Here is a 130,653-nt window from a genome sequence, read left to right as displayed (position 1 = left end):
AAATGTGGGGTATGAATAAGCAAATGCCCTTTCTCCTGGGACATCCACATGCTAGCAGTAGAAAGCTGTGCCCAGCCTGTTTCCATCAATGTTGCAGTTGTCCCCGGCACCTTGGTGCCAGATGTGCTGTACGAGAGCATTGGGCTCACAAAATGGATCATGGTGTACAATTGTCCTTAGGACTGCTTCACACATGACATCAACCCGTGCCCCACCCCGATGCAATTTTCCGCTTAGGGAAATGTACAGTGGTACCTCGGGTTACAGACACGTCAGGTTACATACGCTTCAGGTTACAGACTCCGCTAACCCAGAAATAGTACCTCGGGTTAAGAACTTTGCTTCAGGATGAGAACAGAAATCACGCACTGGCGGCAGCAGCGGGAGGCCCCATTAGCTAAAGTGGTACCTCGGGTTAAGAACAGTTTCAGGTTAAGAACGGAGCTCCAGAACGAATTAAGTTCTTAACCTGAGGTACCACTGTATACGTTATCATACAGTCTCAACAACAGCTTGTTTTTATAGTGGATGATACTCCAGGCATCTTGGCATTCCTGCCTAGAAATTACCTTTATATAGTGGTACCTCGGGTTACATACACTTCAGGTTACATACGCTTCAGGTGACAGACTCCGCTAACCCAGAAATAGTACCTCGGGTTAAGAAATTTGCTTCAGGATGAGAACAGAAATTGTGCAGCAGCGGCATGGCAGCAACAGGAGGCCCCATTAGCTAAAGTGGTGCTTCAGGTTAAGAACAGTTTCAGGTTAAGAACGGACCTCCGGAATGAATTAAGTACTTAACCCGAGGTACCACTGTATAGGAAATGTAATTTCTGTCAGGATTAAGGGTTGTAGTCAACGTAGCACTATGCTGAGCGTTCTGTCAGCACAATGGTCTCCACTTCTGCAATAGAACATTCTCCCATTCTCCTCCCTGTGAACCCCCTAAACCTGTTCTGGGCATTTCACCCAACTCTCTGGAGCAGTTTTGGATGGCACAGAGCCTGTGCACAGAGGGGCTGGCACACTAATCCTTGGACTAGTGCAAGAATTTAGTTGAATATTGTCCTGAATTGGTCACAGGTCCCAACAAAGTAAATGGGCCTTAATATAGTAATGACCAGTTGGAACTCAGTTCTGGCACTTCTCAGGTGAACGCCATTGCCATTCTAAGAGAACATGGGAGGCGTTCGTGGTGAGTTCTGGCACCTCTTTTTCTAGAAAAATAGCACTGGTTATGACTATTACTTATTTGTGTCCCACCTTTCTGCCAAGGAGTGGTGGGAGTACAGAGTCCTCCAGCCACCATTTTATCTTCACTACTGTTATGCTAGGCTGACAGATGGGCCCAGCATCACTCAGTGAATTTCATGGTAGAGTGAGGATTTGAATCAGAATCGCACCAGTCATAGAACCATAGAATTGTAGAGCTGGAAGGACCCCTGAGGGTGTTCTAGTCCAGCCCTGCATATTCTAACCACTTTGCACTGATTTTAAATGGAACTGAAGAAGAAAAAGAAGAGTTGGATTTGATATCCTCCTTTATCACTAACCTAAGGAGTCTCAAAGGGACGCAGGTGGCGCTGTGGGTTAAACCACAGAGCCTAGGACTTACCGATCAGAAGGTTGGCAGTTCGAATCCCCGCAACGGAGTGAGCTCCCGTTGCTTGGTCCCTGCTCCTGCCAACCTAGCAGTTCAAAAGCACGTCAAAGTGCAAGTAGATAAATAGGTACTGCTCCGGCGGGAAGGTAAACGGCGTTTCCATGTGCTGCTCTGGTTCGCCAGAAGCGGCTTAGTCATGCTGGCCACATGACCCGGAAGCTGTACGCCGGCTCCCTTGGCCAATAAAGCGAGATGAGCGCCACAACCCCAGAGTCGGCCATGACTGGACCTAATGGTCAGGGGTCCCTTTACTTTTACCTTTAAGGAGTCTCAAAGTGGCTAACATTCTCCTTTCCCTTCCTCCCCCACAACAAACACTCTGTGAGGTGAGTGGGGCTGAGAGACTTCAAAGAAGTGTGACTAGCTCAAGGTCACCCAGCAGCTGCATGTGGAGGAGCGGAGACGCGAACCCGGTTCACCAGATTACGAGTCTACCGCTCTTAACCACTACACCACACTGGCTCACTTTGGATTCTAACCTTACGTGTGGTGTGTTTTCCTTCCTTTCTGCTCTGCCTACAATGAGAGCCAATGGGTGACCATTGGGTGTTCTTTTTCTCTGTGATCTCGAGTACTTCGAAATAATAGGAAACGGCAAGATTGGTTAATGACCACGATTCTTACAATGATTAATAATGACAATAAGTAACAATTTTTTGAAGTCCACACGGTGTGCCTGGCACACTACCTAAAATTTGATGTGACTCCAACCAGCCCCGACCTTCTAATTTCACCTTCCATCTTTAGAAATAAAGAAAGGAAAGAAACACTGCCAACCAACTGCAAACATGTAGGAGTCTTGCCCTAAATGTTTGTGCTGGCTGGCATTCCTGTCTGCAATCAAGAGTCACATCTCCAGAGTGTTGATGCAACAATATGGTGTGAGATGTTGCTGTGAATAAAAAAACGTGGTTCATCCGATCGTTCATATGCTGGGGTAGGGAATAAATAAGAGGATTTGGCCAGCAGACAACAAATCATCTTGCTTTTAACGAATGTAAATCTAAGGACCGAAATGAAATTATTCAGCGTGTTTAACCAAGACCACGCTTTCTCTTGGCTACCTAACATGGGCTGCAGCCCAAGATATCTCGTTGTCTGAGGCAGACACTATGTCGTGTCTGTCTGGTTCCACGTACGGAAGCCAGCTGGATTCACAGTGGAACTTGAGTTTATCACCAGTTGTAGGACAACATCCTCCACTTCATCTCAGGGTCATAGGCTAGTTTAGGGAGCACAGGACATGTCATGCATGACACACAAAACTCTGTCCTCCTAACACTTCACTACCACTTCTCCACTCCCCAGCTTCTGTCGCTTGAATTGGCCACCTTGCTCTGCCTGATGGTAGGGTTGGTCCAGCATAAGATTTGGATGCTTTTGAGCATCCCAAGGAATGATATGTAGCTCCTGCCCCCAAGCCAGTTACTGAAATAGGATGCATAGGAAATTGTTGCTCGTATCTCTAATGCTGGATCAAAGGTTTAGTCAAGGTTTAGGAATACCCTGTGGAATGTTTGACTTCTTTCCTTTGAACAGTGGTTGCCATCACACAGATTGCTTTTGAAACTGCTTATGGTTTGCTCTGTGGAACCCGGTGATTGGGTGTGTGTGGGGGGGTGGGTGTGCATTCCTGCCTCTGAAAATCACATCCAAAGCTCATCTGAGTACACGGAACTAGTTGTGCAGCTTTTGCTTTTTTTTGCATTGAAGCCGTTATCTAAAAGCTCTTCTCTGGGTCAAAATCTCTACAGAGATGCTGTGTTACAACAGCATCGGTAGCAAAGGGGACCAATACCAAGAACCTTGCTTGAATCACAGGTGCTTTCTCAATAGTAGTACAGTGATACCTCGGGATGCGAATGGGATCCGTTCCAGAGCCCTGTTTGCATCCTGAATAGAACGTAAGACGCGTCTGCGCGGGTCATGTTTCGCCGCTTCTGCGCATGCGCATGACGTTATTTTGACCGTCTGTGCATGTGTGAGCGGTGAAACCCAGAAGTAATGTGCTTATCCTGAAGCATATTTATCCCGAAGTATGACTGTAGTAGCAGCAGAGCTGCGACAGTAGCAATGTACACTTTCCGAAGGAACCAATACCATTAAAATCCTGGTCTCAATAAGAAACATGGAGTAAAAATTGTGCCCACTTAAACTTCTGTTCGTCCTGATATCTGATGCAAATCATATACAGTGGTACCTTGGTTTACGAACGTAATCTGTTCCGGAAGTCCGTTCTTAAACCAAAGCGTTCTTAAACCAAGGCGTGCTTTCCCATAGCAGCAGGGGACTCAATTTACAAATGGAACACACTCAAAAAGAAGCAAAACATGTTCTTATTCCAAGGCAAAGTTCACAAACCAAGACACATACTTCCGGGTTTGCAGCGTTCTTAATCCAAGTTGTTCCTAAACTAAGCTGTTCTTAAACCAAGGTACCGCTGTATATTTAAAGTTGACTACCGTCAATTACAATACCACACAAAAAAAGACAAATACCCTTACGAAATGAAAAACAAAATGAATCGTGGTTTTATGGCACATTAGCTGTATGTGCGTGTGCTGGAATTAATGGCTATGCAGTTCCATTTGGAGATAAGAGCGGATGGAAGGTAGAGAGAGTTAAGCTTACAGACAGTGTGGAAGCCTGGGACTCGGGGTTTCTAAGGTGTCTGCAATATCAAGCCATGTTGCTAACATGGTGGAAGGATGCTTACATGAGTGTGGACGTGTGAGGTGAGGATCACTTTAGTTAATATGTACGTTGGCCTGGTTCAGCCAAAATTTATTGTTTTGACCAGTTTCCTTTCAAACCAGCAAAACAAACAAGTCATCGTGCCTAATGCAGGTTTTCCCTTGTTCTCAACTTAGTCGCTCGCAGCTAACTTTGGTTGTACTGGAAGCGCTGGCTTTTGAGCATAGAACATTTTTGAGGAGTGATGAGCCAGCTCCCCCTGGCTTTCCAGTCCTGTCTTCCCGATCTTTCTCACAGAGTTGTTTGAGAGGAATGGGTCTTCCTAGGTGAGATGCTCTCTTGCCAGGAGTAAGAAGTTTTGAAAACTGCATTGCCGGTACTGTGGGCTGGAGGCTCATGTTATTTTGGGGGATTGGGCATGCTGCTGAAGAACATCTGATTCCCCCGTATAATAACGGTATACATACATGCTTTCACAACATTAATCTGTCTCTGAAAGTCCGACCACTATTTGGCTTGTGTGTAATTAGGGCCCTCGTATTTATAGGACCACCTCTCCTGGTATGCCCCGCAGAGGACCTTAAGGTCCATGAATAATCATAGTTTAGAGGTCCCGGGCCCTAAGGAAGTCAGATTATCCTCCACCTTCTCCTCGCCTTCTCAGTGATGGCGCCGACCTGGTGGAATGCCCACTCCCATGAAACCAGGGCCCTGCAGGATCTAACTTCCTTCTGCAGGGCCTGTAAGAGAGAGCTATTCCGCCTGGCTTTCAATTTGAACTTAGCCTGATCTTTTATTCCCCTTCCTTCCCTCCCCCTCCCCTTTTTATGAAGATTACCCATTCTGGGATCCCACAGCTAATTCTCCCCTGGTCGTCTCGCTGGCCCTAATAGGACTAATTTAGCCAGCTAGCCCTGGTGATCATCTAATGTTTATTGGATGGATTTCCTCCCTAAATTGATTTTTGAATTCCAAATTTATTGTTATTCACATTTTATACTGTATTTTATGCTGTTTTTTGTTGCATCAATTAAGTGTTTTAAATTTGTTGCTAGCCGCCCTGAGCCCGGTTTTTTGAACCAGGAAGAGCGGGGTATAAATAAAAAATTATTATTATTATTATTGTTACTTCTGTTTGGATGCCACCAAGGTCTTGGAAAGGCTAGAGCAGGTCTGAAAATACGCTGCCCTTTTCTTTGTTTCGTACCAGCAGCACAAAAAAGGTGCTGCAATGCATTATTGGACTACCCTGTGGGATCAACATCTTTCCTACACCAATCCTCATACAATCACACACCTGGCAGTTAGTTCCTTACTGCTTTTGAAAGGGTTTGTAAAGTCAGTGTGAGCCACCATGAAAAGATTATCAATAAAAGAGCCATTTGTAGTTTCTCTCCCATTTGCAAAGGCCTGACAACAAATACAGTGGTACCTCAGGTTACATACGCTTCAGGTTACAGACTCCGCTAACCTAGAAATAGTGCTTCAGGTTAAGAAATTTGCTTCAGGATGAGAACAGAAATTGTGCTCCGGTGGTGGGGCAGCAGCGGGAGGCCCCATTAGCTAAAGTGGTGCTTCAGGTTAAGAGCAGTTTCAGGTTAAGTACGGACCTCCGGAACGAATTAAGTACTTAACCCGAGGTACCATTGTAAACGTTGCGCACTGGGCTGAATGTTCTAAAGAGAAAGAACGCCAACTTCATATAGACCTCTCAAACAAACCTAATATTTCACAACCCAAAAAAAGAAAAACCAAACCAAACCGGGAATCAAGTCATTTCAAAACAAAGTGCAGAAAGGGAAAATATTGACAACTTTCTTCAAAAAAAATCACATGTCGTATTTTTTTTAATTAAAAATGTCATTGCCTGTGCTGCAGATGCAATCCAAGGACCACAGGATTCACTTGAGGCTGATCAATTAATTATCAAGCAAAACCACCAAAGAGCTGCACTTTATCTGTGCAGTCCTGCAGGACCACTTGACAGTGACAGGCTATATGCCAGGTTTTGCCACTGTGCTGACAGTCTTCAGTAACAGGATTACCAGAAGAGGTTGAAGTCTTCTACACTCACACAAATGTATATTGGTTAATCGTAAGTCCTTTGATCAAATATCAAGCTAATCACCCATAGCTTGTCCAAATGAGAAAGATCTCCCTAAAAAGGATAGAATTTATCAGATTTCGTGGTTAATAATAATAACTTTATATGCCGCAACATGAGAACGGGCCTTCTCTGCAGTGGCTCCCCGGCTGTGGAATGCTCTCCCCAGGGAAGTTAGCCTGGCGCCTTCATTACACACCTTTAGGCACCAGGCAAAAACGTTCTTTTTAAACCAGGCCTTTGGTTGATCCAATTTACATCCTATGCCCTTTTAAAATGTGTTCTTTAAAATGTGGGGGATATTGGGTTGTTTTTATTTTTATTAGGTATTTTGTGGGTTTATATCTTGATTTTATTCTGTGAACCACCCTGAGACCCCTGGGTATAGGGCAGTATATAAATTCAATAAATCATCATCATCATCATCATCATCATCATCATCATCATCATCATCTTACTGGGTTTCCCAGCCACTCTAGACAGCTTCCCACAATTAAAAAACCACAATAAAACATGAAATGTTAAAAACTTCCTTATACAGGGCTGCCTTCAGATGTCGCCCAGAGTGGCTGGGGAAACTCAGCCAGATGGGCAGGGTATAAATAAATTATTATTATTATTATTATTATTATTATTATTATTATTATTACTATTTCCAATTAGCCTTCCTCCCCTCCTCCTTTCTTTTGATATTGGTCAGCTGCTAACCTCACAACCCTGAGGGTCTTCAACAATGCATTATCTATACAGTGGTATCTCAGGTTACATACGCTACATACATACTTTGCTAACCCAGAAATAGTACCTCAGGTTAAGAACTTTGCTTCAGGATGAGAACAGAAATCGTGCTCCGGCAGCACGGTAGCAGCGGGAGGCCCCATTAGCTAAAGTGGTGTTTCAGGTTAAGAACAGTTTCAGGTTAAGAACGGACCTCCAGAATGAATTAAGTTCTTAACCCGAGGTACCACTTTACTGGAAGATACTTTAAGCAGGTTAACAATATACAGAGGATTACTTTAACACCTGGCAATTGCTCCCTCTGCTTTAACTATTGTGACTTTCCTTTGTAGGCAATAGTTAACAATCAGGATGCAGTCAGGAACAGAAAATGCCGCCCCAACACGTGACAAAAAGTAAAGATGTAAAAGTCAACTTTTCAAATGTTCCTGTCCATCCGGTGTCACCTTTGGACAATTTTGAGATGGGAGCAAGGCTGATCATTTAAAACCTCCCTGATTGACCAAAGTGGGATTCCCAAATGGCTCTTATTTCAAGTATTGGATTGGAAAGGCGCTGTTGCAAATGAAACAGAAAGGTTGCAATTGTACAATTTCTCCCCAAAGGGAAGCATGCACCTGCCAAAATTTTTGTGTTTCCCAGAATTCCAACACAATAGCATTTAGCCAGAAATGTTGGCATTGGTTCAAACTTTGGGGATTTTTGAGAATTTCTCCATTTGGGAAAAAAACACCCACATTCCTTTGATTATTTGAACGACCTCTTAGTAAAAGGAAATCAGGCAATGACTGTTTTGGGTGTGCTGCATCTCATGACATCTTGAGCGATATTTAGGATTGAATTTAAGAAGGTTATGTAATTTGTTGTTGGGATTTAGATGTCAGCTAAAGACGTTTCTATTCACCCATGTCATTTCAGTCTGGTACGGTAATATTTGCCCTGAACACCATTGTAAAGTATCGGTGATGTTCAGCTAAGTTTTACTCACATATATAAAAGTTTTACTCACATATATTAATGGACATGGGACGCGGGTGGTGCTGTGGGTTAAACCACAGAGCCTAGGACTTGCCGATCAGAAGGTCGGCGGTTCGAATCCCCGCAACGGGGTGAGCCCCCGTTGCTCAGTCCTAGCTCCTGCCAACCTAGCAGTTTGCAAGCATGTCAAAGTGCAAGTAGATAAATAGGTACCGCTCCGGTGGGAATGTAAACACCGTTTCCGTGCGCTGCTCTGGTTCGCCAGAAGCGGCTTAGTCATGCTGGCCACATGACCCAGAAGCTGTATGCTGGCTCCCTCGGCCAGTAAAGCGAGATGAGAGCCACAACCCCATAGTCGGTCACGACTGGACCTAATGGTCAGGGGTCCCTTTACCTTTACTCTGTGTCTTACTCTATGAGTATTTTAGTTTTGCATCTGTTTTAATAACTGATGTCAATTTTGTTGTTTCTCTTGTGCGGCACATCACTCTGGTCTCTGTTTGAAGAAGGGCAGTTCAAAAATACAATAAATAATAGCAACAGCATAGACAAATAGCTGCTCGTGTTAGACACACAGTGGTCAACAAATGAATTCTGGTGTACCAGGGCAAGATTTTCACTAGACAATAGAGAAAAAGAAAGGGGACAGATATAAATATATGTGTGTGTGTGATTTTGCAGATTCTACTAAAACGTTAACAGTAACACTCCCACTGGCAGAATACATTTTGTATATTTCTTTCTTTTCTTTCTTTTTTAAAAAAAATCCATTGAATTTCACACTGTCAGTTTTCATTTCAATGCAGAAAAACTTTAGAAAGACAAGCCTACGTCAGTCTCTTGCTTGGAAAGGAAATAATATCTATAAACATGGATATTGTAATTACAGCAAATACAAATGAGGACTAAATTCTACTTGTTAGTTTATTAACACAATGGGGGTGGGGAATTTCAGGGAACTCGCACTTGAAAATACAATGACTAGAAGAGGTATAAAATAGTAAGCACTTAAGTATGACACACGAGTGACACAAATTGCTTCTGTACGTACTCGTCTACCCTTATCATAAGCCTTATTTAATTTTTTAGAGAAGCCTCCCAAAGAAAGTAATAATTTATCATTTGAAAGCATAGACATGTATACAAACAGATCTCTAGCATTTTTAACAAATCATGAAACCTACTTCTCCCCTCCTGCAAAGAGACTTTTTTTTTTACTTTTTGTTTTAAACATGAAAATAGATAAGGACAGACAAGAGAGAGCACTTCTTGACAGACAGGAAAATTGACATAGGGAATCTTTTTCCAGAAAATGTGGTGTCAGCGACTCGTTTAGATGGCTTTTGTTTTTAAAGGATTAGATAAATTCACGGCAGATCAGTCTTATCAATGACTTTCAGCCATGATAGCTAGATGGAATCTCCATGGTCAGAGGCAAGAAACCTCTCTGATTTATTAAGTGCTGAGGACCAGTGACATGGGATAGCTTCACCGTGCCTTAGTTTTGGCATTGCCAGCCTGTGATAAACAGAACTCTAAAGTCAACAGACCTTGGCCTGATCCGGTGGGGCATTTTTATGCTCTTCAGATGCACCACCACCCTGACATTCATTTCAGTCATAGTTTGTTTCATTTTTTTTATTTTTAAAAAAGGCATCTCTGAGCTGTCAAAGTAGCTCAATATAGAAAAAACAAGCATAGCTCTGTGAATGTTTCTAAAACTGCCTTGTTCCGAGTCAGCTTGTATTACTACAAAGTGGAGACAGAACTCAGCACAAAAGGATTCGAGAGTGATCTTAAAAGGCCTTGCATGGGAGCCCAGTAACTGAATGGGGAAGATTCTACTTTCCCTCAATAAAGCTGCAGCGGTACTAGTCTGTGTTAACAGCTTAAGCCACTGATGTAATTTCCGAGAGGGTTTTCTGATTGCGGTCTCTAAGCACTTCACTGATGACTGAAGTGGGGCTACAGCTCAATGATGCTAGATGCCTTGTTACATGATTCAATATGTTAACAGCTGGGAATTTTAGAAGCTGAGCTGGAGGAATCTAGAAGACCCTAGAAAGGACTGGATAGGCTCAATATCTGATTCAGTAAAGGCAGTTTTTTTTCTTCTTCCCTTGACTGTATGGGATTCTAGTTCGATTCTCCTATGCCTGCTTGTTTGTGAAGCTGGGTTTAGGTAGCCATCAGTTTCAACTACGTGCGCATTAACGGATGGGGTGGGCGATGCACAGTATTATTATTACGATTAATAATTTTAAAAAGAGCTTCCTCATCTAAAAAATAATATTTCCTCAAGTGTGAATAGGCCAAAAAGTTGTACAAAATCCAAAAGGGTGTTTTAACAGTCTGGTGGGCAGGGGGAGAAGTAAGGGAAATAAAGTTCACATTACCAGGCCAATTTCAGGCAAATCTTACTTCAGCCACTCACTCTCCACAGGGATTTGATATGGAGAGAAACAGCTTAATTAAAAACCTGGACTTATCCCCCCCACCCCCGGCTCAATAGCAGAACTGTGATTCAAAATGACTTTTGTGGTATTTGGTTCCCTGTCAAGAGTTCTGCAATGTTTGAATCCGTCCAGAGCAAAAATGATATGCTACAGTTTCACAGCTCATGTTGGTTTCAGGTACCCTGCCTTTTTTTTTCCTAGGAGAGAGAGAGGGGGGAAAAAACCCTCCCTCTTTTGTCAGCTTAAAGGAAACAAGAGCACTAGGCAGCGTTTGTGATTGTTCTGGGTTTATACTAAGAGACAGCATTATTGGGGGTGGGGGAGCCCACACTGAAAAATTCAGAACCTTACAATAGCTAAAATGTTTTCCGTTTCACAAGTTACACTACACATACTACAAAAGTGCAGGGAAAGAAGCTGCTGATTTTAATTTTTTTTCCCCTTCCCTTTTGGTGACACTGAGAACTTTAAACAAATTTTGTTTTTTCGAAAGAGCTTATTATAAAAATCAGCTAGAAATGTATAGTTCCGTATCTTCAGGTCATTTCAGAATCTCTTCAACCTCTCCGTATGATTTTTCTCTTGAGGTATGCAAGAGCTTTTGTTTAAAAAATACACGCTTTTCACGTATAAAAAGATCTGGATTTTGCTTCGCGTTGTAGTTTTAAAGAAAAGCAGACAGTCCCCTCTTCAAACAGGCGTTGTTCTCCTGTTGACCATGTTGATATGAAGTCCTTCGTTGTATTCCTTTTGAAGGAAATTGTGAACTTGAAGAAAACCCGCGTCTTGCTCCATGTTGTAGCTTGCGGCCGTGGTGATCTTCAAGGGCTCCCTGGAGAGCGTGTACATGGAGATTTCGTTCATGGGAATGGAACCTGCCATTTTCAGGCCAACGGGCGAAACATCCCTGGAGGGAGAAGGCTCTGTAGATCGAGAGCTAGATCTGGACCGCCTTCTCCTGTACCTATAGCTTGGCATCCTGGCATAAGGGGAAGAAGAAGAAGTGGTCTTAAGGAACTCCCTCTTGGTCTTAAACCTTAGCTCTTTGTTCTTTTCAATATAGATGTTCACAGCTAGGACGCCAACTGTTTCTGCCACAATGAAAGACAAGGCTCCGAAATAAAAAGACCAGCCGTAATTGTATTGGTTCTTTTTGTCCTCATCCCGCTTGTCACTAGGATCACCTGCATTGCTGGATATGTAGACAATGATTCCTATTATGTTACTTAATCCTGGAGACGGAGAAAGAAAGAGGGAAATTAGCCAGCTCGAGAGAATACTTCCATAACAAAATTATCCTCATCACAAGCCCTTGGGTTGGTAAGGATACGATTTAACCAGAGTGAAGCAATATAGGACCAGCAATCTGTTGCATGGGTGGCCCATTATTATTATTATTATTATTATTATTATTATTATTATTATTATTATTATTTTGTGTATACCGACTATACCTGGTTAACAGCACAAAGTTACAGCATACAAAGCACAAAATACATATTAAAAACTATCAAAGCACAGAATACATACTAAAATTACCGTATTTTTTCGTGTATAAGATGATTTTTTTATTGTTAAAAATGTTAAAAATTGGGGGTCATCTTATACATGTCTTATACACAGAGGGGAGACGGGTGATTTGTGGCATCTGCGAGCAGGAGATTGTCATCGGTGATTGGGCGGGTGATTGGTGGCTGCGGCAAGGCCTGCTGATGATTGGCTGCTAATGTGGCGATTGGGTGGGCGATTGGGCAGACGATTGGTTGCTTCTGCGAGGTGAGCGATTGCCGGCAATTCACCTTTCCCAAAGCCCAACAACTCTGGGGATCGTCTTATACACGGGGGCGTGTTATACACGGAAAAATACGGTAATCAAAACATAAAGGCAGTAAAACACGGCTTTTCACTCAGCGAGCTTACACCTTCTCCCAAGCACATTGCAAGTCATCCTCCAGAGAACTCCACATGTCTTTTCACTGCTGATTCTTGCACTGCCGATATCTACTCCAACCATCCATTGTCCGCTCACTGAAAGGATTTCATCTCGCAAGCGAACCTTCCCACATTCCCCCACTGGGCTGTTTCTCTTAAGTCGGTGACCCGGATGCTTCCAACATCCAGCAAAGGGCCTTTATGTCCCTTCCTCTTCTTCCCCACTCTCTGCTTTTCACCATAGTCCCTCAGAGCAGCGATGATCCCAAAACGTTGGCTGAGAGCCTCTGTCTTTCCTGGATCTTTGGCTGGGTTTGTTTTGGTTCCCGAGGCAAAGGTGTACGCCAGGGGGAAGAGCTGCAGCTCAGCGGTAGAGCACCTGCTTTGCATGTGAAACGTCCCAGTCCCTAAACAGCCCTTAAAGCCCTAAACGGCCTCGGCCCAGTATAGCTGAAGGAGCGTCTGCACCCCCATCGTTCTGCCTGGACGCTGAGGTCCAGCGCCAAGGGCCTTCTGGCGGTTCCCTCATTGCGAGAAGCAAAGCTACAGGGAACCAGGCAGAGGGCCTTCTCGGTAGTGGCACCCGCCCTGTGGAACGCCCTTCCATCAGATATCAAAGAGATAAACAACTACCTGACATTCAGAAGACATCTTAAGGCAGCCCTGTTCAGGGAAGTTTTTAATGTGTGACATCTTGGTGTATTTTTGGTCTTTGTGGAAGCCGCCCAGAGTGGCTGGGGAAACCCAGCCAGATGGGCAGGGTACAGATAATAATAATAATAATAATAATAATAATAATAATAATAATTATTATTATTATTATTATTATTATTATTATTATTATTATTATTATTATCTACAGGTAGCACTGGAAAAGACTCCTCGCTTGAAAAAACCCTGGAGAGCTACAGCATGTCAGTGTAGACAACACTGAGTTTTGGTAGACTGGGTTACCCCCACACCAATTCCACATACAGAAGACAATCAGACTGACCGTTCAGCCTCACTGTATCACTGGCAATGGGACAGCACCCTACATTCAGGGGTGCCAACTTGAACAAAATATGGGGGAGCCAGGTAAGCCTTGCCCTGCCTAATCATTTGCCTAATCGGCTCCTAAGAGTTGGCTTTATGCCTCAGGCTGAATACGACACATACACACCTGTTCCACAATGGAGGGGAATGGCTAGGCTGGGGAGCTGCCACTTCTGCTCCCCCCACAACTCCCAGGACCTGCTGCCTACTTCGTAAGAAGACCTTGACTGATACCCTGCACTTGATGATGGTGATAATTTATTATTTATACCCCACCCATCTGGCTGGGTTTCCCCAGCCACTCTGGGCGGCTTCCAACAAAATATTAAAATACAATAGCCCTTCAGATATTAAAAGCTTCCCTAATGAGGGCTGCCTTCAGATGTCTTCTAAAAGCCTGGTAGTTGCTTTTTCCTTTGACATCTGATGGGAGGGTGTTCCACAGGGCAGGCGCCACTTCCGAGAAGGCCCTCTGCCTGGTTCCATGTAACTTGGCTTCTCCCAGTGAGGGAACCACCAGAAGGCCCTCGGCGCTGGACCTCAATATCCAGGCTGAACGATAGGGGTGGAGACGCTCCTTCAGGTATACTGGACCAAGGCCATTTAGGGCTTTAAAGGTCAGCACCAACACTTTGAATTGTGCTCAGAAACCTGCTGGGAGCCAATGTAGGTCTTTCAAGACTGGTGTTATGTGGTCTCAGCAGCCGCTCCCAATCACCAGTCTAGCTGCCGCATTCTGGATTAGTTGTAGTTTCCGAGTCACCTTCAAAGGTAGCCTGACCAAGCTATAAGGCAGTGTTTCTCAAACTTGGGTCCCCAGCTGTTGTTGGACTACAACTCTCATCACCCCTGTGGTTCTGCTAGCTAGGGATGATGGAAATTGTAGTCCAGCAACTCCAGCCACTGCCCACCTGATTTGACTGGGCTGCAGGATATGTAGAAGCTAGTGGAGGATAATGTGTGGCTTGGAATCATAGAATTGTAGAGTTGGAAGCGACCACAAGGGCCATCTAGTCCAGTCCCCTACATTGCAAGAATAAGCAGGTGACCCTGTATGGGAATCGAACTTGCAATCTTGGTGTTGTCAGGCTTGTGGGCTATTGAGCTGCCCAAATAAACCCTGTATCTTGAATCTGTCACAGCAGATGTTTAAAGTGCTTCTTAAATTCTTCTCGAAAATAAGGTGATGCTTTTGCACAGGAGAAACTCTCGACTGCTTTCTTTCTCTGCATATATTGCAAGAGCTGCATTCTTGTTACTCGCTCCATCTGTCAGAGCATGGCCTGGGGAAGGATGGATAGAAATTTGGCCCCAAGAGGATGTTTCACTGTAGAAACTTTGCAAAGACACGTGCTGCCTTTCCATAGTAAATACAAATGCAGAAAGCAGCCCCCAGCCCCTCCCTGCCCATACTACCGTGCGAAGAAAATCCATGAAACGGGCACAGTCAGATCGTCTGATAAACAGTGACCCATCTGCTGCATTTGGAAAGTGTGTCACACGGCAAATCACGGAGGAGACAGCCAAGCCCAGATGCACAAGCACCTTGTTGGGGACGGTGAGGAATAACATCCTCTCTTTTATGTGTGTCAGTCACTGCTGTTACGTAATTATCCAGGGAGATTTCTCAAGCCCCCGGCAACTGGAGGCGAAGCTCGTACACCCACGCGGTGTATGTTTAAAGTCCTGTGCTCTGAAAAAATCTAGCGATGTGTTCCTAGAATAATAAGCACCCTGATATTTAGGGTCACTTCTAGCATGAGCGGGAGATGTTCTAATCTCTGAGCTCTCGCCTAATGAGGAGCTGCGGTGGTCTGCTTGTTAAGACAAAAGAGATTGAGACTTGCACTGAATGCTCCATTCTCTTGGGGACTCACATCATAATAATAAGAAATAGGGAAGGGGAGAAAAAGGTAAGTAATTGCAAGACACTTGTTATTGGTCTTCTCTGCTGCATTCTCTTCTCTAACACCTTTGATTAAAAGGAAGACAAAATACGTATTTTAGGTCCTCCTTGGTCCATGTTCTGGTAAGCTTCAGGTTGGGCTACAGCAATGCACTCTGCGTGGGCCAGATTATCACCACCATGCAATGCCACTGCAGAAAGACTTGTAATTGTGCCCCTGAAGGACCAGATGCACAGCCTGGGGGTCATTTTGGACTCACAGCTGTCCATGAAGACACAGGTTTATTCTGTATCCAGGGCGGCTGTCTACCAGCTCCATCTGGTACGCCTCTACCTGTGCACTGTCTTGCCAGAGTTGTACATGCCCTGGCTATCTTCTGCTTGGACTACTGCAACACTCTCTACATGGGGCTACCTTTGAAGGTGACTCGGAACCTACAACTAATCCAGAATGTGACTGCCAGTCTGGGATCATATCACACCAGTCCTGAAAGACCTACATTGGCTTCCAGTACATTTCCAAGCACAATTCAAAGGGTTGGTGCTGACCTTTAAAGCCCTAAACAGCTTTGGCCCTGTATACCTGAAGGAGCGTCTCCACCCCGTCATCCAGCCCTGATACTGAGCTCTAGCTCCGAGGGCCTTCTGGCGGTTCCCGCACTGCAAGAAATGAGGTTACAGGGAACCAAGCAGAGGACCTTCTCGGCTGTGGCGCCCTCTCTGTGGAACACCCTCCCACCAGATGTCAAGGAGATGAGTAACTAGACAACCCTTAGATGACATCTGAAGGCAGCCCTGTATAGGGAAGCTTTTTAATGTGTAATGTTTTATTATGTTCTTGTATGTGCTGGAAGCCGCTCAGTGTGGTTGGGACATCCCAGCCAGATGGGCAGGGTATAAATAATAACATTAATAATAATAATAATAATAATAATTTCTGCCTGGACTGAATTCAGTGCATTAGTGATGGTATGCAAAGCCTTATGCAGCTTGAGACCAGGATACCCAAAAGATCCCCTCACTCCCTACAAACCCAGCTGATCACTGAGGGATGGTCACCCAACTGATGCAGGAAAGGGCTGTCTGAAGATACAATCTCCTCAGGGAACCTTTGCTACAGGGAGAGGATTTTTAGTGTGGCGGCACCTGCCCTTTGGGACCTCCCCCCCCATTACTTAAGAGACAGGCACCATCTTTGTTGCCTTTTCTTGAAGTGTATCGAATACCGTCCTCTTCCAACAAGCCTTTTAACTGGAGATTTCTGTTCCTAGCTTTTAATCTTCATTGGCCTACAGAAATCGTGCTTTCTTCTATTGTTAACTCGCTTTGAGGCGTTTCGTGGGAAGCGATTCATCAATAAAATGAATAAATGATGACCTACCTGCTGCAACAAAAAGAATCCCAGCGCTGAGGATAATGTTGTTCTTGCTGCTATAAATCCTCCCAGCTCCGATGCAGAGCCCTCCCAGCAACAGTAATACTGTGCTTAGAATCGGAAACACGCTAGAGGCCCGGACAATACCTGAGACCCGGGGAGGAGAGAAATGAAAAAGCACAAGAGATGATTTATCAACTTTGTTGTTTCCTTACGGGGAAAAAAGAAGGAAGAAGAATAAGCGCTTTTGTGGCAATTGGAAATGTTAACAGCTATCCCTGTGGACCATTTATTTATAATTAAGATTTATACCCCGTCCTTGAAAACGTATTGCCAAGGCAACCAAAGACAATGTATTAAACACACCTTGAAACACTGACTACCTTAAAATGAGCTGCAAATGGCAAATCTGCAAAAGAAGCGTTAGAGATGATGTTGAAAGAATTCACGGTAGACGCATCAACAGAAGTTTAAAAGTCTGATACAGTTTTTGGATAAACATGGTCTTTTGAGGGGAACGACCAGGGTAACAATTGGAGAGTCTCCACAAGGGGAAATGCGCCTCCCGTTTAGTTTTTCTAATGCACTCTGCCATTTCTGCCGGAAAATTTGGGGTCATTACCATAATCAGCTTTCCAAAGCCGCCTTGTGTGGAAACATATTCTGGCAAGCTACCAGCTAGAGAGGTTATAAAGAATAACCCACAAATTAATGCAGGGAAGAGGCATGAAAAATGTATGAGCAGGGCTACTGACTGTGAGCTGCCACTTGATACATGTGAATGTAGATAATCAAGCTCGCTGACTATATGACAGCTGTCCTGGAATCTCCCTGCACCCTCTCTATTCATCTCCTCTGCAAAAGTAACAAAGCCAGAACACCTTGGGCTTGAAGATACAAAAAGAGCATTTGGTGCATGTGCATCTTTTGTGTGTGCCTCACGCTGCTCCAATTCCTTTCTGAACCGTAACTGGGATCATCTGTTCCTCAGTTGTTGCTAGGTCCATACTTACACAGATTCGTTTTGTTCTCTACCGTTTACCGTATTTTTCGCTCTATAAGACGCACCAGACCACAAGATGCACCTAGTTTTTGGAGGAGGAAAACAAGAAAAAAAATATTCTGAATCTCAGAAGCCAGAACAGCAAGAGGGATCGCTGTGCAGTGAAAGCAGCAATCCCCCTTGCTGTTCTGGCTTCTGGGATAGCTGTGCAGCCTGCATTTGCTCCATAAGACGCACACACATTTCCCCTTACTTTTTAGAAGGGAAAAAGTGAGTCTTATAGAGCAAAAATTACGGTAATTCTATCCAGTCTCTTATTTTGGTGTTTTATTTTTAAGGCCAGATCATTTCTGCCTCAGTGAACAGAACAAATGCCCTGATTTTCCAGGGGCAGCCCTGGAATTATGAAAGCCGTCCTGGCTTCGGATTTGATGCCCCTATTTTCCCCGCCAGTGTTGCCTCTGCTGAGCTTGGGAAAAGGGATGACCTGGTGCTGCGAGGGAAGATCCCCATTGCCTCTCCTTGGCCACTGCTGCTGGTCTCCTCCCTTGGCTACTAGAGAGCGGGCGAACAGCAGCAAAGGCCGCTGAGGCCCAGCCCCACATGACACGCTGGCTCTGAGGGGCAGGATCGCCCTTGGCAGGAAGAAAGGAGGAGTGGAGCACAAGGAGTCTTGATTTTTAAAAAATGCTTTGTGCATTCGCATTGCATATTGCCCCTTTCTATTTGTCAGGACAGCGGAGGGCATGTGTGCTGTGTCCCGTTGGTGAAATGGTGGTGGCACTTGCCCTTCTTTTGATAGGAAATTGCTCTGCGGTGGCAGCAGGGGAGGTGGGACCACAAAGAATGGGAGGTCGAGGGGGATCGGTTGCAGGGGAGTGAGAAATGTCCCTGTGGCTTAGGGCCCCGTAGAGGACCTTAAGGTCCGTGAATAATCATAGTTTAGAGGTCCCGGGCCCTAAGGAAGTCAGATTATCCTCCACCAGGGCCAGGGCCTTCTCAGTGATGGCTCCGACCTGGTGGAATGCTCTGTCCCATGAGACCAGGGCCCTGCAGGATTTAACTTCCTTCTGCAGGGCCTGTAAGACAGAGCTATTCCACCTGGCTTTCAATTTGAACTTAGCCTCATCTTTTATTCCCCTTCCTTCCCTCCCCCTCCCCTTTTATGAAGATTACCCACTCTGGGATCCCACAGCTAATTCTCCGATGGTCTCCTTGCTGGCCCAATTAGGACTAATTTAGCCAGCTAGCCCTGGTGATCATCTGATGTTTATTTGATGGATTTCCCCCCTAAATTGATTTTTGAATTCTGAATTTATTGTTATTCACGTTTTATACTGTATTTTATGATATTTTTGTTGCATCAATTAAGTGTTTTAAATTTGTTGTTAGCTGCCCTAAGCCCGGTTTTCTGAACTGGGAAGGGCGGGGTATAAATAAAATTATTATTATTATTATTATTATTATTATTATTATTATTATTATTATTATTTTCATCTGAGGCATGTTGGAGGGCATGGAAGGATGAGGATGGGGTGTGTGTTTGGAGGCATTTTGGTGCACTCTGGCACTTTTCATGGTCTTCTGTGTGCCAGAAGCAGTTTAGTCAGGCTGGCCACATGACCCCAGAAAACTGTCTGTGAACAAATGCCGGCTCCCTTGGCCTGAAAAGCGAGATGTGTGCCACAGCCCATAATCGCCTTTGACTGTCTAGGGGTCCTTTACCTGCTCAAAGGCTGAAAGCAAAAGGAACTGGAGATGACCAAAGAGGAGGCAAAGAAAGAGGGAGGGAGAACGAGAATGCATTTGTGTGAGAGAGAAAGCGAGAGAGAATGAATTGCAGTGAGGATTCATGATACGGGAAAAGGTGGCAGAGGGCAAGACAGCATCCTTTGAAGGATGAAAGAAAATATATCTCAAGCCTAGGAATGGGACCATAACAAGAGGGATCAATACTCCTGAGGATATTCTGCCGCTTTTTCACAGCGTTCTTTTGGGTGGATTTTACCATGGGGCAATTGGAGTCTTTGTGTCTATTATCCTAAAGGGCAAGCTGTACTTACCCCGGTAAATGCTCACTGGTTTTCAGGTGAAGTACATCAGTGGAAGGCGCACAACTACCCGGAGGCTAAGCCACACTCACATCTTGGCTCTGCAACCGGGGTGGAAATGTATTGGGCACACAAGGCCCAAGGGTACCATAAAATGGCTGAAAATGGCCTTGGGCTAGTTTGGCTACAGGGCTATTTTATGCCTCAATTGTTATGTAGAAAGATGGCAACTGCTGTGTGTGATAATACCAACGATAATTCTGTTGACCCTCTGGTAGCAACACAGCAGGATATGCATGTTAAGGAATATCATAGATATTTAGTTGCACCTGTCATGGCGAGGGACACAGAGGCTGAAATCTACAAAGGGCCACCAGAATTAAGATTCCACAGGTGATATATTTTCTAAATACAGCATGGCTATATTTAAATATTGTAAATGGTCAAAAATCCTAAGAGGAAGCAGCCCGGTGATCCGCTGTACATTGGTTTTGTGTCTGAATATTGCATTATAATCAGGTTGTCTGTCAACCAGAGAACCCTTAGGGCTCATATTCATGACCCAAAGCAAATACCCTACGTGTCGCTTGCATAAGCGGATTAACAGTGGTGGAGATTTCATTTGAAACAAGTCTGTTGGCTGCGGTTTTCTTATCACCCAGTGGTATTAGACAATTGCATTGGCTGGGGTAAACCTTCCTACGGATAGTGTGAGAGAGACACCATTGCTTTCTGCTACTAATAACTGTTGGGATGTTCAACCATGTTTAATATTCCCGTCATATCGAAATTGTCCTGAAGGATGGAGTTAAGGGCCCCCGAAGTATTATAACGGCTGTCAAAACGTTTGTGCAAGAGATGGAAATCAGAATTGTGAGCCTCCGGGCAATCCTGTTTAACTGTTTTAATCTTTGTGCAGCACCTGGAGGTTTTAGGTACTTAATAAATATAATAATAGTAGTAATTGCTTTCTGGTTGTGACTCTGCGTGCGGCACATACATAATTATGAGAAAAATAAAGTCCAGGATGCAACAGGAGTGTGTCCAAGTACCAGGAGTGAGTGGGGACAAAGGATTTGTGAGAGCTGATGCAAAATTCTGAACCCCGATCTTGATTGAATCTTATAGTAATTCAATCTTTTGAGTCTGTCTACATCAGCTCACAAGTAACTGAGATGTGTGGCACTGACATGTTTCTCCTTACTGGTAATAAAACGTCAAAACATCAGAAAGTGTAAAGAGAGCCCTTCCTCCTCCATTCCTCCTTCTTGCAAACATTTTAGAATCACTTATTCATTATGCCTCTTGGGAAGAGGGCACAGAAACATGGAGCTGTGTTCCTGTTCTGCAAGCAACCCATAATTCCTGCAATTTAAATGCTCCAGTTTTCCATGGGGATGACGAGGGTCACAACCACCATCACTGGGGTCCCCCATTCTGGTTTGCAGTTCTTGCTTGTGTGTGCATGGGGGGGGGTGTTGCATATTACCGGCCAACATCTTCTAAAAACAGCTGCAGGGCAGATATTTTGGTATGTATCGATGGCCAATGACATGGGTGTGTGTGTGCAAATCACACTCCAGTAAATGTCCCAGTAAAGCTTATGGTGTACATTACACATCTGTGGCAGAATGTGGCAGCTGCACATTCCACTCTGCTTCCAGGCTACAACGAAAAGGCAAGATTAGCGATCAAGGCTTGCTAAGGTAGCTCTTTAAAGCCGGTGATAGGCTGGGCGCAATTGAAAGAAGATTGTTTTCAGTGTAGCTGCACCTGCTGTATACCACAAAGAAGCAATTGGCCTCAGTCTCCATGATGTCCAGTATCATCACTTCTACTCAGGCTCCTTCAGATATTGCGCTGCAGTCTAATAAGCACAGTGCAACATTGCAATAACGTTGGCCGAATCTTTCTGCAGGCAAGGGAACGGAGAGCCATTTGCTTGGAAACAAACCCATCACCAGATGTATTTTGGGCATGAAAATATCTTCCTTATGCTCCTGTGCACATATGAACCACAGCTCCACCTGCCACTGGTGGTTTTATTTAGCTAGAAGCATTGATTGATTTTTGCTTAAGATTTTATTGATTTGTTAACCCCAAAAAAGTGCAAAGAAAGAAAGCAAAGAAGCAGATATTTCAACCATAAAGGATCAGCGCCTGGAAGAACAAAAATACAAAGAAACAGCACAGCTCCAAAGGGATAGTAAAGTATTAACTCATAGAAACAATCATTTTACAAATAATATGGATTTATAAAAATGAAAGAATATTCCACCTGTGGAATAATCCTTCCAGCATTATTGATTGATTTTGACACGACATTTAATTGCAGTTGTCCCCAAGAAGTGTTTGAGTTACTCAATACAATACAGGCTGGATCTACACTCAGGGACTTATTTATAAGTCATGATTTAAACTGTTACAACAAAAGGGGAAAAAAACCTCTTTGTAAAACCGCAAAGACAAAGTTTTGTGCTCTACGGTGCCATCTGGTGTTGCATGCTCATAATACACTTATAGCGTTGTAGCATGTCTAATGTAGCTGAGTCCACAGATAAAAATCAGTTAAAATTAGAACATCAGAATTCTGTTATATTGCCTGCTGTAATAAAATAAGTCTTCATTAGGTGTTGGAAGTTCAGCAAGGAGAGGGGCTATTTGACCTCCGCTGGAAGGTAGTTCCATAAACCTGAACAGCTATGACTTATGCATCTGAACCGTGGGGCAGGGTGATCCCCAACAGTGACTCCTCTAAAGACCTCAGTGATCCGGCAGGGATGTAATGAGTCAGGTGGTCCTTAAAGTATCCTGGACCTGAATTGTTAAGGACCTTGTAAACTAATACAAGAAATAGTAAATGGAAAACTGCATCAAGGCCTTTCTAGAGCAATTTTGTGCTCTGGATGCAAGTGCCTAGCGCCAGGTATGACATTATAAGGAGACTGAAATCCACTGATCAGTGTCCAGGGCAGGCATAGGCAAACTCGGCCCTCCAGATGTTTTGGGACTAAAACTCCCATCATCCCTAGCTAACAGGACCAGTGGTCAGGGATGATGGGAATTGTAGCCTCAAAACATCTGGAGCTCCGAGTTTGCTTATGCCTGGTCTAGGGCCAATAGGAGCTCTTCTCCCATCACAAATAGACAAGTCCATAGGGCGGGAGCATTCTGATTCTCTGCCCCACAACATGGTCGCCTCCCCTCATTTAGCTATTCAGTGTATAAAAAGTCTACAAAGATTGAACTATGCGGCATATGTTTAAGTATGTGAAAAAGATGTCACACCCAGTTTGGCCCTCAGAGATAATAGTGGAATGACTATGCTGTAGAAAATAATATTTTCATAAAACTGTGCTTTGATTATTCTGTTTTCGTTTTAATATATGGCCTAGCTAAACTAAAAGGACCTGCTCCTGCCTTTTTGCAGTACAGAACTTGCTGCTTTTAGGTACTGTGCATAGTGAATGTCCGCTCCAGTACACCGAAGAGAATAAACTGTTAGAATCTATGGAGGCCATTGTGTGCCCGAAAAGAGAATCAGCTAGGCGTTGCGGTTGTGATTCATCTTGAATTGTTTTGTAGATAGATGAAAGAAGACATTGGGAGACTTTTAACGAACAAGAAAATTAGTCTCTTAATGCCTCTTATCTTACCGCTTTTAAGCTTTCTGAAGAAACGACCATCTTTCTCTAGCATATATCAAAATTTGATAGCTTTTTGCTCCTATTACTAAAATTAAAATTTACTCTCAGCTGACCTGGTATCAACTTGACTTGAGCCTATGTTTTGTAGAAAAGGCAAGTGTTCTCCCATTGCTCAACATGTGCACTATATCAACTGGCATGGAAAAGGAAGAATATTAGAGTTAGGGAATCTCTAATTTTCTAAATGTATTTTTCCCCTGTTTCAAAAGAATAATCTTTTTGGTTGTACTTAAGTGGCAGTTTTTACTGCAGTTATTGAATGGAACATGTGGAACTTAATAGGATATCTGCAGGCAGGAGAGTTTGTTCTTTTTCCTCTTTAAACTTCAGTTTCTGTCCTATCCTTTCATCTTGAATTCGGAAGAGTGATTTGAAAGCATAATGAAAGCACATGGTTCTGTTTTTCAGCATTCATAAGGACTAGTGGCCCAAGGCCAAATTGGTTGCTGATCTGTGTGCTATATGTCTCTTCACCTCAATATCCTCAATTTTATGACACAGCATGTTATTCCCTTCATATCATTGCGCATACACTTATAGCCTCAGATCCAAGCAAGACAGAAAATGACCATTATATATTTTTTGTTAATTAGCATCTTACTCTCATTATTAAACTTGAATTAGAAGGGAACAAATAAACAGGACTGCATTTATCTGGACATCTTTCAGTTTCATTGTTTATTCTCCCCCTCCTTCCAAGCGCCTTTGGTGCTCTCTTGGGGCATCGGTATTATGGGAGCTGTAACTATTGTATACAATTAGCTTAAAAAATGACATCTGCTATCAACTGTTAAGTGCCTTTCCTCCTACCTACCTTCCTTTCCTCCTACCTTATTTATAAAAAGTCGAGCTTCTAGGGTGTTGTGGAATGTTTACAAACATTCTATCTCCTCCAGCAGAAGCTGTCAGTGGCAGAATGCTGAAAAAATATTTAACAAATCTGTGCGGGAAGCGAAAAATCTGTTTGGCCCGGGAAATAACTTGCCATGTGGAAGCAAGGATTTGAGGGAAAGAAGGATGGTGGGAGCAGAAACTTGGGAGGAAATAGTAGGCGCAAAGAATGCTACTATGAACTCAGGGAGATATTTCGGGGAGGGGGAAACTTCATACAAGGGCAGGAGGGAAATCTGGGGACCAGACTAAACAGACAACATTATGTGAGGAGAGACAGAGGTAGTAGTGATGGGTGAATGATGCGTATTGTTCTAAATCTGTTGCCCTCCATCTGTCTCGAGAGACAATGGAGTGCACCTCCGGGGTGAAGCCCTAAGTGACCTCCCTGGGGCGCAAGCCTGGGCAGTGTTTATGGAGCTCCTGGGCTGCCCAGATAACAAGACCTCCATCTCGGCCTCACTCCAAAGGAAAGCAGAGCAATATGTTTGGCACCAGCTTGGCTGCAGGAGTTGCTGGAAGGAGACATATCAGACACCATCCAACCGTCTTAGGGACTCCACTCTGGATTTGTGTAGGGTTTACTTCTTAGCCTTTTCTTTACCTGAAGATGTGCCACAACACAGAGGAGATTTAGGGCCCGTTTTCCTTCTCCTAGATGACCTACCTTCCCAGGTTGACGAGCCCCATTTGCCCCTTGTTTAAAAGTAGCCAGGCAAATATTTGGTCGCATGTTTCCAAGTTATTAAAGGGATGCGGGTGGCGCTGTGGGTTAAACCACAGAGCCTAGGACTTGCCGATCAGAAGGTCGGCGGTTCGAATCCCTGCGAGGGGGTGAGCTCCTGTTGCTCTGTCCCAGCTCCTGCCAACCTAGCAGTTTGAAAGCATGTCAAAGTGCAAGTAGATAAATAGGTACTGCTCCGGCGGGAAGGTAAACAGCGTTTCTGTATGCTGCTCTGGTTCGCCAGAAGCGGCTTAGTCATGCTGGCCATATGACCCAGAAGCTGTACACCGGCTCCCTCAGCCAATAAAGCGAGATGAGCGCCGCAACCCCAGAGTCGACCACGACTGGACCTAATGGTCAGGGGTCCCTTTACCTTTACTCCAAGTTATTGAAATCCTATTCCCATTCAGTGCTGCGGGCATCTGGGAAAAGTCCAACAACTTAGGTTTGTTCCTTTATGCATTTTCAGTGTATAAAACTGATTTAAGATGGAGTTAGAATGGCAATGATTAAGATGCTGGATATTTCACTTACGGAGAAGGTATTCAGAGCTGTCATGATCATAATCATTGTCTTCAGGGAAGTGGTTAATTCGAAAACAGTGTCCTTTATATATCCCTGGAAAAGAAGAAAAACACAAAAGAAACAGATTGGAGCTTGCTTGGAAGAGGCCTGCCTCATGCCTGCCCTGTCCCCTGCTAAACAAACCAAGGGGAGTTAAAGCTTGCATAAAATGGTTCCTGTAAGGCTGGGATCTTGGGCTGAATTAGTCCATCACGACACCTCCATATTCCACGGGGGAAGGGAGGATGCAATTTCTGAGAGTAGCTCTGTCTTTTTCATCTAGATCTAGTTCTGCTTTCACATTTCCTTTCCTTTCCTTTTTACGCTCCTGCTTTCACATTGTTAACTGCATCACTTGGATTTGCATGACTAGGGAGAGAGGGGAAGTTGAATTCAGTTCACATTAAAATGCAAAGTTACAGGATCTGCATTTTCCAAAGCAATACGGGAACTCAAGGACCGCCAACCTTTGAATTTAGCGTAAAGCGTGCAAAAAATAAATAAATGCATATATTAGTGAAAACAACATACAAAAACATGTTACATAAGGGTGAAAGGCTTTGTGAAACTGTACCTTAGGCAAGATTGCATACCAAAATGCTGCTGAATTTTCAGGAGGCCTTTATAAAACAAAACAAAACTGATGTAGAAATGTGGAGAGGCGAACTTAAGGCTGGAAGAATGAGAGAACCCCAAAGTGACCTGTTCACCCTCCCCATTGCATGCCAACAGCCATAGGGGTGGGTGATACTTTCCCCCTACACTATGGTACTTTGGAAAGTTGTCTCTCCCAAGTTGCGCAGAGACATGTTTCATGTGTCTTTCTGCAAGACTGCAGCCTCCTTTGTGTATTACAGTGGTACCTCAGGTTACATACGCTTCAGGTTACATACACTTCAGGTTACAGACTCCGTTAACCCAGAAATATTACCTCAGGTTAAGAACTTTGCTTCAGGATGAGAACAGAAATCGTGCTCTGGTGGCACGGCGGCAGCAGGAGGCCCCATTAGCTAAAGTGGTGCCTCAGATTAAGAACTGTTTCAGGTTAAGAACGGACCTCCGGAACGAATTAAGTACTTAACCTGAGGTACCACTGTATATATGAAATCGAGTCCCTTGCCATAGGCCCTGCCCCTGCCTCACACCAAGACACTCCTGCTTGCTAGCCACACTCTCTTGATATCCACATGTTTAGTATGGACATCTGCAAAAGGGATGTGTAGGCCCAGGTCTATGCACATGACAGGTGTACAGGTGGGCCACAAGCCTGGGACCCTGAGGGGCTGGAGCCCAAAGGAGGATGCCACCTCAGGGGCGCAGCTAGCAGCACCTGCTTCCTTCCTACTTATGGAGCCCCTTCAGTGCACCTCTTCCCATCTTTTGTCCTCCATCACCCATCAGCAAAATCATGTCAGAAAAAGGAGAGGTGTCATGGGAGAGGACACGAAGCACAGTTCGCAGAGCAGAGAGAGAGAGAGAGGGAGAGAGGGAGAGGGAGAGAGACAAGGCAACATTTTGCTGCTACCCACTCAGGGTCCCTCCATCAACCATCTACCACCCCCCATGAGTATACAATCCCTGGACCTTAAAAAAGGACCAAAGCATAGGACCCCTAAGGGGGGGGAGGAAGATACAAAGAGGGGAAACAAAGAGAAGGAGGGGGGAGAGGAGGAGGAGGAGGAGGAGGAGGAGGAGGAGGAGGAGGAAGAAGAAGAAGAAGAAGAAGAAGAAGAAGAAGAAGAAGAAGAAGAAGAAGAATTATTTTTTATTTATACCCCACCCTTCCCAGTTCAAAAACCGGGCTCAGGGCGGCTAACAACAAATTTAAAACACTTAATTGTAAAAGCAGCATAAAATGCAGTATAAATACATGAATAACAATAAAATTCAAAGTTCAGAAATCAATTTAGGGGAAATAAGCATTAGATAATCACCAGGGCTAGCTGGCTGAGTTAGTCCTACTTGGGCCAGTGAGGAGGCCAGGGGAGAATTAGCTGTGGGGTCTCAGAGCGGGTGATCTTCATAAAAGGGGAGGGGGAGGGAAGAGAAGGGAAATAAAAGATCAGGCTGAATTCAAATTAAAGGCCAGAAGAAAGAAACGAGAAGAAGAAAGGAAAGAGAGAGAAAGGGAGGGTGGGGGGAAATAAAGAGACAAAAGAAAAGAAACCTTTAAAAAAGATAAAAGGACTTCCAATTTTCCATCTGTTGGTTACACCCCCCCCCAAAAAAAAACTATTTAAGACATTCAGTCCATGATAACATCCATCTTCTCCACTTTCTGCTATGGTCTTCAGAGTCCTTATTCACCTTTCCACCATAATCTTGTGCTACAATTGTGCATTTTCAGCTCGTAACAAAGCAGACCTCCTTTGGGCAGCTCTCCTCCTTGCTGATCTCATGCGGAGGAAGACTGCTCCTTTCCCGCTGTTATTTAAGATGGGCTCTAATTTAAGCGTCTAGATTTGAGTGCCAGTTTTGTGAGACTCTGTCAGAAGACATTTAATGCTGTCATTACAACGTAAGCCATGCGCCAGGTGATTCAAGCTGTCCATAGAACGTGCCGTGAACAAATTGGAAGCATCGCATGGCGGCTTTAATAACGTAGGTGGTCAGGGTGAAGGCAGCTGCCAGAGGTGGAAAGGAGAAGGCGAGAGAACATCAGGAGGCAAAACACACATTGATTTGGTCCTGAGGCTCTGAAAGCAGGCAGTTGCTGCGTAGGGCAGGAAATCAAGCTTTCTTGAGGAAAAATACACAGAGGATAAGTGGTTGCCATCAGCCAGTTGCTGTCTGACACCCTGTGAGTTGTGAAACTTACTCAAGTGCCTGTCCACACGCTGCTTATCTGCACACGTTCTGTCTTTGAGGCCTAGCTTTACAAAGTAGCATTTTACCAGAAAGTTTCACCTCACGCGGTGAAATGGGAGGCTCCGCCCCTTCCCACTGCCTATGGAGCAACTGCGAGGCGACTGGAAGCCATTTTCAGTTAACTGCAGTTAGCACTGAGCCAAAACCCTAAACTGTGGTTAATTATAACTATGGTTTATTGAAAGGCATCTTCATAAGCAATGGTTTGCAGCTGGCTTGTTTTGGTAAACCACAGTTCAGAGTGAAGACAATTTTGGAAAGCATCTGATGAGCCTGAGGCTTGTTCGTGTAACTATAAACTGTAGGTCTTTATCATGTCTAAATGCAGGGCTGTCTTAAGCATATGTGGCGCCAGAGTGCAAGGTCCGCCTGGCGCCCCCCTGGTTGCCCAGTCCCAGGTGCGCAGGAGGGCGGAGCCGACCGGCCGCCTCAGCGTCTTGCTGGCTCGGTCGCCCCCGAACTCGCGGCGCAGCAGAAGAGCCCGCCGCAACGCTCCAACCGACGGGCGAGCTCTTCCCTGGACTCTTGGCTTGGCACCCCTGAGAGCCTCGCGCCCGGGTGCCCCACACCCCTAGCGCCTATGGATAAGACAGCCCTGTCTGCATGGAACCCCTGGCACTTCCTTGCAATTACAGAGTTGGATTGAAATATTTAAGCACCTTGGATTGATTCCTATGGCTTTGCAAGCAGAAGGCACCTCACACAATCAATGTTTTATTGAAATCAATATCTTCCCCATCTGCAGCTCCTAGGAGAGAGGATAGGCCTCATAAAGCCTATCCAGAGAATTGGGAGTCCACCTGAACAGTGTGGGCTGTCTTGTTGGGGCTGAATGAGAGGGGGAATATCCCCTGAAATCAGGCAGAGGAATCTTGCAGCTGCAGAGCTCTGCTTGTACCGGATTTTCCTACCCCATTTCAGGTGATTTCCCCTTCTCATTGCAAGCCACATAATAGTACAGCCCACACCATTCAGGAAGACCATCTCCAACCTACTGGAGGAGCTTCTCAAGGAGTGGGAAAGAGAGGAGGGCAAGAGAATATTTGGTTGGGCAAGCTGCCTTCCACTCTTGCAGTCATTAGATTTCAATCCGCTAATTTTATTTCTGTTGTTATGTCAGATACCGTACAAGCTGAAGCTTAAAACCGAGCCTGAGCCTTCATTCTGGTGATTGACCAAGAAGACTAACTGTGATCTGAAAGAGGTCTCGCTTATGCTGGGATTCCTTTGCATCTGATCCTCATGAGACAAGAAATACAGCCCTGTGCTGTTACAAGCTTGCTTGCTTCTCCCCTGGTCAGCCCGTCCCTTGGGCTCTGAGATTAGTGGGTTGATCAATCGGTGCTGTAGGAAGAGGGCTTGCAGACAGTGTACATGTGCAGCCTGCAGATGCTGGTGACATGATTATGGAAATCATCAGGGGGTGAACAGAGCACAGCAGTGAGAAGAACGACAAGCGTTTGGGAGTTACCGACAATGTCTGTTCTTGCTGTGTTTGTAATTCTAATATTTGACTGAGTGCAGGATTTCAGGCTGACGCTTCCCATTTTGATTGTAGAGGTGACCAGAAACATGCAAGGCAACCTTCCTGTGGTGCTGGAATTCTTCCCAATTCCCTGACCACTGGCAGCAGTGACTGCCATTGTAATGGCCAACAGCCTTTTCTCCTTAGTGCCAAAGAAAGGTACTAGGTGGCAGGTGTTGTTAAAGACACATGGGGCATTGTTCTCTTCGTTTGCCTAGTTCAGGATGCTGCTTTCCCTGCAGTGGCACAAAACTTTGCTAATAATAATAATAATTAATAATAATAATAATAATATTTATTTATACCCCCGCCCATTTGGCTGGGTTTCCCCAGCCACTCTGGGCGGCTCCCAACAGAATATTAAAAACACAATAAAACATCAAACATTAAAAACTTCCCTAAACTGGTCTGCCTTCAGATGTCTTCTGAAAGTCAGATAGTTGATTATTTCCTTTGACATCTGATGGGAGGGCGCCACTACCGAGAAGGCCCTCTGCCTGGTTCCCTGTAACCTCACTTCTCGCAGGGAGGGAACTGCCAGAAGGCCCTCTGCGCTGGACCTCAGTGTCCGGGCTGAATGATGGGGGTGGAGACGCCCCTTCAGGTATACTGGGCTGAGGCTGTTTAGGGCTTTAAAGGTCAGCACCAAAACTTTGAATTGTGCTCGGAAACGTACTGGGAGCCAATGCACTACTCTGTGCAAGGTCCAGTTGTACTGGCTTGTAACCAGAAATGTTATGGCGAGGTGGCTTATGGGTGCACTTAGGAGATCCATTGTAAAACAATGTGAAACTGGAAGAAGTTGAATACGTTGAAAGTTCTTTAATGCGTTAATTTAGAAAGTTTCCTTATACAGTATATGCCTAAAAAGTATAGAGCCCTCCCCCCTCCCAATCCTGTCCTCTGCCCACTCATGGCAGTACTGCAGTTGTAAGTCCCTAACATAGAACTTGATCCTGTCAATCCATTTCACTGCTTATACGGAGGGCTCTGGTTGACAGTGTTGGCAGTCAATAAAACATGAAGACTGCTGAGCTCGGCTATTGATATCATATACCAACTCACACTAGGGATGGATAACTTGAGGTCCTCCTGATGTTGCTTGCCTCCAACTCCCATCAGCCCTAGTCACCATAGTTGAAGGTCAGGGATAATTCAGGTTGTAGCTCAGCAACATCTAAAGGACCACAGGTGAGCCACCTGCCCGGATTACCAAGAGGTGGTTGTTGTTTTTTAAGAGATTGTGGTAATATGATTAGATGACTAACAGTTTTAAGCCTTTGCAGATAGCATACTCTCCAACATTTCCCTGATGAAAATTGGGATGTCCTATTCCAATAATAATAATAATACCACCATACCCATTTGACTGGGTTGTCTCAGCCACTTGGGGCGGCTTCCAACATATATATAAACATAACAAAACATTAAACATTTTTTTTAAAAAACCTTTCCTATAGAGGGCTGCCTTCAGATGTCTTCTAAAGGTTGTATAGTTACCCATCTCCTTGACTCAGGGGCTGCAAAGCTCAATACCCTCCAGCATTTCTCTGGTGAAAATTGGGATGTCCTAAGGAAAAGCCTTAAGGAAAAGCGGGTGGCGCTGTGGGTTAAACCACTGAGCCTCTGACTTGCCGATCGGAAGGTCGGTGGTTCGAATCCCCACGACGGGGTGAGCTCCTGTTTCTCGGTTCCAGCTCCTGCCAACCTAGAAATTTGAAAGCATGCCAGCGCAAGTAGATAAATAGGTACCGCTCCGCGGGAAGGTAAACAGTGTTTCCGTGCGCTGCTCTGGTTTTGCCAGAAGCGGCTTAGTTTTGCTGGCCACATGACTCAGAAAAACTGTCTGCAGAAGCGGCCTTTAAAGCAAGATGAGCGCCGCAACCCCAGAGTCGTTCGCGAGCAACCCCAGAGTCGTTAACTGTCAGGGGTCCCTTTACATTTACCTGTAAGGAAAAGCAGGGCATTCCAGGATCTGATCAGAAACTGGGATGGCTTCTGTAAATCAGGGACTGTTCAGGCAAAATAGGGGCACTCGGAGGGTCTGAATTAGGATGAGAACTTCTGAAAAATATATTATACATTTTCCTAGTGGGTGGGCTTTGCCTCTTCTCTGAAGCATGAAGCTCCATGTGAAACAAGATATCTGCTACTATGTGTTGGGTTTTTTGCCTAATTAAAATGAAGCAGACTGCCACCAGGTAGCAACAGAAAATATACTGGCAGACACCAGATTCAACATTATGAGTCTTTGCTGCTTGAAGTGGTTCGTTCCCTCTGGAGTAACAAATCTCTTGCATACACACGGTGGCTTGCATGCAATAGCCCCTCCAGGCACAGTTTACACAACGAAAAAGTATATGGCAATTTTGTTTAGCTTAATCGTGTTTTTTTAATACTTCCTATCTGATCTGAGACTTTGTGGTTGTTGTTTTTTGTTAGGACTAAAGTTTTTTGGTGGCTGTTCCATTCATCAAAAATAACAACATTTAAGTAAGTGCTACAGCACTATGTGGGAATTGGACAAACCATTTTGAATCTGTCAATCATAGTTTATCTAGTTCCCATTTTTTCCATTTTTACGTCCGATTCACCACATTTCTGCATCAGTTTGTGATTTTTTAATTTAAGTCCTCCTGAAAATTCATCAGCATTTTAATGTGAATTCCCCCCTCTAACACATTTTGTATGTAATTCCCCCTAACATAATGCAGTTCATATTTATGAACATATGCATTTTGGTATACAGTACGCCCCATCTTTCTTTTTTTTATAAAAAAAATAGTTATGGTTTTCAGTTATATACATTTCAATAGTTTTACAGTCATTTTAACATTTCAAAACTCGACTTCCTTCCTCCTCTTTCTGTGGTTCCTTAAGTTTATTTTATCATTTCCTGCATATTCTAAATTAACTCAACTTATTCATCTACTTTATTCATCTACTTTAATTGTTTACTCTTGTGAAACTGGAGGTTACTACAATATTCCTGTCAATGTCCTTATCTGTTTACAGTTTATTTGTACATATTCAATAAACCATTTCCATTCTTTTATAAAAAAAATTGTTATTTTGATTTCTTATTTTTCCAGCAAGTCTCGCCATTTCTGCATAGGCCATAAGTTTCTTTATCCATTCTTCTTTCACTGGGACTGCTTCTTTGCGTTTTTGGGCAAATAACATTCTTGCTGCTGTAGTCGCATACATGAATAAATTTCTATACTGTTTAGGTAGTTCTATCCCTATAATTCCTAGGAAAAAAAGCTTCTGGGTTTTTTTATTTTTTGTTTTACAAATGTTATTTTAAACATCTCTTTCAATTTATTATATTTTGGTATACAGTTTTTGGTTGGAGAACTGTATCGCAAGAAATCCTGAGAAGTGTGAATTTCAAAGCTGTTTTTCAGTTCACACATTGTTTCAGGAAGCCGTAATTAGGTCGATTCACATTAAAAGGCAAAACAGACTGAATTTCCTCCCCATTCATAATGTTATGTAATGCTTTTTCATAACATTACCAAAGCAACACTTACCTGTCACAAAGCATTGTATTATTATTTTTTCAACTACACAAATGTTCTGCTAGGTCAGTTAATGTGTCTAGCAACTCCTAAAACACATCTTCAGTATTTCTACCTCATCATTTCTCTGAAAAAGCATACCATTCTCCACCCAATTTAGCTTATACTGTCTGTGTACATGTAAACACACACCTACACAAATACCCCTTTGCACAGAAAACCCTCCTGCTGTTAGACTGTAGAGGTGGCATAATATTTCCACACTGTCCTGAGCTCATGCGCAGCCGTGCATATTAGTTCCATAAACTGATTGATGAAAGTTGAAAACTGCAAAGTCTTATTATGACTAAAAACAAATTCTAGCCTTACGGAAATCAAATTCATTCATGGTGAAAGCAAAAATAGTTTACACACCCTCTCCTAAAGGTGCATCAAACACAACTTCAAATTAATCCTGAATGATGGATTTATCTGACAGGTCAGAGCTGCAATAAAATATTGCAGCATCGAGAGCTCCTGTATATTGCCCTAGTGAGTTATGCCCTGCTCTAAAATAGGCAATTCCATTTCCCCCCCCCCCCCTTGGTTCACCAGCCTTCTGAGGTCACTTGCTGCTTGCTAGAATGTTTGTGGGTTTCCCACTCTTTAAAACAAACCTGCAATTGTTGATGTTTCCCTGAACCTTCCAATACATCCCTCATGTTCGGACAGTGCCATTTGGCTGCATACACACCAAGCTCCTCTGAATATTGGAAATAAGAGGGAACGATGCCTTCGTCTAAAGGGACACAGGTGGTGCTGTGGGTTAAACCACAGAGCCTAGGACTTGCTGATCAGAAGGGCGGCGGTTTGAATCCCTGTGACGGGGTGAGCTCCCGTTGCTCGGTCCCTGCTCCTGCCAACCTAGCAGTTCGAAAGCACGTCAAAGTGCAAGCAGATAAATAGGGACTGCTCCAGCAGGAAGGTAAATGGTTTTAATTACGTAACTCTTTTCATGTTGTGAGTGTGGTGGAAAGATATGGAAAGGCGGCATACAAATTATGATGATGATGACGACACAAACCTACAAGTTTCAGAACTTTCAATAATACCTATGGTAAAGGAGTCATTTATATATGGGTTCGAAACACAAGTTGGGCAGAAGATCCTGCATTGCAGGGGGTAGAACGAAATGGTCGTCGTGGTCCCTTCCAATTTTACAATTCTATGATTCGATGATGGTTTACCTTAACTTCTGGTTGGCTGCAACCCAACAAACACTTGCAATATTACAATAGATTGTGGGAAGGGCATTGTGTCTGTTGGTTGTCTTGAAGTGTTAACTGGTTTTTGTGTGTGTCTTCTTTCACTAGTAAAACCAATTGCACTTGTCATGTTCTCCTACATATTACTGCTATTTCTTTGCACCTAAAAGGGACAGAGGATCATTTCATCTGCCTAGCATTTGCTTGTCTTAAAAACCTCAAGTTGAGAGTGTGATCTGCTGCATGTGAACTAAATCCTTTTTATATGTGACCTACTTCATTTTGCATTCATCATTGTCTTGGGTTGATTCCAGGCAGCGTAAACAGCAGGGTCTTTCTGAGACCTTCATTATCTTTGCTGGGACTTTTGTAAATGGAGTGGCGTTTACTGGGGGTGTTTGCAGTAGATACTTCATTGCCCACCTAGCATGTTGGAACCTTGCTTTCCATTTACTGAAGACACATCAAGAGACAGCCTATGCAGAAACCCGTCATGGCTCATTGCATGTAATGAGATTATTGATTTTAGCCTCAGTCTAAAAGTCAGCACACGCACAATGATTATCCTGCGATAATTCCTCTCAGTAGCTTCCTTGTCACCCCTGACTTTTAAAATTCCTCTGCACAACTTTTTTTTTATAAAAAAAGCTAGTCCTGGGGTTTGGTAGAATGATATAACAGAAAGAAAAAGTGTGCCACCATTGGAGGTGGGTGGAATCCAACCATATTCCAGAGCAGATTTGGGATATTTTATATATATATATATATATATATATATATATATATATATATATATATATGGGATATAATATAATATATAAGATTTGTGATATAATATAACAACAACAACAAATAATATATAATAATAGTAGTAATAATAATAGTAATAATAGTATAATTTATTATTTATACCCCGCCCATCTGGCTGGGCTTCCCCAGCCACTCTGGACGGCTTCCAAAAAAATATTAAAATACCGTAATACACCAAACATTAAAAGCTTCCCTTAAAAGGGCTGCCTTCAGATGTCTTCTAAAAGTCTGGTAGTTGTTGTTCTCTTTGACATCTGGTGGGAGGGCGTTCCACAGGGTGGGTGCCACTACCGAGAAGGCCCTCTGCCTGGTTCCCTGTAACTTGGCTTCTCGCAGTGAGGGAACCACCAGAAGGCCCTCAGTGCTGGACCTCACTGTCCGGGTAGAACGATGGGGGTTGAGACGCTTCTTCAGACCGAGGCCGTTTAGGGCTTTAAAGGGATGGAAAGTTTTGTGGTGCAAACAAAATTCATTCTTCCAGGGGTGTGGCATGAGGGGTGCCAGGGGAGCCATGGCCCTGGGTGCACAATTTTTGAGGGGACACAAACCAGGTGCTCCTAGGTGCCCCCAAGGCGGCTTGACATGGGGCTGTGTTGGACAACTGGGCTCCCCACTCTGTGTGGGTAGGCAAGCGGCTCAGCATAGCCCCGCTTTGCTCCAGTGGGGGGTGAGGGCTGGGCTAACACCCACCTGGCACCCCCAGTGTGTGTGCATGCACATCCCCACCCTGGGCACCAGCAACCGATGTTGCAATGCTTCATTCTGATCTTATAAAATCCCAGTTATACTACACTAAACCAGATTCACCAAAGCTCAGAATTCAGCTGTATCTCGTCTCTTCCGTTGCCCCATTTATTAGAAAATGCATTCCATGTTGGAATTCTGACCCCAAACTGCTTGGCCTCCATTGCACATCCATTTCTAATTCTGATACATTCCATTCTGAAATAATCTTTTTCTCCCAGATCTATCGGGTCTTTGAGAAGGGGTAGAGAAGCTTGCCTCCTCTCATTTCAGCTGAATGTTTCCTTGTGAGCCTTTTCTGCCACAAAGGCTCACTGTCAGAAGCTATTATATCTTTACCCCTGTTATCTTCCCCTTCACATCTTTCTTTTCTTTTTATATATATAAAAAATGTTTACTTCAAATGCTCTTTAACACCTCACTTTGTCCAGCCTGGCTGCATTGTAGCACAGTGGGATGTAACTTAGAGATATCTCTTGCCCCATTTACTGGATATGATTGCTTTCTCATTTCTGACTCCCAAAGTTGTAAATTGGCTCATGCTGACATGGAGGGCGAATCTCTTTTACATATGTACATCCAGGGCTTTTTTTCCAGCCGGAACTCGCCGGAACTTAGTTCTGTCACCTCTCAGGTGGGCGCCATTTCCATTCTAAGAGAACAAGGGAGGTGTTCATGGTGAGTTCCAGCACCTCTTTTTCTAGAAAAATAGCACTGTGTATATCTACTTTTTTCATAAATTTTGTTCAGCCCTAGGAGTCATTGAGGGACACGGGTGGTGCTGTGGGTTAAACCACAGAGCCTAGGACTTGCCGATCAGAAGGTTGGCGGTTCAAATCCCTGCGATGGGGTGAGCTCCCGTTGTTCGGTCCCACCTCCTGCCAACCTAGCAGTTCGAAAGCACGTCAAGTGCAAGTAGATAAATAGGTACCGCTCCGGCGGGAAGGTAAATGGCGTTTCCGTGCGCTGCTCTGGTTCACCAGAAGCGGCTTAGTCATGCTGGCCACATGATGCAGAAGCTGTACGCCGGCTCCCTTGGCCAATAAAGCGAGATGAGTGCTGCAACCCCAGAGTCGGTCACAACTGGACCTAATGGTCAGGGGTCCCTTTACCTTTAGGAGTCATTATCTGTTAGGCTACTTAATGCCATACACTTAACAGCACATGAAACAACCCCCCCCCCAAAAAAAAACCATGGGAACTGTAGTTTACCCCTTACAGAGCTACAATTCCCAGCACCATTAACAAACTACAGACCCCAGGATTTATTTATTTTTTGGGGAAGTCATGTGCTTTAAACCTATGGTGTGTACACAGCTGAGGCCTACCTGCTCTGCTTGAATGCATTGTTCTCCTCCATTAGTTTTTCTGTTTGTTCAGGACAATTATTTGCATGGTTTGGGTCAAATGCTTATTAACTATTTTGCTGCACTTTCTTTGCATGAAGTGTAAAATTCTCCTCACCAGGCTTTACCAGCTAGCGCCTCACTAAATGATCCCTTGCAAACTGGTCGACTTACTCACACTTCCATATCCTGGCAAGGCAAATGTCACTTCTTAATGAAATTAAATTAAAATTAAATGTATTAATTATATTTATATCCTGCCTTTCTTCCAAGGAGCTCAAGGTGGCAAGCATAGTTCTCCTCCTTCCCATTCTGTCCTCGCTGAGAGACAGTGAATGGAGCAAGATCACCAAGTGAGCTTCTTAGCTAGTGGGAATTTGAACCGTGGTCTTCTAAGTTCTGGGCTAACCACTACAGTGGTACCTCTGGATGTGAATGGGATCCGTTCTGGAGCCCCGTTCACATCCTGAAGCGAACGTAACACACGTCTGTGCGTCTGCGCATGCGCGGGTCACGTCTCGCTGCTTCTGCACATGCGCATGACGTCATTTTGAGCGTCTGCACATGCGCAAGCGGCGCGGAAGTAATGCGCTCCGTTACTTCCAGACCGCCGTGGAGCGCAACCCAAAAATAGTCATCCCGGAGCTACTTCAACCCGGGGTATGACTGTATATCACACTGGTTTATGTATTTCCAATTAAGAATCTAAGGCTTCTGGCAGAGCTTAAAGTAGTTTTGAGTTTATAGTCCATTAAAAAAAAATAAAAAATCTGAAAAACTCAGTTACTGTTGTTACTTTGTCTGGACTAAGATTGTAACTCCATATTTCACAAGTGCTGTGCCTGCTATCTCGGATGCACGTCTGCTGCATGTGAGTGGCGCTGTGGTCTTAAACCACTGAGCCTCTTGGGCTTGCCGATCAGAAGGTCAGTGGTTCGAATCCCCGCAATGGGGTGTTCTGTCCCAGCTCCTTCCAACCTAGCAGTTCAAAAGCACACCAGTGCAAGTGGATAAATAGGTACCACTGCAGTGGGAAAGTAAACGGTGTTTCCATGCGCTCTGGCTTCCATCACGGTGTTCCGTTGCACCAGAATCTGTTTAGTCACGCTGGCCACATGACCCGGAAAGCTGTTTGTGGACAAACACTGGCTCCCTCGGCCTGAAAGCAAGATGAGTGCCGCAACCCCATAGTCGCCTTTGACTGGACTTAACATCCAGGGGTCCTTTACCTATCTCGGACGCAGAACTCTCACAGACATAAAGAGCAACAGGCTACAGCTGAAATCCAACAGACACTTGGGAATAACTTCCACAAAGGTAGCCGCCTTAGTCTGTGTTAGCAAAACAATGAAGAGGCTTGTAGCACCTTACAGACAAACATATTTGTTATGGCAGCAGCTTGAAATCTTATGCCATAATAAATCTGTTAGTTTTTAAGCTGCCAGCAGCCTTTATTGTTTGTTCTTGGGGAAAGTCCAACTGATGTAAATAGGGCTCATTTCTGAGTAAACTTGTGTAGAACTGGCTGCAGATCCATTGCTTATTTACATTCCTACAATGCCCTTTGTCCAAGCAGATCCCAGGATTACAATAATGCCAACAGCAATAACAATAGAACACAATAGTGATACATAATACATTGTGTTCATGAGTTCCCTGTTCTCTTTAATGCTCTATCAGCTTACGTAGTTGAAGCATGGTAAACCCTTCCTCCAATTGATTTCTATCCCCCTCAATACAAAAAGAAAACACACTAAATTAAAAATAACACTGTTTGATTCAATTGACCTTAAGCAACAGTCACTTAAATAGTACAAAAGCAATATGGCTACAGCCTTGCCCATACTAACCTGCAATTAAGAGCCACTTCACACTTTGAATTTTATATCGGAAGGATGCTTGAGTTTAAGTACGAAAACATAAATTGCACCATCAATTGTTAAACAAAAAACAAACAAACAAAAAACATGTATGTCTAAATTTAAAGTTTCTTGCTAATGAACTCCATGGGAGAGACCCAGTCCTTTCTTGATTTGCACATCCATGTTTTTTTTATGTACTTTATGCAACTGATATTAATACCATTCCATCAATAAAAGCTGGGGGCATTGGGGACCTGAGTCCTACTAAATTAAGTGAGGCAATCCCCCAAGTAAACATGTTTATGGTTGGTCAGTGAAGTCATTCTCTTACTAAACATAGAATAGCTTTGGGCTGATCCGAATTTGCTGCTTTGACCTAAAAACACAGATCACATTACACTGCTAATGCATGCTTTATTGAAAGATTATTCTTTCTGCAATTGTGCCATGGGCAACCATGGTTCAGAGTTGGACCAATGTTGCCATAAGCATAATTGCAGAAGGATAGTCTCTGGGTTAACAGGGACTGGCAATGTAATTGATATACGTTCAAAGCAGCGTCACACTTAGAAAGATGTTTGTAATATGTGACAACACCCAAAATGTGATGAGGGCATCCTATTGGCTTGCCATGTTATGCGTGGGCCAACCTTCTCTAATGGGTACGTTTAGTTCATTCCTTTTATGCTTTCATTCCTCAAAGATTGCCTTCAGGATCTTTTGTTATCATATCACCATTTTAATTGGTCTTTCCTCCCCCTTCTGATTCAACATCTTTTTGTGCTCCCTCCATGTCTATAACTTGATAGGAACTGTTGATACAACAGCTTTTTGTTGTTGGAGGAAACACTCTATTCCCCCTAATACTCCTGGTGTCAGGCTGCAGAGGAAACAAGCCCCACCGCAGGTTGCCATGAGCAGAGAAGACAAGGAAAAGTCCTTACCATCTGCTTTTTAGTCAATATTTACAGAGAGAGGCTTGAAATGCAGCCTCTTAGAATAATGGCATTGTCCTGAGTGACTCCCCATCCCCTTTCCCTCCCACTTCCTCATTCATCATCATCTCCCCTATGGGTGGCGCTGAGGGCCCTTTGCTTCTGAGCTCTTTGCTCTACTACTTTCAAGGCTCGCTGGGTTCAGGAGGTTGGGGTTGGGTCCAGAATGCTTTCTAAAGCCACTGTGTCCATCAGCTGTTGCCCTCCTGATGCTTCTTCTGCCTCCTTCCCCTCTCCCATTCTTTCCCAGCTTTCCCCTTCATCTGCCTCTGAGCTGTGATCTGCCTCAAACCCCTGTTGTAATTCTGAACTTTGTCCATGGAGTTTTCTTGGCAGGGATACTGCAGTGGCTTGCCGGTTCCTGCTCCAGGTGGATCACGTTTGGTCAAAACTCTCCACTATGACCTGTCCATCTTGGGTGGCCCTGCACGGCATAGCTCATAGCTTCTCTGAGTTATTCAAGCCCCTTCGCCATGGCAAGGCAGTGATCCATGAATGAAGCTATGGTTTTCCCAGTAGTGATGTATGGAAGTGAGAGCTGGACCATAAAGAAGGCTGATCGCCAAAGAATTGATGCTTTTGAATTATGGTGCTGGAGGAGACTCTTGAGAGTCCCATGGACTGCAAGAAGATCAAACCGATCCATTCTGAAGGAAAGCATGGGTTTGACCAAACTGGGGGAGGCAGTGGAAGACAGGAGTGCCTGGCGTGCTCTGGTCCATGGGGTCATGGAGAGTCGGACACGACTAAACGACTAAACAGCAACAACAATTCTGAACTGTCTTCTTCTTCTCTGGAAGGGTCAGGCTGGGGAGGCGTCTCCACCATTCCTTCTCTGACCAGTCCCTGTCACCTGGAGTCTTCATCACTTAATCTTCCTGGTAAGACCTGTAACTCTTCACTGCTTGAGTGGAAAAGATATATCTGTGTTCTTAGGCCCAGGAATGGATTGATCTTGATTTCAGTCTCACATTCTGACACTAAGCAGAGCCTTATGACCGTGTGGCTTCCAATACTTGAGAAAGCAGACCTAGGATGAACATTGCATCACCGTTCCAGGTACGTGAGAATGGCGCCTCCTGCAAAGGAGGGCACGTGCTCCATGAATTTGGAAAAATGAAGGAGCTTGGTAGCATCACCACAAACTTTATTGTACTAGCCAAAGGCCATGGCATCAGGCAAAAACACCGGCAGTCACTCCGTATGCAATAAAACCACTGTCAAGTCTGCTAAAATTCTTTGTTGCATAGGATAAAAAGTAAAAGGAACTTGGTGTGGCTTCACCTGTCTACTGAAAAACATTTTCAGAACAACTAAAAATGCTTTTCCTTTAAAAAAACCAAAACCCAAAAACTTTCCAGTTTTAAAAATCCATTAAGTAAAAAGCAGGATGAAATTATGGTTTACAAATACTATTTATGCACACGTAGGCACAGAGAAAAATAGTAACTGGTGCTTTCAAATGACCATGAAATGAAAGTTGTGCAGCCTCTCACAATGCTGTGCAGTGCTTTGATGTGTATGTAAAGCAAATTCACAATGGCAGTAAAATGCAATGCGGTACAGTATTTGTAGCCTTGCTGTGCTAATTTAACAGGTGCTGTTAGAGAGCAATAACAAGATGGCTGCATACTGCCTTTGGTATCAGAGGCTGAATACTTCTCAATACTAGCGGCTGGGGAGCGCAAGTGGGGAGAATGGTGTGGCATTGGCCTCTGCTTGAAGGCTTCCTGTAGGCATCTGGTTGGCCACTGAGAGAACAGAAAGCTGGATTAAGCTAAGCCTTTGGGGTGATCCATCAGCACTCTTCTTATATTATGTCCTCAACAGAGAGTCCTGGGAGACTGAAACATGCTCTCACTAGTATCTGAAGGCGGATTTGTTTTATGTCTGATTGCATCCACATTATTATTTTGTGTAGAAGCTGCTCCTTCTGCAAGTCTACCAGATACGTATAAGAAAACCCTGAAATATCAAACTTTGTCTGATGAAGCCACGAGTGGTAGTCTCCTTGCTTGATGAAGCATCCATATCCTTCGAGTGACAATCCGTGTTTATTTCCATGCTGTCAAACTGTGTCCCGAACCCACTGAGACAGCAGTACTGGAGTTCTCCCTCCCTTTGGGATGGGCTGTCATCCATTTGGTTTCATGTCCTCCAGACTCTCATCCCTTCTCTCTCATTAATATGGTGATCACCCATGATCTGATGGGCTTGTCTCTATAGCCTGCATCAAGGCCCATCATTTCTTCAGAAGAAAAGATAAATGAATTGACAGCTGTGTCGTTCCAGAAGTCATCGTTGTTTTCTCTATTCAGGCACCCGTCATGGCTTGCCACCTTCTGAAACGCACAGTGCGCACTGTTACTATCACATTTCCTTGTTTTCTTTTGTTTTTCATACATGTCTTGAAGCCATCTGCCTCCACCTCCTGCTTTGCAGCTCAGAGCCAAGCAAGATGTCTCCTTCCATACATGGGTGCTTGTAGACGATACTCCGTCCACCCTGACTCCCTGCCCAGCAGCACGTTCTGAGTGGGATTATGCAACTGCTGCCTGCCAGGATGTACCGAGCTCAGAGTACACAAGCCACACCTGCGCATTGCCACCATTGGAAGCAACAGCCGTCTGGTGCGTGAGCTCAGAATGCAATGGGAGGCAGTAGTCATAGGTCTTCCCTCTGTCTATGCTGCAATGCTACAACTATCATTCTTTCAAGTAGCTAGTACAGTGGTACCTCGGGTTACATACGCTTCAGGTTACAGACTCCACTAACCCAGAAATAGTACCTCGGGTTAAGAACTTTGCTTCAGGATGAGAACAGAAATCGTGCTCCGGCGGCGTGGCAGCAGGAGAAGGCCCCATTAGCTAAAGTGGTGCTTCAGGTTAAGAACAGGTTCAGGTTAAGAATGGACCTCCAGAACGAATTAAGTACTTAACCCGAGGTATGACTGTATACCTTTTCTAGGAACTGCTCCCTAAAATCCTAGAGGTTCAGTCTTCTTATGAAATCCTTTTGCAGACTTTGCTAATGAGGTCATCATGGGTCTCCCCAAGGCAAGTCACAGACAGATCCTATGTAGAGTTAGGCATGCTTAGGCTTACTGAAATAAATGAGTGTAGGCACTTTGCTTCCAGACTTACCGTAGTTTTCCGTGTATAACACGCCCCTGTGTATAAGACAACCCCTATTTTTGGGGACTCGAAATTAAGGAAATGGGGGGATTGCCCAGAGTTGCTGAGCTTTTTTTGGGGGGGGGGGTTTGCAGACAATTGCTCACCCACCTGACCGCCGCTGCCAATCGCACGCCTTGCCTCAGACACCAATCACTCGATCACCACTGACAATCTCCAGCTGGCAGCTGCCACCAGTCGCCCATTCCCCCCCCTGCACTATCCGTGTAGAAGACGACCCCAAAATTTTATCATTTCACTCCAGTAAAAATACATCATATTATACATGGAAATATACAGTGGTACCTCGGGTTACATACGCTTCAGGTTACATATGCTTCAGGTTACACACTCCGCTAACCCAGAAATAGTGCTTCAGGTTAAGAACTTTGCTTCAGGATGAGAACAGAAATTGTGCTCCGGTGGAACGGCAGCAGCAGGAGGCCCCATTAGCTAAAGTGGTGCTTCAGGTTAAGAACAGTTTCAGGTTAAGAACCGACCTCCGGAACGAATTAAATACTTAACCCGAGGTATCACTGTACTCAAGAGGCAGTGTGAGGGAGGATGGGTCATTAAAAGGGGCTTATAATTTCCCCCCTAAACAAATACATAGTTTTAGAGCCTTTAGACTTGGTCAAGTATAGTTTGGGCAATTATTGATGCTAGATTTTGGAACCTCTGGTTGTGTTCTCTTTTGCTCTGTGTGATGTGCCATCATAAGCTACAGAGCTGAAGGTTTCTCAGTCTAAGATGCCATCTCTTGCTTCCATAGATGCTCAGCCCCCTGTTCCCTAGCAGCTTCTTGAGTTTCCTTGGCAATACAGGGATAAACAATGCTTCCTAGCTCAAGCTTGGCCTTTGCTTGTCAGTCTTGACTGCAGCTGCTAGACTTGGCTCTTCTGTGGACTTGCTGCCTTCTCTGCTCTCCTACTTGCTGGATTTCCCTCAGTGCCTGGTCCCAGGGCCATTGGGCCTCTTGCTTTCCCTGACTAAGATCCAGCATCACGGCATGTAGTCAGAATAAGGAAACAGCAAATGGTAAAAATGCAAAGGGGGAAATATGCAAGGGGGGGAAGTTATTTAATATATTCAATAGAACTCTAGAAAATGAGGCTTTAAAAATGCATGACCTACTGAAAGAGTTGGTTACAGTTTCAAGTTACAAGGATAGCATCTTCTGGCAAAAAATGCAAATATATATATATATATAAGCTTGCAGTTTGTAACAGACTACCGTGGGGAAGCTAAATTTAAGAACATGTAGAAGGACATTCATCATTGGATTAGGAAGGGGTTGGATCCTCCTGAATTCCTATAAAACTTCCCCAGCCCTAAGCAATCCATCACCAGATACCAGCCCTTTCTGAAGGGTTTATTTCATTCAAGAAGTTAGAGGAAGCTGTCATACCATAAATCATTTTAATTGAAAGGAATGCTTTCAATATGCAGTCTGGATTCATAATGCAATGACCTTGATTTGGGGCCTCCATTCATTCCGGATCTAAGGCATTGTCTTATGTTCCTGTTGGCAAAATCCCTGGGGATTGATGGCACAATGCGGATGAAGAGAGGTGGGTTAAAGTTAGAGGAAGGGGCGGGAAGAAACTAATGGTTTTCAAGCTTCCAGCTTGATGCTGATAGTCAGAACTAGGGAGCTAAAAGTTTGCAAACCCTTGGAGAGCTGTGCTAAGCGCACAACCCCCCCAAATATGATAATCAGGTAGTTCACTAGTGCCTTTTCTGTATATTAATATTATTATTCAATTTATACTCCACCTACTTATTGGGACACACAAGAGGGCTTAAGTAGAAATTGACGTAATACACAACAAAACACGTTTTCACCAAAAAGGGACATAGTCTTAGAAATGACACAAGATATTCTGCGAGGGAAAACAACGTTGTGAAACGGCACCAACCAATCAATGTGGCAGCCTGGGATTTAAATCTCCTTACTGGCCTAGCTCATGGGAATCTATGCCAAATCTGCCCTCTTCTGCAGCAGCAATTGGATTACTCTTGTGCAGGAAAAAAGAAAACAGGGATCAAATAGCTCCTGAAAGTTCAATACACACACAAGTATTAAAAAGGGACTGTGGACGAGAGAAAGATGTAAAGTGGTCCTCTGATTTGTCACAGGATTACAGTTGATACATTAACAGTAGCTAATAATCAGAGGCAGTTACTAAAATATAGTCAAAGCGTGTTGATATTTCTGTGCTCCTGCTTCCATAAACTGGTAGTGCTCAATAAGGATATGAAAATTAAGATAATGATGCGGCATGCGGTGGCAGAATTATTGATCTTTAACATTGATTAGTTCTTGAGCTGAGCAGATGTGTTCCACCTATTTTTGTCCTGTATGTAGCTTGTAAGGACTGGACGCACTGCAAAGAACACCCAGAAAACACCCAGTCCAAATTGACATGTCTCAAGGGACAGTCAGCTTCTGAAGAACACCAGGTAGAATGACATGTTCTCCCTCACTCACATGCCTTTCGCTTATAACAACTTTCCTTGCCAAGTGCTAACATAAAAGATGAGGTCAAGAATGTTCTTTTCCAGGACTCACTCTATACCACAAGGGTAGCACCCTTCAGATGTTTCTGGACTGCACCTGCCATCCTAAACTCCTTTGAATTCAGTTGGTCATGCTTCCGAATACAGATGTCTAGGATCGCAACCTACATCTCCACCAACTCCATCCAGCATGACCAATACTTGGGAGTTATGGTCCAACATCCGTAGGCAACATGGCAACCCATGTTATGTAATGCCTTGAATTGCGACTTTTGCCCTAATTCCGATTCTCAAGGATGAAGCGCAACAAAGGCACTAAAGTTCTTAGCAGGACTTACTTATTCCAGTACGTTTCTGAGCACAATTCAAAGTGTTGGTGTTGACTTTAAAGCCCTAAACAGCCTCGGCCCAGTATATCTGAAGGAGCGTCTCCACCCACATCGTTCTACCTGGACACTGAGGTCCAGCACCGAGGGCCTTCTGGCGGTTCCCTCACTGCAAGAAGTCAAGTTACAGGGAACCAGGCAGAGGGCCTTCTTGGTAGTGGCACCCGCCCTGTGGAACGCCCTCCCACCAGATGTCAAAGAGAACAACTACCAGACTTTTAGAAGACATCTGAAGGCAGCCCTGTTTAGGGAGACTTTTAATGTTTGATGCATAACGGAATTTTAATATTTTGTTGGAAGCTGCCCAGAGTGGCTGGGGAAGCCCAGCCAGATGTTGTTGTTCTCGTCGTTTAGTCGTGTCCGACTCTTCGTGACCCCATGGACCAGAGCACGCCAGGCACTCCTGTCTTCCACTGCCTCCCGCAGTTTGGTCAAACTCATGCTTCGAGAACACTGTCCAACCATCTCGTCCTCTGTCGTCCCCTTCTCCTTGTGCCCTCCATCTTTCCCAACATCAGGGTCTTTTCCAGGGAGTCTTCTCTTCTCATGAGGTGGCCAGAGTATTGGAGCCTCAGCTTCAGGATCTGTCCTTCCAGTGAGTACTCAGGGCTGATTTCCTTCAGAATGGAGAGGTTTGATCTTCTTGCAGTCCATGGGACTCTCAAAGTCTCCTCCAGCACCATAATTCAAAAGCATCAATTCTTTGGCGATCAGCCTTCTTGATGGTCCAGCTCTCACTTCCATACATCACTACTGGGAAAACCATAGCTTTAACTATATGGACCTTTGTTGGCAAGGTGATGTCTCTGCTTTTCAAGATGGGCGGGGTATAAATAATAAATTATTATTATTGTTAAACAAGTTTTTTTTTTAAAAAAGCTTTTATAAGCAGATTGTTCTAGACTTCCATCTAGTTAGGAATTCTGCATGCTGGGGATACTATCCAGGGCATTGGGTATAGGTGTAGCTGTGACAGTAGTTGCTCATCATTCATTTACCACGTTATGAAATCCACATCAGCCATATTTCACTGATGTTTGGGGAGAAGGAGGAAGATGTTAATAGCTATAAGAAAGAGGAAAGCTCAAGACAATGTGGCAGATTGGCAGAGCCTGTGGAGAAGGAGCAACCAGATGGCAGCCTTTGATCTCGGGTTTTTCCTTTTATCTGGCCGCTTCTTGCGATCTGAACGTGTGTACAGAAATGTGCGTGAATATGCCATATCCCACTGTTCTGTGATGACCCCCCCCCCGTGCTTTTTTTTCATAGCGTCGTGAATCACTAGGTGTTCCTGTCCTATGCTAATTAACAGTCTGCAACTGAAGCATTTAATTCCCCAAGCCTGACAGTTAAATTAAACCATGAAAGCTAACAAGTGAAACAACAGTTGACCGCACATGGCCAATAAGTTCTCTCTCTCCCCCTCCTCCTTTTAAGGAACAGCACTTATTAAAGTCCTTGCTGACTTTTATTGCAAGCTCTGGTGCTCCAAATATGAACAAAAGGCAGCAAAAAGGCAGCATGTGCCCTTTTAGTTTTAATTATTCATTGGATGCATTCCCTCCCCCCCTTTACAGATTCAGAGCATTGCTTTTAAGCATGCTGTTCCTGGGTCTGCATGTTGTTTGCTAACAAACTAAGAAATGCAACGCTCTACAGTTATTAGATTAATCTGGAGCAGTCCCCCCAATCATCATTAATGCCTCTGAAATGAGAACTGATTGTACTTGCCGCCCAGAGAACCTGTATTATGAGATGACAAATAAATATAACTAATCAATGGAATCAGTCTATTTTAGCCGCAAATTAGTAATGCACGGAAAGTGAATTGTAACGTGCTACACTTGCAAGTTCAAAACAAAGTGTTTATAAAGAGTCCCTCCTCTTGCATTCTTTTGTGCCAGAATCAACTAGCAAATGCTTTCATATTTGATAAAAGTAACAAGGATGATATATTATGGAGAGACTTTGGTGCGTATGGCATGTTAGGGCAGGGGGTCTTAACTCTTGTGCTCCTTCTGGGGTAGCTTGACCACCTTTGGTGCCCACTCTGCACTCAGTTCTCACATGTGGCTCCTAGAAGCTGTCAGCATGTGATAGCGGCCACATCCAAGTGGCTTCAACTGGCTGGCTAAACCAGGTGAGAGTAGCCAAGGGGTCTCAAACCCTTGTTGAGTGAGATACCTCCCCTGCATGTGAAGACAGGTTCTGTCGGATTGAGCCAGAAGTTTCTGGTTACCTTAGTGTAGGATGCTGGGCTTGATGTATGGCCAATAGGAAGTGAGAGCTGGACCATAAAGAAGGCTGATCGCCAAAGAATTGATGCTTTTGAATTATGGTGCTGGAGGAGACTCTTGAGAGTTCCATGGACTGCAAGAAGATCAAACCTATCCATTCTTAAGGAAATCAGCCCTGAGTGCTCACTGGAAGGACAGATCCTGAAGCTGAGGCTCCAATACTTTGGCCACCTCATGAGAAGAGAAGACTCCCTGGAAAAGCCCCTGATGTTGGGAAAGATGGAGAGCACAAGGAGAAGGGGACGACAGAGGACGAGATAGTTGGACAGTGTTCTCGAAGCCACCAGCATGAGTTTGACCAAACTGCGGGAGGCAGTGGAAGACAGGAGTGCTTGGCGTGCTCTGGTCCATGGGGTCACGAAGAGTCGGACACGACTAAACGACTAAACAACAACAACAACAACAACAGGTCTAATGGTCAAGAAGGTGGTTTCTGAACATGCTGTAGAGGGAAATGAAGGGCAGATGGGGCTCATCAACATAGGATTGCCCTGTGGAGATCTGTGGTGTGCTTTTCCTAAAGCCAGGTTTCACCATTCCGGAATGTTCCATGACTTTTTTGTGAGGCATCAGCACAGCTAAAAAACAACGGTACTGAACTCAAATAAATGAAGTTGGAAGAGTGGCAAATTATCCTTGTCTTTATTTAATACATTTCTATCCCACCCTTCATAACAAAATTACCACAGGGTACAGTATTTATTCTTCAATTAGAGCTGTCACATTGTCACTTGCAGTGCATTTAGACGCGTGTCCACTCAGATGTCTCATGAGTTCAATGGGGCTTACAGGACTGCAGTTGGACTCAATTAATTGATTTTCTTATGGGCAAAAGTATGCAGATATAATAAATCAGTTGACCTGAAATGATGACTTGACTTGGATTTCTTACAGTAACTGACAGTTCTCATTTCTAGGCATGTGTGATTGTGTTTTTTTTGAGAGTGGTAAGATTATGGATGATGGATTTCCTTCCAATCACCATGCAGTGATTGGAGTCCATGATAATGATTGCTTGAACAGTCAGAGGGAGTAGTTATTCCTGATGAATTAATTCAGAGTAGCAGGATTCCATATTGTATATTGGAAGGTAAAGTATACTTACATATAGCTGAAATCAACCTAGTTTTTAACGGTCACTGCCTAGTTTTGTTATGTGAATTTATTGATCTCCTGCAAATATGCACCACAGTGCCTATGGGATATTGGATAACGGCTTTGGATTCTTGCATAAGAAGTCGGCAATCCCAGCCACAACCCTCTTGCCATCATGTCGTGCTTTTTCCACTTAGTTTAATGGATATTGTGTGTGCTTGGCTCCTTCAGAAAGAGCAGAATGATCTATCCATTTTGAAAGAAAATCCCATTCATACATCTCTCTCTGCTGGACTATTGTGGACAGCTTCCTGTCAAGATAGTTTGTGGTCCACCTTAATTTGTGCAGTATTCATAAAACCCCCTTTCTTTTTATTGAAAGAACATATAATTAAGTGTATAACATTTAACCAAACGCTTAACACCTCACAATCTAAAAAGAATGTCATTTTAAAATCAACAAATACTCCTCCCCATAGCTTGCTTAGACCATTTTATTTTCTCAGATAAATCTTACTTAGCTTGGCTTGCGTTAGTAAGAGATGGTCAGGTAGACTGGGGTGGGGTGAGCATACAAATAAAGACACATGCAAGAATGTACGGGTAATAAAAGTTCTTCCTCCAAACTTTTCTCCAAGTTTGCAGCAACTGTAGTTTCAACGTATAACAGATTTCCTTTCTCCATAGAAAGGCTGCACATGAAATGCTCAGGTTTCCACATGCTGAGACTAACAGCAGCACATATACTCTTTCAGGGCACAGCCCCCTCACTCTGTTGCTTCCTAATTGTCTTGACAGACAGCCTTACTGGGATCAGTCAGCAGAAGAGCAGACTTCCAAATTCCCAGCCCACTCAAAAAAGGCATGTTTATCAGGGTGCAGAGCTATTGGAATTCAAAGCACACGCACCATATCAGTTTTTCATTGACACAGAGTACTGCGAGTTTGAGCGATCACTTGCATGCATTTGCTACATTACTAGATGTTGATATAGATAACTAATTCATTTGCAAGAATGTAATCAAGCACAGCTTAACAGAAAAGAACTTGCTAGGTGAAGCCAGCTTCTATATAGCCCAATATTTTGTTACCAACAGTAGCCGACCAGAAGTCTCTGGTGACCTTAGTATAGGATGCTGGGCTTGATGTATGGCAGTCTTCTCCAATCAGATATGTTGGACCGCAACTGCCATTGGCCCCAGTCGGCATGGCCAGTGGTCAGGGATGATGGGAGTTGTAGTCCAACACACTTGGGAGGGTGCCATATTGGCAATGGCAGCTCTGTGGTCTGATCCACAAGGCCTCTTGTTATATGTGCTTACGAGGAGGGCACAAAGGCAGTCGCACACTCAAGTTTGTCACATTAACAGTTGTGGCTACTGCCCCAGAATAAAGAGCTAGTGCAGTAAATTATTTTGATTCTGAAATAAGTATAGGCACTGTTTCACCATGAAAACGGGGGAAGTTGTCATGCAGTCGTTGCGGGGCAGGGTGTCAAAGACTTGCTACTTTTTCTGCAGCACGGTCCCTGCCTCCAGCTTCCTAGAAGCGCTCAATCAGCATGAAACGGGAGGTATTTAGCCGCAGTATGCTCCAATGCTAAGCCATTAGGAACACTGAAAATGCAAGGTGCCTCAGTTTCAAGAGATTGGCGAGAGAATTCTGTTACATACAATGGAACTTCGTGAGAAACACAACTTAACTCACTCCAAAAGAAGATACTGGAGCACTCCAAATCATTTCCCAAGTATGTGCACAGAAAAATAGATCCCTTAGTGGGGTAGGAAAGCTGAAAATAATGCCAATATATTTCACACCTGGCAACCCAATTGCCCCTTTGGTTTCAGATAGTACATGGGTAGACAAGTCTTAAAAGCCTGGGACACAAATTTTCAGGGCCTTCTAGCAGCTATGGTGGCTTATTTAATGTGTTTAGTGTTAAGTCTGGAAGGGTATCCTCAATTCTGACCAAACTAAGCCTCCTGGTGTGTAAAGGTAAAGGTAAAGGTAAAGGCCCCCTGGACAGTTAAGTCCAGTCAAAGGCGACTATGGGGTTGTGGCGCTCATCTCGCTTTCAGGACAAAGGAGCTGGCGTTTGTCCACAGACAGTTTTCTGGGTCATGTGGCCAGATGACTAAACCACTTCTGGCACAATGGAACACTGTGACGGAAGCCAGAGCACACGGAAACGCCATTTACTTTCCCACCGCAGCAGTACATATTTATCTACTTGCACTGGTGTGCTTTCGAACTGCTAGGTTGGTAGGAGCTGGGACAAAGCAATGGGAGCTCACCCTGTTGCGGGGATTCGAACCACCGACCTTCTGCTCGGCAAGCCCAAGAGGCTCAGTGGTTTAGACCACAGTGCCACCTGTGTGTACTTTGCTCTAGGAAACTTTGTTTGGAGTTAATACTAAATACATTATTTCTGGTAAACGAGCCACCATAGCCGCTAGCAGGCTGTGGAAATTTGTCTCCTGGGCTTTTTAGACTCAGCTACCCACGTTCTACCTGAAACCAAAGGGGTGCATTGGTTGCCAGATGTGATTCCCCCCTCCCGTGCTCCTACCCTACTATAGCTGAAGGGCAACACATGGAGAACTGCATTAATTGTTGCAATGACTCCCTAATTATTGTTATTGTATAATTGTAAGATAAGATTATCTTAGAAGGTTGTACAATTTTGCATGGCTTCAGAGGGTGTGGCTGTGACTATAATGAAGGAACCTTGCAGTTCTGAATTTGCTACTACACTGCTGAGGGAAAGGTGTAATACTCTATCCCTAAGCTCCTGAGAAACATGCTGGTTCTGTCTTCAGTGTGGCTATTGCTGAGTTGAAGTGCAGACCCATATGAAAATGGGAGATGAAGACAATTGCATAGCAGAGCTATATTAGGACATAACAGCGTGAAAGAAAACATAAGGGGGAAAAGAAAGCTTGCATGGAACCATTGCGTTGGGGGTAAAATTCCCATATGGTCTTTCAGAAAACATCAGTGTGCTGGATTCTGCAGGAATTTAATATGCTACATACGGATCTGTCTCTCGAAATCCAGATGAATTTGCCACGTTAACCTATTGTTTTCAATGCTTTTTCATCCACTATTTTGCCTAAACCACAGAGTAGAGAAAGTATAGGTTGCCAAGCAGCTTAGAAGGCAGTAACAAAAGGCAAAAGGGAACAAACACCCCCCAGAATCAGACACCACGGCTGTTCCCCATTAACATAGGTAAGCTTGCTCTTTCCTGTGTGGTAGTCAATGCACCCAGAGTCCCAATATTTCTTCTCTCGCAATGCGTTTAAACATACTATGATACCACTCTAAACATTCCTTGCTTCCTCCAAAGAATTCTGGGAGGTGTATGTTAAGGGTGCTGAGAATTGTTATGAAACACGCTGCTCCCACCACAGAGCCATAATTCCCAGAGCAAGTTTAACAATTAATCCTTCTTCTCGAGGATCTCTGGAAACTGTAGTTGTCCAAGAGGAATAGGAGTCTTGTAACAGCTCTCAGCGCCCTTAGCAAACTCAGTGACCATTCAAAGTGACATCGTAGTGCTTTAAATGCATGGTGTGAATTGGGCCAGCGACTCCTCACAGAATACCTAGGTAACAGTGGGGCATCGTAAGTGAGTCAATGGATGGGACAAGATAGCAGTACAGTGGTACCTCGGTTACATACGCTTCAGGTTACAGACTCCGCTAACCCAGAAATAGTACCTCGGGTTAAGAACTTTGCTTCCCGATGAGAACAGAAATCGCACAGCGGTGACGCGGCAGCAGGAGGCCCCATTAGCTAAAGTGGTCTTCAGGTTAAGAACAGTTTCAGGTTAAGAACGGACCTCCGGAACGAATTAAGTACTTAACCTGAGGTACCACTGTATTGTTTAAGAAAGGATGCAGTCTTGTAAAGCTATTATACGCTAGAGAAAAGTTATTCCTTCCATTGTTTATAAGAAAACTTGTTTCAACGAAGGCGTTTGTGGAAGCTTCCAAACCCCCAACAGAGGTAACCCCCGGTAGTGCTCAACGATACACAAACCTTGACATTAGGTAAATGGACAGTGGTGCGGAGGGAGCAAGCAACCGTGGCTAAAAAGCAGGAGACTGAGGCGACAGTGGTGAGGAAAAGGGGCTATAGTTGCTGCTCTTGCCCAACAGGTTGCACCGTTCCCCATCGGCTGCCCCGCAAAGCGCTCGCTCCCGCTGGAGGAGCTGCTATGCCACTGCCTCGCTGTGCCGGAGCGGCTGGGCAAACCCCAAGTGCTGCTTCCCTTTCATCTCTGCTCACTCTTTCCATGTCTGTGGGGCAGGGGAGAGGGAGGGAGAGAGAGAGAGAAGGAAGAGGAGGCAGCAGCCTCTGCTGCTAGCACGGCCGTCCTCCATTTTGTGGCTGGGGCAAGCTGTAGAGATGAGCACAGACGGTGCGACTGGGCGCTGGGAGGAAGGGAAGGGAGGAGAAGGGGAGGGCAGGATGCTGGTGGGTGTGAAGAGAAGGCAGGGCAAGGTGAGGAGGGAGAGGTTGGAGAAGGGAGAGGGGTACGCAAAATGGGGCTTGAATTAATTGAGGGGGGACAGGAGACTGTGTGAGACAGAAAAAAGGGGGGAAGAGGGTATCAGCACCTTTCCCCCCAAGAAAAAAGCACTGGGTAAAAGGTATCTTGCCCAAAGAACGTAAGGTTGAAAACAAAGGAAATAAATAATCAAGAAGGAAATGGAAACAATGAAGGATTGACTGGTCCAAGGCCATGCAAGCTGGGTACTGGTGGAGAGAAACAAAGAGCAGAAGTATCTCTGTGTCTTCAACTACAGTAGAGCTATCTTTTGAAAATACTAGGATTTGTTTTGTTGAGTGTTCTGCTGGTTCATTACAGAATGGTCTGTTGATGTCTATTCATGAGAGTTAATGTTTGTGAGAAGGACACATCCAAAAACGATTATAGCATGAAATGAATAAAGATAGAATGGGTCTAGAGCAGGGTAGGCAACCTAAGGCCCGGGGCCTGGATGCGGCCCAATCGCATTTTTAATCCGGCCTGCAGATGGTCCGGGAATCCGTGTGTTTCTACATGAGTAGAATGTGTGCTTTTATTTAAAATGCATCTCTGGGTTATTTGTGGGGCATAGGAATTCGTTCATTCCCCCTCCCCAATATAGTCTGGCCCCCCAACAAGGTCTGAGGGACAGTGGACCAGCCCTCTGCTGAAAAAGTTTGCTGACCCCTGGTCTAGAGTAGGTAAGAGGGTTCCCCCTCCCCCGCGAAGGAGCTGAAGGTAAGGAGTTAAACAAGCATAATTCTATTCCAAGTCTTCTTTAGGAAATGCTAGTGGGAGATGTTAGAGGCCCCAGAAGAGGACAATGGTGAGAATGGAAAGTGAAAGAGATAAGGCTGCCACTTGAGAACTGCTGGAAAGAGAAGTCTTGCAGCTCAGAGGCCCAGATAACAGAAAACACTGTTCTAAAGGTTGCCTAACGTTTAGGGTCTGGAGGGGAAACAGAACAACAGGACTGAAAGGTTGAGGAAACACTGGCTGGCATCAATTCCCCACCCAAGCGAAGAAATACCACCACCACCAAAAGGACGAAAAGACTAAAAAGCTACAAATGGGGCTGCCCTCCTCCTTGCATTAGCATGAGATAAGAAACATTAGACTGCAAGAGAAAATTTAAAATGTAAAGCTTGCCACACGAATTGAAATAGAAGGTGAGATTCGAAACTGTTTGGGCATTGCTTCTCTTCCCTATTCCAGTGATCTTAGTGGATCGATCGCCCAATGACAGGGTAACTTTAAGAGATAAAACCCTTCAAGGGGTCAAATTTTTAAGAAGAGTGTGTGCAGTTTGTGAGTTCGAACAGGAAAATCACCAGAGCAGTTGGAAGGGCTTACACCCTGCTCTCTTCAACTAAGGAGTGGAGGGGGAGCAGCTGTGTGTGTGTGTGTGTGTTTGTGTGTAGAGAAAGACCCATATTCAGAGTTTGGCAAGGTGACATGAAGATAGAAGCAGAGTTAGAAAGGGTTGGCTGAAGGCATTGAATGCCTCTGCCTAGGAATCTACTGCTGGCTACCAGATCTGCTGCCTTGTAGGAATGTCTACTGTTTTTTTCTGCTTACGCTGGCACACTGGTAAATAAATAGGACGCACACATGCTGCAGTAAAGTCTCCCATCATCTCCCCACCAAAGAAAACCAAGTCCAGCTTGTGCTCCCCTGGGACGGCTCACTAAAAATGTTGCCAGGTTGTACGAAAGAAGGTGCTCCATCTTGAAATGTTGCATTTTGTTTTCCATATGTAAATATTGGCATGTAAAGTGGTTCCGCTTCTGAGTGCATCTGTTCCTTACACTGGTGCTAGATGGCTCCAGCGTTATTACAGGACCTGGCTATTTGCGAGGGTGTTAATCTGTGGGACAAATGCTTTCAGCCCCACAGACCACTGCCTAGGGAATGCAGGATCCACCACCCCCTCTCCAAGGATATGGTAGTTGCAACCTGTGATTATAAAAATGCCAGAACTTATAAATTCTGGGGTTTTGGTATTAGGGAGAAGTTCCGTAAATGCTTGTGTGAATCAAAATGTCACCTATGCTGGGAAAATAATACCTTCGATAAACTTCATGTTGAGTTGTGACCCTCAAAGATGCTTTTAGTAGACAGAGAAAGCACTTGGAAGTGCTTTTCTCTCTACTCTCCACCTTCAAAGTCTTTCCTATCTGCCACATGTGATATCCAGATATCAAATGGGAACAACAAAAAACCAGGTCCAAAGGTCAGTGAAAATGCAAGTTTTTTTTAAAAAAAATCCTACACCATAGGGTGGCTTTAAAAACGTTGAGCTATAAAGATATATAAAGTTGTTTAAGCCACAAAGGTCCCTCTGCCACACCACCTGCTGAGTTATGAAGACTTCATCTCTTGTCTCTGAAGAACAAGCTTGTGAAAAATCTTTCGTGCTATTGCTAGGATCTCTAATGCTATTCAGGTCAGAATCTCCCAGAAGACGGGTACAGTAATTGAATGTAACTGCGCAGCCTCAGATCTCCTTCTATAGGTGATATAAGTATAAGTTCATCCAGATATAAGATTATAAGTTCATCCAGTGGATGAACCCAGTTTTGGGAATGAAGATTCCTTGAGGGCACAAGCAATGCACTATTGGCAAAGTCTGGGATTATTATAATGCACGCCATGTTGGGCTGCCCTTGAAGACATCTCAGAAACTTCAACTGGTCACAAATGCAGCAGCCAGATTATTGGATGGGGTTCCATTAGATCTCAACTAACCCCTGTTTTAAAACAGATGCATTACTTCCCAGTTCATTTCGGGCCTGTTTTAAGGTGATTTCATTAGTGCTTAAAGCATGAATGACTCAGGACCCAAATACTTGAAATAACACCTGCTTCCCTACAGACCATCTTGGGGGTTAGCATCATCTTGATTGTTCCACCATCCTCTTAAGTTCAAGGGTGGCGGCGGCCCAGGAGAGGGCATTACTCTTTACCCCGGCTTTTGACACTTGAGATGTATGTGTTTTTAGGACACACCTTGTTTCTGTGTTTGTGAGTTGTCTTAAACTATTTCCAAACTGTTTCAATATTGTGCTTTGATGTTGTAACCTACCCTGGGACCTTGGGGTGAAGGGCGAGTAAAAAACAACAGCGGTTACCAGGTAGGAAAAACACTGCAAGAAGCGGTCCTCACAGCCTTCTGTCATATGGTTCTTGCATTACGTTTTCATATATAGTTAGGTACTGTGATGACCAGTATCTACCCTTCTGCTCTTTCGCTGGTTTAATGAGAAGTGGGGACATGGCCCTCAAGTTGATCTGAAATCAGAAACACCCTGAAAGCATCAAAATGCAGTACGTAAAGCGGATTTTTAGGGATGCGAGTGGCACTGTGATCTAAACCACTGAGCCTCTTGGGCTTGCTGATCAGGTCAGCGGTTCGAATCCCCGTGATGGTGTGAGCTCCCATTGCTCGGTCCTTGCTCCTGCCAACCTAGCAGTTTGAAAGCACGCCAAAAAGTGCAAGTAGATAAATAGGTACCGCTCTGGCGGGAAGGTAAACGGCGTTTCCGTGCGCTGCTCTGGTTTCGGTGTTCCATTGCACCAGAAGCGGCTTAGTCATGCTGGCGACATGACCCGGAAAAACTGTCTGCAGACAAACGCCGGCTCCCTCGGCCTGTAAAGCGAGATGAGCGCCGCAACCCCAGAGTTGTCTGCGACTGGACTTAACTGTCAGGGGTCCTTTTACCTTTTTTAAAGGGGATTTATTCACAACACAAACAGTAGCTTCAGAGGAAGTTTCCCCCTTAAAGTTCTCATTCACTCCTGCTGTGATCCTGATTGTCACCAGCCCTTTAAAACGCTGTTTGCATTTTTTTTTAAAAATGTGCACAATGAATGAAAAGAAGTTTATAACATCACATCTAGTTTGGTGCACTAGAAGCAGCCTCATGGTTTTTCAGTTCTCCCTGAGGTCCAGTACAATGCCTGGGAGGCCTAGTATGATGTTTCAGTAAGATCTCCTAAGCCTGGAAAATGGCACAAGTTTTCCCAGGCTTCTCTGATCTGTCTTATTTTCCTAGACTAAAAGTTGCACACGCCAGAGGTGAGCATCTGTGGATTTCTAGCTGTAATTCCCACAACTACCTCTCCATGTAGAAAAATAAAAGTGAGGAGTAGGCCAGACTTTGGCCGTAAATCTTCCTAACAATCAAGGGTACCCAACTTTTCCAAAGTCATGGTGCCTTTTCTAAAAGTTGCGGTCAGAGATTATGGCGTGTGGCCACTTACTGCAGTGACTCACAGAGGCCGTTACTCTCTCACCACGGGGTCCAGCATCAGTGTAGGGATAATTTGCCTCTTGAACATGGTTGATGTGAGTATGGTCTGTCCCCAGAATAACACAGGTATTTACAGGAAAGGATGCTGGTCAGACTGTGCTGCTGATCATCTTCTCCCCATGAGATGGTTTGCAGTGTGATTGAAAACATAAGATATAAATGAAGTTATTCTGAGAACAGTACCCTATCAAGTATGCAAATCATATGTATGAAACTGGCCATTACGTAGGCAAAGGAAAGGCAGAATTTCTGCAGGAATTTGTAACTCTCCAGCCACTGCAACAGGCATGTATTCATGAATAAGTAACTATTCTTCGGTAGAAAGTGGGTAACATACTGGGCTGGAATCTTGCATATTCTTCGAAATATAATTCTGTTCTGCACCGACAATCTTAACCTGCCAGCAAATAATTGAATGTGCCTGATTTGGTTGGGACCAGCTTCTCTGGAATGCCACCTGGAAATATGTGTCTTTATCCAAATTATTATTCCTTCTTCTGAAGAATGGTCCCTTGTTCCTTTGCTATTGTTCTAGTAAGAAACTAGAATTTAGCTCCATTGTGATCACCTGCAACAGGGAGAGATGTGAATCCACAGCTTCAGGTAGCCACCGCTTCCTGATTCCTAACCTGCCTCTGTGTAAAAGACTGTAAGATTAGCACCTTCAATTCTCTTTTTAAAAGCTATATTGTATTTTATGCAGAGCTCCTGCTGGCTTCCCTTACAGCTTGCTGACCATATTCATATCTGCTTATTTTCAAAATTTAATTCAATACAGGCAAATGTAAGGTTCTGCACTTAGGCAAGAAGAATAAGATGCACCTATATAAGATCTGGGACACCTCGCTTGCTAGCTGTACATGTGAAAAGGATCTTGGGGTCTCAGTGGACCACAACCTTAATATGAGTCAACAGTATGATGAAGCAGCAAAAGAAGAAGTTGATGCTGCACCAACAGAAGTATAGTGTCCAGATCAAGGGAAGTAATAATACCATAAAAGTACCACTCTATTCTGCCTTGGTCAGACCACACCTGGAATGCTGTGTCCAATTCTGGGCACCACAATTTAAGAAGGATATTGACATGTGCAGAGGAGGGCAGCCAAGTTGATCAAGGGTCTGGAAACCAAGACTTATGAAGAAAGGTTGAAGGAGGTGGGTATGTTTAGCCTGGAAAAGAGGAGATTGAGAGGATATATGAAAGCCATCTTCTAATATCTCAAGGGCTGTTGCATGGAAGAGGGAGCAGGCTTGTTTTCTCCTGCTCTAGGGGGAGGACTCGAACCAATGGCTTCAAATTGCAAGAAAGGAGATTCCAACTAAACATCAGGCAGAACTTTCTGACAGCGAGAGTTGTTTGACAGTGGAACGGTCTCCCTTGGAAGGCTGTGGGTTTTTAGGCAGAGGTTGGATGGCCAGCTGTCATGGATCCTTTAGCTGAGATTCCTGCATTGCAGGGGGTTGGAGCTTGGTGATCCCTGGGGGACCTTTGAACTCTACAATTCTATGGATTTTGTGATCCTTTGTTGCAGTGTGTTCCCATGTAAGTAAACACATCCCTGTTCAATATGCATTCAGTTGTCGGTACTGAAAAATCTTAGCACCACACCTAAGAGTGCAACTTTGTGCTGGGCCTTCTTAGAGTGCAGCTCAGATCTGGGAAGGCCTATCTTTCACACCCACTCCGTATGACAGCTGCATCTCTGCACATGTTACCCTTGTTACAGCAATGCTTTTGAACATCCTGCCATGCTTCTCTTAACTCCAGCAACAGTGTCAACAGAGATGGCAGTGCTTGGCTTGCATTACAAAGCTTGGATAAGTTACCACAGGGTGGGTTAACTCAGGAGTCAGCAACCTTTTTCAGCCATGGACCGGTCCATCGTCCCTCAGACCATGTGGTGGGCTGGAGTATATTTTTTTTTTGGGGGGGGAATGAACAAATTCCTATGCCCCACAATTAACCCAGAGATGCATTTTAAATAAAAGCACACATTCTACTCATGTAAAAACACACTGATTCCCGGACCATCTGTGGTCCGGACTGAGAAGGCGATTGGGCCGCATCCGGCCCCCGGGCCTTAGGTTGCCTACCCTGGGTTAACTTGTTCTAATTAAAACGCTTTGCACCCTCTCAAACAAGTCCAATTCCTCTTTGAATCCAATGAAATGAATCAAGCTGACGCCATTATTTCTGAGCCAGTCAACAGACACAGGAAATACCGCATGTGTCAAGACTTTTCTCTAAAGTTATAGTCTCTGTCCTTGCAGTCTTCAGGCATAAAGGGTCTGTTGTACTTAATATTCAGTTGGTCTCACTTGCCTATTCAACCCTAGGCTCCGCTCAGCCAGTAACTTTCCATATCCCATACTACTTTCTGCATTCCTATCTGGATTAAATTCCTTAGTATATCAACCCAGAAGATGGAGATACAAGAGACTATTTAAGATTGAGGCTTGAACTATAAATATATTTCCTTGGGAGATTTTCCAAAGAAATCCCAACCTGCAAGCTGCAATTTTGTGTGTGTGTGTTACCAGTTCAACAAAGTGTGTTTTAAAAGTTTAAAAGTTGGTCTAAGAAGCATTTTAAAGAAATGTACACTATAAGTCAGTGTGCTAAAAGAAATGCTCTTTCAGCGGTATTGTCCTTCTGCATGCACACAAATTGAGATCTATTCTTAGAAAAGTAAATATAATATAAAGGGGGTGGGGGTGGAAATCTGCAGTTTAAGCCTTGTGGCACAGAAACAGGAGAGACAGGAACTTCAGAAATGATAAATGGATGAATATATTCTAGGTTGCTGCTCAGCTTTAACATTCATTTTATTCCATTTTTCGTCATGTTTTTTGACAACTCGGAGTAGCTTTCTGTTTACAGCTGCATATGTAAGGAAACAGTTGCATCCTGCCATTAAAGTACACAGGCTGATTTATTGAAACCCCAAGAAACTAGCTTGGATTTGCACCAGCAAAAGGGAGCTTAGCTCACTCTCCTGGAAACAGCTTGACCTCTGAGAAAGTTAAGGCAACCAGGAGAATCCCATATGATATGAAGATGTAAATAAATGCATCCCAAACACCTTATGCCGACAACCTTTTGTTTAAAAGATGTAATTAAGTGTGATTAAGACTATCAGTTCTTCAGCGGCAAGGTTATTTCTCCCTCCCTCTCTCTCTCTCTCTCTCTCTCAGCTGTGAAAATCTTCCAAAATGTTTCAGTCGTTATCCAACATGGGGTGGGAAGCCATCAGTTTTGAAAACTGCTTGTCTCATGTTGATACCTGCTGATGACCTAGTTCCATCAGGAACTCACTGTGAGGACTGTGCAAAAACATTGCCTCACAGTGATAGAGTGGTTCTCTCACTCTCTGGTTGTGTTCTCTCTCTCTCTCTCTCTCTCTCTCTCTCTCTCTCTCTCTCTCTCACACACACACACACAAACACACAAACACACACAGGGTGCAAGTGTGCTGGAAGCAAAGCCCCTGTTTCCTTCCCCTTATGGTGGTCCTTCCCTCATTACAATTATTAAAACAAACATTATCCCATTTCTCAAATATGATGCCTTAGGAAACTGCTCCTTGAACAGCAAATAAATATGCCCATGGGTTTAAGTTAATCAGGAAACTAAGCATATTCCCAATTAATTGATCCCATAGAGCTGATCCTGCTGGTGAGGGTTTAGCAAGTATCTATAATTCACAGTCTAATGAGGTGCAGTTCAACTAATGAGTATTAGAAAAGATGCGGAGTAAATAAATGAGATGAGGGAAATGCGGGCAGGATGTCCCGTTTTGTGATTCAATGCTGCATGGAAAATGTCATTGCTGGGCCTTGGACACCTCATGCACATGGCCATCAAACAACATTGACTGACGTGGCCGCCTCTTCTCTGTACCCATGGCCACAATTACAGATGGTGGGTGATTACTGACGTTTTGAATCAGCTGTCTGGAGGAATTTGTGCTGAGATGCAAAATCAGGCTTGTCTTGAGCAACGCTCCCAGCATCCTGAAGGATCATCTACTACCTAGCAGTTTTGACAAGGAAAGGGAAGGTCTGAAGGCTTAATACTCACTGGGGTACTAAACCTATGTTTAGGCTGTGCCATTTCAAATTACTGGTGGAGCTTATGTGACTCAATGCTCTTTCATACCATATATGAACACCCACTCACCCATATGTATCCCAGTGGTGGCTGGCACCCATTGGAAGACTGGATTGTCACGCATTGCAATGTAGAATGCTACGTCCTGTATTGATACGGTTTTGTCCTGTATTTCAGGTTCTCTCTCTGTCTCTCTCCATTTCTGCCAAGTTACGGATCCTCTCCAAATGAATGTGTTCAAAAGGATGCCTGAAAGGTCATGTATTTAAGCTCCAGGAAGCCAAGCACAGACAGATTTGCAAATTCATGTGCATGTGTGTGTGTGTGTGCACATGCACATGTGTGTGTGACAAATTCCAGAGGGACCATCCTGTTAGGCTGCAATAGATGTCACTGGATTGTTTTGGAGTCACTTCAACACCAAGTGAGGGGGGAAATTGCCCTGCCCTATCCTGTATTTTGCCAGAACAATGGTGGCAACCCTAAGGCAGAACCAATGGCAAGCAGAGCCAACTATCTCTGGTCTTCTCCTCATCCAGCATTGACACTAAGCAGTAGGAAGCTGGCAGGCGGTGCCATGCCTTGGATTGGTTGTGAGACGGTAGGCAGGTGGGAAGATGGCTGAAGACAGGCTGACATAGGGTGGGGCACTGTCTCATTTCCCCTACTGAACCAGCCTCCACTTATGTTTAAAAATCCATGTAGATGAAGAAGTAGGATGGAATGCTTTCCTCTTAATATTGTCTGTTTCATATGTATATGTCTGTCTTCCTATACAGCACAGCAACCGAAACAAAAACAGTATAAGCAACACAGATGCTGCACTTCTTCTTCTTAATAATAATAATAATAATAATAATAATAATAATAATAATAATTTATTATTATTTATACCCCGCCCATCTGGCTGCGTTTCCTCAGCCACTCTGGGCAGCTCCCAATCGAGTGTTAAAAACAATACAGCATTAAATATTAAAAACTTCCCTAAACAGGGCTGCCTTCAGATGTCTTTTAAAGATAAGATAGCTGCTTACTTCCTTCACATCTGAAGGGCGGGCGTTCCACAGGGTGGGCGCCACTACCAAGAAGGCCCTCTGCCTGGTTCCCTGTAACCTCACTTCTTGCAATGAGGGAACCTCCAAAAGGGCCTTGGTGCTGGATCTCAGTGTCCGGGCTGAAGGATGGGGGTGGAGACGCTCCTTCAGGTATACAGGACTTCTTCTTCTTCTTCTGATACTGTTTTTATTTATTTTCATGATACAGTTTTGAGAAAACCATTGTTACGACAGTAAACAACAAGCCACTTGTCCTGATAAGAATCACAGACTTTTACCATGCTGTGTGTTAACATTTCATTTGATTGCTCTAAGAGATCACACCACATTTTCCCATGAGTGCTGGGTGGATTCTCTTTTGTGGTGAGATGGTGCTCATGCTTTTATTTCAGCTACAGCTTTGTAACGGATGGTGAGCAGGATCTAGCAGAAACAGAAAGCAGGAGGAGGCTGTGCTGAAAGCATGCTGAAGTCGTCAGTCTAAGATAGTCCAATAGGAAAGTTGTGGATAATGATATGATATGATATGGAAGCCAGAGACTGGTTAGAGGCCACACTAGAGAACAGGCTGAGCAACCAGGGTAGAATGTACGAGGTCAAGGCCACCGAGGAGAGGACCTCACCAAAATAATTACAGTCTGTGAGATTGGGAGGGGTCATGGCTTGATGACAGAACACATACTTTCTACACAGAAAGTCCTGGGTCTAATTCCTGGCATTTCCGGGTATGTTTTGGAAAGATTCCTGTCCAAAGTCCTGAACTAGATGGACTAATGGTCTTATTTAATCCAAGGCAGCTTCCCAAGAGATGTTTTTAAACACTTAAAAGTGTAATATACCAGTAGGCCATCGTTAATATATTTTCAGTGCCAGGCATTTGACAGACTGAGATGCATGTACTGCTGTTTATTGCTAACTAGTTTTTCACTGCCAAAGTTTTTCTAGGTGTGTTTATGGATCATTGCAATGGTTTTACTATAATGGGCGTGTTTTTCATGCTGTGCCTTTGTCTTATAGTTTTCTGTAAGCGGCTTAGAGGCTCTTATAGAGTGAGTGGAGCACGCAACCCCAGAGTCGTCCACGACTGGACCTAATGGTCAGGGGAACCTTTACCTTTAAATGAATAATAATAATAACAATAATAATAATATATTTATACTCCATCCATCTGGCTGGGTTGCCCCAGCCACTCTGGGCAGCTTCCAACACATATAAAAAACATAATTAAACGTCAAAAATTGAAAACTTTCTGATACAGATGTCTTCTAAAAGCTGTGTACAGTGGTACCTCGGGTTAAGAACTTAATTCGTTCCAGAGGTCCATTCTTAACCTGAAACTGTTCTTAACCTTAGATACCACTTTAGCTAATGGGGCCTCCCACTGCCGCCGCGCAGCTGTGCAATTTCTGTTCTCATCCTGAAGCAAAGTTCTTAACCCGAGGTACTATTTCTGGGTTAGCGGAGTCTGTAACCTGAAGCGTCTGTAACCTGAATCGTCTGTAGCCCGAGGTACCACTGTAGTTCTTTATCTTCTTGACATCTGATGGAAGGGCGTTCCAGAATACTTGCATAGGGTCCTTGTGATGAGGCATATTCTGAGCTTCTAACAATTCACGTTGCATTTCACAGCTAAAGCTGTATCTCTTTATAGGAAGGCCCAGTAAGCTGCTCTGCACAAGCTATGTTTCTATAGAAGCACATATTATTTTCAGGGCAATCCATTGACATAGGGCACAGGGCAGGTTTCAGCTAAAGAGTCCCACCAGTGGAAGCCCTCTGCAAAGACATCTGTTTACAAAACGGGGCTTTCCTCCTCCCCTCCTCCCAGGCCCCCCGCCACTGGCTCGGGTGTCTGTGTGTCAGGAGAATCTGTGGAACAGAACAGGGGTGGGAGAAGAAGGAAGAACACTCCACCCAGAATGCTGAAACACTTATCCTGATGAACAACCACCTTGGCATGGTGTTGAATTCCTTCCAAAAGATCTGCGGCAAATTCAGGAATTTGCACATGTAGCACCAGACGCTGATCTGAGCAACAGCAGCATGCAAATGCTTTGAAATGTTTTTGCAATGATGTGGCTGGAGTGGTGCCCAGAGCCTATTATTAGAAGAATATAGTGTTAATATTTAGAAGCGCAACAAGGCAAATGTTTAAGTGGCAGCCTTAATTATGCATTTACAGGCTTTTGTGGGACATAGTACAGTTGGACACTGGTGATTTTGCAATATTCAGGGGAAGAAAGAAAAATGAAAATGTATAAAACATGATTATGCCAGGATGACAATGTTCCCCTGCCCTATTCTCTTGTTTGTTTTGCTTATTAAAAACCATGGGCACTGACCCCTCTAGCAAAATAAGTGGTGATTTATTTATTAACTGGCTGAGGAAAGTGCAATGTGATATCCAAAGTGAAGCCTCTTAAACATTGCAATTTACTAGTTCCTTTGTTTAAAAAGATGATGTTACTTAAAGCTAGGGAAAACACCGAAAACCACTTTTATCTTAATATTCCCCCCTTTTCAGCCCTTTTTGGTGCTCTGCTCCACTCTCAGGCTTCTTCTTTCTGCTTCCTTGATCCGTAACAGGAGTGATCTCAACCAATCACATAGTTAAAAGGATGATTTCATGATTCTACAGAGCCAATCAAATTTGGCTAAAAGATGACCTTATTGAGGACAAGTGAAGGCAACTGAAAGCGAGAGCAAGAGAGGACAGCAGGTAGAAAAAATGGTTGGGGTGGGGGAAGGAGACTTCTTTTTTTATGTTCTGGAAAATGTTCATGAAAACCTGTGAGTAGATATGATTCACTCTTAATAAATTTGGACTCAAGGGATGGCAGATTAGTTTACGGATTAATGAACCTAGTATATGCAGACGCGGGTGGTGCTGTGGGTTAAACCACAGAAGCCTAGGACTGGCCGATCAGAAGGTCGATGGTTCGAATCCCCGTGACGGGGTGAGCTCCCGTTGCTCAGTCCCTGCTCCTGCCAACCTAGCAGTTCAAAAGCACGTCAAAGTGCAAGTAGATAAATAGGTACCGCTCCGGTGGGAAGGTAAATGGTGTTTCCGTGCGCTGCTCTGGTTCGCCAGAAGCGTCTTAGTCATGCTGGCCACATGACCCGGAAGCTGTATGCCGGCTCCCTTGGCTAATAAAGCAAGATGAGCGCCGCAACCCCAGAGTTGGCCACAACTGGACCTAATGGTCAGGGGTCCCTTTACCTTTTATATGCAGAGCATTACAACCAATGCAGTTTTATTTCTTAGCAGCCACTGTACCACCTACACAATATCTAATTTAGGCCTAAATAATGCAAGTGTGAATCAGCTCTGGCAGTGCATTAATCTGCTGAAGAAGAGAATGGAAATCCTCCTAAACCCAACACACATGATCAGAGCTGATGTGTGCATGGACCTAATTCACAAGGATTTTTACTCTATGTAGCACTGACTAGACTAGCTAGTGCTGAGCATATCAAGCATTGCAACATATACATATACAAATCGAAGTAACTGTGTTTAGACTTTGCAGGTTTCCATTTTCACTAAATAATGAGTCATGATCAGCTAGGTTTTACTCAGAGCAGGCACACTGAAATTAACTTAACTTAGTCATGTTCATTATGTTAACAGGCTTAATCTGAGTAAAATTTAGTTGACTACCACCCAGTGTCTTCTAAAGTAGGCATGCAAGCTGAAGTACCAAACCTGGGTTTAAATCCAAACCTCGCTACTTGGACAACCACCTCAAATTCACTGCTGCATAAAGTGAACAATTAACAGCATGCACCACAAAACTGTTAACGAACAACAAACCATAAATGCTGTGATGTGCTGAACATCTGACATATGCACGATAAATAGCGATAAACCATGCATGCAGCTCTTGGTCTGCGCTTAGACTTCAATGGCTTTAAAACCCACATATGTTCAGCATCAGAACTTGGGATAATTTGTCCTAGTCCCATTTGTATCTTACTCTTCCTTTGAGGAGAGCAGGGTGGGAGTTCATATAGTTCATATATATTTTCCTGTTTACCTCTTACAGTACATCAACCCTGTGAGATTTGTCCAGGGCCGCAGAGTTTTGTGGCTCAATGAGAATCTGAAGTCATGTCTTCTTAGCATGTGTGCACCTGCGTTGGGAATGCTAAGAGTCTGCAGAGGGCCATTTAAAATAAAAAGTGCACTTGATGCCATACTAAAAGTAAAAAAAAAAGAAAAAGATAAAGGACCCCTGGATGGTTAAGTCCAGTCAAAGGTGACTATGGGGTTGTGCTGCTCATCTCGCTTTCAGGCTGAGGGAACTGGCGTTTGTCCACAGACAGCTTTCCGGGTCATGTGGCCAGCATGACTAAGCTTCTAGCACAATGGAACACCGTGATGGAAGCCAGAGTGCACGGAAACACAGTTTACCTTTCTGCCACAGTGGTACCTATTTATCTACTTGCACTGGTGTGCTTTCGAACTGCTAGGTTGGCAGGAGCTGGGACAGAGCAACGGGAGCTCAATCCATCACGGGGATTCGAACCACTGACCTTCCGATCGGCAAGCCCAAGAGGCTCAGTGGTTTAGACCACAGCGCCCCCCCATCCCTTGATGCCATATTAGGGCATCACTAGCATGGGAGTAATAAGGCAGCACCCCAAGGATCATCCACATCAGGCTGGACAGAGAGGCTGCCCAATGATACAGATAAAAGTCTTCCGCTGATTGGATGGAAATTCCTCCTTTCCACATCCTTTTCAGTTCTTGACATCTGAGAATGCCTTGCAGATTGCTCTCTGGAGCCCAAGCAACCAGCAATAACCTCCAGCTACAAGATTCTGAAGCTCCAAAATTCACTTTGGAATATGGAAATTATTTCTCACCTATAGTGTTTAAATTGAAAAAAACCCCCCACATATATTCACAAGCCTATACCATAGTCTGGGCTTGTGAATATCAGCCATTAAAAGATTGATTTCAAAACAGTGTAAAAAGCCTTTACAATCTATTAGCCTTCCATTCTGCATTTTTTAAAATATATATACAAATTCACAACAGGCTTTATGCTTCAAGAATTCCTTCATGCCCCGTGCAAAATGGAGCACCCCTCCTCGCTGTTTTCCCTGTGAAACGATGAACTGGACACTTTACATATAAATAATTCAAGAAAGCAACATTTTAAAAACGGTTTTTAAAAGATTAGAAAGGTTACTTTTCCCTTTTCCTCCCTCTCCACTCCTAACACCCTTCTCTCTCTTTCGATTAGGGTCACGTTTCAAAAGCATCCCAGATATGAAAAAAGGTTCTGTTTATTTTGCACACACTGGTATTAAAAATAGTAAACAAACAAACAAAAACTTAAATAAGCAAACAAAAATGACAGGTTTCCATTTTGATAAGTGAGGGTATTAAAAACCCAAATCTTATTGCAGGAATGCTGTGGGGTCAACATATCCATCCCAAATCAATGCCCACGTAGGTTCCACATTAACACTGTTTACATTAATCTATTTTTTTAAAATGAATTTTATTAGTATTTTCCACACAACAACAACAACACGAAAGATATCAAAAGATGTGTGTTGTGTATTGTTTGCATTAATCTAAATAAGCATCCCCTTTGGTGCTCCTTTCCATAATAACTATCCTGAACAAGAATCTCTAGTTTGCAGTTTCCATCCAGTTACCATAAAACACACCACCCTAGGAAAATATGGACCCCCTGTTAATTAAATTAATAGCACATGTTCTTACTATGCCCTGATGCATTGACAAAGCATGTTCAGAGAAACCAGGGATGCAGTGGAGAGGAGGGAGTGTGCCCTTTAATCCTGTTGGCTAGCAAAGAAGCACAGTGCACCATTGAGCGCATTTCCTCCATGGCAACAAGAGTGGTGTTTCAAGAATTAGATTTCCCCAATGCCCCGAGCATCATTTTGACATCTTCATTGTTCCATGCTACATATATGAGGGGGGGGGGTAGTTCTCCAGATAACATAAATAGAGAGTACATGATACGAGGCAACACAGGGAGGAAAATTAAAATTCTCCTTTGGAATAATAGAAAGGTAGGGTTCGAAATGTGCTAACACGGTCTTGACACTGCTGCTGTATAAATATTGACTGATCATCTCACAGCACTAGAGAGCTGAAATTCCACATTGCATGGGAGATGGTAATAAAAATGTCTTGCCATTAAAAGCATGTGTGATCCCACCCACCCGCCCCACTCCTCCCTATATCTTGTTTCCGAGGCAGATTACTATAGGTCACCTGCTGGCCATCAGCATAAGGAAGTAAGAGTTTCAGGCTGAGTTCTTCCTTGTGTATAATTTTGCCAGTATCAATGGGGTTAAGCCAAGGGTGAATTTGGCCTTTTCAGTAAAGTGTAATTTTCTCCATGGTTAGTTATTAAATGCAATCAAGAGAGATGGCTGCCGCTTGGCATGTGCTGTAGAGGTCATTCTCCTATCCTCTGCAAATCTAACATCGAATGAAACCCAGCATATCCATAACTTTAACCCACTCCATTCATCACTCACTGAACCAAAAATGAGAGCACAAGTCAGGGTTTTTTTTGTTTTTAAATCTTAAAGGTCAAAATGATTTCTGCCCCCCTCACATCCCCTGCTTTAAAGAGCAGCCTGCAGCCTTAAAATCAGAGTCATTTGGGGTGAAGATCAAGGGGCAGGCGTGGCAAGTCTCCACCCAGCTCTTTCCAGCAGCAAGTGCCACATTTAGGGGCCATAAGGGGTTATTGCTTAAGAGTTTCTTTTAATTCATGCAGTGTTGCCAAATGAAGAATTACCTGGGTTCCCCGGTATTTTATTCCGGGCTGTCTTTACCTGGGGGTGCAAGGGGTGCAGTGCACCCGGGCGTTGAATTCAGGGGGAGCGCCTGCCACTGAAGCCGCCTAAGCTCTTAACCGAAATCCCTGGCTGATTTCGGTCGATGGGTCATTTCTGTTCTCTTTTGCGGAAGAGCTGCAGAATCAATGTATCCGGCGCCATCCCCTAGTGGTGTCTTTCATTTCCACATGATCGCAAAAACGGGAAAACGGAGTTATTGCTGCCGCTTTTTTATTTCTTCATGTTAGCGGTTTTCGCTGTTCCCCTCCTTAAAAGCGCAACAACCTTGAGCTGCCCCAATAGCTCAACAACTTTGAGCGGCCCCCCCTAAAAAAATTGGGGGCGCTGGGTGGATCTTTGCTAAAGATGGCCCTGATTTTATTCAAGTTGGCATGCTCATGTAAGTTGGGTTTAGAACTGCTGCCTTAGTTGATCCACTAGCTAGAACAGAAATACTGATATTAGGAATTCATTTTAAGTAGGAATAACCGATCCCTGTATTTTCAGTGTTCAGGCTGTGAATGATCGCTGACATAGCCAATAGGGCACCAGATATGCAGAGGTATCAGCAGCCCTGAGGAGGCCCCAAGGTCTGCAGAGGTACCAACATGTTTAGAAAGAAACCCTAAAGATGGAGATTGCCCAAACAGCTCAATGAAGATTGAGGATGCTCAATGGGTATGGGTTGACTGGTGGGTGGGCAGTGTGGAGAATGGAAAATCAGTGTTGGGGGAATGGAAGAGACTGGATGGAATCCTGAACCACACTGCAACATTTTGTTGCAGGCTCCCTTTGTCACTCTCTCTTAACGAAATGGTGGCACGAAAGAACTTTGCAGGGAATTTCCTTGCATTTTGGCAGGCGGCTCCTTCATGCTGCAGGTATCTTCTGTCTTTGTTGATTATAACCTAATGCCCAATTTGGTAAGAAACCCCTGGTTATTAGGCTGTAATAAAAACAGTTAATGACCCATTTAGTGTTTGGGTAGTTCATGCACCTGGGCACCGAATGAATATGCCTGTATAGTGAAACAGAAATCATTTTTATGCTGGAGGAGGTGAACATCGCTAAAAATCAGAGAAGCCTTTGTACGGCATGCCAAGCTGCTGAAGCGAAAAAATGTCTTCAGTGAAAGGGCTCAGATGTGAGCATGTTTCAATGCACTGCTCAAGGAAGGGGGGGGGGGAACCGACTCTGATAATAAATGTGAGCTTGTTATCATTGCTTTTCAGTGGGAAGTAAAGCCGGAAGCTGGGTCGTGCTGGCTAATTGAAGGTTACAATACATTGAGATTCAAGCGCTACATTTTAATTATAAACTGGTGACATACAACAGTCTCACTTGGTTCTTAGTCCATTTCAAGCAAGAATATTTGTAAAAAAGAGAGAGAAGAAGAAGCTTACTATTGGGAGCCATCACGTTCATTATCCTGTATTGCATCTGTCAGGCAGGTGCTTAATGGCATGTTTGATGTCTGTTGAATTTAGTGCCTATTTTAACAGAGGGCTTAAAAAAACACTTCTTGGTTAAGTTCTATGCCAAAACAGGTGTGCATCAGTGCTTGAAAAGCAACAGCAGCAGCAGCAGCAGCAGCAGCAGCAGCAGCAGCAACAACAACAACAACAACACACACACACACACACACACACACACACACACACACACACCACTTCCTTGTGTATGCATATTCCACTCAGTTGTAGCTGCGTATATTTCCTATGCATGCCACGATTTGAAATGATTGGCAGTCATAAATTGTGCTGCAAATCTAATAACTTTGTTATGTGCACACATTGTTTGCACCTCCAGGTGCAAAACAGCCCCAGGGCAGTATTGCCAGTCCTCCTACATATATGACATTATCTTTTCCACTGATGTCATCTGATGCCAAACCTGTCCACATTCAAATCTTGCACGCTTAACAGTTAAGCATATGCTGAAAACCTTGCCAGAAAAGAAAGCACTGACAAGTTTTAAAAAACCAGCCACCTCAATTGTAATGGTAAGCCCCCTGCCTCTATGAAAATTGTAAGAATTTAACCTCACCGCCAAGGATTAATGCAATCTTCAGGGGCTCTCTCCCCCCCCCCCCGGCCAAGGTGTTGGTGTAGAAAGCCATACAGTGGTACGGGTTAAGAACTTAATTCATTCTGGAGGTCCGTTCTTAACCTGAAACTGTTCTTAACCTGAAGCACCACTTTAGCTAATGGGGCCTCCCGCTGCCGCTGCACCGCCGGAGCACAATTTCTGTTCTCATCCTGAAGCAAAGTTCTTAACCTAAAGCACGATTTCTGGGTTAGCGGAGTCTGTAACCTGAAGCATATGTAACCCGAGATACCACTGTATACAGTTTAGGACCAGGCTAACTAAAAGATAATCTCATTCCTTATGTACCCAATCCATCATTGTGTTTTGCAGGGGAGGGCATCATGCAGACAACATCCAACGATGAGGTCTACTCTGCACAATGTCAGAACTTTAGTTTGGTGGCATCTACCCTTTGGATCTCCTTCACATAACACACCAGGTAGGTACCTTCTCTGTTATCTTTTCAGCACCTGCTAAAGACATCCCTCTTTCACCAAGCTTCAGTTAGCTCAGTTGGTTAGAGTGTGGCGCTCATAATGCCAAGGTCGTGAGTTCAATCCCTACATGGGCCAGCTGCATATTCCTGTGTGTCAGAGAAGTTTTACTAGATGATCCTCAGGGTTCCTTCCAACTCTACAGTTCTACGATTCTAAAATATTTATCTTAGTTGGTACCTGTTTTGGATTTGAATTGATTTTATGTATGTGTCGTTTTGATGTATGGAAGTGAAAGCTGGACCATAAAGAAGGCTGATTGCCGAATAATTGATGCTTTTGAATTATGGTGCTGGAGGAGACTCTTGAGAGTCCCATGGACTGCAAGAAGATCAAACCTCTCCATTCTGAAGGAAATCAGCCCTGAGTGCTCACTGGAAGGACAGATCCTGAAGCTGAGGCTCCAATACTTTGGCCACCTCATGAGAAGAGAAAACTCCCTGGAAAAGACCCTGATGTTGGGAAAGATGGAGGGCACAAGGAGAAGGGGATGACAGAGGACGAGATGATTGGATAGTGCTCTTGAAGCTACCAGCATGAGTTTGACTAACTGCGGGAGGCAGTGGAAGACAGAAGTGCCTGGCATGCTCTGGTCCCATGGGGTCATGAAGAGTCAGACATGACTAAATGACTAAACAACAGCAACATGTGTCGTTTTAACCTGTTTTTATAGTTATAATTGCTTTGATATATGCAATTGTTTGAACTGTTTTTTTAAAATAAATTTTGTTGTATATATCTTGTTGCACTGAGAATTGCTTCAGAATGCCTCGTGGAAAGCAGTTCATAAATGAAACAAATAATTTCAATAGGAGTATCGGTTTAAATAGCAGGAATTGATGCAGAAAGAAAAATCGCACACTAAAATAGTCCAGAAATTTGCTGGCGATGGTAATTAGCGTCTTTCATTGAGCCATAAAACTTGCATGTGATATGTTTCATTTTAGATTTGATTTCACTTAAGCATGACACCCCTGAGCGATATTCTGTTTTGTGTTTTAATTGTTACCCGGCACAGTTTTTATCTAATATCTCAATGCAATAATTCACAGACTATGCCTTTGGGAAGCAAAGACAACAGAATTGCTATCTTAACGGTATTGAACGTTACAATTTGGGACAAGAGTAAATGTTCAACCATCCGTATCCTTAGCAAAACGTTTTATTTAAGGCTTGTGAGCAGAAAAAGAGCTGATCTGAAATCTTCATTATTGGTCAACTGTGGAGAAGTTGATGGGAAGAAGGAACATAATTCCAAAGCTGGCTCCCTCTTTTGAAAATGCTCCTCATCTCAAATCCAATGAGATCAGTTAAACAAGAGCAATTCAAAGGGCATAACGGAGCGGCATGTGCAAATATGGGAACCAAGTTAAGAAAACCGTCAAAATTTAAAAAGCGAATCAGCAGTCTTCAGGAAAAGGGAACATTCCCTTCCTTCCTTCCTTCCTTCCTTCCTTCCTTCCTTCCTTCCTTCCTTCCTTCCTTTGCCTTTCTCATCCTTGTCCTGTAAGTTGCTTTCATACTACAAGGCACAGATAGATGAAACTCATTTAGCTCTGAGGATGCATGCCCAAAGTCAAGTTCCTACTCCAACAACCCCTATGCAAATGTCCTCAGAAGGTAGTTTGATGTGCATAGGATTTAGCCTTAATTATTTAATCTTGGGAGAAGGGTGGGAGGAAAGTCATACTCATTAATAAGATTAGAATAACATTCCTTCTCTTTCACACCCTGCCTCAAGATCATCCTGATCAGACAAGGCAAGGAGAGGGGGGAAACTTCAACTGATGTTTCAATCACAAGTCCTTGAATCATAAATCCTTGGGAAACGATTCTGGTGGACGTATATGTCCAGTGTGGAGGCATTTAAGTCGGAATAGAAACAAGGTGCAACTAGAATGCCTGTAGGAGAAGCTGCCTCTGCCATCTGAAACATTGGCTTTGGGGAGCGGCTAAGACTTTCGTGCCTGGGCTCTGGTGAGCCGCTGCCTCTAACACCCGTGATCTATGAGACTGGCATGAGGATAGTGCAAACTATCATTGACTCCTCTTTGTGCCTCTCAGTGCCAGTTGTTGGGGAACACAAGTGAGGAAGGTGCTGTTGTGCCCATGTCCTGCTTGTGGGTTCCCTCTAGTTGGCCACTCTGAGAACAGACTGCTGGGCTGGATGGGCCTGATCCAGGAGGGCTCTCTTTCTGAGCAGCCTCCTCTTTTTCTGCCTTTATCGATCTGTGGCTGAGAGAACATATTTCCTATCAGGGTGGGGGGTAGATGTCAGGCTTCAGTGAATCGGCTTCCTCCCCTGTGGCCATAAATGAGCAGATCATGGGAAAGGGAATTCTTACCTGTTAGTTTCTTTAATAAACACAGTGAAGGACCAAAGAAAGCATCTAACTAGAATGGCGGTGCTCCCAATTAAGTTCACTTCCCCCTCCGTCCCTCTTAATGTACGTCACTCCTACATCTAGTCATCTGAGCTTGGGGCCTCTGTGTTTTCTGTTCTGACACTTTCTGAGCTCTCCTTGTCCTTGGAGAAGGGGGGTGGAACTATCTAGAGTCTGCGAATATGTTAACTCTCTCTCTTCTAGTGTTTCTTCTGCTAGCTGTTCCCCACCCAATATTTCCCAGCTTCTCCCTTCTGAACTATGCCCCTCTGCAAACCACTGTTCCAAATCTATACTGCTCTCCTGCTCCTGGGAAGATTCAGGGTCAGGATCAGGGGGAGGGGGGGGCTCACACCATTCTTCCTCAGTACAGTCCTTCTCAGCACGGTCCCTGTCAGTAGAGTATGGTCAGTGCTGTTTTTCTAGAAAAAGAGAACTCACCACAAACACCTCCCTCATTCTCTTAGAATGGCAATGGTCCCCACTTGAGAGAGGCTGGAACTGAGTTCTGGCAAGTTCCGGATGAACAAAAACCCTGGGTATGGTGTTTCTGTGTGATTACCTTTATTGATTAATCCATAGGCTTGGGGGTGGATTTGTCATCTCTGACGTTAAAGCTGAACAGTTTCATGTATTGGCTGCTGGAGTGAGGGTGTAAATGTGCATTTTAGCTAAGATAGGGGTGGCTGTTTCATTCTCCCCTTGTTGATTGTTTTATGGCTGTGGTATTAACAGAATTGTCAAATAATGCTTAGCGCTGTCTGCATTATGCTATAGGATTTTTTTTTAAAAAAAATTGGCAGTACGTTAACTGCTTTGGGCTTTCTTTGAGAGGAAGGCACAAAAAAGAAGGCAGTGGTGATGATTATGCAGTACAGTGGTACCTCAGGTTACAGATGTTTCAGGTTACAGATGCTTCAGGTTACAGACTCAGCTAGCCCAGAAATAGTACCTCAGGTTAAGAACTTTGCTTCATGATGAGAACAGAAATCGTGTGACGACGGTGCGAGAGGCCCCATTAGCTAAAGTGGTACCTCAGGTTAACAGCAGTTTCAGGTTAAGAATGGACCTCCGGAACGAATTAAGTTCTTAACCCGAGGTACCACTGTACTGGAAAGTTCATTTTATGGGCAAAATTTGAAAAGAATGGGGCCTACTTAGGTTAGAAGGCGTCAGCTTGAGGCTGGAGATATAAGTTCATTTTACAAAAACATCTGGAAGGACAGAGCTGTCATTAAGATTAAAGACAATAATGCCATGCCATTAGCAAATGCAGGCTAAATGTCAGATAATGCAGGGGTTCCAAAACTTCCTACCCCCTGGGCTCACTTGAGACGTCTGAAAATTACTGAGGCTCACCAGCCACAAAATGGTGGTGTAGGGACAAAGCCAGTCACAGAATAGATAGCAGGCTGAGGCAGAGTTTGGTATAATCAGCTGGGTAATTACTGACATCACTTTCTCCTGATAGCTATTCCATCTTTGGAGAATGCCGAACGCTTTCGTGCTGCATTTTCTTTGTGGCGAGGAGTTTCACAGCTCTGCCTTCACCAGGCTAACTATGGACATTTGCACTGGAAATACTGTGAGTCAGCCTCCCCATTTCAGGCAGAATTTACTAATCAAGAGGCTTTAAGGGAGAAAACCTTTCTCTTTTATATCTTTTCCCTTCGCAACCCCACATGCCTCTCCAAGTATTATTACTCATCTCCTGTAATTACTTCCCTCATTCTCCTTTCACACTCAACTTGTGCCTTATCAATTCTCCATCCTATAAGAGCTTTCTTTTTATTATTAATTACTCTTTTATCTCATTTGCTAATTTCCTTCAACATTTCCTCTGAACTGTGTCTCCTGGTGTAACGTTGGAAAGTGTCGATCACTTCTCCTACCTGGGCAGTTACCTTTCCACAAGGGCTGACATCGATGCCAAAATCCAGCATTACCTGAGCTCTGTGAGTGCAGCTTTCTCCTGATTGAAGTGCAGAGTGTTTGAGGACCGGGACATTACAAAGCTATTGTACCACTAACCTTACTGTATGCTTGTGAAACATGGACAACTTATAAACGCCATCTCCAACTCCTCAAGAGATTCCATCAATGGTGTCTCCAAAAAATTCTACATATCACTTGGGAAGACAGGCGAACTAATGCCAGTGTACTGGAAGAAGCAAATATCACCAGTGTCGAAGAGATGATTCGTCAACATCAACTTTGTTAGACTGGTCATGTTGTTCAGATGCTTGACTATTGTCTTTGAAAGCAACTACTCTATTCTGAACTTAAAAATGGAAAGCGTAATTCTGGTGGCCAACAAAAGAGGTTTAAAGACTCTCTCAAGGCAAAACTAAAAAAAAAGTAGTATAAACACTGACAATTGGGAAACACTGGCCTGAGAGTAATCCAATTGAAGAACAGCCTTTATCAAAGGCATCATGGACTTTGAAGACGCTTGAACTCAGGACAAAAGGGAGAAATGTGCTAAGAGGAAGGCACATTTGGCAAACCCTCACCATGATCCCCACTGTGGAAGAATGTGTGGATCCAGAATTGGCCTCCACAGTCACTTACGGACTCACTGTTAAGACCATGTTCATGGAAGACAATCTTACTCGGCTATGAGTGATCACCAAAAAAGAAGAAGACTCAAAATGGAAGGAACTGCTGCTGCTGCTGCTGCTGCTGGCATCAGCCTATAGCCACATCTTGTCTGTTCTGTCAGGTTTACATACACTGCAAGCACGGTACCTGTGGTGTCTGTGTGAATAGCAATTGCACATAGGACAAGCAAAAAGTAACACATATTCCTTTCAGGGATGCTGGTACATGCACCCCCTCACTTTGCCATATAAATGCTTATTGCAGAGTGATCTCTCTACACAGAGTCTACATGCACAAATCTCCACAACAACAACAACACTAGAGCTGGATACAGTGGATTCCACTAAGTCTGAACAAGGATTTCTGCCAACCACCCTCCAGGTTTTTGGCCATAGTGAAGACAGCTATGTCGATGCAACCCTAAGTCTACACCTTAAAGATACACAAATCTTACTGCTGACACGGGTGGTGGGATGGGGAATAATGTCGACAAGAAGCAACAAGAGAAAATACAAAACTGGCCTGCTCATTCTAGTAACTTGATGTAAGAGAATTGGGGCCAAATTAAGTTACAGAAATCACGTGCCACTTCATTAATATCCGTTAATTTCATCCAGGGGCTGCTACAGCTGGCAAGAAATCAAGCGGTGGTCATATTGGGAAAGAACACAGCATTTCTATTCATAGACTCCTCAGATCCAGTGCAGACCAGCAATAGTCACTTTGATATAATTCAGAATGCCATTCTGAATGAAAACAGAGACTACAACCATCTGTTTGCTTTGTATGCTTTTGTAAAGCAGAAGCAAACAAGCGTATTTTGAGAAAACAGGACCAAATGCTGGGCAACGTACATGGCAGTTCAGGAGACATGGGAAATCAGGATAGCAGACTACAGAAAGAACACCAGGACAAACAAAAATATACATTAAGCATGAGCAGTCTTGTAGAGAGAGCGTGAAGGACTGCGATCTGATTGAAGACAAATGTGCATTAGTCCACATGAGTAAGTGGATTGGCAGTAGCACGACTACATATGAAAAACTGGGCAAAAGACCGAAGTCCCCACCCTCAGTAGTTGGGACGGGGGCCCCGTTCGCTTCCTATGGGCCCGTGACTGCGCTGCATGAGCATTTCTCTCTCATAGCACCACCATTGCATGTTCTACCAAGGGCTACATAACCATGAGACGTGGGTGGCGCTGTGGTCTAATCCACTGAGCCTCTTGGGCTTGCCGATCAGAAGGTCGGTGGTTCGAATCCCCGTGACAGGGTGAGCACCCGTTGCTCGGTCTCTGCTCCTGCCAACCTAGCAGTTCAAAAGCATGCCAAAAAGTGCAAGTAGATCAATAGATACTGCTCCGGTGGGAAGGTAAACGGCATTTCCGTGCGCTGCTCTGGTTTCGCCAGAAGCGGCTTAGTCATGCTGGCCACATGACCTGGAAAAACTGACTGTGGACAAACGTTGGCTCCCTCGGCCTCTAAAGAGAGATGAGCGCCACAACCCCAGTCGTTTGCGACAGGACTTAACTGTCAGGGGTCCTTTACCTTTTTTACATAACTAGATTTCTGTTTGAAAATTCTTATATTAAAGGCTAATAACAGCAAAAGTTTAGCAAGCCTGGCAACATGGTTCTTAAATATAAAGTAACATATAAAACGAGCATCTTTCTAACCATGACATAGGTTGGGAAAGTTGTTTGGACAGAGTTGATGTGCACCTGGACTTTCAAGAAACTCTTGATAAAGTCCCTCATCAAAGACTCCCCAGTAAGCTTAGCTACCTTGGGATAGCAAGACAGATCCCTTTAGGAATCAAAAACAGGACGCAGAGTGTTGGAACAAACCAGTGGCTCCCAAACTTTTTTGGGTCACTGCTCCCTTGGTTCCACAAACTCATCCCCAGTGCCCCTTTGCTCTATAAAAAAAAGTATTATTCATAAGAGTGGTTTGAATGACTCACTAGGAAGATAAGAACACAAAACAGTAACAATTAAAGGCACATCTATTCAAAATCCAGTTAAAACTATTTAGTTTAATCAATTTAACAAAATGGATGAACTTGATCTGGCGATACCAGCTTTTCAAAGTCTGATAGTCCTTTACGCCTCCAATGGCCCCTTCCATCTGCTTGCCTCTTAGCACCCCTCCGAGGGAGTCCCACTGCCCCCCAAAGGGCCGCACCACCCACTTTGGGAACCACTGAAATAAACGGACTGTTCTAATAAAGGAGGATCCCCAAAGAGTTGGGTCCCCTAAGGGACTGATGCTTTTTAATTCGTTTCTAAATTATCCGGAGCTAGGAGTGAGCAGGGAGAAGGCCAGCTTTGCTGATGACTCCAAGTTGTTCAGGGAACAAAAAGGGGATTTGTGAGGGGCTCCCCAAGGATATACTCACACTGGGTATTACATTAATGGACATTGAAATGGCAAATGCAGTTTAATGTAAACAACTGTGAAGAATGCATACTGGAGCAAAAAAAAAAAACAAAATTAAAAAAAAACCCTTATCCTCACCTGTACTTTAATAGGGATGAATTTAGGACCATGGTGGGTAACTCAATGAAAATGCCAGCCAAGTGGGAAAAACGTGAATTCCATGTGAGGGGTCATTCGGAAAGGGATTTATAATAAAACAGCCACTGACAGAATGCCGCTGTACAAATCTGCAGCGTGGCCACACTTGGAAAACTTTGTACAGTGGTACCTTGGGTTACAGACGTTTCAGGTTACAGACTCTGCTAACCAATAATAGTACCTCAGGTTAAACTTTGCTTCAGGATGAGAACAGAAATCGCGTGGTGGTGGCATGGCGGCAGCGGGAGGCCCCATTAGCTAAAATGGTACCTCAGGTTAAGAACGGACCTCCAGAATGAATTAAGTTCATCACCAGATGTACCACTGTACAGTACTTGCCATACAACAGTCATGACAGCTGTACTGGAAGTAGTGAACATCTGAAAACCATTTACTAGGGTGTGCAAGTTTAGAGAATGCTCTTGTGCTCAGGTCCTTCTTGTGCACTACCCATAGGCATGGCCACTGTGAGAACCAGATGCTGGACTAGATGGGCCTTTGGTCTGATCCAGCAAAGCTATTATGTTTTTATGGTGCAGAAGTACAATGGAGGGAGGGAACACCAGCATTGCTTGTCTGGGACTACACCAGGTGTTTAGACACCTTGCATCTAAGCTGGGCTCTAGGAACCCTAATGTCCATGTAGATACATGTTCGAAGGAGATTTTAGTCATGTGTGCCCATAAAACCCCAACTAGCTTGTCCCACTGCTTCAGTATGAGGCAGCTGCATTTTCCCAATAGTTTTCAGCTCAGCTTTGTTTACTGAGAGCAGCAGAACAATTGGAGCATTTTTCTTTTCCTACCAATAGAATCTTGCCTAGACTTAAAGAGCTATGGTTCAGATGCAAAGCGCTAATTCTAAGACACAACAGGAATGTTTTGCTTCTTTTGTTTACTCTTATCATTTCCTTGTATCCCTTCTTGCCACCTGTTTCCAAGGCTGGATGGTGGAGTGCAACTGAACAATACAATTAAAAAACCAAGCAAGGCAATAATTTTTTTTTATGGAAGATGAAAAACTTTTTTTAAATAACAAACAAAATAAAATAAATAAAACTGCAGAGAGCAAAAAGCTGCTTTCTTTCCTTCCCATATGCCTTACTGGGTTTAGCAGGGGCTTAGTCTTTTTCTTTGCAATATTATATTCCTCCTTAATCAGCTGTGTATAGTGGCACACAATCATATCCTTCAATTGCCATTTGGCAGTTTGGGGCTTTACATCTTCTGTCATCTAATACCTTTTGTATACTTCTGCGACAGAGCAGATTTGCATTGTTGGGAGTTTCCAAACAGTATGTTAAAAAATAATAATCATTGCAATATATGCAATTGTAACTAAGCCCACCTGATCACTACACCCTCGGTGTCTTCCAAGGCTTGTGCTTTATTATGAAGACCTAAGAGCACGAAATTAAAAGACGCCTGCTTCTTGGGAGAAAAGCAATGACAAACCTAGGCAGCATCCTAAAAAGCAGAGACATCACCTTGCCAACAAAGGTCCGTATAGTTAAAGCTATGGTTTTCCCAGTAGTGATGTATGGAAGTGAGAGCTGGACCATCAAGAAGGCTGATCGCCAAAGAATTGATGCTTTTGAATTATGGTGCTGGAGGAGACTCTTGAGAGTCCCGTGGACTGCAAGAAGATCAAACCTCTCCATTCTGAAGGAAATCAGCCCTGAGTGCTCACTGGAAGGACAGATCCTGAAGCTGAGGCTCCAATACTTTGGCCACCTCATGAGAAGAGAAGACTCCCTGGAAAAGACCCTGATGTTGGGAAAGATGGAGGCTACAAGGAGAAGGGGACGACAGAGGATGGGATGGTTGGACAGTGTTCTTGAAGCTACCAGCATGAGTTTGACCAAACTGTGGGAGGCAGTGGAAGACAGGAGTGCCTGGCGTGCTCTGGTCCATGGGGTCACGAAGAGTCGGACACAACTAAACGATTAAACAACAACAAGAGCAATGCCCAAAGCCCAAGCCTACCTACCACCCCATGTCAACTTAGAATGCACCCAAAAACATGCCCCAGAATTCTCTGCAGTCTGCAGGTATTGAAGAACAGATGTCCAGGGGTCTACAGCAAAAAGATCAACATGACAAGATTTTATAACCATTGCATTACAATTTGGGTTGCCAATCCAGCATCTGCAAAGGTTTTCATTGGTGTCCCAGGCAGGTATCCTAAACTCTGAGGTTTCTTTTTTTCTTTTAAAGTAAATCTCTAGCCCTCCTAGAAAGACAGTTATGGGGCAAAATATGCAAGATACCTTCTAAATGATTTGTGTTAAATGAGAGTGAGTGTGGCCACCTTGTATACCAAGGAATGCTCTGTGCTGCTGTTAGACTGCAACAGTACCAATCTTTGTGTGTTTGAAATCAATATTGCATCATCTCTACAATCCAGAATAGCAGAACATAGATAAGGTTGCCAGGGGTGGCTGCCTCTTAATTTTGTGTTATGCCATGCCCTCACACAGCACCTGTTTCTTGACTGGTGCTCTAGTACTCCCAGCATTTGAAATGTGTCCACTAGTCCAAAAAGCCCCTGCACTTCAAATCCATTGCACCCATATTCGATCCACACATCACCACAGCAGCAGCTTTCCCCATGGTCAGTCTGGATGGCATCTTCACAGCAGGGAGAATCTGCTTGGAAAGGAACCATGTTGTGAACCACACGCATGAGGTTCCCTTACCTAGACACTGAGGTTGTAATCTAACATTAATCCCATTGAAATTAATGGACATAAGTAACTTGGCTAGGCAGTGGAAGACAGGAGTGCCTGGCGTGCTCTGGTCCATGGGGTCACGAAGAGTCGGACACGACTAAACGACTAAACAACAACAAAGTAACTTGGCTACATTCGTTTCAGGGGGTCTGCTCTGAACAGAACTTAAGCTGGCTGCAACCCACTGCCATGGAATAACAAGTTATCTCAGCCAAGGCCTCACCTGCATCAGGTGTGTGTTAGCTGCTCCTGTTGTCACATTATCACTCACCCTGTTATGCTATATGACGATGTTACATGGGCACAACAGTTATTGACCCAACGGCCCAGAGATTTGTTTCTGCAAAGGAACAGACGCCCCCAGAGTTCCAACTCTGTGCTGCTGCCGACAATGCTGTAGACAATTCCTTTGCTTTTTAAAAATGTCTACACCATCCCCTTTTGGTATGCCTGCAGCTTTTCCTGCTTAAATGCTTTGAGGAGTATTGGGAAACAACCATTGGCTGCAGAGAGCTTGGAGGGCATTACGATAAAGGCAGCATAAAGCAGGAGGGAGTGTGTGAGGGGTTACGCCCGTCTTCACTTCTTTTTGTATTTTTTATTGAAGATTTATTGGTTTACAAAAGTATGTGCAATGTCTCCTTCTTCAAGTTACATTTCCTACAGATCTGTTAAGACATTAGTGTTACATTAGGAAGAAAACGGGGGAAGAGGTGGAGGGGGGAATGGTGAGTGGGGTCAGGTGGCAATGTTTCTATTTTACTTAATAAAATGGGGGTTTATGTCAGCATCGCTTGTGCAGGTTCTCTTTGCTATTCGCTTGTGTTCCTTTGGTCGTGAGAGAGGTTGGGGTTGGCCTAGGGTGTGGTTGGTTGGTTGTGATTGGCTGTGTGAGTGGGGTGGGTGCGTGTTTTTGGATCAGGTTAGCCATATTGATTCGTATGCTGTTGGTGGATTCTTGTCGTTGTCTTGTTGGGCTGTGTATGTGATAAAGGGGAGCCATACCTGGGTGAAAGCGTCTTCTTCCATTTGTCCCTGTGTCAGTTTCAGTTTATTGGTTAATTTTTCTAGCAGGGCTGTTTCCCATACTATCTGGTACCATTCGTCCATGCTTACTCCTGACAGGTCTCTCCAGTGTCTGGTTATGATGTTTCTGGCTGCCGAGAGTCGGTGGGTTATCAGTTCTTTGTGATGTGAGTGGGCATTATTGTCTTGGAAGATGTTTAGTAGGGCCAGTTCTGGGGTGATTACTAATACTTGCTTAGTTACTTTGCATGCAGTGGTACCTCGGGTTATAGACGCTTCAGGTTACAGACTCCGCTAACCCAGAAATAGTACCTTGGGTTAAGAACTTTGCTTCAGGGTGAGAACAGAAATCGCGTGGCGGCAGCGCGGGAGGCCCCATTAGCTAAAGTGGTACCTCAGGTAAAGAACAGTTTCAGGTTAAGAACGGACCTCCAGAACGAATAAAGTTCTTAACCCGAGGTACCACTGTATTTCTCTTATGGCTGTTGTCCAGAATAATTGGATTTTGGGGCCTGTCTTCACTTCTAAGGTGGGAAGTTCCTTGCCTCTTCAGCTTTATTCTTGAGACTTTCAAATAGCTTGGGGTTCTCAGGACCCCTTAGTAAAGTAAGGCCTAGGGGTAGGGGATTTTTTTAAAAAAGTGATTTTTATTTTAGAACAGTAGCTCACACATATGTATGCAAAATGCCTTATTAGTGACTTTTAGATGCAATATTTTGTCAGATTAGCATTTTCTTTCTTATGATCTACGGCTTAAACTGGCACAGCTGGCGTGATCAGCAGCATGTGTACAAAGAGCAGAAACTGTGGGACGCCCACTGCCAGTGTACTTTGCATTTGGCTGGATTCCTCGGATCCTGCTTGTGACTTCCATTTTCATGGAATTAGGGCAGAATCTCGTATTATTATTATTATGCTGGGCAAAAGGCTGCCCTCGAAAACATATTCTCCAATTCATTATCACTTACCTCTTGTCATGATGTCTGCACATTGTGTATTTCCCTACCCTGTCTCCGCATCGTTTGCTGCTTCTATGTTTTCTTTTGTTCTTCAGCCTCCCTTCCTGTTGTGTGTTTCCTTCCCTATCCTATGCAATATGCTCTCTGGAGCCTACACACTGAAGAGTGATACAGTGGTACCTTGGTTCTCAAACTTAATCCGTTCCGGAAGTCCGTTCCAAAACCAAAGCGTTCCAAAACCAAGGCACACTTTCCCATACAAAGTAATGCAAAACGGATTAATCCGTTCCATACTTTTAAAAACAACCCCCAAAACAGCAATTTAACATGAATTTTGCTATCTAACGAGACCATTGATCCATAAAATGAAAGCAATAATCAATGTACTGTACTATAAAATAATTAAAAGAGTATTGTAGATGATAAAAATTAAAATTAATTTCTTTTCTTACCTGCACTGATGATAGTCATTGTTTGGATGGGGAGCTTTTATCCATTTCCGCAGTCACACAATCAATCAATCAATCAATCAGTAGCTGATTGGATCCACACAGTAACAAAAACAAATTAACTGAAAAACCCTCAAAACAAAAAATGCAAAATAAATAGCAAAAACAAAAGCACCAAATATAAGCTCCAAATATCACCTCAAAACATTGCAATCGGAAATGGAAGGCTTGAATTACAATGGGGGGGGATGCAAATTAGTAGCGCAACAGGAAACAAGGGGTATGCAAATTAGCAGTGCAACAGGAAACACGGAAAAGGAAGGCTTGAATTACAATGGGGGGGGACACAAATTAGCAGCGCAACAGGAAACACGGGGGGACTCAAAACGGAGCATGTTCAGCTTCCAAAAAAAAGTTCGAAAACCGGAACACCTACTTCCAGTTTTGCAGCGTTCGGGTTGCAAGTTGTTCATGAACTAAGCTGTTCAAAAACCGAGGTACCACTGTGATGGCAACCCATCTGCTATCACACTGGTTGCATTTCTGGGCCCAATTTAAAGTCTCAAATGGTTTGGACCAGGTTATCTGCACCTGTAATTAACCTGCCCGGTCCTTCAGATCAGTCACAGAGGCTCAGCTCACAGTCCTGCCATCAGAGTGAATTAATCTGGAGGGCAGAAGAGACAGACTCTTTTCAGTGGTGGTCCTTACTTGCTGATGCTGGTCTGGACTTCTAGGCTGGAAACCTATACAGACTTACCTGGATAAAAGTCCCTTTGAACACAAAGTAGGGCACCACATTGCCTACCCTTGTTCAGGAGCATCCCTTGCCACAACGACACATGGGAATTATATTTTGGGCAGCAGGATCATTGGTGAAAGATGGGCTTTCTCACACACCACCCCACTGCTGAGGTACAGCCTCTGTTTAGCCTTATGGAAGCCAAGGGACACAGCACATTTCAAATCTGCATTTACATACGAAGGAGATATCTGGGTCTTTTTTGGGGGGGGGAAGCAGAAATCAAGGCCCCATATTGGTCTGAATTAAACTGGATCTTGCCCAAAGTGGACCAAGGTGAACCGACCAGCTATCCAAAGCAATTCCCCCCTCCCCTCTAATATAAAGTTCAACTAGGTGACCTTGGGCCGATCGTTGTCTCTCAGCCTAACCTACTTTGCAGGGCTGTTGTATGAATACCATGGTGGGAGGGATGAACTCCATCTTGGGCACCTTGGCAGGAAAGGTGGGATATAAATGTAAGAAATAAATACTAGATAATGGTCAAGTCACATCCCTAATCTAGCCAAAACAGAATTTCATTGGGAGCTGCTCTTTTTTTTTGAAATTATATTGTGGGCAGCTATGACTTTATAACTGCTGCCAAGTAAATACTTGAGAAGCTCCCCCGAATTTATTTGGCTGAGCAGATCTACAAGCATGGCTTGACAGGATCACCTTTACTGCTAATTCCATTTCATTAGCTTGTCACAAACATTTGTTCAAGCAATTACTTTTAGTTAACTAGAACATCTGTGGAAGCCGAATGTTGTGCCAAGGCCTATTTGACTGTCTCAAGGCATAATTCCTCATAAGTGCATAAGAACCACATCAAGCCAAACACACCCTTGTGCCAACATAGTGCTTTGAACTGTGACTACTAACTACTTTGCACTTGTGTTGACAATTGTCCAGCACAGATGCAAATTTGCACCAAAGGCAGCATTTTTACAGACATTCTACATACACCAGAATTCTGCTTACGTAAACTAATTTGCACCACTTCTCGGCAACATAAACAAGCGGCAAGGCATTAATTTTGCAAGTGTCAGACATATTTTGCAACTGTTATCAGCAAACAATTTACATAAGCTTTCCTGTTGTCCATTTCTGCTTCACATCGTCTGGTCAGAGATGTTCTGATCAAGGCACGGTAAGGAAGCCAAACAAGTGACAGTTCAAATGGCTAATTGCGACCCAGCAATTATTAAAAGCAAATGATTTTCATGAGAAAGCAACTATAGAGAAACAGGCAAGTCCCTCCCATCCATGCACAGAAAAACAAGCACTTGAAAAGCTTTTGTGGATATCCAAAGTAGGAGAATTGAAGAGTCCAAATGGCAGAAGGCACAAGCCACTTCAGGAAGCCACATTCTCAAGGAAGTTAGATGAAAGATGAAGACCTTGTATATGCTGCTTAATGTATTCCATGAGTGGGCTCCCAGGTAGCAAAAAAGTAAAAGGTTTTTGCCTTTCCTCTGGTCAATTTCATATTGAACATTGTTTTTTTCTGCCAGCGCAATATGCAAAGGTCTATGCAGTGATTGATCAAAAATAATATAGAAAATTGTTAATGGCCAATTCCTAGTTTTAAATGTCCTTCATAAGCATCCCATTAAGCATTCCAAACCTGCAGTTTGCACCCTGATTCTAAAGGGATGTACTGAATGATATATTATGGCTGCAATCCTATACATACTTACCTGGGAGTAAGCCACTTGATCTCACTGAGGCTTATTTGCATAGGATGTCACTGTAAAGGCACTATTTGCTAGCACAACCAATACAGTTTAATATGTGACGTAATTAAGGGTGTTCTGTCTCATCAAAGTTGCATGTCAGCTCTGGGATGCCTCATGGAAAGTGAGTAATGGAATAAATAAATTATGTCAGCATGGATTCATGAGTGCAAGTGTGGTGTAATGGTCAGAAGGGTCAGACTGGCAGAGGTAAACCTAAGGGTTGGTGAAACCAGCCTCTGTCGGGGGGCCCAGGCCCAGGGATATGTGCAAAAATCTCCTATCAGCAGTGTTAGAAACTCAGGTATATAAGCTAAGCACCAAATGGCTCCTTAAACCAGGGTTAGTCGCCAAAATGGAATGTCTAGTTGCCATTTGGGGAACAGGCGGTTCAAAAGTCGTATTTTTTGATGTGGAATTTTGGTTCCTGAAATTTGTTGTGACTGTGCAGATAAAATATAACTAACAGAATTCTGCAAGATGTGTTGCTGGTGTGTGAAAGCAGGCCAGATCCAAGGATTCCCAGGCGTTCACCTCCAGATGGTTGAGATGCCACATGTCAACCTGGTACCTGGGCATCTTCACTTGGTCACAAGTGGCCAAGGGTGCAAGGGACCCTAGTTAGGCCTTTGTAGACTGGGGATACCCAAGTTCAAATCACTACTCAACCATGAAATTCATTGTGTGACCTTCAGCCAGCCATCCCATCTCAGCTTAAAGTACCATACAGGGTAGCTGTGAGGATGTTATTCAAAACACAGGGGTCAAAACATAGGTACTGCTTTGAGCTCCTTAGAGGAATGGCGGGATATATAAGAAACAAATAAACAACAGGTTTGCATGTTGTTTAGGAACCCATTTCCTGATGGTGACAGTCTCGACAGCAGTGCTGCAGTGGGGAACTTGATGTTGCTGGAATACAAGTCCCATCATCATAATTTTATTCATTTCAAGACTGCAAACTCATGTAAAAAAACATATATCTGCAGTGTACAAAATCCCAACAGAAACAAACAAACAATTAAATGAAAGCAAAAATACAAGAAAGAAAACGAAGTATAGAAGGGGTCACCTGACAAGAAGATTATAAAAACAGTAAATCATTTTCATAAGAAAGCCTGCCGAAATAGCCAATAGTCTGAAGTTGGCACCTAAAACTCATTGCAGCTTGATTTCACTAGGCAGGGAGTTTCATAACTCTGGTGCCACGCAAACTAAAAGCACAATTTCTTCTTGAGGAAAGTGACGCTGGCAGGCACAGGCAGACTTATCTCAGTCACAAAGATCAGGCAGAGGTATAAGAAATGAAGCGACATTTTAAGTACAAAGGCCCCAGACTGTTTAGGACTTTACAGAGCAGTCCAAATATCCTTAGTGTCAAGCTGAGGGTTGGTGGTGGTGGACTGAGCAAGGGAGACCTCTTGCCCATATCTGCCATCTAAGCTGGCCTCAGCTTCACTCAGCTCACCAAAGGAGTGGAAGCGCTGGCTGGTGGTAGGTTACCTAGCAGAGGCCAGGGGGAGTCCCTTAAATGGGGCATCCTAAAGGTGGAGAGGGGCTGGACTTTAAAGATAGCTTGGTAGCCTACTGTTACCCAGTGGGCGGATGAGGTTTGAGAAGGAAATTCAGAACTCCAAGCTTTTTCTTAGCACTTTTTTAGACCTTGCCTATGAGGTAGATTGTTTGGTCAAGAGATGTCAGGATCCCTAAATCTGCTTGACCTAAACTCCAAGATGGAACGCCTTGAAAACATCTCTTAAGAGGATGGTAGCCAGTGCCCAGTAGCTACCAGGCCACAGAAGGCCAAATCCAACATCATCCAGAGCAGGCACCCCCAAACTCGGCCCTCCAGCTGTTTTGGGACTACAACTCCCATCATCCCTAGCTAACAGGACCAGTGGTCAGGGATGATGGGAATTGCAGTCCCAAAACAGCTGGAGGGCCGAGTTTCGGGATGCCTGATCCAGAGGACCAAAAGTTCCTCACCCCTTGGTAAGGTTACATGAATGTATACTGTCAACACCTACTTATTTTAGGGTTATTTTAGCTCTGGCTTAAAAATAATTTTTTCCCGGGCTAGGAGCACAGTTTATACATGAGCTGCTTTTCAACTGTAGATGCTTCTTAGGTGGTTTGACATAAAATGTAAAGGGGGGGGGGGGAAGAGGAACAAAATCTAATATTTAGCCTAGCTAATATTAGGGAGGAATCACAACTGCAGGTTTGTTTTGTGAAGATTTTGCAGCGTGACTAGATGCGAGAATTTAAGAACACAAGAAGAACCTGCTGGATCAGGCCAATGCTGGATCAGGTCTAATTCTGCATCCCGCTGTCACAGTGGCCAAGCAGATGCATGTGGGAAAACCCACTATCAGGACCTTTGCGCAAGAGCACTCCCTGCTCCTGTTTTTTCCAGCAATTGGTATTCAGAAGCATTAGGCAATACACAACCATCATGGCTAAAATGTGGCTCTTAAATGTAAACATCGCATTCTTAAATACACTTCTGTTAGAGGAGCCATGCTGATTTAGCTGTGTCAAGTTTGCTAGAAAACCTGGGAAGCAGCCTGAAGCCCAGAACAATCTGCCCCAAGGACTGCACAGGCCCCAAACACCCGTATTTAGTCCCAAACTAGCTGGTAATTAATGCTATAAGTTAGCATTAAGTCTACTCAGTCAGGGTTCAGATTGGCTGGGGAGGAGACAATGAAGAAAGCATGTTAGATCTCAATATGTTTGGAGATACCATGGACAGCAGCTACTTCTACCTTCTCCTAAAACAGTGTTTCCCAAACTTGAGTCTCCAGCTGTTTTTGGACTACAACACCCATCAACCATAGCTAGCAGGACCAGTGGTCAGGGATGATGGGAGTTGTAGTTCAAAAACAGCTGGAGACCCAAATTTGGGAAACACTTGTCCGGAAATATCCTTCAAGAGGACACGGCGCCTTTGAGACAGCAGAATGCATCTTTGGCTGAGGAGAAAGGATGGACCTGTATTTCACTACATTCATAGTAATACTAATTTGAATGAAACATCTGAACGCATGTTTTCTTTGGTTTGCTGGTCAGATTTTTGGTAGCCTGTTGGACTGACGGAAGTATCTCATCTGGCAGGTTGGATCCTTGGCCCTTAGAGCAAATGTCTTACTGCTCAAGTTTACTCATAAAGTAGATATGTTTAGTGGAATAGACGGCAGTGGCAAGTGGATTTTTCTTAGTTATTAAGAGAAACACCACTGCCAAATTATAAGTAAAAATCATTTATCAGCAGCCCTCTAAGTTTCTTATTTCCATCTTTGGGAACTCAGTACTAGACAGGCTAGGGAACAGGCTACTAATATCCAGGTGTAGCTATAGCTGAGGCTTTGTAGCACTAACTAGAGCAAATCAACCCCAACAGAAAGGAAATATGATTATTTAAATTTTAACATCTAAGGAAAACCAACCAGGTTGGGCATTTGAAAACAGAGACCATTCTATAATGCTGTTATATCATCTTTTTTACTAAAACATTTGGGAATCCTCTGGTTAATTTTTTTTTATGCAACAGTTTTCAAACCGATATTTTATAAATGAGGATAAGAAGCACTTAAACAGAAAATGTCAGTTGGCCTGAAATGAACTTGCATTTCCTGCTGTTATCCAGGTCAATATCAGTTTATCATGCAGTCTGAGAAATGTTCAGCCGTTAAGCAGTATTTTTATCTTTTAGATGGATCTGCAGGTGAAAATAAGTGCATGGCAGAATCCTAAGTATACATACTTAGAAGCAAAGTCCCATTGAAATCAATGAGTCTTGGTTCTGAGAAACATGGCTAGGACCAGGCTGCAAAACTAACAACCCCGTACACAGAAATAAAATGGATTTGCAGGAAGTCATTACCAAATCCATAAATCAGGTTACAATCCTTTACTGACATACCCATGAGTATGCCCCAGTTAACTCAATGGGACTTACTTCTGAGAAGGCACACATAGAATTGCAGCGTTAAAAATAATAATCTAGTGTTTGCCAAATCTGAATTGCAAATAAGACATTTCTGAAATTGAATGAAGTCTAACTTGTTTAGATGTTTGTGGAGACTGAATTTCTACTGTTGATGTCATATTTACCCATTACTGGGGAAAAATATTGTGACCAAAAAACAAAACACCACACACCATATGACCTTAAAAGAGTCAGGCGCCATTTGGTGATTAGATTACTGTATATATATGAGTTTCTAACACAGAGCCTGTCTGATGCTGTTTCACTAGAACCTGTACCCTGACTCTGTACAATCTGTTGGCTGCTATTGAGTGACTGCAGCTGAAGCTTAGAACTGGTTTTGTGTCCTGGCTGTTTCCAACCTGGCAAGACCCAGGACAAAGCTGACTCCCATTGGATAACTTCTCATTTTACCATAAAGGCATGAATTCACAGAAACGACGCCACATTTTCCATTTCACTCAACAGTCAAAAGTCTGGTTCCTTGAGATTCGATCATATCCGGTCAAAATCTCTCTTCCTCCCTCTCCAGACTTGAATTTCAAGTTATCTTCCAGCTGTGTGATTTCACTGAAATTTGGGACTGGCGGGGGGGTTAAGAAATGGCACCTGCCAACTGTGAAAACAATGAGCCAAACTCAAATTCCCTTGAATCTGGATATCGCAGATAACGACTGGCCCTAGCACCAGCATTCCTCATCGCCAGGTGCTCTCCACTTCCATTGCCTGCCCTCTCCCAGAACTTATCCCAGCAATGGTGATGTGGCCTCAGAGAGGGTAGTGGAGGGTTTCTGTAGAAGCAGAGGGTCTCTTCAAGACTTGGGTGCTCCTTAGGAGCATCAATTGCAACTGTGGGAGCTGGGAAATAGAGTCTGGTAGTTGTTTTCTCCTTTGACATCTGATGGGAGGGTGTTCCACAGGGCGGGTGCCACTACCGAGAAGGCTCTCCGTCTGCTTCCCTGTAATTTTGCTTCTCGCAGTGTGGGAACCACCAGAAGGCCCTTGGTGCTGGACCACAGTGTCCAGGCAGAATGATGGGGGTGGAGACGCTCCTTCAGGTACACAAGAAACTCCCAGACTCCAGAGTCACGACTGATGCACTGCAAGTGTGCACAGGCAGCGGCGGAGCATATGCCCGCGCTGCCCGGGGCAGGGGCACTCCCAAGTGGGCGGGGCGTGGAGGGTGCCCTCCCAGGCGCAGGATAGCCGCTCGGGTGCACGGAGTGGCATGCGCACCCTGCAGCCAAGCGTGGAGCGAGCCACCCATAGGGGCGGAGCGAGCCGCCAATGGTGGACATTTGGCGTGCCACCTGTGTGCGACTCCAAAGCCTCTCCCAGCTGTCAAAATGAAGGGGGAAGGGGAAATGCTATCAGCAAAGCGGTGCAGTTCCCCCTTTCCCCCGATGGCTTAGGGTAGGCTTGGGAGTTGCGGGCGGGTGTCGCGCCAAATGTCACCCCCCCCTCAGCGAAGACACCCGGGGCAGTCCACTCCCACTGCACCCCCTTCCTCCACCCATGTGCTCAGGTCTTATAAATTATCTCTCCACTGCTTAATCACCCCACACCACCCTCCCTCATTGTTGACAGGGTACGACTGGGGAGAGGAGGGTACTAACAGGGAGAGTTGGGGGGAAATTCCTTTGGGGTAGGTCTTCCTGAGTTTTCACCAGAAGTGCAAGGGAAAACCGGGCTACTTAAGAAGGTAAGCATGCAGAAATACACCCATCTCTACTTTAAATCAAAACTTGTATATATATAGAATGCAGCATTCTTGAATAAATCACAAGCTTTCGCTTTTATGCAGCCTGAATAATCATTTCTCCTGTAGACTAAGGCTACTACCCTATTGCATGCTTCCTTAGGTATAAAGTTCAGCTGAAGTAAATGTCGCTTCTGAATAAATAAGCTCAGGAATCAATGATGCCTCTAAATCACTGCAGAAAAACACACAGCATGAATAGCGCTTTAGAAGCCCAGCTTAGCCTCCTCCCGAAATGAACGAAGGTCTCTGAACTATTCCTAGCTTTGTTTGTGCTACTGTGTTACCCGTCTGTCATTTAGAATAAGCTGGGGAACCTGGCTTGCAAAGTTTGTGTGTGCTAAGTTGCAACGACTGAATTAGGTGCACCGAAGCTGATATGGCAAGTGCGTTCGCGTGGAAAGGAAAGCTGCCCCCCCCCCCCAGCGCACTCCACTCCATGAGCTAAAGTCAAGTGAAAAGTCAACAGCTTTCCCTTCTAAGCTTCTCTCTTATCTGTCATCCCTCTCTTAACAGGGGAGAAATATTAAGGGCTGCTGGGGTGTGGCGTCTCCTCAAGAAGGAACCCTTGCACGCAGTATGGATGGATATGTGTCGTATTTCCAGAGAGTCAGGTGCTTGGCTTGTGCATCTGGCTAGCAGATGCTGCTTCTGTGAGGCTTGCACGGGTTGTCAATGCTGTATTTCCTCAACATGCCATGTGTTTCCTTGTAAGAAGCATCTCCTGACCATCCGGGGCTTATCTCTGTGCAAGCAAACCTGGAGAGCCTCATTGCAAGGTTTTTGAGATTCCAGGCTTCTCCACTCTGTGTTATAAGTCAATGGTGGTGGCATCTAGGAGTAGTAGGCACCGCTGGGTGGCTGCTGAAGGCTCCAGGTTCTCAAGAGAACCCAACTTGTGTTGGCCGCTGGACCAGCTGTCCCTGGGAAATATGGGACCCAAAGGGTGGTGGTGATGGCGGTGGGGAAGAGTCTCTGTGCCAACTGCAGCAGCAACGCACACCCTCTTCCCCATTTCCTTCTCCTCCTGCTCAGATTCAGGTGGCAGGTTTCTGCTGTTCACGTGCTCATCATAGGAGCCAACTCCTAGGGGTCGAGGTCCCATCAGTCCCTCTGATATACAGTGGTAGCTCGGGTTAAGAACTTAATTCGTTCTGGAGGTCCGTTCTTAACCTGAAACTGTTCTTAACCTGATGTACCACTTTAGCTAATGGGGCCTCCTGCTGCTGCTTCATGATTTCTGTTCTCATCCTGAGGTAAAGTTCTTAACCCGAGGTACTATTTCTGGGTTAGCGGAGTTTGTAACCTGAAGCGTCTGTAACCCGAAGTACCAATGTAATATTTGATAAATGTTGTGCATGCGCTACGTTATGTGATTGATTATGCAGGGTGGGACTTACCTGGGCCGTCCATTATTTTATTAAAGTTGGGACCCCAGTGTCCATAAAAGAGGGAAGGATGGAAGGAAGAGCTACGGTTAGCTTCTTCCTCTGGGAAGTACAATGGTATGGATTGGATTTGCCTCAGTGCGCAGAGGGAGCTAAGAGAGCACTGGTGTTGAACATATGATCAAGAGGGGTATGGGCTTTTTCTGCTGCTTGCCCACTTCTGGGCAGCCTAGCAGGGAGCCTGGGAGCCCATAGGGCTGTTCAGAAAGCACACAAAAGCCAAAGAAAAATGTGGCTGCTCTGTCAGTGCCTCTTCCTTGCTCACCCTGCCCTCTCTCTCCATGTTGAAACACAGACAACTGGACCTCCTGGGCACAGCCCCCCACCACACCACGCTTTGCCTAGAGGCAGATTGTGTGGGCATAAAAGGGAGAGGAGCGGTTCATGTCTCACCCTCTTGCCAGCTGACCTGCACTTTCTTGCTCTCTCAGGTTGGTGAGGGCTGATCCAGCGAACCCAACTCTCCCAACTGTGGCACCCAGGGGAGTATGCAATGGTGTAGCCATGACTTCCACTCACTCGTTCATTGGCTGTGGGCAGCCATCTTGCTCACTCACTTGCACCCTCCCTCTGGGCAAGAGGAAGTAGGGACTGGGTCCACCAACACCAAGCTGCACCCCCCCTCCCCATGTTGCTGGGGGAGAGAGAGGGAATAGGGTGAAAAAGCAGAACCAAACCAGCCGCAGTTTCTGCTCCCCTCACACACTATGGGTGGTGCCACAGGGCCCATTCCTCCCCTCTGTGCCACCCAAAGAGAGAGAGAGAGGGTGAGGATGAGAGCCAGCTGCAAAGGACATCTTGCTTCCTCGTCCTCTCACTTTGCCTTCACCGTGTACCTGGGAGAGGCAGAAGTTAGCCCATTCCTCGCTGCTGCCCTGCCCAGAGGGGGTGCTCCTCAGGCAAGTGAGAGGCGCAGCTGTGGCGGCAGCCTCCTCTTCTTCACTCACCCCCCCCCCTTTCTGGGCAGCACAGTCTGGCGGACTGACTCAGAGGCTGGCCCATCCCAACCAACATGCCACTCAGAGGGAGAAGCTGAAGGTGGCAGCTCTGTGAGTGATCGTCTCCATCTGCCCATTGGCTTATTATCTGATCTCTCCTTCTGGGCTTTATAATGGTGGGTGTTGTTGCACCGTGTGTGTGTGAGAGTGTGTGTGTGGCAGTGGGGTGGGGGTGGGTGGGTTTGAAATAGCAAGTTTCTCTCTCTCTGGGCAGTGCCATGGGCCCAATCCTCTCCTGTCCATCATGCAACCCAGAGAGAGACAATGGGCACCTCTCTGCCACCTGCACTTGGCAGGAAGGTGGGGGAATTCGTACTGATTGGAAGGTAGCAGGGAAGACAGGGGACCCCCGAAAGGCATATTGATAAAGAGACCCCCATAACCTGGAACTAGCCCGGCATTAAGTTAAAACGATTGTTTTGTATTTATTTACTCTCATCTTTAAAACATCGACCTGTTAAAGAAAACGGGCATCTTAAGAAAGCCCCGTTGTAAGTCCCAGATATGTACTCTAGAAGGGCGGGAGGAACCGCTCTCCGTCTAGTTCACAGGCACGCATGTACAAATAAAGTGACAGTTCTGCTTTCACAACCCCAGAAAATAGTGCTACCGGAATACTTTCCTCCTCCCCGCCCCCGCCACACACACACACACAGGCACTTTCCCCCTCGAAAAACCCCGATCTCCTCCTCCTGCCTTTCTTTCCCTCCCCGTGTGAGCTGAAGTGCCCCAGGAAAGGGTAACGACTCGGCAGCGCTGGGTTGGAGAGAAGCAGACACCCAGGGCTAAGCATCACCTCCCTATGTCCGGTTCCCATAGCAATCAGAGAGACACCGGTTGCCAAGGCAACAACATCCTCCCTCCCAGACAGTATCAGATCAGAGGTACCAACTCGGCTGCGGCCGGCTGCATCTGGAGGGGAGGGTGTGTGGAGAGGAGGGTGTGTACTAGGGCGCGCGGCGTCGGGGGGGGGGGGAGAAGGGAAGATAGAAAGAGGAGAAGGATGTGGCTGGGGAACTGCCGGCACCAAACCCTCGCCTTGCAAACGGCGAACGCTCCCAGGAACCGTCCGCACAGCCTCCTGTTTCGAGTGAAAGCGTTCCATTGTTTCTCGCCCGCCACTCCAAGCCGCGGAAGTTGGACACTTTCCCCGAATCTTTTCTTTGTTTCGCGACGCCTGCTCTTTCCCAGCGACGCGCGCTCGCGCGCTCGCGCACGCACACCAGCAGCCGAGAGCCCTCTCCACCCTCCGTCCACCACGCCCCACACAGCTCAAGCCTTCCCAACCCCGGCTTGCTACCTTCAATACAGCAGATCCTCCAGAGCCCGGAGTGGGTGAGGTCCCCCTTGAGTTTCTTGGGTTGGCTTGGCGACGTCTCGTCCGTGGTGATGTTGGTCCCGTTGCAGATGTTGGCGCTCGAGTACAGCCAGTAGTCGGTGCCGATGGCGATGGTCATGAGGCTGAAGGCGGCGAAGGCACCCACCGTGGTCAGCAGCAACTGGACCCCACGGTCGCACCACACCATGGTGCTTCATACTCCCCCCGACGGGCTCAGGGGGCAGCGGCAAGAGACAGACGCAGCCGAGCACTGCCTTCCCCCCACCGCGCCCGAGCGGCGGCTTCCCCTCCTTCTTCCCCCTCCTCCGGCTCCCCCTCGCCTCCCTCCTTCCATCGACGCAGATCGCAGCTAGGAAGCCAAGACATGGGCGGAGGGGAGGGGGCGAGGAGACGGGCGAAAGGCGCGCCCAGGGGCCCGAAAGGAAAAAGAGGAAAGAAGAAGAAGAAAAAGAAAAGAAAGAAAGTGCTCCTGCAAAAGGTCTCCGCCTCCGGGGGCGCGAGGAACAGCGGCTGCTCCGCCAAGCCCCCTCGGGCGGCGCGGGGTCGGGGCTCTCCCTCGCCTGGCCGCGGGCGCTCTCTCCAGCGTGCTGCGCGCACGGCGGCACCCGCCACAAATCGCCTCTTCCCGCCGCCTCAACTCCGCCAAGGAGGAGGTGGGGCGTCTCCGAGGGCTCTCGGGAGGCGTCCCCTCCCCGGCTCAGGCTCCGCCTCCCCCCCGCCCCACAGGCGCTGGGCAAAAAGCCCCCCACGCGCGACTGAAGGGGTGAGAAGCCAGCGCGAGTTTGGCTGCGCGCGCGGCAACACTTCTCCAAAGAGCAGCCCTCGAGGCGCTCGCCTCTAAGGGTGAGTCGACGGAAGGAAATCTTTCTAGACGGAGAGGGCAAGTAAGATGAAAGATCCCTCCCCCCCCCCCCGCGAAAGGGAGGGAGTTTTTCAGGAAACAGGTGGCAGCCTAGTTTCGGCGAGTTCGAGGAAACTGTTTCAGGACTGCGCCTTTGTGACTCCGAAATTTGGAAAGAGTACTCTCCTTCAGCCGCGGGACTTGACGCGCACCTGGGCACTGCACATTTCCAACTGAAAGACAATTGCGCTAAAAGTTTGAGAGGAAGCAGGTGTGCTTGGCTGTTGGCACTTAGTGGCCAATTTGGTACCCGGTTTTCATTTTTTAAAACAGTGCACTGTATACATATAACACCCACTGTGTATATACACCATACATAATAATAATAATAATAATAATAATAATAATAATAATAATAATAATAATAATAATTTCATTATTTATACCCCACCTATCTTGCTGGGTCGCCCCTGCCACTCTGAGCAGCTTCCAACACATATAAAGACATAATAAAACATGACACATTAAAAGGCTTTCCTATCCTGGGCTGCCCTCAGATGTCTTCTAAAACAGTGTATACAGTTGTACCTCGGGTTAAGAACTTAATTTGTTCTGGAGCCCTGTTCTTAACCTGAAACTGTTCTTAACCTGAAGCACCACTTTAGCTAATGGGGCCTCCCGCTGCCGCTGCGCCGCCGCTGCACAATTTCTGTTCTCATTCTGAAGCAAAGTTCTTAACCTGAGGTAATATTTCTGGGTTAGCGGAGTCTGTAACCTGAAGCATATGTAACCTGAAGAGTATGTAACCCGAGGTACCATTGCAGTTCTTTATCTCCTTGACATCTGATGGGAGGACGTTCCACAGGGAGGACACCATTGCTGAGAAGGCCCTGTGCCTGGTTCCCTGTAACTTCACTTCATGAAGTGGGGCACTGCCAGGAGGAGGAGGACCTCAGTGTCTGGGCTGAATAATGGGGATGGAGATGCTCCAAGGCCATTTAGGGCTTTAAAAGTCAACGCCAACACTTTGAATTGTGCTCAGGAACGTACCAGGAGCCAGGGTAGATACTTTAGGGCTGGTGTCATGCACGACTTCTTCCAAAGATTTTTTGCGGGTTGTAGTTTGTTAAGGGTGCTGGGAATTATACCTCCGGGAGCAGCGAACAACGGTTTCCAGGATTCTTTGCAGGGCGAGTGCTGAGCTTTAGATGCATGCTGTGTATACAGCAAGAGGCGAGTTGGGTGTCAGCAAGAGAAATTCTTTTACTAAATGCAACGCAAGGAAACTAAGGAATGCTGCTAGTCTGAAATCAGGACGTTGAGAAGCAACATCCCCCATAGCTTACATAGCGAAAGAAACTACAGTGGTACCTTGGTTCTCCTCCAAACTTAATCCGTTCCAGAAGTCTGTTCCAAAACCAAGCCGTGCTTTCCCATAGAAAGTAATGCAAAACGGATTAATCCGTTCCAGACTTTTAAAAACCCCTAAAACAGCAATTTAACATGAATTTTACTATCTAACGAGATCATTGATCCATAAAATGAAAGCAATAACCAATGTACTGTACTATAAAATAAACAAGACAGTATTGTAGATGATAAAAACTAAAATTTTCTTACCTGCACTGATGATAGTCATTGTTTGGATGAGGGGCTTTTATCCATTTCCACAGTCACACAATCAATCAATCAGTAGCTGAACTAGTTTCCACACAGTTACAAAAACAAATTAATCGAAAGAGCCTCAAAAACAAAAAACGCAAAATAAATAGCAAAAACAAAAGTGCCAAACTTAATCCGTTCCAGAAATCTGTTTGACTTCCGAAATGTTCGAAAACCAAGGCACAGCTTCTGACTGGTGCAGGTGCCCCAGAAACAATAGCTGATAGCTGCATCAGATGCTCAGCTTCCAAAAAATCTTTGAAAACCAGAACACTTAACTTCTGGGTTTTCGGCGTTTGGGAACCAAGGTGTTTGAGTACCAAGGCATTTGAGAACCAAGATACCACTGTAATGTGCTTCACAACTAAGGGCAGCTGCCATACTCCACATTTGAATGAGATGCCCAATGCTGGATGATCTTGCCTTCAGCATAGCACACCCTTTACATGCCTGCTTCTGGAAACTTTGCAAAGGTTTTCCTATGCAAACCTTTGTGGACCAGATGTTTTCCAAGTTGAGGTGAGAGTGCCCTGCATGTGAAGAGACTGGATAGCTTCATTTACATTTCGCAAATGCCTGTTTTCTAAGTGACAAGCGGTGCCTTACCAAGACAACTGGAGAAGTGGAGCAATTGCAGAAAATGAGTGGAAATGATAATGACGCTTCCTTGCTCCCCACACATAACTGTACTTGAGGAATATGAAAATCTAGCTGAAAGATGACCTCCAGCTGCTCAGTCCTGGAAGAAAGGGGATGCAAAAGCGGTAGAGTCAAATTTTTTGAAATCTCTTTGGTAAATGAGCAGAGAGGGAGAGGGAGAGGGTGAGAATCCACTGAACTAGTTCGTAAAGTGTGCCATGTGTCAGGAAGCAGTGAAGCTGTAAAAAATTGCAACAAGGGAAGAAGACGGTGTTGTCTGACCTGTGACGTCTGGAATCCAGTAACTGAGTATGATTTAGCTGTATTTCATTGGTGTCTTTGACCTCCCATTTGATGATGGTGATTAAATTTATTAACTCTCAGATCCCAAAGTTGCTCGCAACAATTTAAAACCAAGTATTAAAAGCAGTTAGATTACAGTCACAGGAATAAAAGGTAAAGGGACCCCTGACCATTAGGTCCAGTCGTGGCCGACTCTGGGGTTGTGGCACTCATCTCGCTTTATTGGCCGAGGGAGCCGGCGTACAGCTTCCGGGTCATGTGGCCAGCATGACTAAGCCGCTTCTGGCGAACCAGAGCAGCACACGGAAGCGCCCTTTACCTTCCCACTGGAGCGGTACCTATTTATCTACTTGCACTTTGATGTGCTTTCGAACTGCTAGGTTGGCAGGAGCAGGGACCGAGCAATGGGAGCTCACCCTGTTGCGGGGATTCGAACTGACAACCTTCTGATCGGCAAGTCCTAGGCTCTGTGGTTTAACCCACAGTGCCACCCACGTCCCCAGTCACAGGAATACGGTGGGCCTATTGAGGTTGGATGGCCATCTGTCATGGATGCTTTAGTTTAGGTTTTTTGCACTGCAGGGAGTTGGACTAGATGACCATTGAGTCCCTTCCAACTCTATGATTCTGTGAAAGCACACAACTTGCGTCTCAATAGCCAGAGTAATGAGGTGCCTCTTCAGCAATCACTGAAAGGTGAATATTGCAGCTGCCGTTCTCTTCCGTATTTCCATGGGTGTTCTCAGGAGAAACCTCGCAGGCTTCAGAGATCACTGAAAGCCAACACAGGCTCAGTGGTTGGGGTGTCTACCATCTGACAGCATCACACAGGCATCTCCACTCGCTACTGCCTGGCAACTTCACCCCTGGCTTCACAAGTTTCCACCCATGAGTATCCACTGGTTCATCCATTCACCCTGGAGGGTGACCTCCCTCACACCCTGAATATGTAATTCCCAGGCACACCACATATGGAGGTGTGACCTGTGCCACCCCCTGAATGCGCCCAGACATATGAGTCACCTCAAGCACATTTGAAACTCCCCATTCATGCGCACGCAGACACATTCCACTCATCAGCCACTCTCGTTCGCTTACATATAAGCCCCAGCTTCAACGCACAAATATCCACACAGCTTCTGTCAACAGGATTCCAAAGGTGAATTTAATCCAGCTTCCACCCACAGATATCAGCCTTGCGGCATCCAGCAGCATCCAAATGCGAACTCCACTGGCTTCCACCCACCAGTATCTGCCAGTTTCCACCATCAGGCACCAGCCAGCTTCAGACTGTGTAGATCAGCCACCTTCAAGCCACAATCTCACAAAGCAAATGAACTTACCTTCTCATTGTTTCGTAGCATCTTGCTGCTATAGATGGTCACCTCACCTTGTCTGATGTGGAAGGAGACCACCCAGAGCTTAATGCCATAGCTGTTGCCCACTGTCTTCTCTTTGGGAAAGAGAAAGGCTTCTGCCTTGGCTTACCCTTTGGCCGCTCAACTGTCCGCTCAACTGCCACGGGCTTTTGTGACATCATAGGCAGCCCACAGCCAATGGCAACAGCTGGGGAGGCATCCTCATCAACTGCCTCAGCCCTCACAATCGTGGGTGCAGCTTAGCAGCGATTTGTCCCTTTGCTGGGCTGTTATTACAAAGATTAGGGGCCACTCTTCATCTGTACTCATACCAGAGAAAGGCACACCATAATCCCAGGGAATAGAGAACCATTTTCACCCTGATGGCTGTTCTTGCCTCTGAGCAAAGTTCCAGAGGCCACTTTCAGGGTAGTGGGGGCAGGCAGGGGGAGAAAGGAATTGAGCATCAAATGTGACTCTTGTGTTTGATACAGGGTGCTCCATTTCAGAGGTTCCTACACTAAACCCCCCTGTCTCCTGCCAGTTAAGTGGAAAGCATAGTCATGGTTGAAAGAAACATCACAGCCAGGCCAAAACTGTGTATTGAGGGGGATGGGCGCTGTGTATTGCGGAAGGTCCCAAGGGCCAAACGAGAACCTTACACTTGGGAAGGAAGAATTTGTAAAGGGACTCTTGCCACCAGGTGTTTTGTGATATGGGGGTGGAGGTGGGCTAAGGGGGTCAGGAATCATTCACAGAATTGCTGGAACAATATAGCCTGATGTGCTTAATGTCTAGATGGCCGAGCCCCCATGCTGACCTTCAGACTGGCCCCCAGACATCTAGACGGCTAGGCCCCCAGAAGGGCCCCAAAGCTGACTCCAGATGTCTAAACAGAGCATCCCCAGACAGACTCACATATGTCTTGATGGCTGGACTCCCAGATGTCTAGACAAGTGGGCCCCCAGCTGGGGCCCCAGACATCTAGATTGCTGGGCCCCCAGATTTCTAAATGACCAGCTCCCCTGGTGGGCCCCAGACAGGCACCCAGGCATCTAGATGGCTGGACCCCCAGTTGTCTAGATGGCCGGGCCCCCTGATGATCTCTCAGATGTTTAGACAACTGGGGCCCCAGTCATCTTGCTGGCCAGGCCCCTGACAGTCTTCCAGATGTCTCGATGGCTGGGCCCCAGATAGGCCCCCAGATGTCTAGATAGCTGGGCCCCCAGACATCTAGCTCTTTAGCCAGCTCATCCCAGCTCTCTAGCCGTCTTGCCAGCTCATCTCAGTTTATGCCTGTTCATCCCAGCTCTCTAGTTCTCTGGCTTATCCCAGTGATTTAGCTGATCCCAGTTCACCCCAGCTGCACCAGTTTGTAGTCAATCAGACAACACTGGGTTTTAGGGTGTCCCTATGGCCCCCAGTTTGTGTGTCAATTACTCAGTTTGGGGGGCTGCGCAGAAAGTGGGGCTTGCGGCATAAAACGGCACAAAATCAGCACGCCACTTTTGGAGTCAATCGGACAACGTTGGAACTTCTGGCATTAACTTGTGACTCCTAATTGCTTTGTCAATTATTCAATTTGGGGTGGTGGTAGCCCAAAATGCAGAGTCGCAGCACAAAGCTAGCACAAAACTTTGGCATCAGTTGGGGGGGGGGAATCTGGAATTTCGGAGTCACACATTAATGAAGCTGTATATTTTGGGGGGTGAGGTGGGGGAGTGTCAGGAAAAGGTCTGTCATGCGGAAGAGCCCTGTGGAAGAAATTTCCAAGTGTTGTTCATCTTTCTTTTCTGAGGTCTGAGTGCAGTGAAGTCATACGTCAATCAGGGCTTTCCTCTGAGTTACAAATAATATGAATGAAAGGTATTGCAGTTTGGCAAACGCATTTAGATTGAGTGACTATGGCAACGTGCCATATCTGAGTCTGAATCAGAGAGCAGGAGTGTTAGCAGTGGAGCTCCGTTAGAAATTATAATGATACTGTCTCCATAGAGCAGACAGAATCTGTAACAGGTTTTTACAAACACAGATACTCCAGGTTTCAGCTTGATAATAGTCTTTCCTCTTGTTGAAGTGGTTGACCTTTGATTAACATTTATCTCGTTCAGTGTGCGGCACTTTTGATTCAAAACATGCCTTTGAATTTGACTTCAGCCTTATTTCTCGACACCATCTCATATGCAGGAACTTGCAGATCACCACAGGGAAATATGCAGAAATAACACAAAGGCTGTGGCCACACATAAGGTTAAACAAAGGTTTAGCACTGCTCGGATAAGCCCCCGTGAGTTCGAGCAAAGCATCAGTGCCCCCAGGTTCCCACAAACACTGGTAAAACACCAGACCAAAAAGAATCTTAGTGCAATCGTTGGGTGCAATTAAAGGAGATGGTTCCATCAGCACAAGCATTCCTGCTTGCCAGAGAGAATGATTTCCTTTCTTCTCCCCTCATGTACTGCTCAACCCTCTGGAGCAGGTTAAAAAAATTATTTTAAAATATTTTTAGGCCACCTACTCTTGAGAGTCCCGTGGACTGCAAGAAGATCAAACCTATCCATTCTTAAGGAAATCAGCCCTGAGTGCAGTGGCGTAGCATGGGTTGTCAGCACCCGGGGCAAGGCAAGTAATTTGCGCCCCCTAACCCGTGGATTTGCGCCCCCTAACCCGTGGATTTGCGCCCCCTAACCCATGGATTTGCCCTAACCCCAGATGTTGCGCCCGGTGCGGCCCGCCCCCCCTGCACCCCCCACGCTACGCCACTGCCTGAGTGCTCACTGGAAGGACAGATCCTGAAGCTGAGGCTCCAATACTTTGGCCACCTCATGAGAAGAGAAGACTCCCTGGAAAAGACCCTGATGTTGGGAAAGATGGAGGGCACAAGGAGAAGGGGACGACAGAGGATGTGATGGTTGGACAGTGTTCTCGAAGCTACCAGCATGAGTTTGACCAAGCTGCGGGAGGCAGTGGAAGACAGAAGTGCCTGGCGCGCTCTGGTCCATGGGGTCACGAAGAGTCGGACACGACTAAACGACTAAACAACAACAACATATATGAATAAAACTAACTAACAACAACAAATTTATTATTTATATGCCACCCATCTGACTGGGTTCCTCCAGCCACTCTGAGCGGCTTCCAACAAATAAAAACACAATCCGACATCAAAAATTTAAAACTTCCCTGAATTGGGCTGCCTTCAGATGTTTTCTAAATGTCAGATAGTTATTTATTTACTGATTGGAGGGTGTTCCACAGGGTGGGCGCTACTACGGAGAAGGCCCTTTGCCGGGTTTCCCATAACCTCACTTCTCTCAGTGAGGGAATCCGCAGAAGGCCCTTGGAGCTGGACCTCAGTGTCCGGGTTTATGCAGTAAAAAATAAATTTACAATTCCTAACAATTATAAAATAGAATATAAGGCAAAAATTTTCAATAAAACCCAAAACTTCACAGAAAAACAGCAGTAGTAAGTACACCCCTAACCCCGAAATAAAACACACTTTTCACATGTTCATCATCCCAAAGGAGCACGACAGCCACGTAAGATATCACTCATTAAGACATTGCCTATTTTGTGATTTTAAATCCCTGCTGGCATTCACTCACCAAAGAGTACCCACGAACCTTACCTTGCAATGCCACAAGGATTAAACCTGGGATATTTTGCACACAGAGCATGTGCTCTACCAATGGGCCCATCTCAAGTGTGAAAAATTCTTACCAAACCAGAGTTCTGCACTGATATTCTTAATAATGTCATAGATTAAGACTTGTCGTTTTACAAACAGCTAAAGGTAAAGGGTAAAGGGACCCCTGACCATTAGGTCCAGTCGTGGCCGACTCTGGGGTTGTGGAGCTCATCTCGCTTTATTGGCCGAGGGAGCTGGTGTACAGCTTCCGGATCATGTGGCCAGCAGGACTAAGCCGCTTCTGGCGAACCAGAGCAGTGCACGGAAATGTCGTTTACCTTCCCGCCAGAGCGGTACCTATTTATCTACTTGCACTTTGACGTGCTTTCGAACTGCTAGGTTGGCAGGAGCAGGGACTGAGCAACGGGAGCTCACCCCGTCGGAGGGATTCGAACTGCCAACCTTCTGATCGGCAAGTCCTAGGCTCTGTGGTTTAACCCACAGCACCACCCGTGTCCCTTTACAAACCGCTAGTTCTTTCCAAATCCAGACCCATCAAAGCATCTCAGTATGTTGAAGCAATAAGAAGGTTGATAATACTGTACTGATCAATGTATTTTCTTAGGAAGCTTATACTTTATAAGACCATAGATATCTGAAGACCACTGACTTGAGGAATGCTGCTGGCCGTGTTCCTCAAATTTGTTCTGGATTAACCAGTTGCACTGGTTTTATTGCAGGATATACCCACCACCCTCTAATTTAGAGATTTAGATTCATCGTTTTGGCACATACTCTAGGGCTTTGTGTACTCTGTGCTGGGGGGAAAAGAGTCAGAAATCTGTGCCAGAGCAGCTTAAGCTTGTGCCAATAGAAGTGAAATTTTGTGACCTGTATATAAATTATACATGCATATTAAGCAAATATGCATGTATTTGCTAATTCTGCCAGTAAGAGGGATGGGCACAGAGCTTTGCAGGCAATGAGAAGCTCATTCTAATTAACTAGGGTCACTTGCAGATGACTTGTCTACTGAGCATTCGTTCTGATTTGTTTGCACAAAGTTTGCAGGGAAGTTACATGATGGCGGCTGTTTATTGAAAAGTCATTCTGATTTGTATGTAGGGAAGTTATACAATTTCTGTATTTATAACAATATGTATACATCAGTATGCCATTAAAAAATATCAAAGTGGCTTGCAATAATATCTATAATAAAAACACATAAAAAAATTAAAATCTGAGACCATCGACTATGGAAAGAAATTTTCTTAATTGCCTGCATAGAGAAGTTTTCGCCGAGCGTTCATTAGCTCAGTTGGTTAGAGCATGGTGCTGAGAATGCCAAGGTTGCAGGTTTGATCCCCGTACGGGACAGCTGCATAGTCCTTCACTGCAGAGGGTTGGACTAGATCAGGCATAGGCAACCTCGACCTCAACCTCGACCTGCCAGATTTTTGGGACTACAATTCCCATCATCCCTGACCACTAGTCCTGTTAGCTAGGGATCATGGGAGTTGTAGTCCCAAAACATCTGGAGGGCCGAGGTTGCCTATGCCTGGACTAGATGATCCTCAAAGTCCCTTCCAATTCTATGATTCTGTGATGAGGAGGAGTCTGCTGAATCGCTATGGGCAGAACATTGTGATAAATCACCAGCTAAACAGCGTGCTATACCAATATATCACGATGTCTGAAATAAGGATGGAGCTATGTAGAGGCATTGACTGGCTTCACAGTTTCCCCCACATTGTGATTTTTGCATAGCGCGCGCACACACACACACACACACACACACACACACCATGATTCGCAATACATTGCCAGGTCAAAAATTATGAAACCGATATCGCAATATGGAATTTAAACCAATTTTGGACGATATATCGATATATTGCCCAGTCCTACTTACCATGCACAGGCAAAGTGCACCTGTTTAGCACCTTTGCACTTCTGCTGACCAGAAACAGATCACAACCCCTGGCTTAGTTTGGGACCAGGGATCGTTGTTTGTTTCACTCGAGCAAGCAAATCACGATGGGTGAACCAAGAAGAAACCTTTGGTTGTCCATCGTATTTTTAGCAAAACAAACCTCAATCCCTAGTTCAGACATAACACTAAGACAAGGATTGCCATTTGTTCACTCCCTGGAGGAATTGAAACAGTCATTTGAGCACAGTAAGCCATACTGTATGTATGGCTTACCATGACATGCAAAGATGGACATTTTATCTGGATCACGGGACCACTGGTTAGGTTTTTTGGGGGGGCTTCCTGGCAGCCTCATCTTCATTGACAGCTATTGTTCACCTGAGTGTTTTCTGCGTGTGAGAAGAGATCAGATGGCTATGGTATTGAAAGGAGAGCAAAAAAATACTTTTAAATATTCAGAATAACTGTCTCCTACTCTCAGCCATTTGTCACACATTAATTGGTGGAATTATCTCCCAACAAGATATGACATACAGTTTTTCTTCTCTCAGAGCTTAAAGGGGATATGTCCAGAAAATTTCCTGAAAGATACTTTTGTGCAAGGCATTGCTAGAATAAAGAATGGACTTCTCTTCCCTCCCCTCCCTCCACCTGAATAGAAACCATTGCTTCCTCAAATAAAGCTTTTGATGTAGATATAGTCTGGCCATCATCAAAGGCTAAGATTGTAATTTCTCACTGCTTTCCCCCACCCCTTCCTACTGTGCCCTTTCCAAGCTTTTAGCTGTATGTCCCTGCTGTGTGCATGTGTGAATTAAACATCTAAGAATGCCCCGAAGCTGTAAGCACATCAGTGTAATTGATTATTGTCATCTCCTATGGGCTTTGATATCTTTCCTATCTAATTTTATGCCACTTATTAGGAAATAAATCATCCTTAAACACTTTATTCTAATTATACTGAGCATAAAGAGATGAAAAATGTGTTTTATGTCTCACATACTACAGTATTAAACTCGACTACTTTTACTTCTGTAATGACATAAATAAGCTATTCCGAAGCAGTTAGCAAATTAACAATTTCAGCACATTTCCAGTAAGGATATGAATGGAAGAGATGAAAGATTATTCTAGTTATTCGTATGCCGCCTAAAAATTGGTCGGAATTGACTACTGCATGTAACGTTCAGCTACCTGACAATCTCAACTTTTGTCTAAAAAGCAAACCAAGCCTCCAGGTTTCTAGCCCTTTGGTCTGCAATGGGTTTCACATAGTATGGGCAATGCCTAATGCAGCCACAGGTGAGTTCATATGTCACAGTTGGTTTGTTTTTTTTCTAGGAGGAGGAGCAACTAATCTTTTCTTGCTCCACTGCTGTTTCTGTGAAGTGTATGTGGTTTATAAACATATAAGACTTAGTTGTGAGTAGGGATGGGGGAAGAAATTAGATTCAGTTCACATTTAAAGGCGAACTTACAATAAGCAACCAAATGGCAGCTATCCTTTGAAATTCACCCTTATCCAAACTTCGTAATGCAGTTTTCCAGCCAAGCAATGTGTACCAAAATGAATACATTAGGGTAAAGGGTGCAAATAAATGTGTATATATTTAGGGAAATTGTAATGTTAAAATACGTATATTAGGGGAAATTGCATATCCAGATGTGTATAGTAGGAGAAATGTTCACAAGAATGCTAACAAGTTTCCATGAGGACCCTTTTTTAAAAAAAAGTATAGATATAGAAATGCAGAGAAGCGAACTAAATTTGCAAAAAATGAGACGCTGAGAGAAACCAAAATAGACAAATCTGCCCATTCCTAATTCCTACAAAATAGGAAACCTTTTACACCTTGGTCCTAAGTTGAATAGGGTCCATATGTCTAAGAATTCTAGCATCAAACCTGTAACTTCACAGCTCATCCCTAAACCCTTTCAAAAAGATGATCTGTTGCACTGACTACCTGCACTGACAGAAGCTGATTTTAGTGACAAGTTTCGTATACAGTGGTACCTCAGGTTACATACGCTTCAGGTTACATACGCTTCAGGTTACAGAGTCCGCTAACCCAGAAATAGTGCTTCAGGTTAAGAACTTAAATCGTGTTCCGGCGGTGCGGCGGCAGCAGGAAGCCCCATTAGCTAAAGTGGTGCTTCAGGTTAAGAACAGTTTCAGGTTAAGTACGGGCCTCCGGAACGAATTAAGTACTTAACCTGAGGTACCACTGTATTCATGTGGGAAGACCCAACCATTTCATATTTGAATTTTCAGGTTGGGTGCCCTGGCTGGACCTGTTGGCTTGTTCGTTTTTAATTTGTTGGTTTGCCATCTCTCATCGCTTCTATTTGACGGGTTCTTTGAGTGCCTTCCTGAGGGGAGGTGCAAAGGAATAAGTCGCTGAGGCGGAAGTATCTGTCCGAGATCTTCTGCTGCCAAAGCTGCCACAAAGAATTCATTCAGCTTCTTCGCAATCTCCCTTCAGTAATAGTTTCACTCAAGTGTCATCTAGTGGCACAAGAGTCTCCCTAGCTCAGGCTTCCTCAACCTCAGCCCTCCAGATGTTTTGAGATTACAATTCCCATCATCCCTGACGACTGGTCATGCTAGCTAGGGATCATGGGAGTTGTAGGCGAGTTGTAGCCTGGAGGACTTCCGGGTAAGCACCATCAGCTAATGGCGGATTCACTCCGATCTGGAGGGACTAGCTCCGCGGAAATTGGGTCTATACCGCTACGGCGAAGCGGAGACCCTATAGAAATCATAGGCGGGTGAAGCCTATGAATGTGGGACTCGGCGGGCACCTTTTGCGCCCCCCAACTCGCAAGGAGACCCGTTTACGGGCTTCGGAGCGGAGCGGGGTGAGTGGCGCGGTGCTGTGAGTCAACTGCTTTTTTTGTGAAGCGAAGCCGCATAGCCGTTGCTGGAGAGCACTGACTTTTTCTTGTGGACAATTGGATTTTAAACAACAACCCGTGAGTAGAACGGAAATTTGGCTTTTAAAGTATTTTTAAATTGGCACCGATCGGGGAAGGTCTAAACAGGAAGTCCACCTCCCCTTTCTGTAAATAAACGGAAGCAAAGAATTTGTTAACTAAGGTCCTGGACAGCCTTACGTAAAGGATTTAAATTCCACTGATTGAAACAACTATCAATTTATTTTTTTAGAAGCAGGGAAACCTGCAGGAGAGGGTTAAAATTTAGGAACGGAAGTGCCACTTCCCTAAACCCGGGAGCGGTCGGTGAGAGCCCGTTGACGGATAAATTTGACAGCTGTCAAGTTAGCTGTCAAGATACAAGCTAGCTACTAAGATATAAAAGAAGGACTTTGTTTCTACTGTCCGTCTCAGTATTTAGAAAGAAGGAAGGAACTGTTACAATCTTATGTTTGGGACCTTTGGGACTGTGCTGGAAGGAGTGATAAAAGGAACTTGTGTCCCTCTAGAGGGAGCTTTGGGACATTGTCGTAAGGATGCAGCTGGGAAATTGTTCAAGATAAAAGTTTTGAGAAACTAGCTTTGACCTTGGATTTCCTAAGGATGGCGGTCGGGAAGGAAGTCGAGTGTCAATTGAACAGAACATTTTATCTCTTGGGAAAGCTGCAAGACCAGATAAATGTTATGGCTACCAATGCTGTAACCTTGGAAACAAAAGTGGACATCAGTAAAGAAGTTAACCCGGCACAGGAATCTTTTCCAATTGAACAAATTGAAGAATCTGAGAAGGAGGAATTTGTTGTGATTAAAGTGATGCAAGGGGGAGCCGTAACCCCACAGAGGCAAATGGCGGATTATAACTTGAGGCCGTACATGATGGCAACTAGGAGGAGCCAACCTTTGGAGATGGAAGCCCGGCTTGGTTTGGAAAATGAAAGATGGAGAGATCACCCTATGTGGAGATCAAATGACTTTTGCGACACAAATCTGAGTCTAGCGGAGGCTGGAGTTTTTGGGGCCTTTGGATTTGAAAAGAGTGTGAAGCAAGATTTGGAATATCCTATAGGCCCTACTCTTAACTATGGAAGTCTGGCATACCTGCTAAGAAGGAATATGACCACCGATGGGTTGGAGTTTCTCCAAGATCTGTTTGTTAACACCAAAGACTACCAAAAAGACCGGCAGAGAGGACATGAAAGAGATTTAAGAGCCTCGGACTTAAGATCACCGGGTTGATGGTTTTTTTTTTTTTTTTTTTTTTTTTTTTGAACTTGTCTAGAATTTTTGCTTTTGTTTTTTTTTTTTTTTTTTAAATAATATTTATTGAAGTTTCCAAAATACAGAAAGAGAAGAAAAGAAATTATGAAGATACATTCAGAACCTTATTTTCAAACATCCACTTTCTGGGACTCCCCCCTTCCCCCACCCCTACCGTATTCCCCTTTCATATTGTTGTTTCCACAAGTTCTATTTCTGATTTAAAGCACAATTTATATACCCCATTGTTCAAATTTAAATTTATACAAACCTTATGCAACACCCTTGATAAAAAAAAAAGCAAAAGATCTCTCCCCATAGCCCACCCCCTTTTCTTTCCACAATGTCCCCCTTTTTTCCCATTAAAGTAAAAGCACACAGAATAAAAGTATAAAAAAATAAAAAATATATTAGAAAAAAGAAAACCAATTCAGAAAATAGTTGCAAGCCTTTGGATTCTAATTCTCCCTCCCCTTCCCCGGTTTAATTTCCCTTATCCTCCAATCTATGTTTCCAGCCTGGAAATCTTAAGTCCATCAATCCCATTTTTCCCCCAACTCCTTGCAGAATTATTTCCCATTTCTAGGATTACTTTCTTTAAAAATTAATTCCTAAATCTTTAAAAATGTCAAATTATAAAATTCCCCCCATTGTTCTTTCAAGGTTATAGTCCAGCTTCCTCTTGTTCCGCTGCTAAAACTTTCTTATTCAGAAGTTTAGTAACTCTACATGGGTTGTTGTTATTCAGGAACAAAAACTTGCGTTCAGTCCCTTCCTTCTTCAGTAAGGTATTCTGTTGTCTCCTTTTAGTCTAAACACCCTGTAGACAAGATTCAGTTTCCGTTTTGCAGCTTTCCCAGGAGATAACCAGTTCTGTGAAATTCCGGAGTGTTGTATTTTTCCCGGCTTACGCCCATCTTTGTAATGTCCCGAAACTCCTCTAGGGGGGTTGTTGTAACTTTGTTTCCAAAAATCCGATTGTTCTCCGTATTTTCGCCATTTTGTATTCAAGTCTTAACAAATTATATCAAGTTGTAACAAATTTGACCAGCAAGGTCCTTGTAATAAAATCCTCTTTAATATTCCGACTTTGACAGCTACTTTGACAGCTGTCAAAATCACCGGCTCTTTTCACCAGGCTCACTCCTCAATCGCCCCGGTTCCCAGGGAGGGGGGTGCATTTTCCTTCTCCTTCAATTCTTCCTCCAGCACAATTCTTGTACTTTCCCATCATGGAATTCTTAATTTAGCAAAGATACCGTTCTTTTTGGGCCTTGGCTTCCCAATCCTTGTTTTAAAATGTCTACAATAGGGAGGGGGACTGACTTCCTTTTTAGATCCCCCCCCGCTCGTCTCAAATCCCAAAAATTTTTCTTCTTTTAAACCCGATTTCCAATTTACTCACGGGTTGTTGTTAAAAGTCCAAATTCTCAATGGAAGAAGTCAGCGCTCTCCGCCGGATGGCATGCGGCTTCGCTCGGCAGGGATGGCAGAGGACTCAAAGCACCACGCTTCTCCCCGGCACCCGATCCGTAGCCTTTAAAAAGGCTCCTTCACGAGTCGGGAGGGCGCTAGCGGTGCTAGCCGAGTCTCCAAGTCCACGGCCCCCGTGGCCGTGGTTTCTAAGGGTCCCCGCATCGCCGGTGCGGTAAAACCCAGCCCCTGCCGAGCCGGCTCCCTCCGGAGCTCGGAGGGAGTCCGCCATTCGGCGATGGCGCCAACCCGGAAGTCCCACCGGGTTGATGGTTTTTTGAGATTGATGGAACTATTGTAAGGGGCCGAAACCGGGGAGGGGAGTGGGTGAAAGAAAATTGGGAATCTAAAATGTATATATTATAATTTGTTTTTCTTTTTATCTTTTAAGGAGAGATGGGAAAATCGTGGAATGGAATTTTTTCTGACCTTAGGGGAAACGTTTTAAGAATAAGCTCAGACATATAAGTTTTAATGAGAAATAATATTAAATAAAGTAAAAGTGGATGATTAATTGGGGAAAGAAAGAATGGGAAATTATAGTATAAAAAGATAAGATATAAGGATAAAAACAAGGTGAAGGATTTGCTGAAATATATATATGAATTAGAATACAAAGAGGGGAGGTGTGAGGAGGTCAAGGAGACAAGTTAAGAAAGGGAGTTATATTAAGGTTTGATCTGTTTTTTGTCTTTTATGTTTTTTGGACTGTGTCTTTTTATTTTTTATTTTTTCCTTTTTAGTTGTGTTTGCTTCTTTTATTTTTCTAGTTTTATTTTTTTCTTGGATATGCTTTGTCTTTACATATTGTGTTTTCTTTTGTAACCTTTAAAATTTGAATAAATATTATTTTTTTTAAAAAAAAAGAAGTTGAGGAAGCCTGCCCTAGCTGGTTTTCTGCTTCTGATATAGTTAAATATGTTTCTCTTGTCTGTTTTCATGTTTATTTGCTCCTTTGCTCCTTGAAGTCTTGTTTGCATTATTACCAACATCTGTTTGCCAGAATTTGTGCTCTTCCGTTTATTCAGATTTTATTTTATTTTTTAAGAAAGAAGTCTAATTCTCTGAAGCTTCCATAACTCTCCTCGTTAACCACACCAGCATCCCTTCAGTACTTTTTGCTACATTTCCTAATCTTAGGTATACATTCTAGCTTGACATGGTTTTAAATAACTTCCACCCATCTTGAAGAGCTTTGGCCCTCTTAGCTCTCCTGTTCAACTTTCCTTTTAGCAAATCTGCTCATCTTTAAAAAAGATTCCTCATTTGAAAGTAAACCTGACCCTGTTGTACCTTTTGACAACTTAAGCATTCACAAGTATATGTTGGAATTGACAGCACTGTTGTCAACTATTCCTGGGAGGTTTAACAAGGCTTAGATCACACACCAGAACCGGGGCACAACTCAGTATTCAGCTGAGAATCACCTCTCCACTAGCTGGCTCCAAGGCAAATTGTTTTTTAGGGTACAGTCATTTCTCATATCTAGAAACTGTTTCCATTTCAGAGGGGTAATTACATGTCTTCGTTGCTAATTTACTTTTTTAATTAACTTGCTTTCCTAATTTCCACAGCATTTGTGGAAGTGAGCTACAGTATGATCTCTTTCATGTGCCTCTTTGTTCCTTGAAAATAATGCTGAGTGCATCCTCCGAAAATAAGATTGGGGAACTTCAGCCCAGGGACCAAGTTTAATCTTCCAGGCCCCATTATCTCCCCCTCAGAACTCTCCCCAGGCCAACTGCTGCTCTCTAGGCCACATGCCTCACTGACCCACTTTTTTTATATATAAAAATATTTTTATTGGTTTTTAAATAAATACAATAACCATTAAACACTCATCCGGCAGTACAGTGGTACCTCAGGATGCGAACAGGATCTGTTCCGGAGCCCCGTTCGCATCCTGAACAGAACATAATACGCGATAGCGCGTCTGCGCGTGCACGGGTCGCGTTTCGCTGCTTCCGCGCATGCGCATGATGGCATTTTGACCGTCTGTGCATGCGCGAGTGGCGAAACCTGGAAGTAACACGCTCCATTACTTCCGTGTCGCCGCGGAGCGCAACCCGAAAATATTTATCCTGAAGCGTATTTATCCTGAGGTATGGCTGTACATCTAAGGAGGGTGTGTGTATTAGCCATTATCTTTAGACATATGCTTACACATTCAACATTCAAACATATTACTTAATGTAAACTCTGCACTGAGAATACTGAGCTGTTGGTACAAGAAGATACTGATTTTGATCATTAACATACTTAAAGAAAGGGGTCCACGTTTCTTGGAAGGTGTCTCTATTCGTTATGCTTTTAATTGTGTCTGGTGAGATGCTCAGACATTGTTGTATGCCAGGTATTATATCCCCATATGTTCCGGGGTTTTTCAGTCTTGTTCTTCCATTGCTGAGCTATCGCTAATGGTGTCAGCCCACCTTTCACCCCAAGTATTTTTGCTCGATTGCGTCCTTGAACTCTGATAATGCCTCTTGCTTGTCTAGAGATGGAGCACAGAGGGGTGTGTGTACTGTACAAAGGTAACATTTAACATACATTGCTCTGCTGACATTGACCTCTAACGTTAAATAAGTTGGAGTTCTTGTTATTAAATATACCAAGAAAAAAGCACACCAAGAACTCAGGCCAATGTAAGTTTCAGTAGTGGGAGTTTCACCATTGAAACTCACATTGACCTCTAGCCTGGCCCAACACTGGAATGTGAATATAAGATAATTAAGAAGGTACTTGAAAGTATTAAACAGGCCTAGGATTATAATAAGAATGTTGTATAGTAAGATGGATTTAAGACAATAAGAAAAGAGATGAAGATAGTAAATTGAAGGAACCGATTGTAATAAGAAAGATGACTGGGAGAACTGTTACAAGGGAATATAATGAAATTCAGTTAGGGGGGATTTGAGGAAGTCACGCAACAATGGAATTTAAAATGTATATAAGAAAGAGTATGTGTTTTTATTCTTCTTTTTTTCTTGTAGTATTGTAATGTGTTTTGTTTTGTATGTTTTATATATTATATGCATTATAGATGTGGAAAATCAATAAAAATTTTTTGGGAAAAAACACTGGAATGTGACCCTCATAAAAGAGAAGGAAATGTGGCTCATGGACTGAAAACAGTTTCCCACCTTTAAAAAAAAAAAAAAGGAAAGGAAACAAAAATGGCCAGAAAAAAATATTGTCTCTGTCGCTCTTCAGCATAACACTATGAAAGTATAAAATTTTGTTTTAAAGGGAGGCATTTGCATTCCACACAAAACAGGTGAGAACTAGAGGAGTTTTCTCTAACCTGGTACCCTCTAGATGTTGTTGGACTCCCACCCTCCCATCTTCCCAGGCCATATTTTCTGGGGCTGATGAGAGATGGAGTCCAAAAACATCAGGAGGGCACCTGGTTGGGGAAGGCTGTGTTAAACTGGATTAGCATTACAAGCAGATACAAGCCCTCAATCTCATTCCCTCCACCTCATGACTGGGAGTTGAATACTTTTGTTCCTGGTTTGGGGGTAAACCATGGTAGGCCTTTTGTCCAAGCTTGGCAAACTATTGTTTGCTGTAAAGCCAGAAACTGACATTTTTTAACATGAAGGGAGGGGAAGGAAAAGGAGTTTGTGCCTCATGCCTGCAGCAACACTAAACCAATAGCTATTCAAAGGGAAATTGGAAACATTTCTTGGTGAAATTTTATAGTGGCTTTACTTTGGCATGATTGTTTCAAGATTTTAAGGTTGCAAATGGCATTCGTACGTTTTTTCAGAGGGATATATAAATTGTTCTATAAAAAGGTACAGAATGGTTCTGAATATTGAAGAAGATGATGTATCCTGTTCACTCTGAGGTAAAATATCCATCTGTTTACTTGTTTGTCATTGGGAAAAAATGATGGATGAAGTTAATTGGCCTGTCAATTAACATATTATATATGGAACATGTCTTTAAAAACCATTAAACCACATACATTTCACAAGTCAGTGAGTTTAAGATTCTTGGCGTCTTTCCCCCCATTATGCATAATTGCTTTCCCTCCTAACTCTAATGACTGTACTTAAAAGAAGCTCACTCTTTATTTAAGCCTCCATTTGATCCAGCTTACTAATGGCTGAAAAAGTATATTGCAAGGAGGAAGATTTTTAAAAAACGATCAGGTTAAAAGAAACACTAAATGCACTGAATGGAGAAATTGTACTTATGTACTTGCACGGGTGAATAAGCAGCTACAGATATCCCTGCCCCAACAGTCTCATTGCCTCAAATACAATTGGCTTCATCCTGTCAAGGGGGCATAGAAGAAGGCATCTGAATGTGATCCCTACCTAATTGAGGAGGTGCGTGAACCCATGTGTACTGCAGGCCAGTTGCCACAGCTTTGCAAACATAACCCTGGTCAGAAAATTATAGCATGTCTTAGCTTAGTTTGGGAGAGTGAATGGTATGTTCTCTAAACAAAAATATTTTTTTTCCTTCCAGTAGCACCTTAAAGACCAACTAAGTTAGTTCTTGGTATGAGCTTTCGTGTGCATGCACACTTCTTCAGATACACTGAAACAGAAGTTGCCAGATCCTTCTATATAGTGAGAAGGTGGGGAGGGGTATTACTCAGAAGGGTGGTGGGAATGGGTGATTGGCAGATAGCTGTGATGAGCCTGTTGACGACTCTTAACGACTGCAATAGGTCTTACAGGAAAAAGCAAGGGGTGAGAAGGTGAAAAATGGCTTTGTCATGTATAATGAGATAAGAATCCAATGTCTTTGTTCAGACCAGGTCTCTCCATGGTTTTAAGTTTGGTAATGAGTTGCAATTCAGCAGCTTCTCTTTCCAGTCTATTTCTGAAGTGTGCATGCACACGAAAGCTCATACCAAGAACTAACTTAGTTGGTCTTTAAGGTGCTACTGGAAGGAAATTTTTTTTTTTTTTGTTTTGACTATGGCAGACCAACACGGCTACCTATCTGTAACTGGGTATGTTCTCTAGTCATAGACCCTTCCTCCGGCCCTCCCTACAACAGCCGATCAGTAATATCAGTATTAGTGTTTTACGGTATTGGTGTGAGTTTCTTTGAGGGGGGGGGGGGACAGTTAGGCTGTATGCCTGAATCCCTTCTAATTCCTGGATCCGGCAAAGATTCAAATGTTGGTTTTTTTCTGGCCCACGTAGGACCAGTCTCGATAGTTGGCCTTGGTGAATATTTGACGTTTTCATCCCCAAAAAGTTTTTGATTTGAGTTTCTACTGAAATGAGGCTGCATTTCAATGTATTTTAATCTTGTTTTTATGTTGTATTTCAATCAATTGTTTTATACCTGGTGTTAGCCGCCCTGAGCCCGGTCTTGAGTGGGGAGGGCAGGGTGTAAATAAAACCTATTATTATTATTATTATTATTATTATTATTAATAATAATAATTATTATTATTATTGCTAGGCCAGCTTCTTGGTTAATAGCCGCTAAGTATGGGTCCTTAGAGTAACAAAGGAAGTGGCCTTGTGCTAGAGGGCAAACGCGTGGGCCCCTTCCCTCACCTGGCTGGTAGACAAAGGCCAGCAGTGTGAGAGAGAACTGGGCTAGAAGCAGGCAGAAGCCTAAGAGTGAGAGACATGCTTGATTTCTGCTTGAATCCAAGGTTGTGGCTATGGGAGAAGCAATACCTTATTGGGGTGTTCATGCCATGAGCCCCGCCATCGGGTACGTGTAAATAAACCATGTGTAGGCAAACTAAGGCTCAGGGGCTGGATTCAGCCCAATCGCCTTCTAAATCCGGTCCAGGAATCAGCGTGTTTTTACATGAGTAGAATGTGTGCTTTTATTTAAAATGCATCTCTGGGTTATTTGTGGGCCCTGCCTGGTGTTTTTACATGAGTAGAATGTGTGCTTTTGTTTAAAATACATCTCTGGGTTATTTGTGGGGCATAGGAATTCATTCCCCCCCCCAAAAAAAAATAGTCCGGCCCACCACATCGTCGGAGGGACAGTGGACTGGCCCCCTGCTGAAAAAGTTTGCTGACCCCTGAAATAAACCATATTTCCTAAAGACGCCACAGTCTCCATAGTCCTGCATTCTGAGGAAACCAAACCCCAGGTAAGTGCCTGGAACCCCTGAAATCTCACACTGCTAGGGAAGTGGAGTGGCATGCAATAGTGTTTACAGTGGTACCTCGGGTCACATACGCTTCAGGTTACATACGCTTCAGGTTACAGACTCCGCTAACCCAGAAATAGTACCTCGGGTTAAGAACTTTGCTTCAGGACGAGAACAGAAATCGTGCGGCGGTGGTGCAGCAGCAGCAGCAGCAGGAGGCCCCATTAGCTAAAGTGGTGCTTCGGGTTAAGAACAGTTTCAGGTTAAGAACAGACCTCCGGAACGAATTAAGTACGTAACCAGAGATACCACTGTATATAAATCACCCTGAGATAATAGATGAAAGGCAACTCAGTAATATTGGGAGGATTTCAACCTTGCACTCATCTGATTGTGTCAGTGCATACATTTCTGCTTGCCAGACAGGTTGGTTCCTCCTCTCCTCTCCCTGTACACTCTTCTAGGGGTTCCTTTAAACCCTCACAGTAGATATGGGAGAGGCATGTGGGGCTCATTCAGGGAGGAGAGGTATGAAAGCGCTGTTGTGTTAGCAGGAGCCCTTATGCTGGCTTCTGCAAGGGTGCTACGCTGATTGAATCCAGCCCAACATTTTTATGATTAAGGTTAGGTCTATTAATTTCAATAGGTCTACTCTGAGAAAAAACTATAGTAGTGGTGGTAGCAATCTATTTGTAGCTACGGTCGTACCTTGGAAGTTGAATGGAATCCGTTCCTGAAGTCCGTTCGACTTCCAAAACGTTCGGAAACCAAAACGTGGCTTCTGATTGGCTGCAGGAAGCTCCTGCAGCCAATCAGAAGCCGCAGAAGCCCCATCAGACGTTCGGCTTCCAAAAATAGTTCACAAACTGGAACAATCACTTCTGGGTTTGCGGCGTTCGAGAACTAAGCTGTTTGTTCAGAAACCAAGGTATGACTGTATAGCTAAAGGAAACTGCCAGGTGCCAGATATCTCCAAATACTAGATACAAGCAGCCCCCTCATTTACATGGGGATTATGTTCTGAGGCCCCACACATGTCAATGAAACCCATTGAAAAATCCTGCAAGCACTTCATTCCGCCCCACCCTGCCCCGTTCCACTCTTTTAGTGACATTTCAGTGATGTCTTTATGATGTTTCCAAGTCACTTCCGGGTTCAGTGCGATGCATGTATACACAGTTGTGCACATATTGAACATGTGTAAGCTGCCTGTACTGGGGACAATTAGTACTGAAGGGGTGTTTTGAGGAGTGGGATCTGCTTATTTACAAGACCCTAAGCACCCCACTGAATTTTCTTTTGTAAGTCTGAACAAAGCAGAATTAGAGTACATTTGTTTTTATTCACATAAAAAATCCATTTCTGTACAGAATAAATGTTTTTCTTCCCTAGACCTAAGGAAACTACTAGAATCATATAATGTGTAAAACCAACCAGTTTGCTGAACAGCTTCTCACCTTTAAAAAGCAACTAGTGTGCCATTGGCACGGAGAAGACAGAATTCACCTAAATCTGTGCTAAAATGTTTAGATATGTTAACGGACGGCTATTCTAAAAGCACTTCAAAATCTGTGCGCGGGCAAGGGGCTAAAAAGAGACCTATTTAAGTTGTATCTTCAAAAATTCAATGATTCAATAATTCAATCATTCATGATATAATTCTAAATCACATTTTTATCTTTTAATCTTCTTTGAATTAATCCCCCAAGAGTAACAGGGGATGTAACTTGTGCTCTTGCAGAGGGTGTGCTGTGTAAAGCAAGATTTGAACGGATATTCTGCTGCAATTCCAGAGAAGCCAAGGTGCTTTAGATTAGAACTTCCACAAATTTCCTTTTCCAGCAGCGATATGCTCTCTGGAAGGAACTGCCTTGCATATTCTTCCTGAAAAGCTGTATAAACTCTTTGCCCATTACATTAGGAAAGAAGAAAGTAAGTTACCAACGAATTATTAATTCTGCTTGTGCTTACTAAAATGTGGAAAGGTTCAGAATATGGGGATTGGGGCAGGGGACAAACTCATGGAAGAAGAAGGGTGATTCGCAGACACAGTAACGTCCAGTTCTGACTAGTTTGAAATGTTTAAATTCCCAATAGATTCCATAATCATCTTCAGTGTTTTAAGATGTTGTGAATACAACAGCTCTGAACTGGCTCAGGTTAGTTATATGACTGGCTGTGTAATCTTATGTGTCTACTCAAAAACAAGTCTTAATCAGTTCCGCAGGGTTTACTTTCAGCATAGGATTTTGGCCAGACTCCCATTCAAGTTCTCGAGTATTCAACAAAAGAAGTCTTATTACATAACAGACAGGCAATGGTTTACCACAGTTAGCTTTGTTGGCCGTTTTTTACAGAGAGCAAAGGGAATTACATTCTTGGGAACTAATAACATTTCTACTTGTGGCAGCCTGACAACTGGTGGCACAAAACTGGTGAACTTGGAAATTTCCATATGGAGACAAAAGGTATGGACAGTGGCGTCCCTGGAGAAACTTACAAAATAGATGAAAGCTCTAAATGAAACTCAAGACACTCACATCCATTCCATTTTACCGTATGTCTGTTTCAGCAGCGATACCGTAAAAGGCAATTTTTGTAAGGTCGCGAATTTAAGCCGCACTTTAAATTTTCACGGTCAGAATATTCTACGCATGGGCAATTGTGGTGCAATGTACTTTGTTAAATATGCTTTTGGGAGACTGTATTTTTTGGGGGGTTTACAAATGTCTGTTGATGTATTAACATAATTGTGATACTTACTGTTGTAAAACTGAATAGAAACATTATAAAAATAAAGTTCTCAAGAGTAGCCTGTCTAGCACAGCCATCATTTTCAAAGTAATTGTCAGAAGAAACAACAGGGTCCCCATGTTCCCATCCCCCCCCCCAAATTGGCTTGTGTGTGTTTGTATGTTGGGAGACTCCGCCAGAACAGTGCATGGGCAAGGAGAGGTCAGGTTATTATTTATTATAATTATTATTTATTAGATTTATATACCAAATGCTTGTGCTGAAGGAATGATCTGCTAGTGCCACATTGAATTCCTTCCATTTAAATTATTGAACCTAAGTTAGTCATGTCTATTTATTTCAATGGGTATACTCTGAGTAGGACTAGCACTGGATATAACGCTTTGTCAAAATGCTTCTTGGCAGCTGCTTTTCCACCACACATAGACTGTTCCCACCTGACTATGTAAATATGTAGATATTTGATTTGACTGTCAGAATCTCTGGTTATTCATATGCAACCCTACAGAAACAAATAAACACAACTGATGGATTAATTCCACATCCAAATAAGGCATCTGAATAGTAGAATGATTAACTTAATACATTGAGGTGCGCTGTTGCAAAAGCCTGCCAAGTGGGAACAAACCAGAAACGGAACTTTGCAAAATTACAGAAGCTGAACTGGGTTTGCCTAACCCAGCAGAGTAAAAACGGTTGTGGTTCATGGACTTTAATCTGCTTACTCATTTCCTGTGCCTTGGGTCATGAAAAGATACATTCCCGAATATTGTTTCTACCACGGTCCTTAGACTTATGAAAATGAATATGCCGAAGGAACCAACGCTGCAAACAATGTGCTGTAAATGTGAAGGGTAGCGTAGTCTATACAAATGCATACTTAGAAGCCTTGCACTTTAAAATTATCTGAATGTTCTTTGGGGAACAGAGCCCAAAAGGAAAGAAGAAGCCATACTATTTTCTTATTTTTGTACATGAATGGGCTTGCTGAAGGAAACAATGAAGGAGAAACGCATTCAAACGCAGTATTCAGCTGCATTATACATTGCAAAGAAATACATGCATCATCAGTAACATTTTCATGAAAGAAGCAGATGCTTTTACTAAAGGCTTTTGTATACTATCTGTCTCATCAGAAACCCGCAAACCACATGTACTATCCAGGTCAGGAGGGAGTGGTCCTCCTTTGCAAAAAGCAAACTGGGTGCTCAGCAGAGCAAGTAAAATGCACATTGAGGTGCTGAATCATGAAGCACGAATGAAGAAACTGGCTTCTGGTATTATTTTTTAAAAGGACATAGTGCCTCTGAGCACACATACAATGATATTTGTCACACACAAACGCCTTTGAAAACAAACACATTTCTGCTTTGGCAGGCTTTTAATTGTGTAGGTTTTCACTGCTTCCTATTCTGATGTTGGCTATATTTAATGCTTTATATCGCTGTTGGTTATTTTGCTTTTTTAAAGATGGTATTTTATGATATGTCCCCCCACACCATAGTTTGCTCACCTTTGGCCCCTATCCTGCACTCAGCTCGCACCTGTGGCTCCTAGAAGCTGTCAGCATGTGACAGTGGCCACACCCTGGGAGCAGCTTCAACTGGCTGGCTAAACCAGCTGAGGGTTGGGGCTTCCCCTGCATGAGAAGACAAGCACTGGCACATTGAGCAGACAAGACCAATAGTGGATCCAATGGTCAAGAAGCAGGTTTCTGCACATGCTGTAGGAGGAGCAGATGGGACTCATCAGCCTGGGAAGGTAGGCCATTGAGGAGAGGGAAAACTCTGGTCCTAAACCTCTGCTACCTAGAGGGATACCTTTGGAAGAAGACGAAGAAGACGAAGAAGAAGAAGAAGAAGGAGGAGGAGGAGGAGGAGGAGGAGGAGGAGGAGGGGAGGAGTTTGGATTTGATATCCCGCTTTATCACTACCTGAAGGAGTCTCAAAGTGCCTAACATTCTCCTTTCCCTTCCTCCCCCACAACAAACACTCTGTGAGGTGAGTGGGGCTGAGAGAAGTGTGACTAGCCCAAGGTCACCCAGCAGCTGCATGTGGAGGAGCGGGAATGCGAACCGGTTCACCAGATTACAAGGCTACTGCTCTTAACCACTACACCAAACTGGCTAAGAAGAAAAGGCTAAGGAGCAAACCCTACACAAATCCAAAGTGAAGAGCCTAACATGGTTGGATGCTGCCTTGTACACCTTCTCCTGGCAACTCCTGCAGCCAAGCTGGTGCCAAACGCATTGCTCTGCTTTCCTTTGGACCACATCAGTGAAGCCAAGAGGGCAGAGTCTTGTCATCTGGGCAGCCCTGGAGCTCCATACACACTGTCCAGGCTTGTGCTTTGGGGAGGTCACTTCGGTGCCGCTAATGCAACGGTTTGACTTCACCCCTGGAGGCGCACTTCGTTGCCTCGCGAGACAGACGGATGCCAACAACATTTTATGAAGCTGGTGTGGGCTTCTGTTTTCATATGTTTGTTTTCTGTCCCTCTGGGTGCGAAAGCAGAAGAATAGGACAGAAGTATTTGGTTGGCTGATTGATTGAAACTCAAAGGATTGTTGATGAAAATCCAGAGTTTGTGAAGGGACCTAGCCAGGATGTGTCATACTGAAGATTTTTTGTGCAGGGGTGGCAGAACCTGTGGCTGCCATGGGCCAGGAGTCAGCTTCACCTGCTGAACAGCAGCCTGAAGGAGGGAGAAGGTGGAGTTACTCCAGCTGCAGCTGATCAGCCTTCCAGGACACAGAGCAGAAGGCACTGATGAGAACCAGCTGACTCTGGGCTTCTTAAACAAAGCTCTCAGCAGAAATCAGATGCTGGAAACAACACCTGTGGTTCCTGGTCCTGTCTTGCTGTTTCCTGCTTTCCATCTGGACCCTTGACTCTTTCACCATCTGGATTCCCTGACCTCTGGACTGTTTGACTTCATATGTGGCTTCTGCTCTCAGGCAAGTGATCCCCAGAGGCTCCTAGCCATCCATGCTTCAGTGGGTTAATAACATATATCTCAAAAAATGAAGTCCACAATGGTCTGTTCCCTTCACACATGATGGAGTCAACTGTACCTACTTCATAAGGTATGGAAGAAACAAGTATTGTTCATCTTGTTCCCAAGTAAACATGTTATAGAAATAATGAAGCAATGGTAATGTCCCTTTAATTCAGGTGAAACATTGTTGGATCTTGAGATTGAGAAGGCCAAAGTCTGTCAACATTGGCAAAAATGTAACTATGATTTTTCATGGGTTACAGCAACTGATAACACTAACTTTATTCTCGCTGTTCACTGGTTGTTTCTTACTATGCTAATGCTCATTCAAGTTTTGCAAGCATTAAGGCATGACTTAAACATGAAATGTGGTTGTGGTGCACTGAAAACAATACAAAATGGATTAAAATCCTTTCCCAGAGGACAAATTCCAAAATTGGTAACACATTTGAGCTTCCCAGTCTCCAGAATCATGGAACACAGCTTAGTTAGGCAAACCAAATAGGGCTGGATAGGTAGGAAAGCTTATTTTAATGAGTGTTGAGTGACACTATGAGTCTACCAATTACACAGAGCTGTAAGTTTGCCAAAAAGATTGCCAGAAACTGTTTTTTATTCTGAAAGACACTAATTGTGTGTGTGCTTTGTGTTTAGACAGACTGTGCTGTTTTTATTTACAATGTTTTGTATCTGTGAGACCGTAGAGGCAGAACTGGGCACCTCATCACAGCAAATTGCAAAACTTTGTAGAGTAAGACAGGCACTTAGCTTGTAGTAGCTTCTGGCTCCAGCACAGGACTGTTGTTAACCGAGGACTAAAAATGCTAAGAGTTCATGGCAATGTATAAAAGATACAAAACTAAATGTTGCTCCCAAGACCAGACACTAGTGCAGAACGCAAGAGTTCAAAATGTTGAATTAAAGATGCTGGAGAATTCCTAGAATGTTCTGGAATGTTGTGGCTGGCCACAGAGGTACGTAGAACAGGGACCATGAGGATAGCAAAGGAACCATAGGGCTGCCAAAATCAAGTTCTGACAGTGAAATGAAACTTAAAGTAGATGCGAAGGCTCTCAGGAAGGCGGGGGTGGGGTGCGGGTTGTGGCTTTGTGCAGAACCCTGTGTCTTTTCCTCCCTGTGTTATCTTCTAGGACACAAATGCCCATCTCCTTTAAAGCCTTAACCAGCTCTGACACACCTGACCTTTTCCCGAGAGTAGGATAGTGAAATAGAAAGTAAATAAATTTCCCTGCAGGTCGTGGCATTAGCCAGAAGAAATCCTCTGACTGGTTTCTCCAGTTCCTGACAATTCTGACATGGGAGGAACTAGAATGCAGAATGCTTTTTATGCCTTCTTGGAGAAAAGGAGCGAGAGCGAGAGAGAGAGAGACAGAGAGACTGGGAAGTTACTCAGTAGATTCCACATGAGTTTATCTTTTACTTTGTCAATTAGACTTTAATGCTAATTTATTATGCTTTCGTGAGACGGGGATGAATTGAGATTTTAAGACTATGCAATCTGTACAACCTCATAAAGACACACTGAGTGATGAGGGTGACAGTATGATGCATGGCTTTTCATAACTCTTGATTACAATCTTCTCTTTTCACACCGTGAGCATTAAAAATGTATCAGTGTCATTAACATATTTACCCATTATTACCCTCATCCTGCAAGTATTTTATGTGTCTAGTTTTCTTCATTGGAGGGGGCAGGGACACACAATTTGTGGGAGTAAGACCCACTATAAATTACCCATGTCTCATGTTTATGTCTATTTATGGCAAGATTCAGCCAAAGCTAAGATCTTTTAAGCCTCAGTGATTTCGCTGGGGAAGATTTAAGCAGACAAATTAACACCCCCATTGAAATCAATAAAATGCAAGCATGTTGGACATGTTTTCTGCACTTCCTCCTCAGAGTAGAACAAAAATGTAGGATTTGAACATTTCATAAAGTGCGAAATGTATTGAGTTGATTATATTTCCACCAGCAGATGTAAATGTTTTGCAGCCCTGACTATATCCCAGGCTAGGGCATTTACCCACAAATGATTCCTGTGCTGTTTTTTCATATGAAGACTACAAATATACTAGCACAGGAACAGACAACACCAAGAAGGAGCAAGGAAATGAGGGGGGTGGGGAGACAAAAATGAAAACAGGAGCTGCCTTGAGGACATAGCTGTAAGGCCAAGCCATAGGTGATGCAGAAGATCTCCCATGTTTTTAGTTTTACTTAAAAGCAGCAGCTGTTTGGGGTATTGAATTGGATTGGAGCAGCAGTGCTTGGGAAGAGGGTGTTTTTCCTTAACTAAATATACCCTCCCGTCCAAGCTGGCCCTATAGTATTAAAAGCACAGTTCCTTAGATTTGAGCTTTGCAAATAGCAGCCGTGGGTGGGTGAATGTGTTAATTGCCTCATCACACAGCTCCACAGTTCTGGTCTCATTTTTTGGAATCCCCTCATCCCTCCTGTTTTTAAGTAAAAAACAAAACAAAAACGTTGTTAGGAGCCCATGCTGGATTTCCAGAAATGGCGTGTCGTTTGGTATTCAGTTTGGTTGCAGGCTACAGCACATCAGATGCTGATTTGCTCTGGAGTTTGCCTTCCATACTTCCACTCTGCATGGCAAATGTAAAAGGAGCGCAGGGAGGGAGGGGCAGGTTGAAGCTGTGGCTTGCCACAGAAACCATTGGCATTAGTTCCTTTATCGTATTATGGCATCAGCACTGAAAATGTTTCAATTTCGCAGTGGAGTAGTATGGGCTATGTTGGGAAACTCCCAAATAACCTGACAGGCTGCAGGGTCGGTCTTCTGTTCAGCCCCCCTTGCTTTTAAGTATTGCTATGTCTACACTATTCCACTGTTCTACTCAGTGAAAAGTTGCAATAGGATTGGAGGGGGAAGGATCATTAATTTAGTGGTTGATTGATCATGGGGATTGCTTATGAGATGACTGTGTCCCTGATGGAGAGGTTATGAGGCCATTGCAGGGAGGTTCAGAGGCTAATGGACTGATGGGGAATGGAGAACACAAGGATCATTCTCAATGTTTTTGGGGAAGACTATTATTGAGATGGGGTGCTGGCAACTCCTCTGTCCCTACTAAATTCTTTAGTGATGATGTTATTTTATTTTATCGTCACCATCATCATCCCGCCTATTTCCTACACTGGGAATCAAGGTGGTTTATACAAATTCAAACAACCCAGACAAAATACAGAAGGCTAGAAACATATAAAAACAGTTTAAAAGTAATTAAACTGTAATAGAATTAAAACAATATAAGCATGAATATAGAAATAAATGCCCTCTTGGCAGTCACATAATTTCTATATATAACTAGGGACAGAGAACTTACTGCTCCCCAATCTACATAATGTTCTAAACCCAAAGACACTGAGAATTTTTTATCCCTCTATGCCACCGCCCGCTCCCCTGGGCACTTCTTTGGTAAATTTACATGTTTACAAGTTGTGAAAATTCAGCTTGCTGCTCTTATGCTTCCATCCTGAATGTGTGTTGGCATTTCTATGATATCAAAACGGGGGGGGGGGGGAGCGTACTGAAAAGGCTATTCCACCTTGTGTCTCATTTTATCACACAGCTGGCCATCTCAGCTTAATGTGGTGTATCTGTTAGAACCCACTAATTGGTGCTAGCTGTTGCTATGCAAGTTGCTAAGTAAGTTAGTCAATATTAATTAAAGATCGAGCCCCCCTTTTCAAACACACATGTAGGCCTTGGGAGGTGGAAGAACACAAATAATAGCAGTCATTTGTAAACTGGCTGTGTAACAGAAATGTGTAAACAGAAATGTTTCTGAGCCAGCTGGAACCTGTTTAATTGGTTTGTCTGAGAAATGCAGGCAGAGTGAGGCCACGGCCTCAGGTGGCAGAGAATTTGGGCGAGATCTCACCTGAAATCACAGAAGAACTTGCACACTCTTTTCAGGAAGATCTCCCCCCAAATTGGCACCATCTTGCCTGAAATTGGCACAGGTGGCAGTGGCACTCCACCCATGATGGCTGTGGCAGGGCATGTGGCGATGGCAGCAGTGGCAGCAGCAGAGGAAGACCGCACTTCCTGTTTCATTTCAAGTGGTGAAACGGGACGCACCGTCCCTGGATGCAGGTGAATTAAAGTTCGGCATGTCAAAGTTAAGGAAGTTTATTCCTAGGAAAGCATCTCCATTCAAAGGTTAAGGCAGGTGCTTCCATCTTCTCCTCTAAGTCACAATATTTTCTCTTCCCTTTCCTGTTTTGTCAAACCGTAGTTTGTCATGTTGGCTGAATTGGACAAACTGTGGTTACTGGTAACCAGTAAATCCACCAAATAATGATTTGCAAGCTG

General features: G+C 44.3%; 1 protein-coding gene across 1 annotated transcript; it reads right to left on the bottom strand.

Moving 5' to 3' along the window:
- Nucleotides 1–9,085: 9,085 nt before the first annotated feature.
- CACNG4 (calcium voltage-gated channel auxiliary subunit gamma 4) lies at nt 9,086–99,291 on the bottom strand. Its single transcript, XM_083598942.1, has 4 exons — nt 98,384–99,291; nt 25,794–25,877; nt 16,890–17,030; nt 9,086–11,867 (listed from the first exon to the last, which is right to left on the bottom strand). Exons 1-4 carry the CDS (start codon nt 98,607–98,609, stop codon nt 11,326–11,328), a joined length of 993 nt encoding a protein of 330 aa, XP_083455068.1. The 5' UTR covers nt 98,610–99,291; the 3' UTR covers nt 9,086–11,325.
- Between the last annotated feature and the right edge of the window lie 31,362 nt (nt 99,292–130,653).

The sequence above is a fragment of the Podarcis filfolensis genome, assembly GCF_964270895.1.
Source record: "Podarcis filfolensis genome assembly, chromosome: 2".
Taxonomy (NCBI): Eukaryota; Metazoa; Chordata; class Lepidosauria; order Squamata; family Lacertidae; genus Podarcis; species Podarcis filfolensis.
Note: the sequence above shows the minus strand (reverse complement) of the source record. Positions and strands in the feature narration are given on the sequence as shown.

Excerpts from the sequence above, each read along its gene's own strand:
- CACNG4 (XM_083598942.1), bottom strand. The coding sequence starts at position 98,609 with ATGGTGTGGTGCGACCGTGGGGTCCAGTTGCTGCTGACCACGGTGGGT. Across the intron at positions 25,878-98,383 it reads GAGGATCTGCTGTATTGAAG|GGATATATAAAGGACACTGT; the intron begins GTAGCAAGCCGG and ends CTTCTTTTCCAG. Across the intron at positions 17,031-25,793 it reads CAGCTCTGAATACCTTCTCC|GTATTGTCCGGGCCTCTAGC; the intron begins GTAAGTGAAATA and ends CCCGGGTCTCAG.